This window comes from Amblyomma mixtum, chromosome 1 (genome assembly GCF_055824585.1).
Source record: "Amblyomma mixtum isolate Tamu chromosome 1, ASM5582458v1, whole genome shotgun sequence".
Taxonomy (NCBI): Eukaryota; Metazoa; Arthropoda; class Arachnida; order Ixodida; family Ixodidae; genus Amblyomma; species Amblyomma mixtum.
Window position 1 is genome coordinate 125,655,936 of NC_143012.1, and position 144,179 is coordinate 125,800,114.

A 144,179-nucleotide genomic window follows, 5' to 3' on the forward strand; every position below is an offset into this window, starting at 1 on the left:
TTAAAGAAAAATTCATCATGGTCCGGGGTTAGAACCCGGCACCACCGCTTCACCGGAGCAGTCGCTCTACCAATTGAGCTGACCGGGACGGCAAGCTTATGGTAGGGCGAGAGCGAATTGATCAATAACTCGAAGTGGGAAAAGTGTTGATCAAATTTTTAGGGGAATCCCCCAAGGTGGAGTAGATTTGTAATAAGGGAGTAATTACTCATTGACATCCACCCAAGCGCAGCCATACGGCTACAAAGGAAAGCTATACAGCTTTCTCAGAAACTTCGCAGTTAAAGAAAAATTCATCCTGGTCCGGGGTTCGAACCCGGGACCACCGCTTCACCGGAGCAGTCGCTCTACCAATTGAGCTAACCGGGACGGGAAGCTTATGGTAGGGCGAGAGCGAATTGATCAACAACTCGAAGTGGGAAATGTGTTGATCAAATTTTTAGGGGAATCCCCCAAGGTGGAGTAGGTTTGTAGTAAGGGAGTAATTACTCATTGACATCCACCCAAGCGCAGCCATATGGCTACAAAGGAAAGCGATACAGCTTTCTCAGACACTTCGCAGTTAAAGAAAAATTCGTAGTGGTCCGGGGTTCGAACCCGGGACCACCGCTTCACCGGAGCAGTCGCTCTACCAATTGAGCTAACCGGGACGGCAAGCTTATGGTAGGGCGAGAGCGAATTGATCAATAACTCGAAGTGGGAAAAGTGTTGATCAAATTTTTAGGGGATACCCCCAAGGTGGAGTAGATTTGTAATAAGGGAGTAATTACTCATTGACATCCACCCAAGCGCAGCCATAGGGCTACAAAGGAAAGCTATACAGCTTTCTCAGAAACTTCGCAGTTAAAGGAAAATTCGTCCTGGTCCGGGGTTGGAACCCGGGACCACCGCTTCACCGGAGCAGTCGCTCTAGCAATTGAGCTAACCGGGACGGCACGCTTATGGTAGGGCGAGAGCGAATTGATCAATAACTCGAAGTTGTAAAAGTGTTGATCAAATTTTTAGGGGAATCCCCCACATTGGAGTAGATTTGTAGTAAGGGAGTAATTACTCATTGACATCCACCCAAGCGCAGCCATACGGCTACAAAGGAAAGCTATACAGCTTTCTCAGAAACTTCGCAGTTAAAGAAAAATTCATCCTGGTCCGGGGTTCGAACCCGGGACCACCGCTTCACCGGAGCAGTCGCTCTACCAATTGAGCTAACCGGGACGGCAAGCTTATGGTAGGGCGAGAGCGATTTGATCAATAACTCGAAGTTGGAAAAGTGTTGATCAAATTTTTAGGGGAATCCCCCAAGGTGGAGTAGTTGTAATAAGTATTTGTAATAAGGGAGTAATTACTCATTGACATCCACCCAAGCGCAGCCATACGGCTACAAAGGAAAGCTATACAGCTTTCTCATAAACTTCGCAGTTAAAGAAAAATTCATCATGGTCCGGGGTTAGAACCCGGCACCACCGCTTCACCGGAGCAGTCGCTCTACCAATTGAGCTGACCGGGACGGCAAGCTTATGGTAGGGCGAGAGCGAATTGATCAATAACTCGAAGTGGGAAAAGTGTTGATCAAATTTTTAGGGGAATCCCCCAAGGTGGAGTAGATTTGTAGTAAGGGAGTAATTACTCATTGACATCCACCCAAGCGCAGCCATACGGCTACAAAGGAAAGCTATATAGCTTTCTCAGAAACTTCGCAGTTAAAGAAAAATTCGTCGTGGTCCGGGGTTCGAACCCGGTACCACCGCTTCACCGGAGCAGTCGCTCTACCAATTGAGCTAACCGGGAGGGCAAGCTTATGGTAGGGCGAGAGCGAATTGATCAATAACTCGAAGTGGGAAAAGTGTTGATCAAATTTTTAGGGGAAACCCCCAAGGTGGAGTAGATTTGTAATAAGGGAGTAATTACTCATTGACATCCACCCAAGCGTACCCATACGGTTACAAAGGAAAGCTATACAGCTTTCTCAGAAACTTCGCAGTTAAAGAAAAATTCGTACTGGTCCGCGGTTCGAACCCGGGACCACCGCTTCACCGGAGCAGTCGCTCTAATAATTGAGCTAACCGGGACGCAAGCTTACGGTAGGGCGAGAGCGAATTGATCAATAACTCGAAGTTGGAAAAGTGTTGATCAAATTTTTAATGGAATCCCCCAAGGTGGAGTAGATTTGTAGTAAGGGAGTAATTACTCATTGACATCCACCCAAGCGCAGCCATACGGCTACAAAGGAAAGCTATACAGCTTTCTCAGAAACTTCGCAGTTAAAGAAAAATTCGTAGTGGTCCGGGGTTCGAACCCGGGACCACCGCTTCACCGGAGCAGTCGCTCTACCAATTGAGCTAACCGGGACGGCAAGCTTACGGTAGGGCGAGAGCGAATTGATCAATAACTCGAAGTGGGAAAAGTGTTGATCAAATTTTTAGGGGAATCCCCCAAGGTGGAGTACATTTGTAATAAGGGAGTAATTACTCATTGACATCCACCCAAGCGCAGCCATACGGCTACAAAGGAAAGCTATACAGCTTTCTCAGAAACTTCGCAGTTAAAGAAAAATTCGTAGTGGTCCGGGGTTCGATCCCGGGACCAACGCTTCACCGGAGCAGTCGCTCTACCAATTGAGCTAACCGGGACGGCAAGCTTACGGTAGGGCGAGAGCGAATTGATCAATAACTCGAAGTGGGAAAAGTGTTGATCAAATTTTTAGGGGAATCCCCCAAGGTGGAGTAGATTTGTAGTAAGGGAGTAATTACTCATTGACATCCACCCAAGCGCAGCCATACGGCTACAAAGGAAAGCTATACAGCTTTCTCAGAAACTTCGCAGTTAAAGAAAAATTCGTCGTGGTCCGGGGTTCGAACCCGGTACCACCGCTTCACCGGAGCAGTCGCTCTACCAATTGAGCTAACCGGGAGGGCAAGCTTATGGTAGGGCGAGAGCGAATTGATCAATAACTCGAAGTGGGAAAAGTGTTGATCAAATTTTGAGGGGAAACCCCCAAGGTGGAGTAGATTTGTATTAAGGGAGTAATTACTCATTGACATCCACCCAAGCGTACCCATACGGTTACAAAGGAAAGCTATACAGCTTTCTCAGAAACTTCGCAGTTAAAGAAAAATTCGTACTGGTCCGCGGTTCGAACCCGGGACCACCGCTTCACCGGAGCAGTCGCTCTAATAATTGAGCTAACCGGGACGCAAGCTTACGGTAGGGCGAGAGCGAATTGATCAATAACTCGAAGTTGGAAAAGTGTTGATCAAATTTTTAATGGAATCCCCCAAGGTGGAGTAGATTTGTAGTAAGGGAGTAATTACTCATTGACATCCACCCAAGCGCAGCCATACGGCTACAAAGGAAAGCTATACAGCTTTCTCAGAAACTTCGCAGTTAAAGAAAAATTCGTAGTGGTCCGGGGTTCGAACCCGGGACCACCGCTTCACCGGAGCAGTCGCTCTACCAATTGAGCTAACCGGGACGGCAAGCTTACGGTAGGGCGAGAGCGAATTGATCAATAACTCGAAGTGGGAAAAGTGTTGATCAAATTTTTAGGGGAATCCCCCAAGGTGGAGTACATTTGTAATAAGGGAGTAATTACTCATTGACATCCACCCAAGCGCAGCCATACGGCTACAAAGGAAAGCTATACAGCTTTCTCAGAAACTTCGCAGTTAAAGAAAAATTCGTAGTGGTCCGGGGTTCGATCCCGGGACCAACGCTTCACCGGAGCAGTCGCTCTACCAATTGAGCTAACCGGGACGGCAAGCTTACGGTAGGGCGAGAGCGAATTGATCAATAACTCGAAGTGGGAAAAGTGTTGATCAAATTTTTAGGGGAATCCCCCAAGGTGGAGTAGATTTGTAGTAAGGGAGTAATTACTCATTGACATCCACCCAAGCGCAGCCATACGGCTACAAAGGAAAGCTATACAGCTTTCTCAGAAACTTCGCAGTTAAAGAAAAATTCGTAGTGGTCCGGGGTTCGATCCCGGGACCACCGCTTCACCGGAGCAGTCGCTCTACCAATTGAGCTAACCGGGACGGCAAGCTTACGGTAGGGCGAGAGCGAATTGATCAATAACTCGAAGTGGGAAAAGTGTTGATCAAATTTTTAGGGGAATCCCCCAAGGTGGAGTACATTTGTAATAAGGGAGTAATTACTCATTGACATCCACCCAAGCGCAGCCATACAGCTACAAAGGAAAGCTATACAGCTTTCTCAGAAACTTCGCAGTTAAAGAAAAATTCGTAGTGGTCCGGGGTTCGATCCCGGGACCACCGCTTCACCGGAGCAGTCGCTCTACCAATTGAGCTAACCGGGACGGCAAGCTTACGGTAGGGCGAGAGCGAATTGATCAATAACTCGAATGGGAAAAGTGTTGATCAAATTTTTAGGGGAATCCCCCAAGGTGGAGTACATTTGTAATAAGGGAGTAATTACTCATTGACATCCACCCAAGCGCAGCCATACGGCTACAAAGGAAAGCTATACAGCTTTCTCAGAAACTTCGCAGTTAAAGAAAAATTCGTAGTGGTCCGGGGTTCGATCCCGGGACCACCGCTTCACCGGAGCAGTCGCTCTACCAATTGAGCTAACCGGGACGGCAAGCTTATGGAAGGCGAGAGCGAATTGGTCAATAACTCGAAGTGGGAAAAGTGTTGATCAAATTTTTAGGGGAATCCCCCAAGGTGGAGTAGATTTGTAGTAAGGGAGTAATTACTCATTGACATCCACCCAAGCGCAGCCATACGGCTACAAAGGAAAGCTATACGGCTTTCTCAGAAACTTCGCAGTTAAAGAAAAATTCGTAGTGGTCCGGGGTTCGAACCCGGGACCACCGCTTCACCGGAGCAGTCGCTCTACCAATTGAGCTAACCGGGACGGCAAGCTTACGGTAGGGCGAGAGCGAATTGATCAATAACTCGAAGTGGGAAAAGTGTTGATCAAATTTTTAGGGGAATCCCCCAAGGTGGAGTACATTTGTAATAAGGGAGTAATTACTCATTGACATCCACCCAAGCGCAGCCATAGGGCTACAAAGGAAAGCTATACAGCTTTCTCAGAAACTTCGCAGTTAAAGGAAAATTCGTTCTGGTCCGGGGTTGGAACCCGGGACCACCGCTTCACCGGAGCAGTCGCTCTAGCAATTGAGCTAACCGGGACGGCAAGCTTATGGTAGGGCGAGAGCGAATTGGTCAATAACTCGAAGTGGGAAAAGTGTTGATCAAATTTTTAGGGGAAATTCCCAAGGTTTAGTAAATTTGTAATAAGGGAGTAATTACTCATTGACATCCACCCAAGCGCAGCCATACGGTTACAAAGGAAAGCTATGCAGCTTTCTGAGAAACTTCGCAGTTAAAGAAAAATTCGTACTGGTCCGGGCTTCGAACCCGGGACCACCGCTTCACCGGAGCAGTCGCTCTAGCAATTGAGCTAACTGGGACGGCAAGCTTATGGTAGGGCGAGAGAGATTTGATCAATAACTCGAAGTTGGAAAAGTGTTGATCAAAGTTTTAGGGGAATCCCCCAAGGTGGAGTAGTTGTAATAAGTATTTGTAATAAGGGAGTAATTACTCATTGACATCCACCCAAGCGCAGCCATACGGCTACAAAGGAAAGCTATACAGCTTTCTCAGAAACTTCGCAGTTAAAGAAAAATTCATCCTGGTCCGGGGTTCGAACCCGGGACCACCGCTTCACCGGAGCAGTCGCTCTACCAATTGAGCTGACCGGGACGGCAAGCTTATGGTAGGGCGAGAGCGAATTGATCAATAACTCGAAGTGGGAAAAGTGTTGATCAAATTTTTAGGGGAATCCCCCAAGGTGGAGTAGATTTGTAGTAAGGGAGTAATTACTCATTGACATCCACCCAAGCGCAGCCATACGGCTACAAAGGAAAGCTATATAGCTTTCTCAGAAACTTCGCAGTTAAAGAAAAATTCGTCGTGGTCCGGGGTTCGAACCCGGTACCACCGCTTCACCGGAGCAGTCGCTCTACCAATTGAGCTAACCGGGAGGGCAAGCTTATGGTAGGGCGAGAGCGAATTGATCAATAACTCGAAGTGGGAAAAGTGTTGATCAAATTTTTAGGGGAAACCCCCAAGGTGGAGTAGATTTGTAATAAGGGAGTAATTACTCATTGACATCCACCCAAGCGCACCCATACGGCTACAAAGGAAAGCTATACAGCTTTCTCAGAAACTTCGCAGTTAAAGGAAAATTCGTCCTGGTCCGGGGTTCGAACCCGGGACCACCGCTTCACCGGAGCAGTCGCTCTAGCAATTGAGCTAACCGGGACGGCAAGCTTATGGTAGGGCGAGAGCGAATTGATCAATAACTCGAAGTGGGAAAAGTGCTGATCAAATTTTTAGGGGAATCCCCCAAGGTGGAGTAGATTTGTAGTAAGGGAGTAATTACTCATTGACATCCACCCAAGCGCAGCCATACGGCTACAAAGTAATGTAGAAGAACTTCTTGCTGGGCGAGTTGGTGCATTGGTTTCTTGGGATGGCGTTGCGCACACGAAGAAACGTACACAGGAAGAGGCAGAAGACAGAAAGAGCGCTCTTTCTGTCTTCTGCCTCTTCCTGTGTACGTTTGTTCGTGTGCGCAACGCCATCCCAAGAAAACGGCTACAAAGGAAAGCTATATAGCTTTCTCAGAAACTTCGCAGTTAAAGAAAAATCCGTCCTGGTCCGGGGTTTGAACCCGGTACCACCGCTTCACCGGAGCAGTCGCTCTACCAATTGAGCTAACCGGGACGGCAAGCTTATGGTAGGGCGAGAGCGAATTGATCAATAACTCGAAGCGGGAAAAGTGTTGATCAAATTTTTAGGGGAATCCCCCAAGGTGGAGTACATTTGTAATAAGGGAGTAATTACTCATTGACATCCACCCAAGCGCAGCCATACGGCTACAAAGGAAATCTATACAGCTTTCTCAGAAACTTCGCAGTTAAAGAAAAATTCGTAGTGGTCCGGGGTTCGAACCCGGGACCACCGCTTCACCGGAGCAGTCGCTCTACCAATTGAGCTAACCGGGACGGCAAGCTTATGGTAGGGCGAGAGCGAATTGATCAATAACTCGAAGTGGGAAAAGTGTTGAACAAATTTTTATGGGAATCCCCCAAGGTGGAGTAGATTTGTAATAAGGGAGTAATTACTCATTGACATCCACCCAAGTGCAGCCATAGGGCTACAAAGGAAAGCTATACAGCTTTCTCAGAAACTTCGCAGTTAAAGCAAAATTCGTCCTGGTTCGGGGTTGGAACCCGGGACCACCGCTTCACCGGAGCAGTCGCTCTAGCAATTGAGCTAACCGGGACGGCAAGCTTATGGTAGGGCGAGAGCGAATTGGTCAATAACTCGAAGTGGGAAAAGTGTTGATCAAATTTTTAGGGGAATCCCCCAAGGTGGAGTACATTTGTAATAAGGGAGTAATTACTCATTGACATCCACCCAAGCGCAGCCATACGGTTACAAAGGAAAGCTATACAGCTTTCTCAGAAACGTCGCAGTTAAAGAAAAATTCGTACTGGTCCGGGGTTCGAACCCGGGACCACCGCTTCACCGGAGCAGTCGCTCTACCAATTGAGCTGACCGGGCCGGCAAGCTTATGGTAGGGCGAGAGCGAATTGATCAATAACTCGAAGTTGGAAAAGTGTTGATCAAATTTTTAGGGGAATCCCCCAAGGTGGAGTAGATTTGTAGTAAGAGAGTAATTACTCATTGACATCCACCCAAGCGCAGCCATACGGCTACAAAGGAAAGCTATACAGCTTTCTCAGAAACTTCGCAGTTAAAGAAAAATTCATCCTGGTCCGGGGTTCGAACCCGGGACCACCGCTTCACCGGAGCAGTCGCTCTACCAACTGAGCTAACCGGGACGGCAAGCTTATGGTAGGGCGAGAGCGAATTGATCAATAACTCGAAGTAGGAAAAGTGTTCATCAAATTTTTAGGGGAATCCCCCAAGGTGGAGTAGATTTGTAGTAAGGGAGTAATTACTCATTGACATCCACCCAAGCGCAGCCATACGGCTACAAAGGAAAGCTATACAGCTTTCTCAGAAACTTCGCAGTTAAAGAAAAATTCGTAGTGGTCCGGGGTTCGATCCCGGGACCACCGCTTCACCGGAGCAGTCGCTCTACCAATCGAGCTAACCGGGACGGCAAGCTTACGGTAGGCCGAGAGCGAATTGATCAATAACTCGAAGTGGGAAAAGTGTTGATCAAATTTTTAGGGGAATCCCCCAAGGTGGAGTACATTTGTAATAAGGGAGTAATTACTCATTGACATCCACCCAAGCGCAGCCATACGGCTACAAAGGAAAGCTATACAGCTTTCTCAGAAACTTCGCAGTTAAAGAAAAATTCGTAGTGGTCCGGGGTTCGATCCCGGGACCACCGCTTCACCGGAGCAGTCGCTCTACCAATTGAGCTAACCGGGACGGCAAGCTTACGGTAGGGCGAGAGCGAATTGATCAATAACTCGAAGTGGGAAAAGTGTTGATCAAATTTTTAGGGGAATCCCCCAAGGTGGAGTACATTTGTAATAAGGGAGTAATTACTCATTGACATCCACCCAAGCGCAGCCATACGGCTACAAAGGAAAGCTATACAGCTTTCTCAGAAACTTCGCAGTTAAAGAAAAATTCGTAGTGGTCCGGGGTTCGAACCCGGGACCACCGCTTCACCGGAGCAGTCGCTCTACCAATTGAGCTAACCGGGACGGCAAGCTTACGGTAGGGCGAGAGCGAATTGATCAATAACTCGAAGTGGGAAAAGTGTTGATCAAATTTTTAGGGGAATCCCCCAAGGTGGAGTACATTTGTAATAAGGGAGTAATTACTCATTGACATCCACCCAAGCGCAGCCATACGGCTACAAAGGAAAGCTATACAGCTTTCTCAGAAACTTCGCAGTTAAAGAAAAATTCGTAGTGGTCCGGGGTTCGATCCCGGGACCACCGCTTCACCGGAGCAGTCGCTCTACCAATTGAGCTAACCGGGACGGCAAGCTTATGGTAGGGCGAGAGCGAATTGGTCAATAACTCGAAGTGGGAAAAGTGTTGATCAAATTTTTAGGGGAATCCCCCAAGGTGGAGTAGATTTGTAGTAAGGGAGTAATTACTCATTGACATCCACCCAAGCGCAGCCATACGGCTACAAAGGAAAGCTATACAGCTTTCTCAGAAACTTCGCAGTTAAAGAAAAATTCGTAGTGGTCCGGGGTTCGAACCCGGGACCACCGCTTCACCGGAGCAGTCGCTCTACCAATTGAGCTAACCGGGACGGCAAGCTTACGGTAGGGCGAGAGCGAATTGATCAATAACTCGAAGTGGGAAAAGTGTTGATCAAATTTTTAGGGGAATCCCCCAAGGTGGAGTACATTTGTAATAAGGGAGTAATTACTCATTGACATCCACCCAAGCGCAGCCATACGGTTACAAAGGAAAGCTATACAGCTTTCTCAGAAACTTCGCAGTTAAAGGAAAATTCGTTCTGGTCCGGGGTTGGAACCCGGGACCACCGCTTCACCGGAGCAGTCGCTCTAGCAATTGAGCTAACCGGGACGGCAAGCTTATGGTAGGGCGAGAGCGAATTGGTCAATAACTCGAAGTGGGAAAAGTGTTGATCAAATTTTTAGGGGAATCCCCCAAGGTGGAGTAAATTTGTAATAAGGGAGTAATTACTCATTGACATCCACCCAAGCGCAGCCATACGGTTACAAAGGAAAGCTATACAGCTTTCTCAGAAACTTCGCAGTTAAAGAGAAATTCGTACTGGTCCGGGCTTCGAACCCGGGACCACCGCTTCACCGGAGCAGTCGCTCTAGCAATTGAGCTAACCGGGACAGCAAGCTTATGGTAGGGCGAGAGAGATTTGATCAATAACTCGAAGTTGGAAAAGTGTTGATCAAAGTTTTAGGGGAATCCCCCAAGGTGGAGTAGTTGTAATAAGTATTTGTAATAAGGGAGTAATTACTCATTGACATCCACCCAAGCGCAGCCATACGGCTACAAAGGAAAGCTATACAGCTTTCTCAGAAACTTCGCAGTTAAAGAAAAATTCATCCTGGTCCTGGGTTCGAACCCGGGACCACCGCTTCACCGGAGCAGTCGCTCTACCAATTGAGCTGACCGGGACGGCAAGCTTATGGTAGGGCGAGAGCGAATTGATCAATAACTCGAAGTGGGAAAAGTGTTGATCAAATTTTTAGGGGAATCCCCCAAGGTGGAGTAGATTTGTAGTAAGGGAGTAATTACTCATTGACATCCACCCAAGCGCAGCCATACGGCTACAAAGGAAAGCTATATAGCTTTCTCAGAAACTTCGCAGTTAAAGAAAAATTCGTCGTGGTCCGGGGTTCGAACCCGGTACCACCGCTTCACCGGAGCAGTCGCTCTACCAATTGAGCTAACCGGGAGGGCAAGCTTATGGTAGGGCGAGAGCGAATTGATCAATAACTCGAAGTGGGAAAAGTGTTGCTCAAATTTTTACGGGAAACCCCCAAGGTGGAGTAGATTTGTAATAAGGGAGTAATTACTCATTGACATCCACCCAAGCGCACCCATACGGCTACAAAGGAAAGCTATACAGCTTTCTCAGAAACTTCGCAGTTAAAGGAAAATTCGTCCTGGTCCGGGGTCCGAACCCGGGACCACCGCTTCACCGGAGCAGTCGCTCTAGCAATTGAGCTAACCGGGACGGCAAGCTTATGGTAGGGCGAGAGCGAATTGATCAATAACTCGAAGTGGGAAATGTGTTGATCAAACTTTTAGGGGAATCCCCCAAGGTGGAGTAGATTTGTAGTAAGGGAGTAATTACTCATTGACATCCACCCAAGCGCAGCCATACGGCTACAAAGTAATGTAGAAGAACTTCTTGCTGGGCGAGTTGGTGCATAGCTTTCTTGGGATGGCGTTGCGCACACGAACAAACGTACACAGGAAGAGGCAGAAGACAGAAAGAGCGCTCTTTCTGAGACACCCAGATCCCACCCGCGCAATTTCTGCGCCACTACTAATGGAATATAATGAGCACCTCGGCGAACAAGGCTTCAGAGGGCACGGTGTTACCGTGACCAACGCATCGGTGAACCCTTTACTGTTCACCCAGGTCACGCTGTAGAAGACAGTCAAATTTTTGGTTGCATCCGGCGCCATCAGCAGTCAAGCCACATGGCAAAGCCCTGGCATTCGCGTCCGCTTGAGACACCCAGATCCCAACAGCGCAATTTCTGCGCCACTACTAATGGAATATAAGGAGCACCTCGGCGAACAAGGCTTCAGAGGGCACGGTGTTACCGTGACCAACGCATCGGTGAACCCTTACTGTTCACCCAGGTCACGCTGTAGAAGACAGTCAAATTTTTGGTTGCATCCGGCGCCATCAGCAGTCAAGACACATGGCAAAGGCCTGGCATTCGCGTCCCCTTGAGACACCCAGATCCCACCCGCGCAATTTCTGCGCCACTAATAATGGAATATAAGGAGCACCTCGGCGAACAAGGCTTCAGAGGGCACGGTGTTACTGTGACCAACGCTTGGTGAACCCTTTACTGTTCATCCAGGTCACGCTCTCGAAGACAGTCAAATTTTTGGTTGCATCCGGCACCATCAGCAGTCAAGACACATGGCAAAGGTCTGGCATTCGCGTCCCCTTGAGACACCAAGATCCCACCCGCGCAATTTCTGTGCCACTACTAATGGAATATAAGGAGCACCTCGGCGAACAAGGCTTCAGAGGGCACGGTGTTACCATTAAAAACGCATCGGTGAACCCATTACTGTTCACTCAGGTCACGCTGTAGAAGACAGTCAAATTTTTGGTTGCATCCGGCGCCATCAGCAGTCAAGACACATGGCAAAGGCCTGGCATTCGCGTCCCCTTGAGACACCCGGATCCCAACCGCGCAATTTCTGCGCCACTACTAATGGAATATAAGGAGCACCTCGGCGAACAAGGCTTCAGAGGGCACGGTGTTACCGTGACCAACGCATCGGTATCGGTGAACCCTTTACGTTTCACCAGGGTCACGCTGTAGAAGACAGTCAAATTTTTAGTTGCACCCGGCACCATCAGCAGTGAAGACACATGGCAAAGGCCTGGCATTCCCGTCCCCTTGAGACACCCGGATCCCAACCGCGCAATTTCTGCGCCACTACTAATGGAATATAAGGAGCACCTCGGCGAACAAGGCTTCAGAGGGCACGGTGTTACCGTGACCAACGCATCGGTATCGGTGAACCCTTTACGTTTCACCCAGGTCACGCTGTAGAAGACAGTCAAATTTTTGGTTGCACCCGGCACCATCAGCAGTCAAGACACATGGCAAAGGCCTGGCATTCCCGTCCCCTTGAGACACCCGGATCCCAACCGCCCAATTTCTGCGCCACTACTAATGGAATATAAGGAGTACCTCGGCGAACAAGGCTTTAGAGGGCACGGTGTTACCGTGACCAACGCATCGGTGAACCCTTTACTGTTCGCCAGGTCACGCTGTAGAAGACAGTCAAATTTTTGGTTGCACCCGGCACCATCACCAGTCAAGACACATGGCAAAGGCCTGGCATTCGCGTCCTCTTGAGACACCCGGATCCCAACCGCGCAATTTCTGCGCCACTAATAATGGAATATAAGGAGCAACTCGGCGAACAAGGCTTCAGAGGGCATGGTGTTACCGTGACCAACGCATCGGTGAACCCTTTACCGTTCACCCAGGTCACGCTGTAGAAGACAGTCAAATTTTTGGTTGCACCCGGCACCATCAGCAGTCAGGACACATGGCAAAGGCCTGGCATTCGCGTCCCCTTGAGACACCAAGATCCCACCCGCGCAATTTCTGCGCCACTACTAATGGAATATAAGGAGCACCTCGGCGAACAAGGCTTCAGAGGGCACGGTGTTACCATTAAAAACGCATCGGTGAACCCATTACTGTTCACTCAGGTCACGCTGTAGAAGACAGTCAAATTTTTGGTTGCATCCGGCACCATCAGCAGTCAAGACACATGGCAAAGGCCTGGCATTCGCGTCCGCTTGAGACACCCGGATCCCAACCGCGCAATTTCTGCGCCACTACTAACGGAATATAAGGAGCACCTCGGCGAACAAACTTCAGAGGGCACGGTGTTACCGTGACCAACGCATTGGTGAACCCTTTACTGTTCACCCAGTTCACGCTGTAGAAGACAGTCAAAGTTTTGGTTGCATCCGGCGCCATCAGCAGTCAAGACACATGGCAAAGCCCTGGCATTCGCGTCCCCTTGAGACACCCAGATCCCACCCGCGCAATTTCTGCGCCACTACTAAAGGAATATAAGGAGCACCTCGGCGAACAAGGCTTCAGAGGGCACGGTGTTACCGTGGCCAACGCTTGGTGAACCCTTTACTGTTCACCCAGGTCACGCTGTAGAAGACAGTCAAATTTTTGGTTGCATCCGGCGCGATCAGCAGTCAAGACACATGGCAAAGGCCTGGCATTCGCGTCCCCTTGAGACACCCGGATCCCAACCGCGCAATTTCTGCGCCACTACTAATGGAATATAAGGAGCACCTCGGCGAACAAGGCTTCAGAGGGCACGGTGTTACCGTGACCAACCCATCGGTATCGGTGAACCCTTTACGTTTCACCCAGGTCACGCTGTAGAAGACAGTCAAATTTTTAGTTGCACCCGGCACCATCAGCAGTCAAGACACATGGCAAAGGCCTGGCATTCCCGTCCCCTTGAGACACCCGGATCCCAACCGCGCAATTTCTGCGCCACTACTAATGGAATATAAGGAGCACCTCGGCGAACAAGGCTTCAGAGGGCACGGAGTTACCGTGACCAACGCATCGGTATCGGTGAACCCTTTACGTTTCACCCAGGTCACGCTGTAGAAGACAGTCAAATTTTTGGTTGCACCCGGCACCATCAGCAGTCAAGACACGTGGCAAAGGCCTGGCATTCCCGTCCCCTTGAGACACCCGGATCCCAACCGCCAAATTTCTGCGCCACTACTAATGGAATATAAGGAGTACCTCGGCGAACAAGGCTTTAGAGGGCACGGTGTTACCGTGACCAACGCATTGGTGAACCCTTTACTGTTCGCCAGGTCACGCTGTAGAAGACAGTCAAATTTTTGGTTGCACCCGGCACCATCACCAGTCAAGACACATGGCAAAGGCCTGGCATTCGCGTCCTCTTGAGACACCCGGATCCCAACCGCGCAATTTCTGCGCCACTAATAATGGAATATAAGGAGCAACTCGGCGAACAAGGCTTCAGAGGGCACGGTGTTACCGTGACCAACGCATCGGTGAACCCTTTACTGTTCACCCAGGTCACGCTGTAGAAGACAGTCAAATTTTTGGTTGCACCCGGCACCATCAGCAGTCAAGACACATGGCAAAGGCCTGGCATTCGCGTCCCCTTGAGACACCCGGATCCCAACCGCGCAATGTCTAAGCCACTACTAATGGAATATAAGGAGCACCTCGGCGAAAAAGGCTTCAGAGGGCACGGTGTTACCGTGACCAACGCATCGGTGAACCCTTTACTGTTCACCCAGGTCACGCTGTAGAAGGCAGTCAAATGTTTGGTTGCATCCGGCGCCATCAGCAGTCAAGACACATGGCAAAGCCCTGGCATTCGCGTCCCCTTGAGACACCCAGATCCCACCCGCGCAATTTCTGCGCCACTACTAATGGAATATAAGGAGCACCTCGGCGAACAAGGCTTCAGAGGGCACGGTGTTGCCATGACCAACGCATCGGTGAACCCATTACTGTTCACTCAGGTCGCGCTGTAGAAGACAGTCAAATTTTTGGTTGCATCCGGCACCATCAGCAGTCAAGACACATGGCAAAGGCCTGGCATTCGCGTCCCCTTGAGACACCCGGATCCCAACCGCGCAATTTCTGCGCCACTACTAATTGAATATAAGGAGCAACTCGGCGAACAAGGCATCAGAGGGCACGGTGTTACCGTGACCAACGCATCGGTGAACCCTTTACTGTGAACCCAGGTCACGCTGTAGAAGGCAGTCAAATTTTTGGTTGCATCCGGCGCCATCAGCAGTCAAGACACATGGCAAAGCCCTGGCATTCGCGTCCCCTTGAGGCACCCAGATCCCACCCGCGCAATTTCTGCGCCACTACTAATGGAATATAAGGAGCACCTCGGCGAACAAGGCTTCAGAGGGCACGGTGTTACTGTGACCAACGCTTGGTGAACCCTTTACTGTTCATCCAGGTCACGCTCTCGAAGACAGTCAAATTTTTGGTTGCATCCGGCGCCATCAGCAGTCAAGACACATGGCAAAGGCCTGGCATTCGCGTCCCCTTGAGACACCCAGATCCCACCCGCGCAATTTCTGCGCCACTAATAATGGAATATAAGGAGCACCTCGGCGAACAAGGCTTCAGAGGGCACGGTGTTACTGTGACCAACGCTTGGTGAACCCTTTACTGTTCATCCAGGTCACGCTCTCGAAGACAGTCAAATTTTTGGTTGCATCCGGCACCATCAGCAGTCAAGACACATGGCAAAGGTCTGGCATTCGCGTCCCCTTGAGACACCAAGATCCCACCCGCGCAATTTCTGTGCCACTACTAATGGAATATAAGGAGCACCTCGGCGAACAAGGCTTCAGAGGGCACGGTGTTACCATTAAAAACGCATCGGTGAACCCATTACTGTTCACTCAGGTCACGCTGTAGAAGACAGTCAAATTTTTGGTTGCATCCGGCGCCATCAGCAGTCAAGACACATGGCAAAGGCCTGGCATTCGCGTCCCCTTGAGACACCCGGATCCCAACCGCGCAATTTCTGCGCCACTACTAATGGAATATAAGGAGCACCTCGGCGAACAAGGCTTCAGAGGGCACGGTGTTACCGTGACCAACGCATCGGTATCGGTGAACCCTTTACGTTTCACCAGGGTCACGCTGTAGAAGACAGTCAAATTTTTAGTTGCACCCGGCACCATCAGCAGTGAAGACACATGGCAAAGGCCTGGCATTCGCGTCCCCTTGAGACACCAAGATCCCACCCGCGCAATTTCTGCGCCACTACTAATGGAATATAAGGAGCACCTCGGCGAACAAGGCTTCAGAGGGCACGGTGTTACCATTAAAAACGCATCGGTGAACCCATTACTGTTCACTCAGGTCACGCTGTAGAAGACAGTCAAATTTTTGGTTGCATCCGGCACCATCAGCAGTCAAGACACATGGCAAAGGCCTGGCATTCGCGTCCGCTTGAGACACCCGGATCCCAACCGCGCAATTTCTGCGCCACTACTAACGGAATATAAGGAGCACCTCGGCGAACAAACTTCAGAGGGCACGGTGTTACCGTGACCAACGCATTGGTGAACCCTTTACTGTTCACCCAGTTCACGCTGTAGAAGACAGTCAAAGTTTTGGTTGCATCCGGCGCCATCAGCAGTCAAGACACATGGCAAAGCCCTGGCATTCGCGTCCCCTTGAGACACCCAGATCCCACCCGCGCAATTTCTGCGCCACTACTAAAGGAATATAAGGAGCACCTCGGCGAACAAGGCTTCAGAGGGCACGGTGTTACCGTGGCCAACGCTTGGTGAACCCTTTACTGTTCACCCAGGTCACGCTGTAGAAGACAGTCAAATTTTTGGTTGCATCCGGCGCGATCAGCAGTCAAGACACATGGCAAAGGCCTGGCATTCGCGTCCCCTTGAGACACCCGGATCCCAACCGCGCAATTTCTGCGCCACTACTAATGGAATATAAGGAGCACCTCGGCGAACAAGGCTTCAGAGGGCACGGTGTTACCGTGACCAACCCATCGGTATCGGTGAACCCTTTACGTTTCACCCAGGTCACGCTGTAGAAGACAGTCAAATTTTTAGTTGCACCCGGCACCATCAGCAGTCAAGACACATGGCAAAGGCCTGGCATTCCCGTCCCCTTGAGACACCCGGATCCCAACCGCGCAATTTCTGCGCCACTACTAATGGAATATAAGGAGCACCTCGGCGAACAAGGCTTCAGAGGGCACGGAGTTACCGTGACCAACGCATCGGTATCGGTGAACCCTTTACGTTTCACCCAGGTCACGCTGTAGAAGACAGTCAAATTTTTGGTTGCACCCGGCACCATCAGCAGTCAAGACACGTGGCAAAGGCCTGGCATTCCCGTCCCCTTGAGACACCCGGATCCCAACCGCCAAATTTCTGCGCCACTACTAATGGAATATAAGGAGTACCTCGGCGAACAAGGCTTTAGAGGGCACGGTGTTACCGTGACCAACGCATTGGTGAACCCTTTACTGTTCGCCAGGTCACGCTGTAGAAGACAGTCAAATTTTTGGTTGCACCCGGCACCATCACCAGTCAAGACACATGGCAAAGGCCTGGCATTCGCGTCCTCTTGAGACACCCGGATCCCAACCGCGCAATTTCTGCGCCACTAATAATGGAATATAAGGAGCAACTCGGCGAACAAGGCTTCAGAGGGCACGGTGTTACCGTGACCAACGCATCGGTGAACCCTTTACTGTTCACCCAGGTCACGCTGTAGAAGACAGTCAAATTTTTGGTTGCACCCGGCACCATCAGCAGTCAAGACACATGGCAAAGGCCTGGCATTCGCGTCCCCTTGAGACACCCGGATCCCAACCGCGCAATGTCTAAGCCACTACTAATGGAATATAAGGAGCACCTCGGCGAAAAAGGCTTCAGAGGGCACGGTGTTACCGTGACCAACGCATCGGTGAACCCTTTACTGTTCACCCAGGTCACGCTGTAGAAGGCAGTCAAATGTTTGGTTGCATCCGGCGCCATCAGCAGTCAAGACACATGGCAAAGCCCTGGCATTCGCGTCCCCTTGAGACACCCAGATCCCACCCGCGCAATTTCTGCGCCACTACTAATGGAATATAAGGAGCACCTCGGCGAACAAGGCTTCAGAGGGCACGGTGTTGCCATGACCAACGCATCGGTGAACCCATTACTGTTCACTCAGGTCGCGCTGTAGAAGACAGTCAAATTTTTGGTTGCATCCGGCACCATCAGCAGTCAAGACACATGGCAAAGGCCTGGCATTCGCGTCCCCTTGAGACACCCGGATCCCAACCGCGCAATTTCTGCGCCACTACTAATTGAATATAAGGAGCAACTCGGCGAACAAGGCATCAGAGGGCACGGTGTTACCGTGACCAACGCATCGGTGAACCCTTTACTGTGAACCCAGGTCACGCTGTAGAAGGCAGTCAAATTTTTGGTTGCATCCGGCGCCATCAGCAGTCAAGACACATGGCAAAGCCCTGGCATTCGCGTCCCCTTGAGGCACCCAGATCCCACCCGCGCAATTTCTGCGCCACTACTAATGGAATATAAGGAGCACCTCGGCGAACAAGGCTTCAGAGGGCACGGTGTTACTGTGACCAACGCTTGGTGAACCCTTTACTGTTCATCCAGGTCACGCTCTCGAAGACAGTCAAATTTTTGGTTGCATCCGGCGCCATCAGCAGTCAAGACACATGGCAAAGGCCTGGCATTCGCGTCCCCTTGAGACACCCAGATCCCACCCGCGCAATTTCTGCGCCACTAATAATGGAATATAAGGAGCACCTCGGCGAACAAGGCTTCAGAGGGCACGGTGTTACTGTGACCAACGCTTGGTGAACCCTTTACTGTTCATCCAGGTCACGCTCTCGAAGACAGTCAAATTTTTGGTTGCATCCGGCACCATCAGCAGTCAAGACACATGGCAAAGGTCTGGCATTCGCGTCCCCTTGAGACACCAAGATCCCACCCGCGCAATTTCTGTGCCACTACTAATGGAATATAAGGAGCACCTCGGCGAACAAGGCTTCAGAGGGCACGGTGTTACCATTAAAAACGCATCGGTGAACCCATTACTGTTCACTCAGGTCACGCTGTAGAAGACAGTCAAATTTTTGGTTGCATCCGGCGCCATCAGCAGTCAAGACACATGGCAAAGGCCTGGCATTCGCGTCCCCTTGAGACACCCGGATCCCAACCGCGCAATTTCTGCGCCACTACTAATGGAATATAAGGAGCACCTCGGCGAACAAGGCTTCAGAGGGCACGGTGTTACCGTGACCAACGCATCGGTATCGGTGAACCCTTTACGTTTCACCAGGGTCACGCTGTAGAAGACAGTCAAATTTTTAGTTGCACCCGGCACCATCAGCAGTGAAGACACATGGCAAAGGCCTGGCATTCCCGTCCCCTTGAGACACCCGGATCCCAACCGCGCAATTTCTGCGCCACTACTAATGGAATATAAGGAGCACCTCGGCGAACAAGGCTTCAGAGGGCACGGTGTTACCGTGACCAACGCATCGGTATCGGTGAACCCTTTACGTTTCACCCAGGTCACGCTGTAGAAGACAGTCAAATTTTTGGTTGCACCCGGCACCATCAGCAGTCAAGACACATGGCAAAGGCCTGGCATTCCCGTCCCCTTGAGACACCCGGATCCCAACCGCCCAATTTCTGCGCCACTACTAATGGAATATAAGGAGTACCTCGGCGAACAAGGCTTTAGAGGGCACGGTGTTACCGTGACCAACGCATAGGTGAACCCTTTACTGTTCGCCAGGTCACGCTGTAGAAGACAGTCAAATTTTTGGTTGCACCCGGCACCATCACCAGTCAAGACACATGGCAAAGGCCTGGCATTCGCGTCCTCTTGAGACACCCGGATCCCAACCGCGCAATTTCTGCGCCACTAATAATGGAATATAAGGAGCAACTCGGCGAACAAGGCTTCAGAGGGCATGGTGTTACCGTGACCAACGCATCGGTGAACCCTTTACCGTTCACCCAGGTCACGCTGTAGAAGACAGTCAAATTTTTGGTTGCACCCGGCACCATCAGCAGTCAAGACACATGGCAAAGGCCTGGCATTCGCGTCCCCTTGAGACACCAAGATCCCACCCGCGCAATTTCTGCGCCACTACTAATGGAATATAAGGAGCACCTCGGCGAACAAGGCTTCAGAGGGCACGGTGTTACCATTAAAAACGCATCGGTGAACCCATTACTGTTCACTCAGGTCACGCTGTAGAAGACAGTCAAATTTTTGGTTGCATCCGGCACCATCAGCAGTCAAGACACATGGCAAAGGCCTGGCATTCGCGTCCGCTTGAGACACCCGGATCCCAACCGCGCAATTTCTGCGCCACTACTAACGGAATATAAGGAGCACCTCGGCGAACAAACTTCAGAGGGCACGGTGTTACCGTGACCAACGCATCGGTGAACCCTTTACTGTTCACCCAGTTCACGCTGTAGAAGACAGTCAAAGTTTTGGTTGCATCCGGCGCCATCAGCAGTCAAGACACATGGCAAAGCCCTGGCATTCGCGTCCCCTTGAGACACCCAGATCCCACCCGCGCAATTTCTGCGCCACTACTAATGGAATATAAGGAGCACCTCGGCGAACAAGGCTTCAGAGGGCACGGTGTTACCGTGACCAACGCTTGGTGAACCCTTTAGTGTTCACCCAGGTCCCGCTGTAGAAGGCAGTAAAATTTTTGGTTGCATCCGGCGCCATCAGCAGTCAAGACACATGGCAAAGGCCTTGCATTCGCGTCCCCTTGAGACACCCGGATCCCAACCGCGCAATTTCTGCGCCACTACTAATGGAATATAAGGAGCACCTCGGCGAACAAGGCTTCAGAGGGCACGGTGTTACCGTGACCAACGCATCGGTATCGGTGAACCCTTTATGTTTCACCCAGGTCACGCTGTAGAAGACAGTCAAAATTTTAGTTGCACCCGGCACCATCAGCAGTCAAGACACATGGCAAAGGCCTGGCATTCCCGTCCCCTTGAGACACCCGGATCCCAACCGCGCAATTTCTGCGCCACTACTAATGGAATATAAGGAGCACCTCGGCGAACAAGGCTTCAGAGGGCACGGTGTTACCGTGACCAACGCATCGGTATCGGTGAACCCTTTACGTTTCACCCAGGTCACGCTGTAGAAGACAGTCAAATTTTTGGTTGCACCCGGCACCATCAGCAGTCAAGACACATGGCAAAGGCCTGGCATTCCCGTCCCCTTGAGACACGCGGATCCCAACCGCCCAATTTCTGCGCCACTACTAATGGAATATAAGGAGTACCTCGGCGAACAAGGCTTTAGAGGGCACGGTGTTACCGTGACCAACGCATTGGTGAACCCTTTACTGTTCGCCAGGTCACGCTGTAGAAGACAGTCAAATTTTTGGTTGCACCCGGCACCATCACCAGTCAAGACACATGGCAAAGGCCTGGCATTCGCGTCCTCTTGAGACACCCGGATCCCATCCGCGCAATTTCTGCGCCACTAATAATGGAATATAAGGACCAACTCGGCGAACAAGGCTTCAGAGGGCACGGTGTTACCGTGACCAACGCATCGGTGAACCCTTTACCGTTCACCCAGGTCACGCTGTAGAAGACAGTCAAATTTTTGGTTGCATCCGGCGCCATCAGCAGTAAAGACACATGGCAAAGGCCTGGCATTCGCGTCCCCTTGAGACACCCGGATCCCAACCGCGCAATTTCTGCGCCACTACTAATGGAATATAAGGAGCACCTCGGCGAACAAGGCTTCAGAGGGCACGGTGTTACCGTGACCAACGCATCGGTGAACCCTTTACTGTTCACCCAGGTCACGCTGTAGAAGACAGTCAAAGTTTTGGTTGCATCCGGCGCCATCAGCAGTCAAGACACATGGCAAAGCCCTGGCATTCGCGTCCCCTTGAGCCACCCAGATCCCACCCGCGCAATTTCTGCGCCACTACTAATGGAATATAAGGAGCACCTCGGCGAACAAGGCTTCAGAGGGCACGGTGTTACCGTGACCAACGCATCGGTGAACCCTTTACTGTTCAGCCAGGTCACGCTGTAGAAGACAGTCAAATTTTTGGTTGCATCCGGCGCGATCAGCAGTCAAGACACATGGCAAAGGCCTGGCATTCGCGTCCCCTTGAGACACCCGGATCCCAACCGCGCAATTTCTGCGCCACTACTAATGGAATATAAGGAGCACCTCGGCGAACAAGGCTTCAGAGGGCACGGTGTTACCGTGACCAACCCATCGGTATCGGTGAACCCTTTACGTTTCACCCAGGTCACGCTGTAGAAGACAGTCAAATTTTTAGTTGCACCCGGCACCATCAGCAGTCAAGACACATGGCAAAGGCCTGGCATTCCCGTCCCCTTGAGACACCCGGATCCCAACCGCGCAATTTCTGCGCCACTACTAATGGAATATAAGGAGCACCTCGGCGAACAAGGCTTCAGAGGGCACGGAGTTACCGTGACCAACGCATCGGTATCGGTGAACCCTTTACGTTTCACCCAGGTCACGCTGTAGAAGACAGTCAAATTTTTGGTTGCACCCGGCACCATCAGCAGTCAAGACACGTGGCAAAGGCCTGGCATTCCCGTCCCCTTGAGACACCCGGATCCCAACCGCCAAATTTCTGCGCCACTACTAATGGAATATAAGGAGTACCTCGGCGAACAAGGCTTTAGAGGGCACGGTGTTACCGTGACCAACGCATTGGTGAACCCTTTACTGTTCGCCAGGTCACGCTGTAGAAGACAGTCAAATTTTTGGTTGCACCCGGCACCATCACCAGTCAAGACACATGGCAAAGGCCTGGCATTCGCGTCCTCTTGAGACACCCGGATCCCAACCGCGCAATTTCTGCGCCACTAATAATGGAATATAAGGAGCAACTCGGCGAACAAGGCTTCAGAGGGCACGGTGTTACCGTGACCAACGCATCGGTGAACCCTTTACTGTTCACCCAGGTCACGCTGTAGAAGACAGTCAAATTTTTGGTTGCACCCGGCACCATCAGCAGTCAAGACACATGGCAAAGGCCTGGCATTCGCGTCCCCTTGAGACACCCGGATCCCAACCGCGCAATGTCTAAGCCACTACTAATGGAATATAAGGAGCACCTCGGCGAAAAAGGCTTCAGAGGGCACGGTGTTACCGTGACCAACGCATCGGTGAACCCTTTACTGTTCACCCAGGTCACGCTGTAGAAGGCAGTCAAATGTTTGGTTGCATCCGGCGCCATCAGCAGTCAAGACACATGGCAAAGCCCTGGCATTCGCGTCCCCTTGAGACACCCAGATCCCACCCGCGCAATTTCTGCGCCACTACTAATGGAATATAAGGAGCACCTCGGCGAACAAGGCTTCAGAGGGCACGGTGTTGCCATGACCAACGCATCGGTGAACCCATTACTGTTCACTCAGGTCGCGCTGTAGAAGACAGTCAAATTTTTGGTTGCATCCGGCACCATCAGCAGTCAAGACACATGGCAAAGGCCTGGCATTCGCGTCCCCTTGAGACACCCGGATCCCAACCGCGCAATTTCTGCGCCACTACTAATTGAATATAAGGAGCAACTCGGCGAACAAGGCATCAGAGGGCACGGTGTTACCGTGACCAACGCATCGGTGAACCCTTTACTGTGAACCCAGGTCACGCTGTAGAAGGCAGTCAAATTTTTGGTTGCATCCGGCGCCATCAGCAGTCAAGACACATGGCAAAGCCCTGGCATTCGCGTCCCCTTGAGGCACCCAGATCCCACCCGCGCAATTTCTGCGCCACTACTAATGGAATATAAGGAGCACCTCGGCGAACAAGGCTTCAGAGGGCACGGTGTTACTGTGACCAACGCTTGGTGAACCCTTTACTGTTCATCCAGGTCACGCTCTCGAAGACAGTCAAATTTTTGGTTGCATCCGGCGCCATCAGCAGTCAAGACACATGGCAAAGGCCTGGCATTCGCGTCCCCTTGAGACACCCAGATCCCACCCGCGCAATTTCTGCGCCACTAATAATGGAATATAAGGAGCACCTCGGCGAACAAGGCTTCAGAGGGCACGGTGTTACTGTGACCAACGCTTGGTGAACCCTTTACTGTTCATCCAGGTCACGCTCTCGAAGACAGTCAAATTTTTGGTTGCATCCGGCACCATCAGCAGTCAAGACACATGGCAAAGGTCTGGCATTCGCGTCCCCTTGAGACACCAAGATCCCACCCGCGCAATTTCTGTGCCACTACTAATGGAATATAAGGAGCACCTCGGCGAACAAGGCTTCAGAGGGCACGGTGTTACCATTAAAAACGCATCGGTGAACCCATTACTGTTCACTCAGGTCACGCTGTAGAAGACAGTCAAATTTTTGGTTGCATCCGGCGCCATCAGCAGTCAAGACACATGGCAAAGGCCTGGCATTCGCGTCCCCTTGAGACACCCGGATCCCAACCGCGCAATTTCTGCGCCACTACTAATGGAATATAAGGAGCACCTCGGCGAACAAGGCTTCAGAGGGCACGGTGTTACCGTGACCAACGCATCGGTATCGGTGAACCCTTTACGTTTCACCAGGGTCACGCTGTAGAAGACAGTCAAATTTTTAGTTGCACCCGGCACCATCAGCAGTGAAGACACATGGCAAAGGCCTGGCATTCCCGTCCCCTTGAGACACCCGGATCCCAACCGCGCAATTTCTGCGCCACTACTAATGGAATATAAGGAGCACCTCGGCGAACAAGGCTTCAGAGGGCACGGTGTTACCGTGACCAACGCATCGGTATCGGTGAACCCTTTACGTTTCACCCAGGTCACGCTGTAGAAGACAGTCAAATTTTTGGTTGCACCCGGCACCATCAGCAGTCAAGACACATGGCAAAGGCCTGGCATTCCCGTCCCCTTGAGACACCCGGATCCCAACCGCCCAATTTCTGCGCCACTACTAATGGAATATAAGGAGTACCTCGGCGAACAAGGCTTTAGAGGGCACGGTGTTACCGTGACCAACGCATAGGTGAACCCTTTACTGTTCGCCAGGTCACGCTGTAGAAGACAGTCAAATTTTTGGTTGCACCCGGCACCATCACCAGTCAAGACACATGGCAAAGGCCTGGCATTCGCGTCCTCTTGAGACACCCGGATCCCAACCGCGCAATTTCTGCGCCACTAATAATGGAATATAAGGAGCAACTCGGCGAACAAGGCTTCAGAGGGCATGGTGTTACCGTGACCAACGCATCGGTGAACCCTTTACCGTTCACCCAGGTCACGCTGTAGAAGACAGTCAAATTTTTGGTTGCACCCGGCACCATCAGCAGTCAAGACACATGGCAAAGGCCTGGCATTCGCGTCCCCTTGAGACACCAAGATCCCACCCGCGCAATTTCTGCGCCACTACTAATGGAATATAAGGAGCACCTCGGCGAACAAGGCTTCAGAGGGCACGGTGTTACCATTAAAAACGCATCGGTGAACCCATTACTGTTCACTCAGGTCACGCTGTAGAAGACAGTCAAATTTTTGGTTGCATCCGGCACCATCAGCAGTCAAGACACATGGCAAAGGCCTGGCATTCGCGTCCGCTTGAGACACCCGGATCCCAACCGCGCAATTTCTGCGCCACTACTAACGGAATATAAGGAGCACCTCGGCGAACAAACTTCAGAGGGCACGGTGTTACCGTGACCAACGCATCGGTGAACCCTTTACTGTTCACCCAGTTCACGCTGTAGAAGACAGTCAAAGTTTTGGTTGCATCCGGCGCCATCAGCAGTCAAGACACATGGCAAAGCCCTGGCATTCGCGTCCCCTTGAGACACCCAGATCCCACCCGCGCAATTTCTGCGCCACTACTAATGGAATATAAGGAGCACCTCGGCGAACAAGGCTTCAGAGGGCACGGTGTTACCGTGACCAACGCTTGGTGAACCCTTTAGTGTTCACCCAGGTCCCGCTGTAGAAGGCAGTAAAATTTTTGGTTGCATCCGGCGCCATCAGCAGTCAAGACACATGGCAAAGGCCTTGCATTCGCGTCCCCTTGAGACACCCGGATCCCAACCGCGCAATTTCTGCGCCACTACTAATGGAATATAAGGAGCACCTCGGCGAACAAGGCTTCAGAGGGCACGGTGTTACCGTGACCAACGCATCGGTATCGGTGAACCCTTTATGTTTCACCCAGGTCACGCTGTAGAAGACAGTCAAAATTTTAGTTGCACCCGGCACCATCAGCAGTCAAGACACATGGCAAAGGCCTGGCATTCCCGTCCCCTTGAGACACCCGGATCCCAACCGCGCAATTTCTGCGCCACTACTAATGGAATATAAGGAGCACCTCGGCGAACAAGGCTTCAGAGGGCACGGTGCTACCGTGACCAACGCATCGGTATCGGTGAACCCTTTACGTTTCACCCAGGTCACGCTGTAGAAGACAGTCAAATTTTTGGTTGCACCCGGCACCATCAGCAGTCAAGACACATGGCAAAGGCCTGGCATTCCCGTCCCCTTGAGACACGCGGATCCCAACCGCCCAATTTCTGCGCCACTACTAATGGAATATAAGGAGTACCTCGGCGAACAAGGCTTTAGAGGGCACGGTGTTACCGTGACCAACGCATTGGTGAACCCTTTACTGTTCGCCAGGTCACGCTGTAGAAGACAGTCAAATTTTTGGTTGCACCCGGCACCATCACCAGTCAAGACACATGGCAAAGGCCTGGCATTCGCGTCCTCTTGAGACACCCGGATCCCATCCGCGCAATTTCTGCGCCACTAATAATGGAATATAAGGACCAACTCGGCGAACAAGTCTTCAGAGGGCACGGTGTTACCGTGACCAACGCATCGGTGAACCCTTTACCGTTCACCCAGGTCACGCTGTAGAAGACAGTCAAATTTTTGGTTGCATCCGGCGCCATCAGCAGTAAAGACACATGGCAAAGGCCTGGCATTCGCGTCCCCTTGAGACACCCGGATCCCAACCGCGCAATTTCTGCGCCACTACTAATGGAATATAAGGAGCACCTCGGCGAACAAGGCTTCAGAGGGCACGGTGTTACCGTGACCAACGCATCGGTGAACCCTTTACTGTTCACCCAGGTCACGCTGTAGAAGACAGTCAAAGTTTTGGTTGCATCCGGCGCCATCAGCAGTCAAGACACATGGCAAAGCCCTGGCATTCGCGTCCCCTTGAGCCACCCAGATCCCACCCGCGCAATTTCTGCGCCACTACTAATGGAATATAAGGAGCACCTCGGCGAACAAGGCTTCAGAGGGCACGGTGTTACCGTGACCAACGCATCGGTGAACCCTTTACTGTTCAGCCAGGTCACGCTGTAGAAGACAGTCAAATTTTTGGTTGCATCCGGCACCATCAGCTGTCAAGACACATGGCAAAGCCTGGCATTCGCGTCCCCTTGAGACACCCGGATCCCAACCGCGCAATTTCTGCGCCACTACTAACGGAATATAAGGAGCACCTCGGCGAACAAACTTCAGAGGGCACGGTGTTACCGTGACCAACGCATCGGTGAACCCTTTACTGTTCACCCAGTTCACGCTGTAGAAGACAGTCAAAGTTTTGGTTGCATCCGGCGCCATCAGCAGTCAAGACACATGGCAAAGCCCTGGCATTCGCGTCCCCTTGAGACACCCAGATCCCACCCGCGCAATTTCTGCGCCACTACTAAAGGAATATAAGGAGCACCTCGGCGAACAAGGCTTCAGAGGGCACGGTGTTACCGTGGCCAACGCTTGGTGAACCCTTTACTGTTCACCCAGGTCACGCTGTAGAAGACAGTCAAATTTTTGGTTGCATCCGGCGCCATCAGCAGTCAAGACACATGGCAAAGGCCTGGCATTCGCGTCCCCTTGAGACACCCGGATCCCAACCGCGCAATTTCTGCGCCACTACTAATGGAATATAAGGAGCACCTCGGCGAACAAGGCTTCAGAGGGCACGGTGTTACCGTGACCAACCCATCGGTATCGGTGAACCCTTTACGTTTCACCCAGGTCACGCTGTAGAAGACAGTCAAATTTTTAGTTGCACCCGGCACCATCAGCAGTCAAGACACATGGCAAAGGCCTGGCATTCCCGTCCCCTTGAGACACCCGGATCCCAACCGCGCAATTTCTGCGCCACTACTAATGGAATATAAGGAGCACCTCGGCGAACAAGGCTTCAGAGGGCACGGAGTTACCGTGACCAACGCATCGGTATCGGTGAACCCTTTACGTTTCACCCAGGTCACGCTGTAGAAGACAGTCAAATTTTTGGTTGCACCCGGCACCATCAGCAGTCAAGACACGTGGCAAAGGCCTGGCATTCCCGTCCCCTTGAGACACCCGGATCCCAACCGCCAAATTTCTGCGCCACTACTAATGGAATATAAGGAGTACCTCGGCGAACAAGGCTTTAGAGGGCACGGTGTTACCGTGACCAACGCATTGGTGAACCCTTTACTGTTCGCCAGGTCACGCTGTAGAAGACAGTCAAATTTTTGGTTGCACCCGGCACCATCACCAGTCAAGACACATGGCAAAGGCCTGGCATTCGCGTCCTCTTGAGACACCCGGATCCCAACCGCGCAATTTCTGCGCCACTAATAATGGAATATAAGGAGCAACTCGGCGAACAAGGCTTCAGAGGGCACGGTGTTACCGTGACCAACGCATCGGTGAACCCTTTACTGTTCACCCAGGTCACGCTGTAGAAGACAGTCAAATTTTTGGTTGCACCCGGCACCATCAGCAGTCAAGACACATGGCAAAGGCCTGGCATTCGCGTCCCCTTGAGACACCCGGATCCCAACCGCGCAATGTCTAAGCCACTACTAATGGAATATAAGGAGCACCTCGGCGAAAAAGGCTTCAGAGGGCACGGTGTTACCGTGACCAACGCATCGGTGAACCCTTTACTGTTCACCCAGGTCACGCTGTAGAAGGCAGTCAAATTTTTGGTTGCATCCGGCGCCATCAGCAGTCAAGACACATGGCAAAGCCCTGGCATTCGCGTCCCCTTGAGACACCCAGATCCCACCCGCGCAATTTCTGCGCCACTACTAATGGAATATAAGGAGCACCTCGGCGAACAAGGCTTCAGAGGGCACGGTGTTACCATGACCAACGCATCGGTGAACCCATTACTGTTCACTCAGGTCACGCTGTAGAAGACAGTCAAATTTTTGGTTGCATCCGGCACCATCAGCAGTCAAGACACATGGCAAAGGCCTGGCATTCGCGTCCCCTTGAGACACCCGGATCCCAACCGCGCAATTTCTGCGCCACTACTAATTGAATATAAGGAGCAACTCGGCGAACAAGGCATCAGAGGGCACGGTGTTACCGTGACCAACGCATCGGTGAACCCTTTACTGTGAACCCAGGTCACGCTGTAGAAGGCAGTCAAATTTTTGGTTGCATCCGGCGCCATCAGCAGTCAAGACACATGGCAAAGCCCTGGCATTCGCGTCCCCTTGAGGCACCCAGATCCCACCCGCGCAATTTCTGCGCCACTACTAATGGAATATAAGGAGCACCTCGGCGAACAAGGCTTCAGAGGGCACGGTGTTACCGTGACCAACGCATCGGTGAACCCTTTACTGTTCACCCAGGTCACGCTGTAGAAGACAGTCAAATTTTTGGTTGCATCCGGCGCCATCAGCAGGCAAGCCACATGGCAAAGCCCTGGCATTCGCGTCCCCTTGAGACACCCAGATCCCAACCGCGCAATTTCTGCGCCACTACTAATGGAATATAAGGAGCACCTCGGCGAACAAGGCTTCAGAGGGCACGGTGTTACCGTGACCAACGCAACGGTGAACCCTTACTGTTCACCCAGGTCACGCCGTAGAAGACAGTCAAATTTTTGGTTGCATCCGGCGCCATCAGCATTCAAGACACATGGCAAAGGCCTGGCATTCGCGTCCCCTTGAGACAACCAGATCCCACCCGCGCAATTTCTGCGCCACTAATAATGGAATATAAGGAGCACCTCGGCGAACAAGGCTTCAGAGTGCACGGTGTTACCATGACCAACGCTTGGTGAACCCTTTACTGTTCATCCAGGTCAAGCTCTAGAAGACAGTCAAATTTTTGGTTGCATCCGGCGCCATCAGCACTCAAGACACATGGCAAAGGCCTGGCATTCGCGTCCCCTTGAGACACCCGGATCCCAACCGCGCAATTTCTGCGCCACTAATAATGGAATATAAGGAGCAACTCGGCGAACAAGGCTTCAGAGGGCATGGTGTTACCATTAAAAACGCATCGGTGAACCCATTACTGTTCACTCAGGTCACGGACTAGAAGACAGTCAAATTTTTGGTTGCATCCGGCACCATCAGCAGTCAAGACACATGGCAAAGGCCTGGCATTCGCGTCCCCTTGAGACACCAAGATCCCACCCGCGCAATTTCTGCGCCACTACTAATGGAATATAAGGAGCACCTCGGCGAACAAGGCTTCAGAGGGCACAGTGTTACCGTGACCAACGCATCCGTGAACCCTTCAGTGTTCACCCAGGCCACGCTGTAGAAGACAGTCAAATTTTTGGTTGCATCCGGCACCATCAGCAGTCAAGACACATGGCAAAGCCCTGGCATTCGCGTCCCCTTGAGACACCCAGATCCCACCCGCGCAATTTCTGCGCCACTACTAATGGAATATAAAGAGCACCTCGGCGAACAACGCTTCAGAGGGCACGGTGTTACCGTGACCAACGCATAGGTGAACCCTTTACTGTTCACCCAGGTCACGCTGTAGAAGACAGTCAAAGTTTTGGTTGCATCCGGCACCATCAGCAGTCAAGACACATGGCAAAGGCCTGGCATTCGCGTCCCCTTGAGACACCCGGATCCCAACCGCGCAATTTCTGCGCCACTAATAATGGAATATAAGGAGCAACTCGGCGAACAAGGCTTCAGAGGGCATGGTGTTACCGTGACCAACGCATCGGTGAACCCTTTACCGTTCACCCAGGTCACGCTGTAGAAGACAGTCAAATTTTTGGTTGCACCCGGCACCATCAGCAGTCAAGACACATGGCAAAGGCCTGGCATTCGCGTCCCCTTGAGACACCCGGATCCCAACCGCGCAATGTCTGCGCCACTACTAATGGAATATAAGGAGCACCTCGGCGAACAAGGCTTCAGAGGGCACGGAGTTACCGTGACCAACGCATTGGTGAACCCTTTACTGTTCACCCAGATCACGCTGTAGAAGGCAGTCAAATTTTTGGTTGCATCCGGCGCCATCAGCAGTCAAGACACATGGCAAAGCCCTGGCATTCGCGTCCCCTTGAGACACCAAGATCCCACCCGCGCAATTTCTGCGCCACTACTAATGGAATATAAGGAGCAACTCGGCGAACAAGGCTTCAGAGGGCATGGTGTTACCATTAAAAACGCATCGGTGAACCCATTACTGTTCACCCAGGTCACGCTGTAGAAGACAGTCAAATTTTTGGTTGCATCCGGCGCCATCAGCAGGCAAGCCACATGGCAAAGCCCTGGCATTCGCGTTCCCTTGAGACACCCGGAATCCAACCGGGCAATTTCTGCGCCACTACTAATGGAATATAAGGAGCACCTCGGCGAACAAGGCTTCAGAGGGCACAGTGTTACCGTGACCAACGCATCCGTGAACCCTTCAGTGTTCACCCAGGCCACGCTGTAGAAGACAGTCAAATTTTTGGTTGCATCCGGCACCATCAGCAGTCAAGACACATGGCAAAGCCCTGGCATTCGCGTCCCCTTGAGACACCCAGATCCCACCCGCGCAATTTCTGCGCCACTACTAATGGAATATAAAGAGCACCTCGGCGAACAACGCTTCAGAGGGCACGGTGTTACCGTGACCAACGCATAGGTGAACCCTTTACTGTTCACCCAGGTCACGCTGTAGAAGACAGTCAAAGTTTTGGTTGCATCCGGCACCATCAGCAGTCAAGACACATGGCAAAGGCCTGGCATTCGCGTCCCCTTGAGACACCCGGATCCCAACCGCGCAATTTCTGCGCCACTAATAATGGAATATAAGGAGCAACTCGGCGAACAAGGCTTCAGAGGGCATGGTGTTACCGTGACCAACGCATCGGTGAACCCTTTACCGTTCACCCAGGTCACGCTGTAGAAGACAGTCAAATTTTTGGTTGCACCCGGCACCATCAGCAGTCAAGACACATGGCAAAGGCCTGGCATTCGCGTCCCCTTGAGACACCCGGATCCCAACCGCGCAATGTCTGCGCCACTACTAATGGAATATAAGGAGCACCTCGGCGAACAAGGCTTCAGAGGGCACGGAGTTACCGTGACCAACGCATTGGTGAACCCTTTACTGTTCACCCAGATCACGCTGTAGAAGGCAGTCAAATTTTTGGTTGCATCCGGCGCCATCAGCAGTCAAGACACATGGCAAAGCCCTGGCATTCGCGTCCCCTTGAGACACCAAGATCCCACCCGCGCAATTTCTGCGCCACTACTAATGGAATATAAGGAGCACCTCGGCGAACAAGGCTTCAGAGGGCACGGTGTTACCATTAAAAACGCATCGGTGAACCCATTACTGTTCACTCAGGTCACGGACTAGAAGACAGTCAAATTTTTGGTTGCATCCGGCACCATCAGCAGTCGAGACACATGGCAAAGGCCTGGCATTCGCGTCCCCTTGAGACACCAAGATCCCACCCGCGCAATTTCTGCGCCACTACTAATGGAATATAAGGAGCACCTCGGCGAACAAGGCTTCAGAGGGCACGGTGTTACCATGACCAACGCTTGGTGAACCCTTTAGTGTTCAACCAGGTCAAGCTCTAGAAGACAGTCAAATTTTTGGTTGCATCCGGCGCCATCAGCAGTCAAGACACATGGCAAAGGCCTGGCATTCGCGTCCCCTTGAGACACCCGGATCCCAACCGCGCAATTTCTGCGCCACTACTAATGCAATATAAGGAGCACCTCGGCGAACAAGGCTTCAGAGGGCACGGTGTTACCATGACCAACGCATCGGTGAACCCTTTACTGTTCATCCAGGTCACGCTCTAGAAGACAGTCAAATTTTTGGTTGCATCCGGCACCATCAGCAGTCAAGACACATGGCAAAGGTCTGGCATTCGCGTCCCCTTGAGACACCAAGATCCCACCCGCGCAATTTCTGCGCCACTACTAATGGAATATAAGGAGCACCTCGGCGAACAAGGCTTCAGAGGGCACGGTGTTACCATTAAAAACGCATCGGTGAACCCATTACTGTTCACTCAGGTCACGGACTAGAAGACAGTCAAATTTTTGGTTGCATCCGGCACCATCAGCAGTCAAGACACATGGCAAAGGCCTGGCATTCGCGTCCCCTTGAGACACCCGGATCCCAACCACGCAATTTCTGCGCCACTACTAACGGAATATAAGGAGCACCTCGGCAAACAAACTTCAGAGGGCACGGTGTTACCGTGACCAACGCATCGGTGAACCCTTTACTGTTCACCCAGTTCACGCTGTAGAAGACAGTCAAAGTTTTGGTTGCATCCGGCGCCATCAGCAGTCAAGACACATGGCAAAGCCCTGGCATTCGCGTCCCCTTGAGACACCCAGATCCCACCCGCGCAATTTCTGCGCCACTACTAATGGAATATAAGGAGCACCTCGGCGAACAAGGCTTCAGAGGGCACGGTGTTACCGTGACCAACGCTTGGTGAACCCTTTACTGTTCACCCAGGTCCCGCTGTAGAAGGCAGTCAAATTTTTGGTTGCATCCGGCGCCATCAGCAGTCAAGACACATGGCAAAGTCCTGGCATTCGCGTCCCCTTGAGACACCCGGATCCCAACCGCGCAATTTCTGCGCCACTACTAATGGAATATAAGGAGCACCTCGGTGAACAAGGCTTCAGAGGGCACGGTGTTACCGTGACCAACGCATCGGTATCGGTGAACCCTTTACGTTTCACCCAGGTCACGCTGTAGAAGACAGTCAAATTTTTAGTTGCACCCGGCACCATCAGCAGTCAAGACACATGGCAAAGGCCTGGCATTCCCGTCCCCTTGAGACACCCGGATCCCAACCGCGCAATTTCTGCGCCACTACTAATGGAATATAAGGAGCACCTCGGCGAACAAGGCTTCAGAGGGCACGGTGTTACCGTGACCAACGCATCGGTATCGGTGAACCCTTTACGTTTCACCCAGGTCACGCTGTAGAAGACAGTCAAATTTTTGGTTGCACCCGGCACCATCAGCAGTCAAGACACATGGCAAAGGCCTGGCATTCCCGTCCCCTTGAGACACCCGGATCCCAACCGCCCAATTTCTGCGCCACTACTAATGGAATATAAGGAGTACCTCGGCGAACAAGGCTTTAGAGGGCACGGTGTTACCGTGACCAACGCATCGGTGAACCCTTTACTGTTCGCCAGGTCACGCTGTAGAAGACAGTCAAATTTTTGGTTGCACCCGGCACCATCACCAGTCAAGACACATGGCAAAGGCCTGGCATTCGCGTCCTCTTGAGACACCCGGATCCCAACCGCGCAATTTCTGCGCCACTAATAATGGAATATAAGGACCAACTCGGCGAACAAGGCTTCAGAGGGCACGGTGTTACCGTGACCAACGCATCGGTGAACCCTTTACCGTTCACCCAGGTCACGCTGTAGAAGACAGTCAAATTTTTGGTTGCATCCGGCGCCATCAGCAGTCAAGACACATGGCAAAGGCCTGGCATTCGCGTCCCCTTGAGACACCAAGATCCCACCCGCGCAATTTCTGCGCCACTACTAATGGAATATAAGGAGCACCTCGGCGAACAAGGCTTCAGAGGGCACGGTGTTACCATGACCAACGCATCGGTGAACCCATTACTGTTCACTCAGGTCACGCTGTAGAAGACAGTCAAATTTTTGGTTGCATCCGGCGCCATCAGCAGTCAAGCCACTTGGCAAAGCCCTGGCATTCGCGTCCCCTTGAGACACCCGGATCCCAACCGCGCAATTTCTGCGCCACTACTAATGCAATATAAGGAGCACCTCGGCGAACAAGGCTTCAGAGGGCACGGTGTTACCGTGACCAACGCATCGGTGAACCCTTTACTGTTCACCCAGGCCACGCTGTAGAAGACAGTCAAATTTTTGGTTGCATCCGGCACCATCAGCAGTCAAGACACATGGCAAAGCCCTGGCATTCGCGTCCCCTTGAGACACCCAGATCCCACCCGCGCAATTTCTGCGCCACTACTAATGGAATATAAGGAGCACCTCGGCGAACAAGGCTTCAGAGGGCAGGGTGTTACCGTGACCAACGCATAGGTGAACCCTTTACTGTTCATCCAGGTCACGCTCTAGAAGACAGTCAAATTTTTGGTTGCATCCGGCACCATCAGCAGTCAAGACACATGGCAAAGGTCTGGCATTCGCGTCCCCTTGAGACACCAAGATCCCACCCGCGCAATTTCTGCGCCACTACTAATGGAATATAAGGAGCACCTCGGCGAACAAGGCTTCAGAGGGCACGGTGTTACCGTGACCAACGCATCGGTATCGGTGAACCGTTTACGTTTCACCCAGGTCACGCTGTAGAAGACAGTCAAATTTTTGGTTGCACCCGGCACCATCAGCAGTCAGGACACATGGCAAAGGCCTGGTATTCCCGTCCCCTTGAGACACCCGGATCCCAACCGCCCAATTTCTGCGCCACTACTAATGGAATATAAGGAGTACCTCGGCGAACAAGGCTTTAGAGGGCACGGTGTTACCGTGTCCAACGCATCGGTGAACCCTTTACTGTTCGCCAGGTCACGCTGTAGAAGACAGTCAAATTTTTGGTTGCACCCGGCACCATCACCAGTCAAGACACATGGCAAAGGCCTGGCATTCGCGTCCTCTTGAGACACCCGGATCCCAACCGCGCAATTTCTGCGCCACTAATAATGGAATATAAGGACCAACTCGGCGAACAAGGCTTCAGAGGGCACGGTGTTACCGTGACCAACGCATCGGTGAACCCTTTACCGTTCACCCAGGTCACGCTGTAGAAGACAGTCAAATTTTTGGTTGCATCCGGCGCCATCAGCAGTCAAGACACATGGCAAAGGCCTGGCATTCGCATCCCCTTGAGACACCCGGATCCCAACCGCGCAATTTCTGCGCCACTACTAATGGAATATAAGGAGCACCTCGGCGAACAAGGCTTCAGAGGGCACGGTGTTACCGTGACCAACGCATCGGTGAACCCTTTACTGTTCACCCAGGTCACGCTGTAGAAGACAGTCAAAGTTTTGGTTGCATCCGGCGCCATCAGCAGTCAAGACACATGGCAAAGCCCTGGCATTCGCGTCCCCTTGAGCCACCCAGATCCCACCCGCGCAATTTCTGCGCCACTACTAATGGAATATAAGGAGCACCTCGGCGAACAAGGCTTCAGAGGGCACGGTGTTACCGTGACCAACGCATCGGTGAACCCTTTACTGTTCAGCCAGGTCACGCTGTAGAAGACAGTCAAATTTTTGGTTGCATCCGGCACCATCAGCTGTCAAGACACATGGAAAAGCCTGGCATTCGCGTCCCCTTGAGACACCCGGATCCCAACCGCGCAATTTCTGCGCCACTACTAACGGAATATAAGGAGCACCTCGGCGAACAAACTTCAGAGGGCACGGTGTTACCGTGACCAACGCATCGGTGAACCCTTTACTGTTCACCCAGTTCACGCTGTAGAAGACAGTCAAATTTTTGGTTGCATCCGGCGCCATCAGCAGTCAAGACACATGGCAAAGCCCTGGCATTCGCGTCCCCTTGAGACACCCAGATCCCACCCGCGCAATTTCTGCGCCACTACTAAAGGAATAAACAGATTCACAACAGCGCTACGGAACAAGGACACAAGGAACACGAAAAACACAGGACGGGCGCTGACTACCAACTCTTTATTGAGTGAAAAACCAGCACAGATTTATACTATTTCCTGGACCACGTGATGCACTGTCAGCCACGGGACACAGCGAAGGAACGCTTCACACGTTTGGGGAGTCATCACACAGCTCGACAGAACTCATAAAACGTGCATGCACTATCAAAAAATATAACATTGCCAAGCTAATGATAAAGGGACTAACAGATACAAAGATGTGCATGGACCAGCTACAGCCAATGACAACTGCAGCTCAGATACACAAGACAATGAGTACTTCAAAGCAAAGCGGAATCTTTGGGCTACGTTAAAAACATTCAAGAGAGCGACAAGGCGTAAAAACATGAGAAAAGCATGAGCAAAATGGCGATGAAAAAAGTAAAAGTTGCTAGGCAATAGGCACAGTCAGCAGGCTAAAAGCGAAAACAAGAAACCGACACCAACAAATAACACGGTAAAAGTAACAATCGTTAAAAAGGGAAACTAAAAGAAAGAACAAAAACATGAACCACCACCGGCCAAGCAATGAAGACGGTAAAACAACTAAAAGTCTTTAAAAGACAGAGGAGCAAAGTTCCGCATAAGGTCAACAAACAAAACAACGCAAAATAAAACACTATAAGGTGAGATGCAGGAAAAACCGTTTGTCAGGATGTCTAGCAGTTAAAACGCAAGAATCGCGTCCGTTCAAGAAAGGACCTTTCTTTCTCCTGTAAACAGACAGATGAGCTGCTGATGCACTCGTCCCCAGCCTTTTCAATCAAAAAACCTTCAATAATCTCCCTTTCTACTCTACTCCTTGCGGTCGCCAGAAACTTGGTGTCTGAAAACATAGGTCGACAATCGTGACGGGGTTGGTTACAATGTAGTGCCATGTGGGTCCCAGACTTGTTTTTTACATTCAGGAAGTGTTCGCTTGCTCTGTCATTGAAGCAGCGTCCGGTCTGGCCGATGTATACTTTTCCACAAGTGAGGGGAATCTGGTAGACAACTGCGGATCGACATTCGGTGTACTGACGGGAATGTTTTACTGAGCAGGTCGCCCGCTTCTTCCGGTTTACCATCGGACACACTCTTGCCAACTTACATGGGGCAGAAAACACAACGTTCACATCGTACCTGGCTGCAACCTTCTTAACATTGTGCGATAGCTTATGGATATAAGGAATAACGGCAACACGTTTCCTTTCCCTGGGCTCTCTCCTTCCCTCTCCTAGCTTCATTTTCTGTAGTAAGGCTTCGCACAGGCCTGCTATGAGGAAAGGTGAGTAGCCAGCTAAAAGAAGGCGTTCAACCTGGTTATCAAAGCTGTAATCAGCCATGTGCTCGCAACTTTTTGTTAGTGATGCATGAAGTGCGCTAGTTGCGACTGCCCGCTTGACAAGTTTGGAATGCGCACTGTCGAAGGGGAGCAAACCTTTCTTCGATCTAACGTTGTACGACCAACACACTCGCTTACCACTAAAAACCAGCAACAGATCTAAAAACTGGATCCTGTTCTCTTTTGGCATTTCCCACGTGAAGTTCATTCCATCAGAATAGTCCTTGAACACTCCGACGATGTCCCTGACGGCTTGTGGCATGTCAATAGCAGCAGCACTGTCTAACACTATGAGGAAATCGTCCACGTACCGATAGATCTTGACGATGTGCTTGTCATGTAGACGTTCTTGAACTGCCCGGTCCATGGTGGACAAGAAAATATCCGAGAGCACCGGGGCAACGGAGGAACCAATACAGATTCCCGATTTTTGTATCAGGAGCTGGTCTTTGTACGACACTACTGTGGATTGCAGGTAAAACTGAAGTAGGGTGATGAACCTGTCTTGACCTATTCCGGTTGCATTCTGAAAGCTGATGGATCCGATCTCGTCTATCCTTTGGATAACAGCTGTGAAAAGTCCTTCATGGGGAATGGAGTAAAAAAGGTCTTCTACGTCAATTGAAAAGGCCGTAGCAGCATCTTGCATTCCTTGGCGTAGGTCCTCGACAACTTCCAAAGAGCTGCGTACTTGAAATGGGTCAGCTCCAGTCAAAAGGTTCAAGCTGTCACGAAGGAAATGTCCAAGGTGTTCCTGCCAGGTGCCTTTTTCCGAAACTATACTTCGTAGCGGACAATCAGGCTTGTGGGTCTTGCCTGAGAAGAACATTTCAAGGCATCCACTTTTTGCTTTTTCCACTTTTTTTGCTACTGTTTCCAAATGACATTCTTTTAAAAGACGGATTGCGGCTGATTTCTTCCTAGCCTCTCGAGACTTTACGTTCTTAAAATTCTTTGCTATGGCAGCCAGTGCCTTGTCATTAAAAACACCACTCGGCATTACAACAAATCCGCCTTCTTTGTCTGCCTGCATCACATTTAGGTTGTTGTCTTCCATAAATTTCGTGACTTTCACGAGGGGCGGACGTAGCTTCCGGCCGTGACTCACGTTTTTGATGACGCAATCCACACCGTCTCCGATGAGCCGTTCCTTGTCCTGGGTGTGCGTTCGGTCTGCCACCTCCCTGACCATTGCCAACAACCGGGAAGGAGTAGCAGTAGGTTCATAGGAGTACTTAGGCCCTTTCTGTAGAATATTCCTGATATCCTCTGGAAGTCTGGCGTCTCCGAGAACGGTGACTTGGTTTGGTTGGACGATCTTCTCTTTGCGCCGAGCAGGGAGGCTGAGGCGTGCTCGCTGCCACAGAAACTCTGTGCTTTGGGCTGCGAGCCTCTTGTATTCCTGCAATTTCCTGGCTTCGCCACGGCTTCCACACTCTTCCTGGATGACACATCTGAGGCAGTCCTGGTATAACCTAACTTGTCGCCAGTACTCCGACTTCAGCACCTTGCCGACGCGTCGTGCGTGGCCCCAGGATGGCGCCATTCCACCAAACAAGGTCTGAATCTCTAGAGGGATTATTCTTCTCTTGAGGCAGTACGAGAGCACTCTCGACTGGCAGGTGGTGACAGCGACCAGGTTGACCAGGGATATAGCAGAATCGTGCTTAGGTCGTTGACAGAAAAAAGAGCCCAATGTAGGAGAAATACGTTCTAAGAGGATTCTGGTGTGGGCTGGTTGGTTCATGCTTAATAAACAGATTCACAACAGCGCTACGGAACAAGGACACAAGGAACACGAAAAACACAGGACGGGCGCTGACTACCAACTCTTTATTGCGTGAAAAACCAGCACAGATTTATACTATTTCCTGGACCACGTGATGCACTGTCAGCCACGGGACACAGCGAAGGAACGCTTCACACGTTTGGGGAGTCATCACACAGCTCGACAGAACTCATAAAACGTGCATGCACTATCAAAAAATATAACATTGCCAAGCTAATGATAAAGGGACTAACAGATACAAAGATGTGCATGGACCAGCTACAGCCAATGACAACTGCAGCTCAGATAGAGAAGACAATGAGTACTTCAAAGCAAAGCGGAATCTTTGGGCTACGTTAAAAACATTCAAGAGAGCGAGAAGGCGTAAAAACATGAGAAAAGCATGAGCAAAATGGCGATGAAAAAAGTAAAAGTTGCTAGGCAATAGGCACAGTCAGCAGGCTAAAAGCGAAAACAAGAAACCGACACCAACAAATAACACGGTAAAAGTAACAATCGTTAAAAAGGGAAACTAAAAGAAAGAACAAAAACATGAACCACCACCGGCCAAGCAATGAAGACGGTAAAACAACTAAAAGTCTTTAAAAGACAGAGGAGCAAAGTTCCGCATAAGGTCAACAAACAAAACAACGCAAAATAAAACACTATAAGGTGAGATGCAGGAAAAACCGTTTGTCAGGATGTCTAGCAGTTAAAACGCAAGAATCGCGTCCGTTCAAGAAAGGACCTTTCTTTCTCCTGTAAACAGACAGATGAGCTGCTGATGCACTCGTCCCCAGCCTTTTCAATCAAAAAACCTTCAATAATCTCCCTTTCTACTCTACTCCTTGCGGTCGCCAGAAACTTGGTGTCTGAAAACATAGGTCGACAATCGTGACGGGGTTGGTTACAATGTAGTGCCATGTGGCTCCCAGACTTGTTTTTTACATTCAGGAAGTGTTCGCTTGCTCTGTCATTGAAGCAGCGTCCGGTCTGGCCGATGTATACTTTTCCACAAGTGAGGGGAATCTGGTAGACAACTGCGGATCGACATTCGGTGTACTGACGGGAATGTTTTACTGAGCAGGTCGCCCGCTTCTTCCGGTTTACCATCGGACACACTCTTGCCAACTTACATGGGGCAGAAAACACAACGTTCACATCGTACCTGGCTGCAACCTTCTTAACATTGTGCGATAGCTTATGGATATAAGGAATAACGGCAACACGTTTCCTTTCCCTGGGCTCTCTCCTTCCCTCTCCTAGCTTCATTTTCTGTAGTAAGGCTTCGCACAGGCCTGCTATGAGGAAAGGTGAGTAGCCAGCTAAAAGAAGGCGTTCAACCTGGTTATCAAAGCTGTAATCAGCCATGTGCTCGCAACTTTTTGTTAGTGATGCATGAAGTGCGCTAGTTGCGACTGCCCGCTTGACAAGTTTGGAATGCGCACTGTCGAAGGGGAGCAAACCTTTCTTCGATCTAACGTTGTACGACCAACACACTCGCTTACCACTAAAAACCAGCAACAGATCTAAAAACTGGATCCTGTTCTCTTTTGGCATTTCCCACGTGAAGTTCATTCCACCAGAATAGTCCTTGAACACTCCGACGATGTCCCTGACGGCTTGTGGCATGTCAATAGCAGCAGCACTGTTTAACACTATGAGGAAATCGTCCACGTACCGACAGATCGTCCACTACACGTGGTCCAGGAAATAGTATAAATCTGTGCTGGTTTTTCACGCAATAAAGAGTTGGTAGTCAGCGCCCGTCCTGTGTTTTTCGTGTTCCTTGTGTCCTTGTTCCGTAGCGCTGTTGTGAATCTGTTTATTAAGCATGAACCAACTAGCCCACACCAGAATCCTCTTAGTACTAAAGGAATATAAGGAGCACCTCGGCGAACAAGGCTTCAGAGGGCACGGTGTTACCGTGGCCAACGCTTGGTGAACCCTTTACTGTTCACCCAGGTCACGCTGTAGAAGGCAGTCAAATTTTTGGTTGCATCCGGCGCCATCAGCAGTCAAGACACATGGCAAAGGCCTGGCATTCGCGTCCCCTTGAGACACCCGGATCCCAACCGCGCAATTTCTGCGCCACTACTAATGGAATATAAGGAGCACCTCGGCGAACAAGGCTTCAGAGGGCACGGTGTTACCGTGACCAACCCATCGGTATCGGTGAACCCTTTACGTTTCACCCAGGTCACGCTGTAGAAGACAGTCAAATTTTTAGTTGCATCCGGCACCATCAGCAGTCAAGACACATGGCAAAGGCCTGGCATTCCCGTCCCCTTGAGACACCCGGATCCCAACCGCGCAATTTCTGCGCCACTACTAATGGAATATAAGGAGCACCTCGGCGAACAAGGCTTCAGAGGGCACGGAGTTACCGTGACCAACGCATCGGTATCGGTGAACCCTTTACGTTTCACCCAGGTCACGCTGTAGAAGACAGTCAAATTTTTGGTTGCACCCGGCACCATCAGCAGTCAAGACACGTGGCAAAGGCCTGGCATTCCCGTCCCCTTGAGACACCCGGATCCCAACCGCCCAATTTCTGCGCCACTACTAATGGAATATAAGGAGTACCTCGGCGAACAAGGCTTTAGAGGGCACGGTGTTACCGTGACCAACGCATCGGTGAACCCTTTACTGTTCGCCAGGTCACGCTGTAGAAGACAGTCAAATTTTTGGTTGCACCCGGCACCATCACCAGTCAAGACACATGGCAAAGGCCTGGCATTCGCGTCCTCTTGAGACACCCGGATCCCAACCGCGCAATTTCTGCGCCACTAATAATGGAATATAAGAGCAACTCGGCGAACAAGGCTTCAGAGGGCACGGTGTTACCGTGACCAACGCATCGGTGAACCCTTTACTGTTCACCCAGGTCACGCTGTAGAAGACAGTCAAATTTTTGGTTGCACCCGGCACCATCAGCAGTCAAGACACATGGCAAAGGCCTGGCATTCGCGTCCCCTTGAGACACCCGGATCCCAACCGCGCAATGTCTAAGCCACTACTAATGGAATATAAGGAGCACCTCGGCGAACAAGGCTTCAGAGGGCACGGTGTTACCGTGACCAACGCATCGGTGAACCCTTTACTGTTCACCCAGATCACGCTGTAGAAGGCAGTCAAATTTTTGGTTGCATCCGGCGCCATCAGCAGTCAAGACACATGGCAAAGCCCTGGCATTCGCGTCCCCTTGAGACACCCAGATCCCACCCGCGCAATTTCTGCGCCACTACTAATGGAATATAAGGAGCACCTCGGCGAACAAGGCTTCAGAGGGCACGGTGTTACCATGACCAACGCATCGGTGAACCCATTACTGTTCACTCAGGTCACGCTGTAGAAGACAGTCAAATTTTTGGTTGCATCCGGCACCATCAGCAGTCAAGACACATGGCAAAGGCCTGGCATTCGCGTCCCCTTGAGACACCCTGATCCCAACCGCGCAATTTCTGCGCCACTACTAATTGAATATAAGGAGCAACTCGGCGAACAAGGCATCAGAGGGCACGGTGTTACCGTGACCAACGCATCGGTGAACCCTTTACTGTGAACCCAGGTCACGCTGTAGAAGGCAGTCAAATTTTTGGTTGCATCCGGCGCCATCAGCAGTCAAGACACATGGCAAAGCCCTGGCATTCGCGTCCCCTTGAGGCACCCAGATCCCACCCGCGCAATTTCTGCGCCACTACTAATGGAATATAAGGAGCACCTCGGCGAACAAGGCTTCAGAGGGCACGGTGTTACCGTGACCAACGCATCGGTGAACCCTTTACTGTTCACCCAGGTCACGCTGTAGAAGACAGTCAAATTTTTGGTTGCATCCGGCGCCATCAGCAGTCAAGCCACATGGCAAAGCCCTGGCATTCGCGTCCCCTTGAGACACCCAGATCCCAACCGCGCAATTTCTGCGCCACTACTAATGGAATATAAGGAGCACCTCGGCGAACAAGGCTTCAGAGGGCACGGTGTTACCGTGACCAACGCAACGGTGAACCCTTACTGTTCCCCCAATTCACGCCATAGAAGACAGTCAAATTTTTGGTTGCATCCGGCGCCATCAGCACTCAAGACACATGGCAAAGGCCTGGCATTCGCGTCCCCTTGAGACACCAAGATCCCACCCGCGCAATTTCTGCGCCACTACTAATGGAATATAAGGAGCACCTCGGCGAACAAGGCTTCAGAGGGCACGGTGTTACCGTGACCAACGCATCGGTGAACCCTTTACTGTTCACCCAGGTCACGCTGTAGAAGACAGTCAAAGTTTTGGTTGCATCCGGTGCCATCAGCAGTCAAGACACATGGCAAAGCCCTGGCATTCGCGTTTTCTTGAGACACCCAGATCCCACCCGCGCAATTTCTGCGCCACTACTAATGGAATATAAGGAGCACCTCGGCAAACAAGGCTTCAGAGGGCACGGTGTTACCGTGACCAACGCATCGGTGAACCCTTTACTGTTCACCCAGGTCACGCTGTAGAAGACAGTCAAAGTTTTGGTTGCATCCGGCACCATCAGCAGTCAAGACACATGGCAAAGGCCTGGCATTCGCGTCCCCTTGAGACACCCAGATCCCACCCGCGCAATTTCTGCGCCACTACTAATGGAATATAAGGAGCACCTCGGCGAACAAGGCTTCAGAGGGCACGGTGTTAGCGTGACCAACGCATCGGTGAACCCTTTACTGTTCACCCAGGTCACGCTGTAGAAGACAGTCAAAGTTTTGGTTGCATCCGGTGCCATCAGCAGTCAAGACACATGGCAAAGCCCTGGCATTCGCGTTTTCTTGAGACACCCAGATCCCACCCGCGCAATTTCTGCGCCACTACTAATGGAATACAAGGAGCACCTCGGCGAACAAAGCTTCAGAGGGCACGGTGTTACCGTGACCAACGCATCGGTGAACCCTTTACTGTTCACCCAGGTCACGCTGTAGAAGACAGTAAAATTTTTGGTTGCATCCGGTGCCATCAGCAGTCAAGACACATGGCAAAGCCCTGGCATTCGCGTCCCCTTGAGACAACCAGATCCCACCCGCGCAATTTCTGCGCCACTAATAATGGAATATAATGAGCACCTCGGCGAACAAGGCTTCAGAGGGCACGGTGTTACCGTGACCAACGCATCGGTGAACCCTTTACTGTTCACCCAGGTCACGCTGTAGAAGACAGTCAAAGTTTTGGTTGCATCCGGCACCATCAGCAGTCAAGACACATGGCAAAGGCCTGGCATTCGCGTCCCCTTGAGACACCCAGATCCCAACCGCGCAATTTCTGCGCCACTACTAATGGAATATAAGGAGCACCTCGGCGAACAAGGCTTCAGAGGGCACGGTGTTACCGTGACCAACGCAACGGTGAACCCTTACTGTTCCCCCAATTCACGCCATAGAAGACAGTCAAATTTTTGGTTGCATCCGGCGCCATCAGCATTCAAGACACATGGCAAAGGCCTGGCATTCGCGTCCCCTTGAGACAACCAGATCCCACCCGCGCAATTTCTGCGCCACTAATAATGGAATATAAGGAGCACCTCGGCGAACAAGGCTTCAGAGTGCACGGTGTTACCATGACCAACGCTTGGTGAACCCTTTACTGTTCATCCAGGTCAAGCTCTAGAAGACAGTCAAATTTTTGGTTGCATCCGGCGCCATCAGCACTCAAGACACATGGCAAAGGCCTGGCATTCGCGTCCCCTTGAGACACCCGGAATCCAACCGCGCAATTTCTGCGCCACTACTAATGGAATATAAGGAGCACCTCGGCGAACAACGCTTCAGAGGGCACGGTGTTACCGTGACCAACGCATAGGTGAACCCTTTACTGTTCACCCAGGTCACGCTGTAGAAGACAGTCAAAGTTTTGGTTGCATCCGGCACCATCAGCAGTCAAGACACATGGCAAAGGCCTGGCATTCGCGTCCCCTTGAGACACCCAGATCCCACCCGCGCAATTTCTGCGCCACTACTAATGGAATATAAGGAGCACCTCGGCGAACAAGGCTTCAGAGGGCACGGTGTTACCGTGACCAACGCATCGGTGAACCCTTTACTGTTCACCCAGGTCACGCTGTAGAAGACAGTCAAAGTTTTGGTTGCATCCGGTGCCATCAGCAGTCAAGACACATGGCAAAGCCCTGGCATTCGCGTTTTCTTGAGACACCCAGATCCCACCCGCGCAATTTCTGCGCCACTACTAATGGAATATAAGGAGCACCTCGGCGAACAAGGCTTCAGAGGGCACGGTGTTACCGTGACCAACGCATCGGTGAACCCTTTACTGTTCACCCAGGTCACGCTGTAGAAGACAGTCAAAGTTTTGGTTGCATCCGGCACCATCAGCAGTCAAGACACATGGCAAAGGCCTGGCATTCGCGTCCCCTTGAGACACCCAGATCCCACCCGCGCAATTTCTGCGCCACTACTAATGGAATATAAGGAGCACCTCGGCGAACAAGGCTTCAGAGGGCACGGTGTTAGCGTGACCAACGCATCGGTGAACCCTTTACTGTTCACCCAGGTCACGCTGTAGAAGACAGTCAAAGTTTTGGTTGCATCCGGTGCCATCAGCAGTCAAGACACATGGCAAAGCCCTGGCATTCGCGTTTTCTTGAGACACCCAGATCCCACCCGCGCAATTTCTGCGCCACTACTAATGGAATACAAGGAGCACCTCGGCGAACAAAGCTTCAGAGGGCACGGTGTTACCGTGACCAACGCATCGGTGAACCCTTTACTGTTCACCCAGGTCACGCTGTAGAAGACAGTAAAATTTTTGGTTGCATCCGGTGCCATCAGCAGTCAAGACACATGGCAAAGCCCTGGCATTCGCGTCCCCTTGAGACAACCAGATCCCACCCGCGCAATTTCTGCGCCACTAATAATGGAATATAATGAGCACCTCGGCGAACAAGGCTTCAGAGGGCACGGTGTTACCGTGACCAACGCATCGGTGAACCCTTTACTGTTCACCCAGGTCACGCTGTAGAAGACAGTCAAAGTTTTGGTTGCATCCGGCACCATCAGCAGTCAACACACATGGCAAAGGCCTGGCATTCGCGTCCCCTTGAGACACCCAGATCCCAACCGCGCAATTTCTGCGCCACTACTAATGGAATATAAGGAGCACCTCGGCGAACAAGGCTTCAGAGGGCACGGTGTTACCGTGACCAACGCAACGGTGAACCCTTACTGTTCCCCCAATTCACGCCATAGAAGACAGTCAAATTTTTGGTTGCATCCGGCGCCATCAGCATTCAAGACACATGGCAAAGGCCTGGCATTCGCGTCCCCTTGAGACAACCAGATCCCACCCGCGCAATTTCTGCGCCACTAATAATGGAATATAAGGAGCACCTCGGCGAACAAGGCTTCAGAGTGCACGGTGTTACCATGACCAACGCTTGGTGAACCCTTTACTGTTCATCCAGGTCAAGCTCTAGAAGACAGTCAAATTTTTGGTTGCATCCGGCGCCATCAGCACTCAAGACACATGGCAAAGGCCTGGCATTCGCGTCCCCTTGAGACACCCGGAATCCAACCGCGCAATTTCTGCGCCACTACTAATGGAATATAAGGAGCACCTCGGCGAACAAGGCTTCAGAGGGCACGGTGTTACCGTGACCAACGCATCCGTGAACCCTTCAGTGTTCACCCAGGCCACGCTGTAGAAGACAGTCAAATTTTTGGTTCCATCCGGCAACATCAGCAGTCAAGACACATGGCAAAGCCCTGGCATTCGCGTCCCCTTGAGACACCCAGATCCCACCCGCGCAATTTCTGCGCCACTACTAATGGAATATAAGGAGCACCTCGGCGAACAACGCTTCAGAGGGCACGGTGTTACCGTGACCAACGCATAGGTGAACCCTTTACTGTTCACCCAGGTCACGCTGTAGAAGACAGTCAAAGTTTTGGTTGCATCCGGCACCATCAGCAGTCAAGACACATGGCAAAGGCCTGGCATTCGCGTCCCCTTGAGACACCCAGATCCCACCCGCGCAATTTCTGCGCCACTACTAATGGAATATAAGGAGCACCTCGGCGAACAAGGCTTCAGAGGGCACGGTGTTACCGTGACCAACGCATCGGTGAACCCTTTACTGTTCACCCAGGTCACGCTGTAGAAGACAGTCAAAGTTTTGGTTGCATCCGGTGCCATCAGCAGTCAAGACACATGGCAAAGCCCTGGCATTCGCGTTTTCTTGAGACACCCAGATCCCACCCGCGCAATTTCTGCGCCACTACTAATGGAATATAAGGAGCACCTCGGCGAACAAAGCTTCAGAGGGCACGGTGTTACCGTGACCAACGCATCGGTGAACCCTTTACTGTTCACCCAGGTCACGCTGTAGAAGACAGTAAAATTTTTGGTTGCATCCGGCGCCATCAGCAGTCAAGCCACATGGCAAAGCCCTGGCGTTCGCGTCCCCTTGAGACACCCAGATCCCAACCGCGCAATTTCTGCGCCACTACTAATGGAATATAAGGAGCACCTCGGCGAACAAGGCTTCAGAGGGCACGGTGTTACCGTGAATAACGCATCGGTGAACCCTTACTGTTCACCCAGGTCACGCTGTAGAAGACAGTCAAATTTTTGGTTGCATCCGGCGCCATCAGCAGTCAAGACACATGGCAAAATCCTGGCATTCGCGTCCCCTTGAGACACCCAGATCCCACCCGCGCAATTTCTGCGCCACTAATAATGGAATATAAGGAGCACCTCGGCGAACAAGGCTTCAGAGGGCACGGTGTTACCGTGACGAACGCTTGGTGAGCCCTTTACTGTTCATCCAGGTCAAGCTCTAGAAGACAGTCAAAGTTTTGGTTGCATCCGGCGCCATCAGCAGTCAAGACACATGGCAAAGCCCTGGCATTCGCGTCCCCTTGAGACACCCAGATCCCACCCGCGCAATTTCTGCGCCACTAATAATGGATTATAAGGAGCACCTCGGCGAACAAGGCTTCAGAGTGCACGGTGTTACCATGACCAACGCTTGGTGAACCCTTTACTGTTCATCCAGGTCAAGCTCTAGAAGACAGTCAAATTTTTGGTTGCATCCGGCGCCATCAGCATTCAAGACACATGGCAAAGGCCTGGCATTCGCGTCCCCTTGAGACACCCGGATCCCAACCGCGCAATTTCTGAGCCACTACTATTGGAATATAAGGAGCACCTCGGCGAACAAGGCTTCAGAGGGCACGGTGTTACCGTGACCAACGCATAGGTGAACCCTTTACTGTTCACCCAGGTCACGCTGTAGAAGACAGTCAAAGTTTTGGTTGCATCCGGCACCATCAGCAGTCAAGACACATGGCAAAGGCCTGGCATTCGCGTCCCCTTGAGACATCCAGATCCCACCCGCGCAATTTCTGCGCCACTACTAATGGAATATAAGGAGCACCTCGGCGAACAAGGCCTCAGAGGGCACGGTGTTACCGTGACCAACGCATCGGTGAACCCTTTACTATTCACCCAGGTCACGCTGTAGAAGACAGTCAAAGTTTTGGTTGCATCCGGCGCCATCAGCAGTCAAGACACATGGCAAAGCCCTGGCATTCGCATCCCCTTGAGACACCCAGATCCCACCCGCGCAATTTCTGCGCCACTACTAATGGAATATAAGGAGCACCTCGGCGAACAAGGCTTCAGAGGGCACGGTGTTACCGTGACCAACACTTGGTGAACCCTTTACTGTTCACCCAGGTCACGCTGTAGAAGGCAGTCAAATTTTTGGTTGCATCCGGCGCCATCAGCAGTCAAGACACATGGCAAAATCCTGGCATTCGCGTCCCCTTGAGACACCCAGATCCCAACCGCGCAATTTCTGCGCCACTAATAATGGAATATAAGGAGCACCTCGGCGAACAAGGCTTCAGAGGGCACGGTGTTACCGTGACGAACGCTTGGTGAGCCCTTTACTGTTCATCCAGGTCAAGCTCTAGAAGACAGTCAAATTTTTGGTTGCATCCGGCACCATCAGCAGTCAAGACACATGGCAAAGGCCTGGCATTCGCGTCCCCTTGAGACACCCAGATCCCAGCCGCGCAATTTCTGCGCCACTACTAATGGAATATAAGGAGCACCTCGGCGAACAAGGCTTCAGAGGGCACGGTGTTACCGTGACCAACGCATCGGTGAACCCTTTACTCTTCAGCCAGGTCACGCTGTAGAAGACAGTCAAATTTTTGGTTGCATCCGGCACCATCAGCAGTCAAGACACATGGCAAAGCCTGGCATTCGCGTCCCCTTGAGACACCCGGATCCCAACCGCGCAATTTCTGCGCCACTACTAATGGAATATAAGGAGCACCTCGGCGAACAAACTTCAGAGGGCACGGTGTTACCGTGACCAACGCATCGGTGAACCCTTTACTGTTCACCCAGTTCACGCTGTAGAAGACAGTCAAAGTTTTGGTTGCATCCGGCGGCATCAGCAGTCAAGACACATGGCAAAGCCCTGGCATTCGCGTCCCCTTGAGACACCCAGATCCCACCCGCGCAATTTCTGCGCCACTAATAATGGAATATAAGGAGCACCTCGGCGAACAAGGCTTCAGAGTGCACGGTGTTACCATGACCAACGTTTGGTGAACCCTTTACTGTTCATCCAGGTCAAGCTCTAGAAGACAGTCAAATTTTTGGTTGCATCCGGCGCCATCAGCATTCAAGACACATGGCAAAGGCCTGGCATTCGCGTCCCCTTGAGACACCCGGATCCCAACCGCGCAATTTCTGCGCCACTACTAATGGAATATAAGGAGCACCTCGGCGAACAAGGCTTCAGAGGGCACGGTGTTACCGTGACCAACGCATAGGTGAACCCTTTACTGTTCACCCAGGTCACGCTGTAGAAGACAGTCAAAGTTTTGGTTGCATCCGGCGCCATCAGCAGTCAAGACACATGGCAAAGCCCTGGCATTCGCGTCCCCTTGAGACACCCAGATCCCACCCGCGCAATTTCTGCGCCACTACTAATGGACTATAAGGAGCACCTCGGCGAACAAGGCTTCAGAGGGCACGGTGTTACCGTGACCAACGCATCGGTGAACCCTTTACTGTTCAGCCAGGTCACGCTGTAGAAGACAGTCAAATTTTTGGTTGCATCCGGCACCATCAGCAGTCAAGACACATGGCAAAGCCTCGCATTCGCGTCCCCTTGAGACACCCGGATCCCAACCGCGCAATTTCTGCGCCACTACTAACGGATTATAAGGAGCACCTCGGCGAACAAACTTCAGAGGGCACGGTGTTACCGTGACCAACGCATCGGTGAACCCTTTACTGTTCACCCAGTTCACGCTGTAGAAGACAGTCAAAGTTTTGGTTGCATCCGGCGGCATCAGCAGTCAAGACACATGGCAAAGCCCTGGCATTCGCGTCCCCTTGAGACACCCAGATCCCACCCGCGCAATTTCTGCGCCACTAATAATGGAATATAAGGAGCACCTCGGCGAACAAGGCTTCAGAGTGCACGGTGTTACCATGACCAACGTTTGGTGAACCCTTTACTGTTCATCCAGGTCAAGCTCTAGAAGACAGTCAAATTTTTGGTTGCATCCGGCGCCATCAGCATTCAAGACACATGGCAAAGGCCTGGCATTCGCGTCCCCTTGAGACACCCGGATCCCAACCGCGCAATTTCTGCGCCACTACTAATGGAATATAAGGAGCACCTCGGCGAACAAGGCTTCAGAGGGCACGGTGTTACCGTGACCAACGCATAGGTGAACCCTTTACTGTTCACCCAGGTCACGCTGTAGAAGACAGTCAAAGTTTTGGTTGCATCCGGCGCCATCAGCAGTCAAGACACATGGCAAAGCCCTGGCATTCGCGTCCCCTTGAGACACCCAGATCCCACCCGCGCAATTTCTGCGCCACTACTAATGGACTATAAGGAGCACCTCGGCGAACAAGGCTTCAGAGGGCACGGTGTTACCGTGACCAACGCATCGGTGAACCCTTTACTGTTCAGCCAGGTCACGCTGTAGAAGACAGTCAAATTTTTGGTTGCATCCGGCACCATCAGCAGTCAAGACACATGGCAAAGCCTCGCATTCGCGTCCCCTTGAGACACCCGGATCCCAACCGCGCAATTTCTGCGCCACTACTAACGGATTATAAGGAGCACCTCGGCGAACAAACTTCAGAGGGCACGGTGTTACCGTGACCAACGCATCGGTGAACCCTTTACTGTTCACCCAGTTCACGCTGTAGAAGACAGTCAAAGTTTTGGTTGCATCCGGCGCCATCAGCAGTCAAGACACATGGCAAAGCCCTGGCATTCGCATCCCCTTGAGACACCCAGATCCCACCCGCGCAATTTCTGCGCCACTACTAATGGAATATAAGGAGCACCTCGGCGAACAAGGCTTCAGAGGGCACGGTGTTACCGTGACCAACGCTTGGTGAACCCTTTACTGTTCACCCAGGTCACGCTGTAGAAGGCAGTCAAATTTTTGGTTGCATCCGGCGCCATCAGCAGTCAAGACACATGGCAAAGGCCTGGCATTCGCGTCCCCTTGAGACACCCGGATCCCAACCGCGCAATTTCTGCGCCACTACTAATGGAATATAAGGAGCACCTCGGCGAACAAGGCTTCAGAGGGCACGGTGTTACCGTGACCAACCCATCGGTATCGGTGAACCCTTTACGTTTCACCCAGGTCACGCTGTAGAAGACAGTCAAATTTTTAGTTGCACCCGGCACCATCAGCAGTCAAGACACATGGCAAAGCCCTGGCATTCGCATCCCCTTGAGACACCCAGATCCCACCCGCGCAATTTCTGCGCCACTACTAATGGAATATAAGGAGTACCTCGGCGATTAAGGCTTTAGAGGGCACGGTGTTACCGTGACCAACGCATCGGTGAACCCTTTACTGTTCGCCAGGTCACGCTGTAGAAGACAGTCAAATTTTTGGTTGCACCCGGCACCATCACCAGTCAAGACACATGGCAAAGGCCTGGCATTCGCGTCCTCTTGAGACACCCGGATCCCAACCGCGCAATTTCTGCGCCACTAATAATGGAATATAAGGAGCAACTCGGCGAACAAGGCTTCAGAGGGCACGGTGTTACCGTGACCAACGCATCGGTGAACCCTTTACTGTTCACCCAGGTCACGCTGTAGAAGACAGTCAAATTTTTGGTTGCACCCGGCACCATCAGCATTCAAGACACATGGCAAAGGCCTGGCATTCGCGTCCCCTTGAGACACCCGGATCCCAACCGCGCAATGTCTGCGCCACTACTAATGGAATATAAGGAGCACCTCGGCGAACAAGGCTTCAGAGGGCACGGTGTTACCGTGACCAACGCATCGGTGAACCATTTACTGTTCACCCAGGTCACGCTGTAGAAGGCAGTCAAATTTTTGGTTGCATCCGGCGCCATCAGCAGTCAAGACACATGGCAAAGCCCTGGCATTCGCGTCCCCTTGAGACACCCAGATCCCACCCGCGCAATTTCTGCGCCACTACTAATGGAATATAAGGAGCACCCCGGCGAACAAGGCTTCAGAGGGCACGGTGTTACCGTGACCAACGCTTGGTGAACCCTTTACTGTTCATCCAGGTCACGCTCTAGAAGACAGTCAAATTTTTGGTTGCATCCGGCACCATCAGCAGTCAAGACACATGGCAAAGGCCTGGCATTCGCGTCCCCTTGAGACACCAAGATCCCACCCGCGCAATTTCTGCGCCACTACTAATGGAATATAAGGAGCACCTCGGCGAACAAGGCTTCAGAGGGCACGGTGTTACCATGACCAACGCATCGGTGAACCCATTACTGTTCACTCAGGTCACGCTGTAGAAGACACTCAAATTTTTGGTTGCATCCGGCACCATCAGCAGTCAAGACACATGGCAAAGGCCTGGCATTCGCGTCCCCTTGAGACACCCGGATCCCAACCGCGCAATTTCTGCGCCACTACTAATTGAATATAAGGAGCAACTCGGCGAACAAGGCAATCAGAGGGCACGGTGTTACCGTGACCAACGCATCGGTGAACCCTTTACTGTTCACCCAGGTCACGCTGTAGAAGACAGTCAAATTTTTGGTTGCATCCGGCACCATCAGCAGTCAAGACACATGGCAAAGGCCTGGCATTCGCGTCCCCTTGAGACACCCAGATCCCACCCGCGCAATTTCTGCGCCACTACTAATGGAATATAAGGAGCACCTCGGCGAACAAGGCTTCAGAGGGCACGGTGTTACCGTGACCAACGCATCGTTGAACCCTTTACTGTTCACCCAGGTCACGCTGTAGAAGACAGTCAAATTTTTGGTTGCATCCGGCGCCATCAGCAGTCAAGCCACATGGCAAAGCCCTAGCATTCGCGTCCCCTTGAGACACCCAAATCCCAACCGCGCAATTTCTGCGCCACTACTAATGGAATATAAGGAGCACCTCGGCGAACAAGGCTTCAGAGGGCACGGTGTTACCGTGACCAACGCAACGGTGAACCCTTACTGTTCACCCAGGTCACGCCGTAGAAGACAGTCAAATTTTTGGTTGCATCCGGCGCCATCAGCAGTCAAGACACATGGCAAAGGCCTGGCATTCGCGTCCCCTTGAGACAACCAGATCCCACCCGCGCAATTTCTGCGCCACTAATAATGGAATATAAGGAGCACCTCGGCGAACAAGGCTTCAGAGTGCACGGTGTTACCATGACCAACGCTTGGTGAACCGTTTACTGTTCATCCAGGTCAAGCTCTAGAAGACAGTCAAAGTTTTGGTTGCATCCGGCGCCATCAGCAGTCAAGACACATGGCAAAGCCCTGGCATTCGCGTCCCCTTGAGACACCCAGATCCCACCCGCGCAATTTCTGCGCCACTACTAATGGACTATAAGGAGCACCTCGGCGAACAAGGCTTCAGAGGGCACGGTGTTACCGTGACCAACGCATCGGTGAACCCTTTACTGTTCAGCCACGTCACGCTGTAGAAGACAGTCAAATTTTTGGTTGCATCCGGCACCATCAGCAGTCAAGACACATGGCAAAGCCTCGCATTCGCGTCCCCTTGAGACACCCGGATCCCAACCGCGCAATTTCTGCGCCACTACTAACGGATTATAAGGAGCACCTCGGCGAACAAACTTCAGAGGGCACGGTGTTACCGTGACCAACGCATCGGTGAACCCTTTACTGTTCACCCAGTTCACGCTGTAGAAGACAGTCAAAGTTTTGGTTGCATCCGGCGCCATCAGCAGTCAAGACACATGGCAAAGCCCTGGCATTCGCATCCCCTTGAGACACCCAGATCCCACCCGCGCAATTTCTGCGCCACTACTAATGGAATATAAGGAGCACCTCGGCGAACAAGGCTTCAGAGGGCACGGTGTTACCGTGACCAACGCTTGGTGAACCCTTTACTGTTCACCCAGGTCACGCTGTAGAAGGCAGTCAAATTTTTGGTTGCATCCGGCGCCATCAGCAGTCAAGACACATGGCAAAGGCCTGGCATTCGCGTCCCCTTGAGACACCCGGATCCCAACCGCGCAATTTCTGCGCCACTACTAATGGAATATAAGGAGCACCTCGGCGAACAAGGCTTCAGAGGGCACGGTGTTACCGTGACCAACCCATCGGTATCGGTGAACCCTTTACGTTTCACCCAGGTCACGCTGTAGAAGACAGTCAAATTTTTAGTTGCACCCGGCACCATCAGCAGTCAAGACACATGGCAAAGCCCTGGCATTCGCATCCCCTTGAGACACCCAGATCCCACCCGCGCAATTTCTGCGCCACTACTAATGGAATATAAGGAGTACCTCGGCGATTAAGGCTTTAGAGGGCACGGTGTTACCGTGACCAACGCATCGGTGAACCCTTTACTGTTCGCCAGGTCACGCTGTAGAAGACAGTCAAATTTTTGGTTGCACCCGGCACCATCACCAGTCAAGACACATGGCAAAGGCCTGGCATTCGCGTCCTCTTGAGACACCCGGATCCCAACCGCGCAATTTCTGCGCCACTAATAATGGAATATAAGGAGCAACTCGGCGAACAAGGCTTCAGAGGGCACGGTGTTACCGTGACCAACGCATCGGTGAACCCTTTACTGTTCACCCAGGTCACGCTGTAGAAGACAGTCAAATTTTTGGTTGCACCCGGCACCATCAGCATTCAAGACACATGGCAAAGGCCTGGCATTCGCGTCCCCTTGAGACACCCGGATCCCAACCGCGCAATGTCTGCGCCACTACTAATGGAATATAAGGAGCACCTCGGCGAACAAGGCTTCAGAGGGCACGGTGTTACCGTGACCAACGCATCGGTGAACCATTTACTGTTCACCCAGGTCACGCTGTAGAAGGCAGTCAAATTTTTGGTTGCATCCGGCGCCATCAGCAGTCAAGACACATGGCAAAGCCCTGGCATTCGCGTCCCCTTGAGACACCCAGATCCCACCCGCGCAATTTCTGCGCCACTACTAATGGAATATAAGGAGCACCCCGGCGAACAAGGCTTCAGAGGGCACGGTGTTACCGTGACCAACGCTTGGTGAACCCTTTACTGTTCATCCAGGTCACGCTCTAGAAGACAGTCAAATTTTTGGTTGCATCCGGCACCATCAGCAGTCAAGACACATGGCAAAGGCCTGGCATTCGCGTCCCCTTGAGACACCAAGATCCCACCCGCGCAATTTCTGCGCCACTACTAATGGAATATAAGGAGCACCTCGGCGAACAAGGCTTCAGAGGGCACGGTGTTACCATGACCAACGCATCGGTGAACCCATTACTGTTCACTCAGGTCACGCTGTAGAAGACACTCAAATTTTTGGTTGCATCCGGCACCATCAGCAGTCAAGACACATGGCAAAGGCCTGGCATTCGCGTCCCCTTGAGACACCCGGATCCCAACCGCGCAATTTCTGCGCCACTACTAATTGAATATAAGGACCAACTCGGCGAACAAGGCAATCAGAGGGCACGGTGTTACCGTGACCAACGCATCGGTGAACCCTTTACTGTTCACCCAGGTCACGCTGTAGAAGACAGTCAAATTTTTGGTTGCATCCGGCACCATCAGCAGTCAAGACACATGGCAAAGGCCTGGCATTCGCGTCCCCTTGAGACACCCAGATCCCACCCGCGCAATTTCTGCGCCACTACTAATGGAATATAAGGAGCACCTCGGCGAACAAGGCTTCAGAGGGCACGGTGTTACCGTGACCAACGCATCGTTGAACCCTTTACTGTTCACCCAGGTCACGCTGTAGAAGACAGTCAAATTTTTGGTTGCATCCGGCGCCATCAGCAGTCAAGCCACATGGCAAAGCCCTAGCATTCGCGTCCCCTTGAGACACCCAAATCCCAACCGCGCAATTTCTGCGCCACTACTAATGGAATATAAGGAGCACCTCGGCGAACAAGGCTTCAGAGGGCACGGTGTTACCGTGACCAACGCAACGGTGAACCCTTACTGTTCACCCAGGTCACGCCGTAGAAGACAGTCAAATTTTTGGTTGCATCCGGCGCCATCAGCAGTCAAGACACATGGCAAAGGCCTGGCATTCGCGTCCCCTTGAGACAACCAGATCCCACCCGCGCAATTTCTGCGCCACTAATAATGGAATATAAGGAGCACCTCGGCGAACAAGGCTTCAGAGTGCACGGTGTTACCATGACCAACGCTTGGTGAACCGTTTACTGTTCATCCAGGTCAAGCTCTAGAAGACAGTCAAATTTTTGATTGCATCCGGCGCCATCAGCAGTCAAGACACATGGCAAAGGCCTGGCATTCGCGTCCCCTTGAGACACCCGGATCCCAACCGCGCAATTTCTGCGCCACTACTAATGGAATATAAGGAGCACCTCGGCGAACAAGGCTTCAGAGGGCACGGTGTTACCGTGACCAACGCATCCGTGAACCCTTCAGTGTTCACCCAGGCCACGCTGTAGAAGACAGTCAAATTTTTGGTTGCATCCGGCACCATCAGCAGTCAAGACACATGGCAAAGCCCTGGCATTCGCGTCCCCTTGAGACACCCAGATCCCACCCGCGCAATTTCTGCGCCACTACTAATGGAATATAAGGAGCACCCCGGCGAACAAGGCTTCAGAGGGCACGGTGTTACCGTGACCAACGCTTGGTGAACCCTTTACTGTTCATCCAGGTCACGCTCTAGAAGACAGTCAAATTTTTGGTTGCATCCGGCACCATCAGCAGTCAAGACACATGGCAAAGGCCTGGCATTCGCGTCCCCTTGAGACACCAAGATCCCACCCGCGCAATTTCTGCGCCACTACTAATGGAATATAAGGAGCACCTCGGCGAACAAGGCTTCAGAGGGCACGGTGTTACCATGACCAACGCATCGATGAACCCATTACTGTTCACTCAGGTCACGCTGTAGAAGACACTCAAATTTTTGGTTGCATCCGGCACCATCAGCAGTCAAGACACATGGCAAAGGCCTGGCATTCGCGTCCCCTTGAGACACCCGGATCCCAACCGCGCAATTTCTGCGCCACTACTAATTGAATATAAGGAGCAACTCGGCGAACAAGGCATCAGAGGGCACGGTGTTACCGTGACCAACGCATCGGTATCGGTGAACCCTTTACGTTTCACCCAGGTCACGCTGTAGAAGACAGTCAAATTTTTAGTTGCACCCGGCACCATCAGCAGTCAAGACACATGGCAAAGCCCTGGCATTCGCATCCCCTTGAGACACCCAGATCCCACCCGCGCAATTTCTGCGCCACTACTAATGGAATATAAGGAGTACCTCGGCGATTAAGGCTTTAGAGGGCACGGTGTTACCGTGACCAACGCATCGGTGAACCCTTTACTGTTCGCCAGGTCACGCTGTAGAAGACAGTCAAATTTTTGGTTGCACCCGGCACCATCACCAGTCAAGACACATGGCAAATGCCTGGCATTCGCGTCCTCTTGAGACACCCGGATCCCAACCGCGCAATTTCTGCGCCACTAATAATGGAATATAAGGAGCAACTCGGCGAACAAGGCTTCAGAGGGCACGGTGTTACCGTGACCAACGCATCGGTGAACCCTTTACTGTTCACCCAGGTCACGCTGTAGAAGACAGTCAAATTTTTGGTTGCACCCGGCACCATCAGCATTCAAGACACATGGCAAAGGCCTGGCATTCGCGTCCCCTTGAGACACCCGGATCCCAACCGCGCAATGTCTGCGCCACTACTAATGGAATATAAGGAGCACCTCGGCGAACAAGGCTTCAGAGGGCACGGTGTTACCGTGACCAACGCATCGGTGAACCATTTACTGTTCACCCAGGTCACGCTGTAGAAGGCAGTCAAATTTTTGGTTGCATCCGGCGCCATCAGCAGTCAAGACACATGGCAAAGGCCTGGCATTCGCGTCCCCTTGAGACACCCGGATCCCAACCGCGCAATTTCTGCGCCACTACTAATGGAATATAAGGAGCACCTCGGCGAACAAGGCTTCAGAGGGCACGGTGTTACCGTGACCAACCCATCGGTATCGGTGAACCCTTTACGTTTCACCCAGGTCACGCTGTAGAAGACAGTCAAATTTTTAGTTGCACCCGGCACCATCAGCAGTCAAGACACATGGCAAAGCCCTGGCATTCGCATCCCCTTGAGACACCCAGATCCCACCCGCGCAATTTCTGCGCCACTACTAATGGAATATAAGGAGTACCTCGGCGATTAAGGCTTTAGAGGGCACGGTGTTACCGTGACCAACGCATCGGTGAACCCTTTACTGTTCGCCAGGTCACGCTGTAGAAGACAGTCAAATTTTTGGTTGCACCCGGCACCATCACCAGTCAAGACACATGGCAAAGGCCTGGCATTCGCGTCCTCTTGAGACACCCGGATCCCAACCGCGCAATTTCTGCGCCACTAATAATGGAATATAAGGAGCAACTCGGCGAACAAGGCTTCAGAGGGCACGGTGTTACCGTGACCAACGCATCGGTGAACCCTTTACTGTTCACCCAGGTCACGCTGTAGAAGACAGTCAAATTTTTGGTTGCACCCGGCACCATCAGCATTCAAGACACATGGCAAAGGCCTGGCATTCGCGTCCCCTTGAGACACCCGGATCCCAACCGCGCAATGTCTGCGCCACTACTAATGGAATATAAGGAGCACCTCGGCGAACAAGGCTTCAGAGGGCACGGTGTTACCGTGACCAACGCATCGGTGAACCATTTACTGTTCACCCAGGTCACGCTGTAGAAGGCAGTCAAATTTTTGGTTGCATCCGGCGCCATCAGCAGTCAAGACACATGGCAAAGCCCTGGCATTCGCGTCCCCTTGAGACACCCAGATCCCACCCGCGCAATTTCTGCGCCACTACTAATGGAATATAAGGAGCACCCCGGCGAACAAGGCTTCAGAGGGCACGGTGTTACCGTGACCAACGCTTGGTGAACCCTTTACTGTTCATCCAGGTCACGCTCTAGAAGACAGTCAAATTTTTGGTTGCATCCGGCACCATCAGCAGTCAAGACACATGGCAAAGGCCTGGCATTCGCGTCCCCTTGAGACACCAAGATCCCACCCGCGCAATTTCTGCGCCACTACTAATGGAATATAAGGAGCACCTCGGCGAACAAGGCTTCAGAGGGCACGGTGTTACCATGACCAACGCATCGGTGAACCCATTACTGTTCACTCAGGTCACGCTGTAGAAGACACTCAAATTTTTGGTTGCATCCGGCACCATCAGCAGTCAAGACACATGGCAAAGGCCTGGCATTCGCGTCCCCTTGAGACACCCGGATCCCAACCGCGCAATTTCTGCGCCACTACTAATTGAATATAAGGAGCAACTCGGCGAACAAGGCAATCAGAGGGCACGGTGTTACCGTGACCAACGCATCGGTGAACCCTTTACTGTTCACCCAGGTCACGCTGTAGAAGACAGTCAAATTTTTGGTTGCATCCGGCACCATCAGCAGTCAAGACACATGGCAAAGGCCTGGCATTCGCGTCCCCTTGAGACACCCAGATCCCACCCGCGCAATTTCTGCGCCACTACTAATGGAATATAAGGAGCACCTCGGCGAACAAGGCTTCAGAGGGCACGGTGTTACCGTGACCAACGCATCGTTGAACCCTTTACTGTTCACCCAGGTCACGCTGTAGAAGACAGTCAAATTTTTGGTTGCATCCGGCGCCATCAGCAGTCAAGCCACATGGCAAAGCCCTAGCATTCGCGTCCCCTTGAGACACCCAAATCCCAACCGCGCAATTTCTGCGCCACTACTAATGGAATATAAGGAGCACCTCGGCGAACAAGGCTTCAGAGGGCACGGTGTTACCGTGACCAACGCAACGGTGAACCCTTACTGTTCACCCAGGTCACGCCGTAGAAGACAGTCAAATTTTTGGTTGCATCCGGCGCCATCAGCAGTCAAGACACATGGCAAAGGCCTAGCATTCGCGTCCCCTTGAGACAACCAGATCCCACCCGCGCAATTTCTGCGCCACTAATAATGGAATATAAGGAGCACCTCGGCGAACAAGGCTTCAGAGTGCACGGTGTTACCATGACCAACGCTTGGTGAACCGTTTACTGTTCATCCAGGTCAAGCTCTAGAAGACAGTCAAATTTTTGATTGCATCCGGCGCCATCAGCAGTCAAGACACATGGCAAAGGCCTGGCATTCGCGTCCCCTTGAGACACCCGGATCCCAACCGCGCAATTTCTGCGCCACTACTAATGGAATATAAGGAGCACCTCGGCGAACAAGGCTTCAGAGGGCACGGTGTTACCGTGACCAACGCATCCGTGAACCCTTCAGTGTTCACCCAGGCCACGCTGTAGAAGACAGTCAAATTTTTGGTTGCATCCGGCACCATCAGCAGTCAAGACACATGGCAAAGCCCTGGCATTCGCGTCCCCTTGAGACACCCAGATCCCACCCGCGCAATTTCTGCGCCACTACTAATGGAATATAAGGAGCACCCCGGCGAACAAGGCTTCAGAGGGCACGGTGTTACCGTGACCAACGCTTGGTGAACCCTTTACTGTTCATCCAGGTCACGCTCTAGAAGACAGTCAAATTTTTGGTTGCATCCGGCACCATCAGCAGTCAAGACACATGGCAAAGGCCTGGCATTCGCGTCCCCTTGAGACACCAAGATCCCACCCGCGCAATTTCTGCGCCACTACTAATGGAATATAAGGAGCACCTCGGCGAACAAGGCTTCAGAGGGCACGGTGTTACCATGACCAACGCATCGATGAACCCATTACTGTTCACTCAGGTCACGCTGTAGAAGACACTCAAATTTTTGGTTGCATCCGGCACCATCAGCAGTCAAGACACATGGCAAAGGCCTGGCATTCGCGTCCCCTTGAGACACCCGGATCCCAACCGCGCAATTTCTGCGCCACTACTAATTGAATATAAGGAGCAACTCGGCGAACAAGGCATCAGAGGGCACGGTGTTACCGTGACCAACGCATCGGTGAACCCTTTACTGTTCACCCAGGTCACGCTGTAGAAGGCAGTCAAATTTTTGGTTGCATCCGGCGCCATCAGCAGTCAAGACACATGGCAAAGCCCTGGTATTCGCGTCCCCTTGAGACACCCAGATCCCACCCACGCAATTTCTGCGCCACTACTAATGGAATATAAGGAGCACCTCGGCGAACAAGGCTTCAGAGGGCACGGTGTTACCGTGACCAACGCATCGGTGAACCCTTTACTGTTCACCCAGGTCACGCTGTAGAAGACAGTCAAATTTTTGGTTGCATCCGGCGCCATCAGCATTCAAGACACATGGCAAAGGCCTGGCATTCGCGTCCCCTTGAGACACGCGGATCCCAACCGCGCAATTTCTGCGCCACTACTAATGGAATATAAGGAGCACCTCGGCGAACAAGGCTTCAGAGGGCGCGGTGTTACCGTGACCAACGCATAGTTGAACCCTTTACTGTTCACCCAGGTCACGCTGTAGAAGACAGTCAAAGTTTTGGTTGCATCCGGCACCATCAGCAGTCAAGACACATGGCAAAGGCCTGGCATTCGCGTCCCCTTGAGACACCCAGATCCCACCCGCGCAATTTCTGCGCCACTACTAATGGAATATAAGGAGCACCTCGGCGAACAAGGCTTCAGAGGGCACGGTGTTACCGTGACCAACGCATCGGTGAACCCTTTACTGTTCAGCCAGGTCACGCTGTAGAAGACAGTCAAATTTTTGGTTGCATCCGGCAACATCAGCAGTCAAGACACATGGCAAAGCCTGGCATTCGCGTCCCCTTGAGACACCCGGATCCCAACCGCGCAATTTCTGCGCCACTACTAATGGAATATAAGGAGCACCTCGGCGAACAAACTTCAGAGGGCACGGTGTTACCGTGACCAACGCATCGGTGAACCCTTTACTGTTCACTCAGTTCACGCTGTAGAAGACAGTCAAAGTTTTGGTTGCATCCGGCGGCATCAGCAGTCAAGACACATGGCAAAGCCCTGGCATTCGCGTCCCCTTGAGACACCCAGATCCCACCCGCGCAATTTCTGCGCCACTAATAATGGAATATAAGGAGCACCTCGGCGAACAAGGCTTCAGAGGGCACGGTGTTACCGTGACCAACGCATCGTTGAACCCTTTACTGTTCACCCAGGTCACGCTGTAGAAGACAGTCAAATTTTTGGTTGCATCCGGCGCCATCAGCAGTCAAGCCACATGGCAAAGGCCTGGCATTCGCGTCCCCTTGAGACACGCGGATCCCAACCGCGCAATTTCTGCGCCACTACTAATGGAATATAAGGAGCACCTCGGCGAACAAGGCTTCAGAGGGCGCGGTGTTACCGTGACCAACGCATAGTTGAACCCTTTACTGTTCACCCAGGTCACGCTGTAGAAGACAGTCAAAGTTTTGGTTGCATCCGGCACCATCAGTAGTCAAGACACATGGCAAAGGCCTGGCATTCGCGTCCCCTTGAGACACCCAGATCCCACCCGCGCAATTTCTGCGCCACTACTAATGGAATATAAGGAGCACCTCGGCGAACAAGGCTTCAGAGGGCACGGTGTTACCGTGACCAACGCATCGGTGAACCCTTTACTGTTCAGCCAGGTCACGCTGTAGAAGACAGTCAAATTTTTGGTTGCATCCGGCAACATCAGCAGTCAAGACACATGGCAAAGCCTGGCATTCGCGTCCCCTTGAGACACCCGGATCCCAACCGCGCAATTTCTGCGCCACTACTAATGGAATATAAGGAGCACCTCGGCGAACAAACTTCAGAGGGCACGGTGTTACCGTGACCAACGCATCGGTGAACCCTTTACTGTTCACCCAGTTCACGCTGTAGAAGACAGTCAAAGTTTTGGTTGCATCCGGCGGCATCAGCAGTCAAGACACATGGCAAAGCCCTGGCATTCGCGTCCCCTTGAGACACCCAGATCCCACCCGCGCAATTTCTGCGCCACTAATAATGGAATATAAGGAGCACCTCGGCGAACAAGGCTTCAGAGGGCACGGTGTTACCGTGACCAACGCATCGTTGAACCCTTTACTGTTCACCCAGGTCACGCTGTAGAAGACAGTCAAATTTTTGGTTGCATCCGGCGCCATCAGCAGTCAAGCCACATGGCAAAGCCCTAGCATTCGCGTCCCCTTGAGACACCCAAATCCCAACCGCGCAATTTCTGCGCCACTACTAATGGAATATAAGGAGCACCTCGGCGAACAAGGCTTCAGAGGGCACGGTGTTACCGTGACCAACGCATCCGTGAACCCTTCAGTGTTCACCCAGGCCACGCTGTAGAAGACAGTCAAATTTTTGGTTGCATCCGGCACCATCAGCAGTCAAGACACATGGCAAAGCCCTGGCATTCGCGTCCCCTTGAGACACCCAGATCCCACCCGCGCAATTTCTGCGCCACTACTAATGGAATATAAGGAGCACCCCGGCGAACAAGGCTTCAGAGGGCACGGTGTTACCGTGACCAACGCTTGGTGAACCCTTTACTGTTCATCCAGGTCACGCTCTAGAAGACAGTCAAATTTTTGGTTGCATCCGGCACCATCAGCAGTCAAGACACATGGCAAAGGCCTGGCATTCGCGTCCCCTTGAGACACCAAGATCCCACCCGCGCCATTTCTGCGCCACTACTAATGGAATATAAGGAGCACCTCGGCGAACAAGGCTTCAGAGGGCACGGTGTTACCATGACCAACGCATCGATGAACCCATTACTGTTTACTCAGGTCACGCTGTAGAAGACACTCAAATTTTTGGTTGCATCCGGCACCATCAGCAGTCAAGACACATGGCAAAGGCCTGGCATTCGCGTCCCCTTGAGACACCCGGATCCCAACCGCGCAATTTCTGCGCCACTACTAATTGAATATAAGGAGCAACTCGGCGAACAAGGCATCAGAGGGCACGGTGTTACCGTGACCAACGCATCGGTGAACCCTTTACTGTTCACCCAGGTCACGCTGTAGAAGGCAGTCAAATTTTTGGTTGCATCCGGCGCCATCAGCAGTCAAGACACATGGCAAAGCCCTGGTATTCGCGTCCCCTTGAGACACCCAGATCCCACCCACGCAATTTCTGCGCCACTACTAATGGAATATAAGGAGCACCTCGGCGAACAAGGCTTCAGAGGGCACGGTGTTACCGTGACCAACGCATCGGTGAACCCTTTACTGTTCACCCAGGTCACGCTGTAGAAGACAGTCAAATTTTTGGTTGCATCCGGCGCCATCAGCATTCAAGACACATGGCAAAGGCCTGGCATTCGCGTCCCCTTGAGACACGCGGATCCCAACCGCGCAATTTCTGCGCCACTACTAATGGAATATAAGGAGCACCTCGGCGAACAAGGCTTCAGAGGGCGCGGTGTTACCGTGACCAACGCATAGTTGAACCCTTTACTGTTCACCCAGGTCACGCTGTAGAAGACAGTCAAAGTTTTGGTTGCATCCGGCACCATCAGCAGTCAAGACACATGGCAAAGGCCTGGCATTCGCGTCCCCTTGAGACACCCAGATCCCACCCGCGCAATTTCTGCGCCACTACTAATGGAATATAAGGAGCACCTCGGCGAACAAGGCTTCAGAGGGCACGGTGTTACCGTGACCAACGCATCGGTGAACCCTTTACTGTTCAGCCAGGTCACGCTGTAGAAGACAGTCAAATTTTTGGTTGCATCCGGCAACATCAGCAGTCAAGACACATGGCAAAGCCTGGCATTCGCGTCCCCTTGAGACACCCGGATCCCAACCGCGCAATTTCTGCGCCACTACTAATGGAATATAAGGAGCACCTCGGCGAACAAACTTCAGAGGGCACGGTGTTACCGTGACCAACGCATCGGTGAACCCTTTACTGTTCACCCAGTTCACGCTGTAGAAGACAGTCAAAGTTTTGGTTGCATCCGGCGGCATCAGCAGTCAAGACACATGGCAAAGCCCTGGCATTCGCGTCCCCTTGAGACACCCAGATCCCACCCGCGCAATTTCTGCGCCACTAATAATGGAATATAAGGAGCACCTCGGCGAACAAGGCTTCAGAGTGCACGGTGTTACCATGACCAACGCTTGGTGAACCCTTTACTGTTCATCCAGGTCAAGCTCTAGAAGACAGTCAAATTTTTGGTTGCATCCGGCGCCATCAGCATTCAAGACACATGGCAAAGGCCTGGCATTCGCGTCCCCTTGAGACACCCGGATCCCAACCGCGCAATTTCTGCGCCACTACTAATGGAATATAAGGAGCACCTCGGCGAACAAGGCTTCAGAGGGCACGGTGTTACCGTGACCAACGCATAGGTGAACCCTTTACTGTTCACCCAGGTCACGCTGTAGAAGACAGTCAAAGTTTTGGTTGCATCCGGCACCATCAGCAGTCAAGACACATGGCAAAGGCCTGGCATTCGCGTCCCCTTGAGACATCCAGATCCCACCCGCGCAATTTCTGCGCCACTACTAATGGAATATAAGGAGCACCTCGGCGAACAAGGCTTCAGAGGGCACGGTGTTAACGTGACCAACGCATCGGTGAACCCTTTACTGTTCACCCAGGTCACGCTGTAGAAGACAAAGTTTTGGTTGCATCCGGCGCCATCAGCAGTCAAGACACATGGCAAAGCCCTGGCATTCGCGTCCCCTTGAGACACCCAGATCCCACCCGCGCAATTTCTGCGCCACTACTAATGGACTATAAGGAGCACCTCGGCGAACAAGGCTTCAGAGGGCACGGTGTTACCGTGACCAACGCATCGGTGAACCCTTTACTGTTCAGCCAGGTCACGCTGTAGAAGACAGTCAAATTTTTGGTTGCATCCGGCACCATCAGCAGTCAAGACACATGGCAAAGCCTCGCATTCGCGTCCCCTTGAGACACCCGGATCCCAACCGCGCAATTTCTGCGCCACTACTAACGGATTATAAGGAGCACCTCGGCGAAGAAACTTCAGAGGGCACGGTGTTACCGTGACCAACGCATCGGTGAACCCTTTACTGTTCACCCAGTTCACGCTGTAGAAGACAGTCAAAGTTTTGGTTGCATCCGGCGGCATCAGCAGTCAAGACACATGGCAAAGCCCTGGCATTCGCGTCCCCTTGAGACACCCAGATCCCACCCGCGCAATTTCTGCGCCACTAATAATGGAATATAAGGAGCACCTCGGCGAACAAGGCTTCAGAGGGCACGGTGTTACCGTGACCAACGCATCGTTGAACCCTTTACTGTTCACCCAGGTCACGCTGTAGAAGACAGTCAAATTTTTGGTTGCATCCGGCGCCATCAGCAGTCAAGCCACATGGCAAAGCCCTAGCATTCGCGTCCCCTTGAGACACCCAAATCCCAACCGCGCAATTTCTGCGCCACTACTAATGGAATATAAGGAGCACCTCGGCGAACAAGGCTTCAGAGGGCACGGTGTTACCGTGACCAACGCAACGGTGAACCCTTACTGTTCACCCAGGTCACGCCGTAGAAGACAGTCAAATTTTTGGTTGCATCCGGCGCCATCAGCAGTCAAGACACATGGCAAAGGCCTGGCATTCGCGTCCCCTTGAGACAACCAGATCCCACCCGCGCAATTTCTGCGCCACTAATAATGGAATATAAGGAGCACCTCGGCGAACAAGGCTTCAGAGTGCACGGTGTTACCATGACCAACGCTTGGTGAACCGTTTACTGTTCATCCAGGTCAAGCTCTAGAAGACAGTCAAATTTTTGATTGCATCCGGCGCCATCAGCAGTCAAGACACATGGCAAAGGCCTGGCATTCGCGTCCCCTTGAGACACCCGGATCCCAACCGCGCAATTTCTGCGCCACTACTAATGGAATATAAGGAGCACCTCGGCGAACAAGGCTTCAGAGGGCACGGTGTTACCGTGACCAACGCATCCGTGAACCCTTCAGTGTTCACCCAGGCCACGCTGTAGAAGACAGTCAAATTTTTGGTTGCATCCGGCACCATCAGCAGTCAAGACACATGGCAAAGCCCTGGCATTCGCGTCCCCTTGAGACGCCCAGATCCCACCCGCGCAATTTCTGCGCCACTACTAATGGAATATAAGGAGCACCCCGGCGAACAAGGCTTCAGAGGGCACGGTGTTACCGTGACCAACGCTTGGTGAACCCTTTACTGTTCATCCAGGTCACGCTCTAGAAGACAGTCAAATTTTTGGTTGCATCCGGCACCATCAGCAGTCAAGACACATGGCAAAGGCCTGGCATTCGCGTCCCCTTGAGACACCAAGATCCCACCCGCGCAATTTCTGCGCCACTACTAATGGAATATAAGGAGCACCTCGGCGAACAAGGCTTCAGAGGGCACGGTGTTACCATGACCAACGCATCGATGAACCCATTACTGTTCACTCAGGTCACGCTGTAGAAGACACTCAAATTTTTGGTTGCATCCGGCACCATCAGCAGTCAAGACACATGGCAAAGGCCTGGCATTCGCGTCCCCTTGAGACACCCGGATCCCAACCGCGCAATTTCTGCGCCACTACTAATTGAATATAAGGAGCAACTCGGCGAACAAGGCATCAGAGGGCACGGTGTTACCGTGACCAACGCATCGGTGAACCCTTTACTGTTCACCCAGGTCACGCTGTAGAAGGCAGTCAAATTTTTGGTTGCATCCGGCGCCATCAGCAGTCAAGACACATGGCAAAGCCCTGGTATTCGCGTCCCCTTGAGACACCCAGATCCCACCCACGCAATTTCTGCGCCACTACTAATGGAATATAAGGAGCACCTCGGCGAACAAGGCTTCAGAGGGCACGGTGTTACCGTGACCAACGCAACGGTGAACCCTTACTGTTCACCCAGGTCACGCCGTAGAAGACAGTCAAATTTTTGGTTGCATCCGGCGCCATCAGCAGTCAAGACACATGGCAAAGGCCTGGCATTCGCGTCCCCTTGAGACAACCAGATCCCACCCGCGCAATTTCTGCGCCACTAATAATGGAATATAAGGAGCACCTCGGCGAACAAGGCTTCAGAGTGCACGGTGTTACCATGACCAACGCTTGGTGAACCGTTTACTGTTCATCCAGGTCAAGCTCTAGAAGACAGTCAAATTTTTGATTGCATCCGGCGCCATCAGCAGTCAAGACACATGGCAAAGGCCTGGCATTCGCGTCCCCTTGAGACACCCGGATCCCAACCGCGCAATTTCTGCGCCACTTCTAATGGAATATAAGGAGCACCTCGGCGAACAAGGCTTCAGAGGGCACGGTGTTACCGTGACCAACGCATCCGTGAACCCTTCAGTGTTCACCCAGGCCACGCTGTAGAAGACAGTCAAATTTTTGGTTGCATCCGGCACCATCAGCAGTCAAGACACATGGCAAAGCCCTGGCATTCGCGTCCCCTTGAGACACCCAGATCCCACCCGCGCAATTTCTGCGCCACTACTAATGGAATATAAGGAGCACCCCGGCGAACAAGGCTTCAGAGGGCACGGTGTTACCGTGACCAACGCTTGGTGAACCCTTTACTGTTCATCCAGGTCACGCTCTAGAAGACAGTCAAATTTTTGGTTGCATCCGGCACCATCAGCAGTCAAGACACATGGCAAAGGCCTGGCATTCGCGTCCCCTTGAGACACCAAGATCCCACCCGCGCCATTTCTGCGCCACTACTAATGGAATATAAGGAGCACCTCGGCGAACAAGGCTTCAGAGGGCACGGTGTTACCATGACCAACGCATCGATGAACCCATTACTGTTCACTCAGGTCACGCTGTAGAAGACACTCAAATTTTTGGTTGCATCCGGCACCATCAGCAGTCAAGACACATGGCAAAGGCCTGGCATTCGCGTCCCCTTGAGACACCCGGATCCCAACCGCGCAATTTCTGCGCCACTACTAATTGAATATAAGGAGCAACTCGGCGAACAAGGCATCAGAGGGCACGGTGTTACCGTGACCAACGCATCGGTGAACCCTTTACTGTTCACCCAGGTCACGCTGTAGAAGGCAGTCAAATTTTTGGTTGCATCCGGCGCCATCAGCAGTCAAGACACATGGCAAAGCCCTGGTATTCGCGTCCCCTTGAGACACCCAGATCCCACCCACGCAATTTCTGCGCCACTACTAATGGAATATAAGGAGCACCTCGGCGAACAAGGCTTCAGAGGGCACGGTGTTACCGTGACCAACGCATCGGTGAACCCTTTACTGTTCACCCAGGTCACGCTGTAGAAGACAGTCAAATTTTTGGTTGCATCCGGCGCCATCAGCATTCAAGACACATGGCAAAGGCCTGGCATTCGCGTCCCCTTGAGACACGCGGATCCCAACCGCGCAATTTCTGCGCCACTACTAATGGAATATAAGGAGCACCTCGGCGAACAAGGCTTCAGAGGGCGCGGTGTTACCGTGACCAACGCATAGTTGAACCCTTTACTGTTCACCCAGGTCACGCTGTAGAAGACAGTCAAAGTTTTGGTTGCATCCGGCACCATCAGCAGTCAAGACACATGGCAAAGGCCTGGCATTCGCGTCCCCTTGAGACACCCAGATCCCACCCGCGCAATTTCTGCGCCACTACTAATGGAATATAAGGAGCACCTCGGCGAACAAGGCTTCAGAGGGCACGGTGTTACCGTGACCAACGCATCGGTGAACCCTTTACTGTTCAGCCAGGTCACGCTGTAGAAGACAGTCAAATTTTTGGTTGCATCCGGCAACATCAGCAGTCAAGACACATGGCAAAGCCTGGCATTCGCGTCCCCTTGAGACACCCGGATCCCAACCGCGCAATTTCTGCGCCACTACTAATGGAATATAAGGAGCACCTCGGCGAACAAACTTCAGAGGGCACGGTGTTACCGTGACCAACGCATCGGTGAACCCTTTACTGTTCACCCAGTTCACGCTGTAGAAGACAGTCAAAGTTTTGGTTGCATCCGGCGGCATCAGCAGTCAAGACACATGGCAAAGCCCTGGCATTCGCGTCCCCTTGAGACACCCAGATCCCACCCGCGCAATTTCTGCGCCACTAATAATGGAATATAAGGAGCACCTCGGCGAACAAGGCTTCAGAGTGCACGGTGTTACCATGACCAACGCTTGGTGAACCCTTTACTGTTCATCCAGGTCAAGCTCTAGAAGACAGTCAAATTTTTGGTTGCATCCGGCGCCATCAGCATTCAAGACACATGGCAAAGGCCTGGCATTCGCGTCCCCTTGAGACACCCGGATCCCAACCGCGCAATTTCTGCGCCACTACTAATGGAATATAAGGAGCACCTCGGCGAACAAGGCTTCAGAGGGCACGGTGTTACCGTGACCAACGCATAGGTGAACCCTTTACTGTTCACCCAGGTCACGCTGTAGAAGACAGTCAAAGTTTTGGTTGCATCCGGCACCATCAGCAGTCAAGACACATGGCAAAGGCCTGGCATTCGCGTCCCCTTGAGACATCCAGATCCCACCCGCGCAATTTCTGCGCCACTACTAATGGAATATAAGGAGCACCTCGGCGAACAAGGCTTCAGAGGGCACGGTGTTAACGTGACCAACGCATCGGTGAACCCTTTACTGTTCACCCAGGTCACGCTGTAGAAGACAAAGTTTTGGTTGCATCCGGCGCCATCAGCAGTCAAGACACATGGCAAAGCCCTGGCATTCGCGTCCCCTTGAGACACCCAGATCCCACCCGCGCAATTTCTGCGCCACTACTAATGGACTATAAGGAGCACCTCGGCGAACAAGGCTTCAGAGGGCACGGTGTTACCGTGACCAACGCATCGGTGAACCCTTTACTGTTCAGCCAGGTCACGCTGTAGAAGACAGTCAAATTTTTGGTTGCATCCGGCACCATCAGCAGTCAAGACACATGGCAAAGCCTCGCATTCGCGTCCCCTTGAGACACCCGGATCCCAACCGCGCAATTTCTGCGCCACTACTAACGGATTATAAGGAGCACCTCGGCGAAGAAACTTCAGAGGGCACGGTGTTACCGTGACCAACGCATCGGTGAACCCTTTACTGTTCACCCAGTTCACGCTGTAGAAGACAGTCAAAGTTTTGGTTGCATCCGGCGCCATCAGCAGTCAAGACACATGGCAAAGCCCTGGCATTCGCATCCCCTTGAGACACCCAGATCCCACCCGCGCAATTTCTGCGCCACTACTAATGGAATATAAGGAGCACCTCGGCGAACAAGGCTTCAGAGGGCACGGTGTTACCGTGACCAACGCTTGGTGAACCCTTTACTGTTCACCCAGGTCACGCTGTAGAAGGCAGTCAAATTTTTGGTTGCATCCGGCGCCATCAGCAGTCAAGACACATGGCAAAGGCCTGGCATTCGCGTCCCCTTGAGACACCCGGATCCCAACCGCGCAATTTCTGCGCCACTACTAATGGAATATAAGGAGCACCTCGGCGAACAAGGCTTCAGAGGGCACGGTGTTACCGTGACCAACCCATCGGTATCGGTGAACCCTTTACGTTTCACCCAGGTCACGCTGTAGAAGACAGTCAAATTTTTAGTTGCACCCGGCACCATCAGCAGTCAAGACACATGGCAAAGGCCTGGCATTCCCGTCCCCTTGAGACACCCGGATCCCAACCGCCCAATTTCTGCGACACTACTAATGGAATATAAGGAGTACCTCGGCGATTAAGGCTTTAGAGGGCACGGTGTTACCGTGACCAACGCATCGGTGAACCCTTTACTGTTCGCCAGGTCACGCTGTAGAAGACAGTCAAATTTTTGGTTGCACCCGGCACCATCACCAGTCAAGACACATGGCAAAGGCCTGGCATTCGCGTCCTCTTGAGACACCCGGATCCCAACCGCGCAATTTCTGCGCCACTAATAATGGAATATAAGGAGCAACTCGGCGAACAAGGCTTCAGAGGGCACGGTGTTACCGTGACCAACGCATCGGTGAACCCTTTACTGTTCACCCAGGTCACGCTGTAGAAGACAGTCAAATTTTTGGTTGCACCCGGCACCATCAGCATTCAAGACACATGGCAAAGGCCTGGCATTCGCGTCCCCTTGAGACACCCGGATCCCAACCGCGCAATGTCTGCGCCACTACTAATGGAATATAAGGAGCACCTCGGCGAACAAGGCTTCAGAGGGCACGGTGTTACCGTGACCAACGCATCGGTGAACCCTTTACTGTTCACCCAGGTCACGCTGTAGAAGGCAGTCAAATTTTTGGTTGCATCCGGCGCCATCAGCAGTCAAGACACATGGCAAAGCCCTGGCATTCGCGTCCCCTTGAGACACCCAGATCCCACCCGCGCAATTTCTGCGCCACTACTAATGGAATATAAGGAGCACCCCGGCGAACAAGGCTTCAGAGGGCACGGTGTTACCGTGACCAACGCTTGGTGAACCCTTTACTGTTCATCCAGGTCACGCTCTAGAAGACAGTCAAATTTTTGGTTGCATCCGGCACCATCAGCAGTCAAGACACATGGCAAAGGCCTGGCATTCGCGTCCCCTTGAGACACCAAGATCCCACCCGCGCAATTTCTGCGCCACTACTAATGGAATATAAGGAGCACCTCGGCGAACAAGGCTTCAGAGGGCACGGTGTTACCATGACCAACGCATCGGTGAACCCATTACTGTTCACTCAGGTCACGCTGTAGAAGACACTCAAATTTTTGGTTGCATCCGGCACCATCAGCAGTCAAGACACATGGCAAAGGCCTGGCATTCGCGTCCCCTTGAGACACCCGGATCCCAACCGCGCAATTTCTGCGCCACTACTAATTGAATATAAGGAGCAACTCGGCGAACAAGGCAATCAGAGGGCACGGTGTTACCGTGACCAACGCATCGGTGAACCCTTTACTGTTCACCCAGGTCACGCTGTAGAAGGCAGTCAAATTTTTGGTTGCATCCGGCGCCATCAGCAGTCAAGACACATGGCAAAGCCCTGGCATTCGCGTCCCCTTGAGACACCCAGATCCCACCCGCGCAATTTCTGCGCCACTACTAATGGAATATAAGGAGCACCTCGGCGAACAAGGCTTCAGAGGGCACGGTGTTACCGTGACCAACGCATCGGTGAACCCTTTACTGTTCAGCCAGGTCACGCTGTAGAAGACAGTCAAATTTTTGGTTGCATCCGGCACCATCAGCAGTCAAGACACATGGCAAAGCCTCGCATTCGCGTCCCCTTGAGACACCCGGATCCCAACCGCGCAATTTCTGCGCCACTACTAACGGATTATAAGGAGCACCTCGGCGAACAAACTTCAGAGGGCACGGTGTTACCGTGACCAACGCATCGGTGAACCCTTTACTGTTCACCCAGTTCACGCTGTAGAAGACAGTCAAAGTTTTGGTTGCATCCGGCGCCATCAGCAGTCAAGACACATGGCAAAGCCCTGGCATTCGCATCCCCTTGAGACACCCAGATCCCACCCGCGCAATTTCTGCGCCACTACTAATGGAATATAAGGAGCACCTCGGCGAACAAGGCTTCAGAGGGCACGGTGTTACCGTGACCAACGCTTGGTGAACCCTTTACTGTTCACCCAGGTCCCGCTGTAGAAGGCAGTCAAATTTTTGGTTGCATCCGGCGCCATCAGCAGTCAAGACACATGGCAAAGGCCTGGCATTCGCGTCCCCTTGAGACACCCGGATCCCAACCGCGCAATTTCTGCGCCACTACTAATGGAATATAAGGAGCACCTCGGCGAACAAGGCTTCAGAGGGCACGGTGTTACCGTGACCAACCCATCGGTATCGGTGAACCCTTTACGTTTCACCCAGGTCACGCTGTAGAAGACAGTCAAATTTTTAGTTGCACCCGGCACCATCAGCAGTCAAGACACATGGCAAAGGCCTGGCATTCCCGTCCCCTTGAGACACCCGGATCCCAACCGCCCAATTTCTGCGACACTACTAATGGAATATAAGGAGTACCTCGGCGATTAAGGCTTTAGAGGGCACGGTGTTACCGTGACCAACGCATCGGTGAACCCTTTACTGTTCGCCAGGTCACGCTGTAGAAGACAGTCAAATTTTTGGTTGCACCCGGCACCATCACCAGTCAAGACAAATGGCAAAGGCCTGGCATTCGCGTCCTCTTGAGACACCCGGATCCCAACCGCGCAATTTCTGCGCCACTAATAATGGAATATAAGGAGCAACTCGGCGAACAAGGCTTCAGAGGGCACGGTGTTACCGTGACCAACGCATCGGTGAACCCTTTACTGTTCACCCAGGTCACGCTGTAGAAGACAGTCAAATTTTTGGTTGCACCCGGCACCATCAGCATTCAAGACACATGGCAAAGGCCTGGCATTCGCGTCCCCTTGAGACACCCGGATCCCAACCGCGCAATGTCTGCGCCACTACTAATGGAATATAAGGAGCACCTCGGCGAACAAGGCTTCAGAGGGCACGGTGTTACCGTGACCAACGCATCGGTGAACCCTTTACTGTTCACCCAGGTCACGCTGTAGAAGGCAGTCAAATTTTTGGTTGCATCCGGCGCCATCAGCAGTCAAGACACATGGCAAAGCCCTGGCATTCGCGTCCCCTTGAGACACCCAGATCCCACCCGCGCAATTTCTGCGCCACTACTAATGGAATATAAGGAGCACCCCGGCGAACAAGGCTTCAGAGGGCACGGTGTTACCGTGACCAACGCTTGGTGAACCCTTTACTGTTCATCCAGGTCACGCTCTAGAAGACAGTCAAATTTTTGGTTGCATCCGGCGCCATCAGCAGTCAAGACACATGGCAAAGCCCTGGCATTCGCGTCCCCTTGAGACACCCAGATCCCACCCGCGCAATTTCTGCGCCACTACTAATGGAATATAAGGAGCACCCCGGCGAACAAGGCTTCAGAGGGCACGGTGTTACCGTGACCAACGCTTGGTGAACCCTTTACTGTTCATCCAGGTCACGCTCTAGAAGACAGTCAAATTTTTGGTTGCATCCGGCACCATCAGCAGTCAAGACACATGGCAAAGGCCTGGCATTCGCGTCCCCTTGAGACACCAAGATCCCACCCGCGCAATTTCTGCGCCACTACTAATGGAATATAAGGAGCACCTCGGCGAACAAGGCTTCAGAGGGCACGGTGTTACCATGACCAACGCATCGGTGAACCCATTACTGTTCACTCAGGTCACGCTGTAGAAGACACTCAAATTTTTGGTTGCATCCGGCACCATCAGCAGTCAAGACACATGGCAAAGGCCTGGCATTCGCGTCCCCTTGAGACACCCGGATCCCAACCGCGCAATTTCTGCGCCACTACTAATTGAATATAAGGAGCAACTCGGCGAACAAGGCAATCAGAGGGCACGGTGTTACCGTGACCAACGCATCGGTGAACCCTTTACTGTTCACCCAGGTCACGCTGTAGAAGGCAGTCAAATTTTTGGTTGCATCCGGCGCCATCAGCAGTCAAGACACATGGCAAAGCCCTGGCATTCGCGTCCCCTTGAGACACCCAGATCCCACCCGCGCAATTTCTGCGCCACTACTAATGGAATATAAGGAGCACCTCGGCGAACAAGGCTTCAGAGGGCACGGTGTTACCGTGACCAACGCATCGGTGAACCCTTTACTGTTCAGCCAGGTCACGCTGTAGAAGACAGTCAAATTTTTGGTTGCATCCGGCACCATCAGCAGTCAAGACACATGGCAAAGCCTCGCATTCGCGTCCCCTTGAGACACCCGGATCCCAACCGCGCAATTTCTGCGCCACTACTAACGGATTATAAGGAGCACCTCGGCGAACAAACTTCAGAGGGCACGGTGTTACCGTGACCAACGCATCGGTGAACCCTTTACTGTTCACCCAGTTCACGCTGTAGAAGACAGTCAAAGTTTTGGTTGCATCCGGCGCCATCAGCAGTCAAGACACATGGCAAAGCCCTGGCATTCGCATCCCCTTGAGACACCCAGATCCCACCCGCGCAATTTCTGCGCCACTACTAATGGAATATAAGGAGCACCTCGGCGAACAAGGCTTCAGAGGGCACGGTGTTACCGTGACCAACGCTTGGTGAACCCTTTACTGTTCACCCAGGTCCCGCTGTAGAAGGCAGTCAAATTTTTGGTTGCATCCGGCGCCATCAGCAGTCAAGACACATGGCAAAGGCCTGGCATTCGCGTCCCCTTGAGACACCCGGATCCCAACCGCGCAATTTCTGCGCCACTACTAATGGAATATAAGGAGCACCTCGGCGAACAAGGCTTCAGAGGGCACGGTGTTACCGTGACCAACCCATCGGTATCGGTGAACCCTTTACGTTTCACCCAGGTCACGCTGTAGAAGACAGTCAAATTTTTAGTTGCACCCGGCACCATCAGCAGTCAAGACACATGGCAAAGGCCTGGCATTCCCGTCCCCTTGAGACACCCGGATCCCAACCGCCCAATTTCTGCGACACTACTAATGGAATATAAGGAGTACCTCGGCGATTAAGGCTTTAGAGGGCACGGTGTTACCGTGACCAACGCATCGGTGAACCCTTTACTGTTCGCCAGGTCACGCTGTAGAAGACAGTCAAATTTTTGGTTGCACCCGGCACCATCACCAGTCAAGACAAATGGCAAAGGCCTGGCATTCGCGTCCTCTTGAGACACCCGGATCCCAACCGCGCAATTTCTGCGCCACTAATAATGGAATATAAGGAGCAACTCGGCGAACAAGGCTTCAGAGGGCACGGTGTTACCGTGACCAACGCATCGGTTAACCCTTTACTGTTCACCCAGGTCACGCTGTAGAAGACAGTCAAATTTTTGGTTGCACCCGGCACCATCAGCATTCAAGACACATGGCAAAGGCCTGGCATTCGCGTCCCCTTGAGACACCCGGATCCCAACCGCGCAATGTCTGCGCCACTACTAATGGAATATAAGGAGCACCTCGGCGAACAAGGCTTCAGAGGGCACGGTGTTACCGTGACCAACGCATCGGTGAACCCTTTACTGTTCACCCAGGTCACGCTGTAGAAGGCAGTCAAATTTTTGGTTGCATCCGGCGCCATCAGCAGTCAAGACACATGGCAAAGCCCTGGCATTCGCGTCCCCTTGAGACACCCAGATCCCACCCGCGCAATTTCTGCGCCACTACTAATGGAATATAAGGAGCACCCCGGCGAACAAGGCTTCAGAGGGCACGGTGTTACCGTGACCAACGCTTGGTGAACCCTTTACTGTTCATCCAGGTCACGCTCTAGAAGACAGTCAAATTTTTGGTTGCATCCGGCACCATCAGCAGTCAAGACACATGGCAAAGGCCTGGCATTCGCGTCCCCTTGAGACACCAAGATCCCACCCGCGCAATTTCTGCGCCACTACTAATGGAATATAAGGAGCACCTCGGCGAACAAGGCTTCAGCGGGCACGGTGTTACCATGACCAACGCATCGGTGAACCCTTTACTGTTCACCCAGTTCACGCTGTAGAAGACAGTCAAAGTTTTGGTTGCATCCGGCGCCATCAGCAGTCAAGACACATGGCAAAGACTGGCATTCGCATCCCCTTGAGACACCCAGATCCCACCCGCGCAATTTCTGCGCCACTACTAATGGAATATAAGGAGCACCTCGGCGAACAAGGCTTCAGAGGGCACGGTGTTACCGTGACCAACGCTTGGTGAACCCTTTACTGTTCACCCAGGTCCCGCTGTAGAAGACAGTCAAATTGTTGGTTGCATCCGGCGCCATCAGCAGTCAAGACACATGGCAAAGGCCTGGCTTTCGCGTCCCCTTGAGACACCCGGATCCCAACCGCGCAATTTCTGCGCCACTACTAATGGAATATAAGGAGCACCTCGGCGAACAAGGCTTCAGAGGGCACGGTGTTACCGTGACCAACCCATCGGTATCGGTGAACCCTTTACGTTTCACCCAGGTCACGCTGTAGAAGACAGTCAAATTTTTAGTTGCACCCGGCACCATCAGCAGTCAAGACACATTGCAAAGGCCTGGCATTCCCGTCCCCTTGAGACACCCGGATCCCAACCGCCCAATTTCTGCGACACTACTAATGGAATATATGGAGTACCTCGGCGATTAAGGCTTTAGAGGGCACGGTGTTACCGTGACCAACGCATCGGTGAACCCTTTACTGTTCGCCAGGTCACGCTGTAGAAGACAGTCAAATTTTTGGTTGCACCCGGCACCATCAGCATTCAAGACACATGGCAAAGGCCTGGCATTCGCGTCCCCTTGAGACACCCGGATCCCAACCGCGCAATGTCTGCGCCACTACTAATGGAATATAAGGAGCACCTCGGCGAACAAGGCTTCAGAGGGCACGGTGTTACCGTGACCAACGCATCGGTGAACCCTTTACTGTTCACCCAGGTCACGCTGTAGAAGGCAGTCAAATTTTTGGTTGCATCCGGCGCCATCAGCAGTCAAGACACATGGCAAAGCCCTGGCATTCGCGTCCCCTTGAGACACCCAGATCCCACCCGCGCAATTTCTGCGCCACTACTAATGGAATATAAGGAGCACCCCGGCGAACAAGGCTTCAGAGGGCACGGTGTTACCGTGACCAACGCTTGGTGAACCCTTTACTGTTCATCCAGGACACGCTCTAGAAGACAGTCAAATTTTTGGTTGCATCCGGCACCATCAGCAGTCAAGACACATGGCAAAGGCCTGGCATTCGCGTCCCCTTGAGACACCAAGATCCCACCCGCGCAATTTCTGCGCCACTACTAATGGAATATAAGGAGCACCTCGGCGAACAAGGCTTCAGAGGGCACGGTGTTACCATGACCAACGCATCGGTGAACCCATTACTGTTCACTCAGGTCACGCTGTAGAAGACACTCAAATTTTTGGTTGCATCCGGCACCATCAGCAGTCAAGACACATGGCAAAGGCCTGGCATTCGCGTCCCCTTGAGACACCCGGATCCCAACCGCGCAATTTCTGCGCCACTACTAATTGAATATAAGGAGCAACTCGGCGAACAAGGCAATCAGAGGGCACGGTGTTACCGTGACCAACGCATCGGTGAACCCTTTACTGTTCACCCAGGTCACGCTGTAGAAGGCAGTCAAATTTTTGGTTGCATCCGGCGCCATCAGCAGTCAAGACACATGGCAAAGCCCTGGCATTCGCGTCCCCTTGAGACACCCAAATCCCAACCGCGCAATTTCTGCGCCACTACTAATGGAATATAAGGAGCACCTCGGCGAACAAGGCTTCAGAGGGCACGGTGTTACCGTGACCAACGCAACGGTGAACCCTTACTGTTCGCCCAGGTCACGCCGTAGAAGACAGTCAAATTTTTGGTTGCATCCGGCGCAATCAGCAGTCAAGACACATGGCAAAGGCCTGGCATTCGCGTCCCCTTGAGACAACCAGATCCCACCCGCGCAATTTCTGCGCCACTAATAATGGAATATAAGGAGCACCTCGGCGAACAAGGCTTCAGAGTGCACGGTGTTACCATGACCAACGCTTGGTGAACCGTTTACTGTTCATCCAGGTCAAGCTCTAGAAGACAGTCAAATTTTTGATTGCATCCGGCGCCATCAGCAGTCAAGACACATGGCAAAGGCCTGGCATTCGCGTCCCCTTGAGACACCCGCATCCCAACCGCGCAATTTCTGCGCCACTACTAATGGAATATAAGGAGCACCTCGGCGAACAAGGCTTCAGAGGGCACGGTGTTACCGTGACCAACGCATCCGTGAACCCTTCAGTGTTCACCCAGGCCACGCTGTAGAAGACAGTCAAATTTTTGGTTGCATCCGGCACCATCAGCAGTCAAGACACATGGCCAAGCCCTGGCATTCGCGTCCCCTTGAGACACCCAGATCCCACCCGCGCAATTTCTGCGCCACTACTAATGGAATATAAGGAGCACCCCGGCGAACAAGGCTTCAGAGGGCACGGTGTTACCGTGACCAACGCTTGGTGAACCCTTTACTGTTCATCCAGGTCACGCTCTAGAAGACAGTCAAATTTTTGGTTGCATCCGGCACCATCAGCAGTCAAGACACATGGCAAAGGCCTGGCATTCGCGTCCCCTTGAGACACCAAGATCCCACCCGCGCAATTTCTGCGCCACTACTAATGGAATATAAGGAGCACCTTGGCGAACAAGGCTTCAGAGGGCACGGTGTTACCATGACCAACGCATCGATGAACCCATTACTGTTCACTCAGGTCACGCTGTAGAAGACACTCAAATTTTTGGTTGCATCCGGCACCATCAGCAGTCAAGACACATGGCAAAGGCCTGGCATTCGCGTCCCCTTGAGACACCCGGATCCCAACCGCGCAATTTCTGCGCCACTACTAATTGAATATAAGGAGCAACTCGGCGAACAAGGCATCAGAGGGCACGGTGTTACCGTGACCAACGCATCGGTGAACCCTTTACTGTTCACCCAGGTCACGCTGTAGAAGGCAGTCAAATTTTTGGTTGCATCCGGCGCCATCAGCAGTCAAGACACATGGCAAAGCCCTGGCATTCGCGTCCCCTTGAGACACCCAGATCCCACCCACGCAATTTCTGCGCCACTACTAATGGAATATAAGGAGCACCTCGGCGAACAAGGCTTCAGAGGGCACGGTGTTACCGTGACCAACGCATCGGTGAACCCTTTACTGTTCACCCAGGTCACGCTGTAGAAGACAGTCAAATTTTTGGTTGCATCCGGCGCCATCAGCATTCAAGACACATGGCAAAGGCCTGGCATTCGCGTCCCCTTGAGACACGCGGATCCCAACCGCGCAATTTCTGCGCCACTACTAATGGAATATAAGGAGCACCTCGGCGAACAAGGCTTCAGAGGGCGCGGTGTTACCGTGACCAACGCATAGTTGAACCCTTTACTGTTCACCCAGGTCACGCTGTAGAAGACAGTCAAAGTTTTGGTTGCATCCGGCACCATCAGCAGTCAAGACACATGGCAAAGGCCTGGCATTCGCGTCCCCTTGAGACACCCAGATCCCACCCGCGCAATTTCTGCGCCACTACTAATGGAATATAAGGAGCACCTCGGCGAACAAACTTCAGAGGGCACGGTGTTACCGTGACCAACGCATCGGTGAACCCTTTACTGTTCACCCAGTTCACGCTGTAGAAGACAGTCAAAGTTTTGGTTGCATCCGGCGGCATCAGCAGTCAAGACACATGGCAATGCCCTGGAATTCGCGTCCCCTTGAGACACCCAGATCCCACCCGCGCAATTTCTGCGCCACTAATAATGGAATATAAGGAGCACCTCGGCGAACAAGGCTTCAGAGTGCACGGTGTTACCATGACCAACGCTTGGTGAACCCTTTACTGTTCATCCAGGTCAAGCTCTAGAAGACAGTCAAATTTTTGGTTGCATCCGGCGCCATCAGCATTCAAGACACATGGCAAAGGCCTGGCATTCGCGTCCCCTTGAGACACCCGGATCCCAACCGCGCAATTTCTGCGCCACTACTAATGGAATATAAGGAGCACCTCGGCGAACAAGGCTTCAGAGGGCACGGTGTTACCGTGACCAACGCATAGGTGAACCCTTTACTGTTCACCCAGGTCACGCTGTAGAAGACAGTCAAAGTTTTGGTTGCATCCGGCACCATCAGCAGTCAAGACACATGGCAAAGGCCTGGCATTCGCGTCCCCTTGAGACATCCAGATCCCACCCGCGCAATTTCTGCGCCACTACTAATGGAATATAAGGAGCACCTCGGCGAACAAGGCTTCAGAGGGCACGGTGTTAACGTGACCAACGCATCGGTGAACCCTTTACTGTTCACCCAGGTCACGCTGTAGAAGACAAAGTTTTGGTTGCATCCGGCGCCATCAGCAGTCAAGACACATGGCAAAGCCCTGGCATTCGCGTCCCCTTGAGACACCCAGATCCCACCCGCGCAATTTCTGCGCCACTACTAATGGACTATAAGGAGCACCTCGGTGAACAAGGCTTCAGAGGGCACGGTGTTACCGTGACCAACGCATCGGTGAACCCTTTACTGTTCAGCCAGGTCACGCTGTAGAAGACAGTCAAATTTTTGGTTGCATCCGGCACCATCAGCAGTCAAGACACATGGCAAAGCCTCGCATTCGCGTCCCCTTGAGACACCCGGATCCCAACCGCGCAATTTCTGCGCCACTACTAACGGATTATAAGGAGCACCTCGGCGAACAAACTTCAGAGGGCACGGTGTTACCGTGACCAACGCATCGGTGAACCCTTTTCTGTTCACCCAGTTCACGCTGTAGAAGACAGTCAAAGTTTTGGTTGCATCCGGCGCCATCAGCAGTCAAGACACATGGCAAAGCCCTGGCATTCGCATCCCCTTGAGACACCCAGATCCCACCCGCGCAATTTCTGCGCCACTACTAATGGAATATAAGGAGCACCTCGGCGAACAAGGCTTCAGAGGGCACGGTGTTACCGTGACCAACGCTTGGTGAACCCTTTACTGTTCACCCAGGTCACGCTGTAGAAGGCAGTCAAATTTTTGGTTGCATCCGGCGCCATCAGCAGTCAAGACACATGGCAAAGGCCTGGCATTCGCGTCCCCTTGAGACACCCGGATCCCAACCGCGCAATTTCTGCGCCACTACTAATGGAATATAAGGAGCACCTCGGCGAACAAGGCTTCAGAGGGCACGGTGTTACCGTGACCAACCCATCGGTATCGGTGAACCCTTTACGTTTCACCCAGGTCACGCTGTAGAAGACAGTCAAATTTTTAGTTGCACCCGGCACCATCAGCAGTCAAGACACATGGCAAAGGCCTGGCATTCCCGTCCCCTTGAGACACCCGGATCCCAACCGCCCAATTTCTGCGACACTACTAATGGAATATAAGGAGTACCTCGGCGATTAAGGCTTTAGAGGGCACGGTGTTACCGTGACCAACGCATCGGTGAACCCTTTACTGTTCGCCAGGTCACGCTGTAGAAGACAGTCAAATTTTTGGTTGCACCCGGCACCATCACCAGTCAAGACACATGGCAAAGGCCTGGCATTCGCGTCCTCTTGAGACACCCGGATCCCAACCGCGCAATTTCTGCGCCACTAATAATGGAATATAAGGAGCAACTCGGCGAACAAGGCTTCAGAGGGCACGGTGTTACCGTGACCAACGCATCAGTGAACCCTTTACTGTTCACCCAGGTCACGCTGTAGAAGACAGTCAAATTTTTGGTTGCACCCGGCACCATCAGCATTCAAGACACATGGCAAAGGCCTGGCATTCGCGTCCCCTTGAGACACCCGGATCCCAACCGCGCAATTTCTGCGCCACTACTAATGGAATATAAGGAGCACCTCGGCGAACAAGGCTTCAGAGGGCACGGTGTTACCGTGACCAACGCATCGGTGAACCCTTTACTGTTCACCCAGGTCACGCTGTAGAAGGCAGTCAAATTTTTGGTTGCATCCGGCGCCATCAGCAGTCAAGACACATGGCAAAGCCCTGGCATTCGCGTCCCCTTGAGACACCCAGATCCCACCCGCGCAATTTCTGCGCCACTACTAATGGAATATAAGGAGCAACTCGGCGAACAAGGCAATCAGAGGGCACGGTGTTACCGTGACCAACGCATCGGTGAACCGTTTACTGTTCACCCAGGTCACGCTGTAGAAGGCAGTCAAATTTTTGGTTGCATCCGGCGCCATCAGCAGTCAAGACACATGGCAAAGCCCTGGCATTCGCGTCCCCTTGAGACACCCAGATCCCACCCGCGCAATTTCTGCGCCACTACTAATGGAATATAAGGAGCACCTCGGCGAACAAGGCTTCAGAGGGCACGGTGTTACCGTGACCAACGCATCGGTGAACCCTTTACTGTTCACCCAGGTCACGCTGTAGAAGACAGTCAAATTTTTGGTTGCATCCGGCGCCAACAGCAGTCAAGCCACATGGCAAAGCCCTAGCATTCGCGTCCCCTTGAGACACCCAAATCCCAACCGCGCAATTTCTGCGCCACTACTAATGGAATATAAGGAGCACCTCGGCGAACAAGGCTTCAGAGGGCACGGTGTTACCGTGACCAACGCAACGGTGAACCCTTACTGTTCACCCAGGTCACGCCGTAGAAGACAGTCAAATTTTTGGTTGCATCCGGCGCCATCAGCAGTCAAGACACATGGCAAAGGCCTGGCATTCGCGTCCCCTTGAGACAACCACATCCCACCCGCGCAATTTCTGCGCCACTAATAATGGAATATAAGGAGCACCTCGGCGAACAAGGCTTCAGAGTGCACGGTGTTACCATGACCAACGCTTGGTGAACCGTTTACTGTTCATCCAGGTCAAGCTCTAGAAGACAGTCAAATTTTTGATTGCATCCGGCGCCATCAGCAGTCAAGACACATGGCAAAGGCCTGGCATTCGCGTCCCCTTGAGACACCCGGATCCCAACCGCGCAATTTCTGCGCCACTACTAATGGAATATAAGGAGCACCTCGGCGAACAAGGCTTCAGAGGGCACGGTGTTACCGTGACCAACGCATCCGTGAACCCTTCAGTGTTCACCCAGGCCACGCTGTAGAAGACAGTCAAATTTTTGGTTGCATCCGGCACCATCAGCAGTCAAGACACATGGCAAAGCCCTGGCATTCGCGTCCCCTTGAGACACCCAGATCCCACCCGCGCAATTTCTGCGCCACTACTAATGGAATATAAGGAGCAACTCGGCGAACAAGGCATCAGAGGGCACGGTGTTACCGTGACCAACGCATCGGTGAACCCTTTACTGTTCACCCAGGTCACGCTGTAGAAGGCAGTCAAATTTTTGGTTGCATCCGGCGCCATCAGCAGTCAAGACACATGGCAAAGCCCTGGTATTCGCGTCCCCTTGAGACACCCAGATCCCACCCACGCAATTTCTGCGCCACTACTAATGGAATATAAGGAGCACCTCGGCGAACAAGGCTTCAGAGGGCACGGTGTTACCGTGACCAACGCATCGGTGAACCCTTTACTGTTCACCCAGGTCACGCTGTAGAAGACAGTCAAATTTTTGGTTGCATCCGGCGCCATCAGCATTCAAGACACATGGCAAAGGCCTGGCATTCGCGTCCCCTTGAGACACGCGGATCCCAACCGCGCAGTTTCTGCGCCACTACTAATGGAATATAAGGAGCACCTCGGCGAACAAGGCTTCAGAGGGCGCGGTGTTACCGTGACCAACGCATAGTTGAACCCTTTACTGTTCACCCAGGTCACGCTGTAGAAGACAGTCAAAGTTTTGGTTGCATCCGGCACCATCAGCAGTCAAGACACATGGCAAAGGCCTGGCATTCGCGTCCCCTTGAGACACCCAGATCCCACCCGCGCAATTTCTGCGCCACTACTAATGGAATATAAGGAGCACCTCGGCGAACAAACTTCAGAGGGCACGGTGTTACCGTGACCAACGCATCGGTGAACCCTTTACTGTTCACCCTGTTCACGCTGTAGAAGACAGTCAAAGTTTTGGTTGCATCCGGCGGCATCAGCAGTCAAGACACATGGCAATGCCCTGGAATTCGCGTCCCCTTGAGACACCCAGATCCCACCCGCGCAATTTCTGCGCCACTAATAATGGAATATAAGGAGCACCTCGGCGAACAAGGCTTCAGAGTGCACGGTGTTACCATGACCAACGCTTGGTGAACCCTTTACTGTTCATCCAGGTCAAGCTCTAGAAGACAGTCAAATTTTTGGTTGCATCCGGCGCCATCAGCATTCAAGACACATGGCAAAGGCCTGGCATTCGCGTCCCCTTGAGACACCCGGATCCCAACCGCGCAATTTCTGCGCCACTACTAATGGAATATAAGGAGCACCTCGGCGAACAAGGCTTCAGAGGGCACGGTGTTACCGTGACCAACGCATAGGTGAACCCTTTACTGTTCACCCAGGTCACGCTGTAGAAGACAGTCAAAGTTTTGGTTGCATCCGGCACCATCAGCAGTCAAGACACATGGCAAAGGCCTGGCATTCGCGTCCCCTTGAGACATCCAGATCCCACCCGCGCAATTTCTGCGCCACTACTAATGGAATATAAGGAGCACCTCGGCGAACAAGGCTTCAGAGGGCACGGTGTTAACGTGACCAACGCATCGGTGAACCCTTTACTGTTCACCCAGGTCACGCTGTAGAAGACAAAGTTTTGGTTGCATCCGGCGCCATCAGCAGTCAAGACACATGGCAAAGCCCTGGCATTCGCGTCCCCTTGAGACACCCAGATCCCACCCGCGCAATTTCTGCGCCACTACTAATGGACTATAAGGAGCACCTCGGTGAACAAGGCTTCAGAGGGCACGGTGTTACCGTGACCAACGCATCGGTGAACCCTTTACTGTTCAGCCAGGTCACGCTGTAGAAGACAGTCAAATTTTTGGTTGCATCCGGCACCATCAGCAGTCAAGACACATGGCAAAGCCTCGCATTCGCGTCCCCTTGAGACACCCGGATCCCAACCGCGCAATTTCTGCGCCACTACTAACGGATTATAAGGAGCACCTCGGCGAACAAACTTCAGAGGGCACGGTGTTACCGTGACCAACGCATCGGTGAACCCTTTACTGTTCACCCAGTTCACGCTGTAGAAGACAGTCAAAGTTTTGGTTGCATCCGGCGCCATCAGCAGTCAAGACACATGGCAAAGCCCTGGCATTCGCATCCCCTTGAGACACCCAGATCCCACCCGCGCAATTTCTGCGCCACTACTAATGGAATATAAGGAGCACCTCGGCGAACAAGGCTTCAGAGGGCACGGTGTTACCGTGACCAACGCTTGGTGAACCCTTTACTGTTCACCCAGGTCACGCTGTAGAAGGCAGTCAAATTTTTGGTTGCATCCGGCGCCATCAGCAGTCAAGACACATGGCAAAGGCCTGGCATTCGCGTCCCCTTGAGACACCCGGATCCCAACCGCGCAATTTCTGCGCCACTATTAATGGAATATAAGGAGCACCTCGGCGAACAAGGCTTCAGAGGGCACGGTGTTACCGTGACCAACCCATCGGTATCGGTGAACCCTTTACGTTTCACCCAGGTCACGCTGTAGAAGACAGTCAAATTTTTAGTTGCACCCGGCACCATCAGCAGTCAAGACACATGGCAAAGGCCTGGCATTCCCGTCCCCTTGAGACACCCGGATCCCAACCGCCCAATTTCTGCGACACTACTAATGGAATATAAGGAGTACCTCGGCGATTAAGGCTTTAGAGGGCACGGTGTTACCGTGACCAACGCATCGGTGAACCCTTTACTGTTCGCCAGGTCACGCTGTAGAAGACAGTCAAATTTTTGGTTGCACCCGGCACCATCACCAGTCAAGACACATGGCAAAGGCCTGGCATTCGCGTCCTCTTGAGACACCCGGATCCCAACCGCGCAATTTCTGCGCCACTAATAATGGAATATAAGGAGCAACTCGGCGAACAAGGCTTCAGAGGGCACGGTGTTACCGTGACCAACGCATCAGTGAACCCTTTACTGTTCACCCAGGTCACGCTGTAGAAGACAGTCAAATTTTTGGTTGCACCCGGCACCATCAGCATTCAAGACACATGGCAAAGGCCTGGCATTCGCGTCCCCTTGAGACACCCGGATCCCAACCGCGCAATGTCTGCGCCACTACTAATGGAATATAAGGAGCACCTCGGCGAACAAGGCTTCAGAGGGCACGGTGTTACCGTGACCAACGCATCGGTGAACCCTTTACTGTTCACCCAGGTCACGCTGTAGAAGGCAGTCAAATTTTTGGTTGCATCCGGCGCCATCAGCAGTCAAGACACATGGCAAAGCCCTGGCATTCGCGTCCCCTTGAGACACCCAGATCCCACCCGCGCAATTTCTGCGCCACTACTAATGGAATATAAGGAGCACCCCGGCGAACAAGGCTTCAGAGGGCACGGTGTTACCGTGACCAACGCTTGGTGAACCCTTTACTGTTCATCCAGGTCACGCTCTAGAAGACAGTCAAATTTTTGGTTGCATCCGGCACCATAAGCAGTCAAGACACATGGCAAAGGCCTGGCATTCGCGTCCCCTTGAGACACCAAGATCCCACCCGCGCAATTTCTGCGCCACTACTAATGGAATATAAGGAGCACCTCGGCGAACAAGGCTTCAGAGAGCACGGTGTTACCATGACCAACGCATCGGAGAACCCATTACTGTTCACTCAGGTCACGCTGTAGAAGACACTCAAATTTTTGGTTGCATCCGGCACCATCAGCAGTCAAGACACATGGCAAAGGCCTGGCATTCGCGTCCCCTTGAGACAACCACATCCCACCCGCGCAATTTCTGCGCCACTAATAATGGAATATAAGGAGCACCTCGGCGAACAAGGCTTCAGAGTGCACGGTGTTACCATGACCAACGCTTGGTGAACCGTTTACTGTTCATCCAGGTCAAGCTCTAGAAGACAGTCAAATTTTTGATTGCATCCGGCGCCATCAGCAGTCAAGACACATGGCAAAGGCCTGGCATTCGCGTCCCCTTGAGACACCCGGATCCCAACCGCGCAATTTCTGCGCCACTACTAATGGAATATAAGGAGCACCTTGGCGAACAAGGCTTCAGAGGGCACGGTGTTACCGTGACCAACGCATTCGTGAACCCTTCAGTGTTCACCCAGGCCACGCTGTAGAAGACAGTCAAATTTTTGGTTGCATCCGGCACCATCAGCAGTCAAGACACATGGCAAAGCCCTGGCATTCGCGTCCCCTTGAGACACCCAGATCCCACCCGCGCAATTTCTGCGCCACTACTAATGGAATATAAGGAGCACCCCGGCGAACAAGGCTTCAGAGGGCACGGTGTTACCGTGACCAACGCTTGGTGAACCCTTTACTGTTCATCCAGGTCACGCTCTAGAAGACAGTCAAATTTTTGGTTGCATCCGGCACCATCAGCAGTCAAGACACATGGCAAAGGCCTGGCATTCGCGTCCCCTTGAGACACGCGGATCCCAACCGCGCAATTTCTGCGCCACTACTAATGGAATATAAGGAGCACCTCGGCGAACAAGGCTTCAGAGGGCACGGTGTTACCATGACCAACGCATCGATGAACCCATTACTGTTCACTCAGGTCACGCTGTAGAAGACACTCAAATTTTTGGTTGCATCCGGCACCATCAGCAGTCAAGACACATGGCAAAGGCCTGGCATTCGCGTCCCCTTGAGACACCCGGATCCCAACCGCGCAATTTCTGCGCCACTACTAATTGAATATAAGGAGCAACTCGGCGAACAAGGCATCAGAGGGCACGGTGTTACCGTGACCAACGCATCGGTGAACCCTTTACTGTTCACCCAGGTCACGCTGTAGAAGGCAGTCAAATTTTTGGTTGCATCCGGCGCCATCAGCAGTCAAGACACATGGCAATGCCCTGGTATTCGCGTCCCCTTGAGACACCCAGATCCCACCCACGCAATTTCTGCGCCACTACTAATGGAATATAAGGAGCACCTCGGCGAACAAGGCTTCAGAGGGCACGGTGTTACCGTGACCAACGCATCGGTGAACCCTTTACTGTTCACCCAGGTCACGCTGTAGAAGACAGTCAAATTTTTGGTTGCATCCGGCGCCATCAGCATTCAAGACACATGGCAAAGGCCTGGCATTCCCGTCCCCTTGAGACACGCGGATCCCAACCGCGCAATTTCTGCGCCACTACTAATGGAATATAAGGAGCACCTCGGCGAACAAGGCTTCAGAGGGCGCGGTGTTACCGTGACCAACGCATAGTTGAACCCTTTACTGTTCACCCAGGTCACGCTGTAGAAGACAGTCAAAGTTTTGGTTGCATCCGGCACCATCAGCAGTCAAGACACATGGCAAAGGCCTGGCATTCGCGTCCCCTTGAGACACCCAGATCCCACCCGCGCAATTTCTGCGCCACTACTAATGGAATATAAGGAGCACCTCGGCGAACAAGGCTGCAGAGGGCACGGTGTTACCGTGACCAACGCATCGGTGAACCCTTTACTGTTCAGCCAGGTCACGCTGTAGAAGACAGTCAAATTTTTGGTTGCATCCGGCACCATCAGCAGTCAAGACACATGGCAAAGCCTGGCATTCGCGTCCCCTTGAGACACCCGGATCCCAACCGCGCAATTTCTGCGCCACTACTAATGGAATATAAGGAGCACCTCGGCGAACAAACTTCAGAGGGCACGGTGTTACCGTGACCAACGCATCGGTGAACCCTTTACTCTTCACCCAGTTCACGCTGTAGAAGACAGTCAAAGTTTTGGTTGCATCCGGCGGCATCAGCAGTCAAGACACATGGCAAAGCCCTGGCATTCGCGTCCCCTTGAGACACCCAGATCCCACCCGCGCAATTTCTGCGCCACTAATAATGGAATATAAGGAGCACCTCGGCGAACAAGGCTTCAGAGTGCACGGTGTTACCATGACCAACGCTTGGTGAACCCTTTACTGTTCATCCAGGTCAAGCTCTAGAAGACAGTCAAATTTTTGGTTGCATCCGGCGCCATCAGCATTCAAGACACATGGCAAAGGCCTGGCATTCGCGTTCCCTTGAGACACCCGGATCCCAACCGCGCAATTTCTGCGCCACTACTAATGGAATATCAGGAGCACCTCGGCGAACAAGGCTTCAGAGGGCACGGTGTTACCGTGACCAACGCATAGGTGAACCCTTTACTGTTCACCCAGGTCACGCTGTAGAAGACAGTCAAAGTTTTGGTTGCATCCGGCACCATCAGCAGTCAAGACACATGGCAAAGGCCTGGCATTCGCGTCCCCTTGAGACATCCAGATCCCACCCGCGCAATTTCTGCGCCACTACTAATGGAATATAAGGAGCACCTCGGCGAACAAGGCTTCAGAGGGCACGGTGTTAACGTGACCAACGCATCGGTGAACCCTTTACTGTTCACCCAGGTCACGCTGTAGAAGACAGTCAAAGTTTTGGTTGCATCCGGCGCCATCAGCAGTCAAGACACATGGCAAAGCCCTGGCACTCGCGTCCCCTTGAGACACCCAGATCCCACCCGCGCAATTTCTGCGCCACTACTAATGGACTATAAGGAGCACCTCGGCGAACAAGGCTTCAGAGCGCACGGTGTTACCGTGACCAACGCATCGGTGAACCCTTTACTGTTCAGCCAGGTCACGCTGTAGAAGACAGTCAAATTTTTGGTTGCATCCGGCACCATCAGCAGTCAAGACACATGGCAAAGCCTCGCATTCGCGTCCCCTTGAGACACCCGGATCCCAACCGCGCAATTTCTGCGCCACTACTAACGGATTATAAGGAGCACCTCGGCGAACAAACTTCAGAGGGCACGGTGTTACCGTGACCAACGCATCGGTGAACCCTTTACTGTTCACCCAGTTCACGCTGTAGAAGACAGTCAAAGTTTTGGTTGCATCCGGCGCCATCAGCAGTCAAGACACATGGCAAAGCCCTGGCATTCGCATCCCCTTGAGACACCCAGATCCCACCCGCGCAATTTCTGCGCCACTACTAATGGAATATAAGGAGCACCTCGGCGAACAAGGCTTCAGAGGGCACGGTGTTACCGTGACCAACGCTTGGTGAACCCTTTACTGTTCACCCAGGTCCCGCTGTAGAAGGCAGTCAAATTTTTGGTTGCATCCGGCGCCATCAGCAGTCAAGACACATGGCAAAGGCCTGGCATTCGCGTCCCCTTGAGACACCCGGATCCCAACCGCGCAATTTCTGCGCCACTACTAATGGAATATAAGGAGCACCTCGGCGAACAAGGCTTCAGAGGGCACGGTGTTACCGTGACCAACCCATCGGTATCGGTGAACCCTTTACGTTTCACCCAGGTCACGCTGTAGAAGACAGTCAAATTTTTAGTTGCACCCGGCACCATCAGCAGTCAAGACACATGGCAAAGGCCTGGCATTCCCGTCCCCTTGAGACACCGGGATCCCAACCGCCCAATTTCTGCGACACTACTAATGGAATATAAGGAGTACCTCGGCGATTAAGGCTTTAGAGGGCACGGTGTTACCGTGACCAACGCATCGGTGAACCCTTTACTGTTCGCCAGGTCACGCTGTAGAAGACAGTCAAATTTTTGGTTGCACCCGGCACCATCACCAGTCAAGACACATGGCAAAGGCCTGGCATTCGCGTCCTCTTGAGACACCCGGATCCCAACCGCGCAATTTCTGCGCCACTAATAATGGAATATAAGGAACAACTCGGCGAACAAGGCTTCAGAGGGCACGGTGTTACCGTGACCAACGCATCGGTGAACCCTTTACTGTTCACCCAGGTCACGCTGTAGAAGACAGTCAAATTTTTGGTTGCACCCGGCACCATCAGCATTCAAGACACATGGCAAAGGCCTGGCATTCGCGTCCCCTTGAGACACCCGGATCCCAACCGCGCAATGTCTGCGCCACTACTAATGGAATATAAGGAGCACCTCGGCGAACAAGGCTTCAGAGGGCACGGTGTTACCGTGACCAACGCATCGGTGAACCCTTTACTGTTCACCCAGGTCACGCTGTAGAAGGCAGTCAAATTTTTGGTTGCATCCGGCGCCATCAGCAGTCAAGACACATGGCAAAGCCCTGGCATTCGCGTCCCCTTGAGACACCCAGATCCCACCCGCGCAATTTCTGCGCCACTACTAATGGAATATAAGGAGCACCCCGGCGAACAAGGCTTCAGAGGGCACGGTGTTACCGTGACCAACGCTTGGTGAACCCTTTACTGTGCATCCAGGTCACGCTCTAGAAGACAGTCAAATTTTTGGTTGCATCCGGCACCATCAGCAGTCAAGACACATGGCAAAGGCCTGGCATTCGCGTCCCCTTGAGACACCAAGATCCCACCCGCGCAATTTCTGCGCCACTACTAATGGAATATAAGGAGCACCTCGGCGAACAAGGCTTCAGAGGGCACGGTGTTACCATGACCAACGCATCGGTGAACCCATTACTGTTCACTCAGGTCACGCTGTAGAAGACACTCAAATTTTTGGTTGCATCCGGCACCATCAGCAGTCAAGACACATGGCAAAGGCCTGGCATTCGCGTCCCCTTGAGACACCCGGATCCCAACCGCGCAATTTCTGCGCCACTACTAATTGAATATAAGGAGCAACTCGGCGAACAAGGCAATCAGAGGGCACGGTGTTACCGTGACCAACGCATCGGTGAACCCTTTAATGTTCACCCAGGTCACGCTGTAGAAGGCAGTCAAATTTTTGGTTGCATCCGGCGCCATCAGCAGTCAAGACACATGGCAAAGCCCTGGCATTCGCGTCCCCTTGAGACACCCAGATCCCACCCGCGCAATTTCTGCGCCACTACTAATGGAATATAAGGAGCACCTCGGCGAACAAGGCTTCAGAGGGCACGGTGTTACCGTGACCAACGCATCGGTGAACCCTTTACTGTTCACCCAGGTCACGCTGTAGAAGACAGTCAAATTTTTGGTTGCATCCGGCGCCATCAGCAGTCAAGCCACATGGCAAAGCCCTAGCATTCGCGTCCCCTTGAGACACCCAAATCCCAACCGCGCAATTTCTGCGCCACTACTAATGGAATATAAGGAGCACCTCGGCGAACAAGGCTTCAGAGGGCACGGTGTTACCGTGACCAACGCAACGGTGAACCCTTACTGTTCACCCAGGTCACGCCGTAGAAGACAGTCAAATTTTTGGTTGCATCCGGCGCCATCAGCAGTCAAGACACATGGCAAAGGCCTGGCATTCGCGTCCCCTTGAGACAACCAGATCCCACCCGCGCAATTTCTGCGCCACTAATAATGGAATATAAACAGCACCTCGGCGAACAAGGCTTCAGAGTGCACGGTGTTTCCATGACCAACGCTTGGTGAACCGTTTACTGTTCATCCAGGTCAAGCTCTAGAAGACAGTCAAATTTTTGATTGCATCCGGCGCCATCAGCAGTCAAGACACATGGCAAAGGCCTGGCATTCGCGTCCCCTTGAGACACGCGCATCCCAACCGCGCAATTTCTGCGCCACTACTAATGGAATATAAGGAGCACCTCGGCGAACAAGGCTTCAGAGGGCACGGTGTTACCGTGACCAACGCATCCGTGAACCCTTCAGTGTTCACCCAGGCCACGCTGTAGAAGACAGTCAAATTTTTGGTTGCATCCGGCACCATCAGCAGTCAAGACACATGGCAAAGCCCTGGCATTCGCGTCCCCTTGAGACACCCAGATCCCACCCGCGCAATTTCTGCGCCACTACTAATGGAATATAAGGAGCACCCCGGCGAACAAGGCTTCAGAGGGCACGGTGTTACCGTGACCAACGCTTGGTGAACCCTTTACTGTTCATCCAGGTCATGCTCTAGAAGACAGTCAAATTTTTGGTTGCATCCGGCACCATCAGCAGTCAAGACACATGGCAAAGGCCTGGCATTCGCGTCCCCTTGAGACACCAAGATCCCACCCGCGCAATTTCTGCGCCACTACTAATGGAATATAAGGAGCACCTCGGCGAACAAGGCTTCAGAGGGCACGGTGTTACCATGACCAACGCATCGATGAACCCATTACTGTTCACTCAGGTCACGCTGTAGAAGACACTCAAATTTTTGGTTGCATCCGGCACCATCAGCAGTCAAGACACATGGCAAAGGCCTGGCATTCGCGTCCCCTTGAGACACCCGGATCCCAACCGCGCAATTTCTGCGCCACTACTAATTGAATATAAGGAGCAACTCGGCGAACAAGGCATCAGAGGGCACGGTGTTACCGTGACCAACGCATCGGTGAACCCTTTACTGTTCACCCAGGTCACGCTGTAGAAGGCAGTCAAATTTTTGGTTGCATCCGGCGCCATCAGCAGTCAAGACACATGGCAAAGCCCTGGTATTCGCGTCCCCTTCAGACACCCAGATCCCACCCACGCAATTTCTGCGCCACTACTAATGGAATATAAGGAGCACCTCGGCGAACAAGGCTTCAGAGGGCACGGTGTTACCGTGACCAACGCATCGGTGAACCCTTTACAGTTCACCCAGGTCACGCTGTAGAAGACAGTCAAATTTTTGGTTGCATCCGGCGCCATCAGCAGTCAAGCCACATGGCAAAGCCCTAGCATTCGCGTCCCCTTGAGACACCCAAATCCCAACCGCGCAATTTCTGCGCCACTACTAATGGAATATAAGGAGCACCTCGGCGAACAAGGCTTCAGAGGGCACGGTGTTACCGTGACCAACGCAACGGTGAACCCTTACTGTTCACCCAGGTCACGCCGTAGAAGACAGTCAAATTTTTGGTTGCATCCGGCGCCATCAGCAGTCAAGACACATGGCAAAGGCCTGGCATTCGCGTCCCCTTGAGACAACCAGATCCCACCCGCGCAATTTCTGCGCCACTAATAATGGAATATAAACAGCACCTCGGCGAACAAGGCTTCAGAGTGCACGGTGTTACCATGACCAACGCTTGGTGAACCGTTTACTGTTCATCCAGGTCAAGCTCTAGAAGACAGTCAAATTTTTGATTGCATCCGGCGCCATCAGCAGTCAAGACACATGGCAAAGGCCTGGCATTCGCGTCCCCTTGAGACACGCGCATCCCAACCGCGCAATTTCTGCGCCACTACTAATGGAATATAAGGAGCACCTCGGCGAACAAGGCTTCAGAGGGCACGGTGTTACCGTGACCAACGCATCCGTGAACCCTTCAGTGTTCACCCAGGCCACGCTGTAGAAGACAGTCAAATTTTTGGTTGCATCCGGCACCATCAGCAGTCAAGACACATGGCAAAGCCCTGGCATTCGCGTCCCCTTGAGACACCCAGATCCCACCCGCGCAATTTCTGCGCCACTACTAATGGAATATAAGGAGCACCCCGGCGAACAAGGCTTCAGAGGGCACGGTGTTACCGTGACCAACGCTTGGTGAACCCTTTACTGTTCATCCAGGTCACGCTCTAGAAGACAGTCAAATTTTTGGTTGCATCCGGCACCATCAGCAGTCAAGACACATGGCAAAGGCCTGGCATTCGCGTCCCCTTGAGACACCAAGATCCCACCCGCGCAATTTCTGCGCCACTACTAATGGAATATAAGGAGCACCTCGGCGAACAAGGCTTCAGAGGGCACGGTGTTACCATGACCAACGCATCGATGAACCCATTACTGTTCACTCAGGTCACGCTGTAGAAGACACTCAAATTTTTGGTTGCATCCGGCACCATCAGCAGTCAAGACACATGGCAAAGGCCTGGCATTCGCGTCCCCTTGAGACACCCGGATCCCAACCGCGCAATTTCTGCGCCACTACTAATTGAATATAAGGAGCAACTCGGCGAACAAGGCATCAGAGGGCACGGTGTTACCGTGACCAACGCATCGGTGAACCCTTTACTGTTCACCCAGGTCACGCTGTAGAAGGCAGTCTAATTTTTGGTTGCATCCGGCGCCATCAGCAGTCAAGACACATGGCAAAGCCCTGGTATTCGCGTCCCCTTGAGACACCCAGATCCCACCCACGCAATTTCTGCGCCACTACTAATGGAATATAAGGAGCACCTCGGCGAACAAGGCTTCAGAGGGCACGGTGTTACCGTGACCAACGCATCGGTGAACCCTTTACTGTTCACCCAGGTCACGCTGTAGAAGACAGTCAAATTTTTGGTTGCATCCGGCGCCATCAGCATTCAAGACACATGGCAAAGGCCTGGCATTCGCGTCCCCTTGAGACACGCGGATCCCAACCGCGCAATTTCTGCGCCACTACTAATGGAATATAAGGAGCACCTCGGCGAACAAGGCTTCAGAGGGCGCGGTGTTACCGTGACCAACGCATAGTTGAACCCTTTACTGTTCACCCAGGTCACGCTGTAGAAGACAGTCAAAGTTTTGGTTGCATCCGGCACCATCAGCAGTCAAGACACATGGCAAAGGCCTGGCATTCGCGTCCCCTTGAGACATCCAGATCCCACCCGCGCAATTTCTGCGCCACTACTAATGGAATATAAGGAGCACCTCGGCGAACAAGGCTTCAGAGGGCACGGTGTTACCGTGACCAACGCATCGGTGAACCCTTTACTGTTCACCCAGGCCACGCTGTAGAAGACAGTCAAAGTTTTGGTTGCATCCGGCGCCATCAGCAGTCAAGACACATGGCAAAGCCCTGGCATTCGCGTCCCCTTGAGACACCCAGATCCCACCCGCGCAATTTCTGCGCCACTACTAATGGAATATAAGGAGCACCTCGGCGAACAAGGCTTCAGAGGGCACGGTGTTACCGTGACCAACGCATCGGTGAACCCTTTACTGTTCAGCCAGGTCACGCTGTAGAAGACAGTCAAATTTGTGGTTGCATCCGGCACCATCAGCAGTCAAGACACATGGCAAAGCCTGGCATTCGCGTCCCCTTGAGACACCCGGATCCCAACCGCGCAATTTCTGCGCCACTACTAACGGAATATAAGGAGCACCTCGGGGAACAAACTTCAGAGGGCACGGTGTTACCGTGACCAACGCATCGGTGAACCCTTTACTGTTCACCCAGTTCACGCTGTAGAAGACAGTCAAAGTTTTGGTTGCATCCGGCGCCATCAGCAGTCAAGACACATGGCAAAGCCCTGGCATTCGCATCCCCTTGAGACACCCAGATCCCACCCGCGCAATTTCTGCGCCACTACTAATGGAATATAAGGAGCACCTCGGCGAACAAGGCTTCAGAGGGCACGGTGTTACCGTGACCAACGCTTGGTGAACCCTTTACTGTTCACCCAGGTCACGCTGTAGAAGGCAGCCAAATTTTTGGTTGCATCCGGCGCCATCAGCAGTCAAGACACATGGCAAAGGCCTGGCATTCGCGTCCCCTTGAGACACCCGGATCCCAACCGCGCAATTTCTGCGCCACTACTAATGGAATATAAGGAGCACCTCGGCGAACAAGGCTTCAGAGGGCACGGTGTTACCGTGACCAACCCATCGGTATCGGTGAACCCTTTACGTTTCACCCAGGTCACGCTGTAGAAGACAGTCAAATTTTTAGTTGCACCCGGCACCATCACCAGTCAAGACACATGGCAAAGGCCTGGCATTCGCGTCCTCTTGAGACACCCGGATCCCAACCGCGCAATTTCTGCGCCACTAATAATGGAATATAAGGAGCAACTCGGCGAACAAGGCTTCAGAGGGCACGGTGTTACCGTGACCAACGCATCGGTGAACCCTTTACTGTTCACCCAGGTCACGCTGTAGAAGACAGTCAAATTTTTGGTTGCACCCGGCACCATCAGCATTCAAGACACATGGCAAAGACCTGGCATTCGCGTCCCCTTGAGACACCCGGATCCCAACCGCGCAATGTCTGCGCCACTACTAATGGAATATAAGGAGCACCTCGGCGAACAAGGCATCAGAGGGCACGGTGTTACCGTGACCAACGCATCGGTGAACCCTTTACTGTTCACCCAGGTCACGCTGTAGAAGGCAGTCAAATTTTTGGTTGCATCCGGCGCCATCAGCAGTCAAGACACATGGCAAAGCCCTGGTATTCGCGTCCCCTTCAGACACCCAGATCCCACCCACGCAATTTCTGCGCCACTACTAATGGAATATAAGGAGCACCTCGGCGAACAAGGCTTCAGAGGGCACGGTGTTACCGTGACCAACGCATCGGTGAACCCTTTACTGTTCACCCAGGTCACGCTGTAGAAGACAGTCAAATTTTTGGTTGCATCCGGCGCCATCAGCAGTCAAGCCACATGGCAAAGCCCTAGCATTCGCGTCCCCTTGAGACACCCAAATCCCAACCGCGCAATTTCTGCGCCACTACTAATGGAATATAAGGAGCACCTCGGCGAACAAGGCTTCAGAGGGCACGGTGTTACCGTGACCAACGCAACGGTGAACCCTTACTGTTCACCCAGGTCACGCCATAGAAGACAGTCAAATTTTTGGTTGCATCCGGCGCCATCAGCAGTCAAGACACATGGCAAAGGCCTGGCATTCGCGTCCCCTTGAGACAACCAGATCCCACCCGCGCAATTTCTGCGCCACTAATAATGGAATATAAACAGCACCTCGGCGAACAAGGCTTCAGAGTGCACGGTGTTACCATGACCAACGCTTGGTGAACCGTTTACTGTTCATCCAGGTCAAGCTCTAGAAGACAGTCAAATTTTTGATTGCATCCGGCGCCATCAGCAGTCAAGACACATGGCAAAGGCCTGGCATTCGCGTCCCCTTGAGACACGCGCATCCCAACCGCGCAATTTCTGCGCCACTACTAATGGAATATAAGGAGCACCTCGGCGAACAAGGCTTCAGAGGGCACGGTGTTACCGTGACCAACGCATCCGTGAACCCTTCAGTGTTCACCCAGGCCACGCTGTAGAAGACAGTCAAATTTTTGGTTGCATCCGGCACCATCAGCAGTCAAGACACATGGCAAAGCCCTGGCATTCGCGTCCCCTTGAGACACCCAGATCCCACCCGCGCAATTTCTGCGCCACTACTAATGGAATATAAGGAGCACCCCGGCGAACAAGGCTTCAGAGGGCACGGTGTTACCGTGACCAACGCTTGGTGAACCCTTTACTGTTCATCCAGGTCACGCTCTAGAAGACAGTCAAATTTTTGGTTGCATCCGGCACCATCAGCAGTCAAGACACATGGCAAAGGCCTGGCATTCGCGTCCCCTTGAGACACCAAGATCCCACCCGCGCAATTTCTGCGCCACTACTAATGGAATATAAGGAGCACCTCGGCGAACAAGGCTTCAGAGGGCACGGTGTTACCATGACCAACGCATCGATGAACCCATTACTGTTCACTCAGGTCACGCTGTAGAAGACACTCAAATTTTTGGTTGCATCCGGCACCATCAGCAGTCAAGACACATGGCAAAGGCCTGGCATTCGCGTCCCCTTGAGACACCCGGATCCCAACCGCGCAATTTCTGCGCCACTACTAATTGAATATAAGGAGCAACTCGGCGAACAAGGCATCAGAGGGCACGGTGTTACCGTGACCAACGCATCGGTGAACCCTTTACTGTTCACCCAGGTCACGCTGTAGAAGGCAGTCTAATTTTTGGTTGCATCCGGCGCCATCAGCAGTCAAGACACATGGCAAAGCCCTGGCATTCGCGTCCCCTTGAGACACCCAGATCCCACCCGCGCAATTTCTGCGCCACTACTAATGGAATATAAGGAGCACCTCGGCGAACAAGGCTTCAGAGGGCGCGGTGTTACCGTGACCAACGCATAGTTGAACCCTTTACTGTTCACCCAGGTCACGCTGTAGAAGACAGTCAAAGTTTTGGTTGCATCCGGCACCATCAGCAGTCAAGACACATGGCAAAGGCCTGGCATTCGCGTCCCCTTGAGACATCCAGATCCCACCCGCGCAATTTCTGCGCCACTACTAATGGAATATAAGGAGCACCTCGGCGAACAAGGCTTCAGAGGGCACGGTGTTACCGTGACCAACGCATCGGTGAACCCTTTACTGTTCACCCAGGTCACGCTGTAGAAGACAGTCAAAGTTTTGGTTGCATCCGGCGCCATCAGCAGTCAAGACACATGGCAAAGCCCTGGCATTCGCGTCCCCTTGAGACACCCAGATCCCACCCGCGCAATTTCTGCGCCACTACTAATGGAATATAAGGAGCACCTCGGCGAACAAGGCTTCAGAGGGCACGGTGTTACCGTGACCAACGCATCGGTGAACCCTTTACTGTTCAGCCAGGTCACGCTGTAGAAGACAGTCAAATTTGTGGTTGCATCCGGCACCATCAGCAGTCAAGACACATGGCAAAGCCTGGCATTCGCGTCCCCTTGAGACACCCGGATCCCAACCGCGCAATTTCTGCGCCACTACTAACGGAATATAAGGAGCACCTCGGGGAACAAACTTCAGAGGGCACGGTGTTACCGTGACCAACGCATCGGTGAACCCTTTACTGTTCACCCAGTTCACGCTGTAGAAGACAGTCAAAGTTTTGGTTGCATCCGGCGCCATCAGCAGTCAAGACACATGGCAAAGCCCTGGCATTCGCATCCCCTTGAGACACCCAGATCCCACCCGCGCAATTTCTGCGCCACTACTAATGGAATATAAGGAGCACCTCGGCGAACAAGGCTTCAGAGGGCACGGTGTTACCGTGACCAACGCTTGGTGAACCCTTTACTGTTCACCCAGGTCACGCTGTAGAAGGCAGCCAAATTTTTGGTTGCATCCGGCGCCATCAGCAGTCAAGACACATGGCAAAGGCCTGGCATTCGCGTCCCCTTGAGACACCCGGATCCCAACCGCGCAATTTCTGCGCCACTACTAATGGAATATAAGGAGCACCTCGGCGAACAAGCTTCAGAGGGCACGGTGTTACCGTGACCAACCCATCGGTATCGGTGAACCCTTTACGTTTCACCCAGGTCACGCTGTAGAAGACAGTCAAATTTTTAGTTGCACCCGGCACCATCACCAGTCAAGACACATGGCAAAGGCCTGGCATTCGCGTCCTCTTGAGACACCCGGATCCCAACCGCGCAATTTCTGCGCCACTAATAATGGAATATAAGGAGAAACTCGGCGAACAAGGCTTCAGAGGGCACGGTGTTACCGTGACCAACGCATCGGTGAACCCTTTACTGTTCACCCAGGTCACGCTGTAGAAGACAGTCAAATTTTTGGTTGCACCCGGCACCATCAGCATTCAAGACACATGGCAAAGACCTGGCATTCGCGTCCCCTTGAGACACCCGGATCCCAACCGCGCAATGTCTGCGCCACTACTAATGGAATATAAGGAGCACCTCGGCGAACAAGGCATCAGAGGGCACGGTGTTACCGTGACCAACGCATCGGTGAACCCTTTACTGTTCACCCAGGTCACGCTGTAGAAGGCAGTCAAATTTTTGGTTGCATCCGGCGCCATCAGCAGTCAAGACACATGGCAAAGCGCTGGCATTCGCGTCCCCTTGAGACACCCAGATCCCACCCGCGCAATTTCTGCGCCACTACTAATGGAATATAAGGAGCACCTCGGCGAACAAGGCTTCAGAGGGCACGGTGTTACCGTGACCAACGCATCGGTGAACCCTTTACTGTTCACCCAGGTCACGCTGTAGAAGACAGTCAAATTTTTGGTTGCATCCGGCGCCATCAGCAGTCAAGCCACATGGCAAAGCCCTGGCATTCGCGTCCCCTTGAGACACCCAGATCCCAACCGCGCAATTTCTGCGCCACTACTAATGGAATATAAGGAGCACCTCGGCGAACAAGGCTTCAGAGGGCACGGTGTTACCGTGACCAACGCAACGGTGAACCCTTACTGTTCACCCAGGTCACGCCGTAGAAGACAGTCAAATTTTTGGTTGCATCCGGCGCCATCAGCAGTCAAGACACATGGCAAAGGCCTGGCATTCGCGTCCCCTTGAGACAACCAGATCCCACCCGCGCAATTTCTGCGCCACTAATAATGGAATATAAGGAGCACCTCGGCGAACAAGGCTTCAGAGTGCACGGTGTTACCATGACCAACGCTTGGTGAACCCTTTACTGTTCATCCAGGTCAAGCTCTAGAAGACAGTCAAATTTTTGGTTGCATCCGGCGCCATCAGCAGTCAAGACACATGGCAAAGAACTGGCATTCGCGTCCCCTTGAGACACCCAGATCCCACCCGCGCAATTTCTGCGCCACTACTAATGGAATATAAGGAGCACCTCGGCGAACAAGGCTTCAGAGGGCACGGTGTTACCGTGACCAACGCATCGGTGAACCCTTTACTGTTCAGCCAGGTCACGCTGTAGAAGACAGTCAAATTTGTGGTTGCATCCGGCACCATCAGCAGTCAAGACACATGGCAAAGCCTGGCATTCGCGTCCCCTTGAGACACCCGGATCCCAACCGCGCAATTTCTGCGCCACTACTAACGGAATATAAGGAGCACCTCGGGGAACAAACTTCAGAGGGCACGGTGTTACCGTGACCAACGCATCGGTGAACCCTTTACTGTTCACCCAGTTCACGCTGTAGAAGACAGTCAAAGTTTTGGTTGCATCCGGCGCCATCAGCAGTCAAGACACATGGCAAAGCCCTGGCATTCGCATCCCCTTGAGACACCCAGATCCCACCCGCGCAATTTCTGCGCCACTACTAATGGAATATAAGGAGCACCTCGGCGAACAAGGCTTCAGAGGGCACGGTGTTACCGTGACCAACGCTTGGTGAACCCTTTACTGTTCACCCAGGTCACGCTGTAGAAGGCAGCCAAATTTTTGGTTGCATCCGGCGCCATCAGCAGTCAAGACACATGGCAAAGGCCTGGCATTCGCGTCCCCTTGAGACACCCGGATCCCAACCGCGCAATTTCTGCGCCACTACTAATGGAATATAAGGAGCACCTCGGCGAACAAGGCTTCAGAGGGCACGGTGTTACCGTGACCAACCCATCGGTATCGGTGAACCCTTTACGTTTCACCCAGGTCACGCTGTAGAAGACAGTCAAATTTTTAGTTGCACCCGGCACCATCACCAGTCAAGACACATGGCAAAGGCCTGGCATTCGCGTCCTCTTGAGACACCCGGATCCCAACCGCGCAATTTCTGCGCCACTAATAATGGAATATAAGGAGCAACTCGGCGAACAAGGCTTCAGAGGGCACGGTGTTACCGTGACCAACGCATCGGTGAACCCTTTACTGTTCACCCAGGTCACGCTGTAGAAGACAGTCAAATTTTTGGTTGCACCCGGCACCATCAGCATTCAAGACACATGGCAAAGACCTGGCATTCGCGTCCCCTTGAGACACCCGGATCCCAACCGCGCAATGTCTGCGCCACTACTAATGGAATATAAGGAGCACCTCGGCGAACAAGGCATCAGAGGGCACGGTGTTACCGTGACCAACGCATCGGTGAACCCTTTACTGTTCACCCAGGTCACGCTGTAGAAGGCAGTCAAATTTTTGGTTGCATCCGGCGCCATCAGCAGTCAAGACACATGGCAAAGCGCTGGCATTCGCGTCCCCTTGAGACACCCAGATCCCACCCGCGCAATTTCTGCGCCACTACTAATGGAATATAAGGAGCACCTCGGCGAACAAGGCTTCAGAGGGCACGGTGTTACCGTGACCAACGCATCGGTGAACCCTTTACTGTTCACCCAGGTCACGCTGTAGAAGACAGTCAAATTTTTGGTTGCATCCGGCGCCATCAGCAGTCAAGCCACATGGCAAAGCCCTGGCATTCGCGTCCCCTTGAGACACCCAGATCCCAACCGCGCAATTTCTGCGCCACTACTAATGGAATATAAGGAGCACCTCGGCGAACAAGGCTTCAGAGGGCACGGTGTTACCGTGACCAACGCAACGGTGAACCCTTACTGTTCACCCAGGTCACGCCGTAGAAGACAGTCAAATTTTTGGTTGCATCCGGCGCCATCAGCAGTCAAGACACATGGCAAAGGCCTGGCATTCGCGTCCCCTTGAGACAACCAGATCCCACCCGCGCAATTTCTGCGCCACTAATAATGGAATATAAGGAGCACCTCGGCGAACAAGGCTTCAGAGTGCACGGTGTTACCATGACCAACGCTTGGTGAACCCTTTACTGTTCATCCAGGTCAAGCTCTAGAAGACAGTCAAATTTTTGGTTGCATCCGGCGCCATCAGCAGTCAAGACACATGGCAAAGGCCTGGCATTCGCGTCCCCTTGAGACACCCGGATCCCAACCGCGCAATTTCTGCGCCACTACTAATGGAATATAAGGAGCACCTCGGCGAACAGGGCTTCAGAGGGCACGGTGTTACCGTGACCAACGCATCCGTGAACCCTTCAGTGTTCACCCAGGCCACGCTGTAGAAGACAGTCAAATTTTTGGTTGCATCCGGCACCATCAGCAGTCAAGACACATGGCAAAGCCCTGGCATTCGCGTCCCCTTGAGACACCCAGATCCCACCCGCGCAATTTCTGCGCCACTACTAATGGAATATAAGGAGCACCCCGGCGAACAAGGCTTCAGAGGGCACGGTGTTACCGTGACCAACGCTTGGTGAACCCTTTACTGTTCATCCAGGTCACGCTCTAGAAGACAGTCAAATTTTTGGTTGCATCCGGCACCATCAGCAGTCAAGACACATGGCAAAGGCCTGGCATTCGCGTCCCCTTGAGACACCAAGATCCCACCCGCGCAATTTCTGCGCCACTACTAATGGAATATAAGGAGCACCTCGGCGAACAAGGCTTCAGAGGGCACGGTGTTACCATGACCAACGCATCGGTGAACCCATTACTGTTCACTCAGGTCACGCTGTAGAAGACACTCAAATTTTTGGTTGCATCCGGCACCATCAGCAGTCAAGACACATGGCAAAGGCCTGGCATTCGCGTCCCCTTGAGACACCCGGATCCAAACCGCGCAATTTCTGCGCCACTACTAATTGAATATAAGGAGCAACTCGGCGAACAAGGCATCAGAGGGCACGGTGTTACCGTGACCAACGCATCGGTGAACCCTTTACTGTTCACCCAGGTCACGCTGTAGAAGGCAGTCAAATTTTTGGTTGCATCCGGCGCCATCAGCAGTCAAGACACATGGCAAAGCCCTGGCATTCGCGTCCCCTTGAGACACCCAGATCCCACCCGCGCAATTTCTGCGCCACTACTAATGGAATATAAGGAGCACCTCGGCGAACAAGGCTTCAGAGGGCACGGTGTTACCGTGACCAACGCATCGGTGAACCCTTTACTGTTCACCCAGGTCACGCTGTAGAAGACAGTCAAATTTTTTGTTGCATCCGGCGCCATCAGCAGTCAAGCCACATGGCAAAGCCCTGGCATTCGCGTCCCCTTGAGACACCCAGATCCCAACCGCGCAATTTCTGCGCCACTACTAATGAAATATAAGGAGCACCTCGGCGAACAAGGCTTCAAAGGGCACGGTGTTACCGTGACCAACGCTTGGTGAACCCTTTACTGTTCACCCAGGTCACGCTGTAGAAGACAGTCAAATTTTTGGTTGCATCCGGCGCCATCAGCAGTCAAGACACATGGCAAAGGCCTGGCATTCGCGTCCCCTTGAGACACCCGGATCCCAACCGCGCAATTTCTGCGCCACTACTAATGGAATATAAGGAGCACCTCGGCGAACAAGGCTTCAGAGGGCACGGTGTTACCGTGACCAACGCAACGGTGAACCCTTACTGTTCACCCAGGTCACGCCGTAGAAGACAGTCAAATTTTTGGTTGCATCCGGCGCCATCAGCAGTCAAGACACATGGCAAAGGCCTGGCATTCGCGTCCCCTTGAGACAACCAGATCCCACCCGCGCAATTTCTGCGCCACTAATAATGGAATATAAGGAGCACCTCGGCGAACAAGGCTTCAGAGTGCACGGTGTTACCATGACCAACGCTTGGTGAACCCTTTACTGTTCATCCAGGTCAAGCTCTAGAAGACAGTCAAATTTTTGGTTGCATCCGGCGCCATCAGCAGTCAAGACACATGGCAAAGGCCTGGCATTCGCGTCCCCTTGAGACACCCGGATCCCAACCGCGCAATTTCTGCGCCACTACTAATGGAATATAAGGAGCACCTCGGCGAACAGGGCTTCAGAGGGCACGGTGTTACCGTGACCAACGCATCCGTGAACCCTTCAGTGTTCACCCAGGCCACGCTGTAGAAGACAGTCAAATTTTCGGTTGCATCCGGCACCATCAGCAGTCAAGACACATGGCAAAGCCCTGGCATTCGCGTCCCCTTGAGACACCCAGATCCCACCCGCGCAATTTCTGCGCCACTACTAATGGAATATAAGGAGCACCCCGGCGAACAAGGCTTCAGAGGGCACGGTGTTACCGTGACCAACGCTTGGTGAACCCTTTACTGTTCATCCAGGTCACGCTCTAGAAGACAGTCAAATTTTTGGTTGCATCCGGCACCATCAGCAGTCAAGACACATGGCAAAGGCCTGGCATTCGCGTCCCCTTGAGACACCCGGATCCAAACCGCGCAATTTCTGCGCCACTACTAATTGAATATAAGGAGCAACTCGGCGAACAAGGCATCAGAGGGCACGGTGTTACCGTGACCAACGCATCGGTGAACCCTTTACTGTTCACCCAGGTCACGCTGTAGAAGGCAGTCAAATTTTTGGTTGCATCCGGCGCCATCAGCAGTCAAGACACATGGCAAAGCCCTGGCATTCGCGTCCCCTTGAGACACCCAGATCCCACCCGCGCAATTTCTGCGCCACTACTAATGGAATATAAGGAGCACCTCGGCGAACAAGGCTTCAGAGGGCACGGTGTTACCGTGACCAACGCATCGGTGAACCCTTTACTGTTCACCCAGGTCACGCTGTAGAAGACAGTCAAATTTTTTGTTGCATCCGGCGCCATCAGCAGTCAAGCCACATGGCAAAGCCCTGGCATTCGCGTCCCCTTGAGACACCCAGATCCCAACCGCGCAATTTCTGCGCCACTACTAATGAAATATAAGGAGCACCTCGGCGAACAAGGCTTCAAAGGGCACGGTGTTACCGTGACCAACGCTTGGTGAACCCTTTACTGTTCACCCAGGTCACGCTGTAGAAGACAGTCAAATTTTTGGTTGCATCCGGCGCCATCAGCAGTCAAGACACATGGCAAAGGCCTGGCATTCGCGTCCCCTTGAGACACCCGGATCCCAACCGCGCAATTTCTGCGCCACTACTAATTGAATATAAGGAGCAACTCGGCGAACAAGGCTTCAGAGGGCACGGTGTTACCGTGACCAACGCATCGGTGAACCCTTACTGTTCACCCAGGTCACGCTGTAGAAGACAGTCAAATTTTTGGTCGCATCCGGCGCCATCAGCAGTCAAGACACATGGCAAAGGCCTGGCATTCGCGTCCCCTTGAGACACCCAGATCCCACCCGCGCAATTTCTGCGCCACTAATAATGGAATATAAGGAGCACCTCGGCGAACAAGGCTTCAGAGGGCACGGTGTTACCATGACCAACGCTTGGTGAACCCTTTACTGTTCATCCAGGTCAAGCTCTAGAAGACAGTCAAATTTTTGGTTGCATCCGGCTCCATCAGCAGTCAAGACACATGGCAAAGGCCTGGCATTCGCGTCCCCTTGAGACACCCAGATCCCACCCGCGCAATTTCTGCGCCACTACTAATGGAATATAAGGAGAACCTCGGCGAACAAGGCTTCAGAGGGCACGGTGTTACCGTGACCAACGCATCGGTGAACCCTTTACTGTTCAGCCAGGTCACGCTGTAGAAGACAGTCAAATTTTTGGTTGCATCCGGCACCATCAGCAGTCAAGACACATGGCAAAGCCTGGCATTCGCGTCTCCTTGAGACACCCGGATCCCAACCGCGCAATTTCTGCGCCACTAATAATGGAATATACGGAGCACCTCGGCGAACAAGGCTTCAGAGGGCACGGTGTTACCGTGACCAACGCATCGGTGAACCCTTACTGTTCACCCAGGTCACGCTGTAGAAGACAGTCAAATTTTTGGTTGCATCCGGCGCCATCAGCAGTCAAGACACATGGCAAAGGCCTGGCATTCGCGTCCCCTTGAGACACCCAGATCCCACCCGCGCAATTTCTGCGCCACTAATAATGGAATATAAGGAGCACCTCGGCGAACAAGGCTTCAGAGTGCACGGTGTTACCATGACCAACGCTTGGTGAACCCTTTACTGTTCATCCAGGTCAAGCTCTAGAAGACAGTCAAATTTTTGGTTGCATCCGGCGCCATCAGCAGTCAAGACACATGGCAAAGGCCTGGCATTCGCGTCCCCTTGAGACACCCGGATCCCAACCGCGCAATTTCTGCGCCACTACTAATGGAATATAAGGAGCACCTCGGCGAACAGGGCTTCAGAGGGCACGGTGTTACCGTGACCAACGCATCCGTGAACCCTTCAGTGTTCACCCAGGCCACGCTGTAGAAGACAGTCAAATTTTTGGTTGCATCCGGCACCATCAGCAGTCAAGACACATGGCAAAGCCCTGGCATTGGCGTCCCCTTGAGACACCCAGATCCCACCCGCGCAATTTCTGCGCCACTACTAATGGAATATAAGGAGCACCCCGGCGAACAAGGCTTCAGAGGGCACGGTGTTACCGTGACCAACGCTTGGTGAACCCTTTACTGTTCATCCAGGTCACGCTCTAGAAGACAGTCAAATTTTTGGTTGCATCCGGCACCATCAGCAGTCAAGACACATGGCAAAGGCCTGGCATTCGCGTCCCCTTGAGACACCAAGATCCCACCCGCGCAATTTCTGCGCCACTACTAATGGAATATAAGGAGCACCTCGGCGAACAAGGCTTCAGAGGGCACGGTGTTACCATGACCAACGCATCGGTGAACCCATTACTGTTCACTCAGGTCACGCTGTAGAAGACACTCAAATTTTTGGTTGCATCCGGCACCATCAGCAGTCAAGACACATGGCAAAGGCCTGGCATTCGCGTCCCCTTGAGACACCCGGATCCAAACCGCGCAATTTCTGCGCCACTACTAATTGAATATAAGGAGCAACTCGGCGAACAAGGCATCAGAGGGCACGGTGTTACCGTGACCAACGCATCGGTGAACCCTTTACTGTTCACCCAGGTCACGCTGTAGAAGGCAGTCAAATTTTTGGTTGCATCCGGCGCCATCAGCAGTCAAGACACATGGCAAAGCCCTGGCATTCGCGTCCCCTTGAGACACCCAGATCCCACCCGCGCAATTTCTGCGCCACTACTAATGGAATATAAGGAGCACCTCGGCGAACAAGGCTTCAGAGGGCACGGTGTTACCGTGACCAACGCATCGGTGAACCCTTTACTGTTCACCCAGGTCACGCTGTAGAAGACAGTCAAATTTTTTGTTGCATCCGGCGCCATCAGCAGTCAAGCCACATGGCAAAGCCCTGGCATTCGCGTCCCCTTGAGACACCCAGATCCCAACCGCGCAATTTCTGCGCCACTACTAATGAAATATAAGGAGCACCTCGGCGAACAAGGCTTCAAAGGGCACGGTGTTACCGTGACCAACGCTTGGTGAACCCTTTACTGTTCACCCAGGTCACGCTGTAGAAGACAGTCAAATTTTTGGTTGCATCCGGCGCCATCAGCAGTCAAGACACATGGCAAAGGCCTGGCATTCGCGTCCCCTTGAGACACCCGGATCCCAACCGCGCAATTTCTGCGCCACTACTAATTGAATATAAGGAGCAACTCGGCGAACAAGGCTTCAGAGGGCACGGTGTTACCGTGACCAACGCATCGGTGAACCCTTACTGTTCACCCAGGTCACGCTGTAGAAGACAGTCAAATTTTTGGTCGCATCCGGCGCCATCAGCAGTCAAGACACATGGCAAAGGCCTGGCATTCGCGTCCCCTTGAGACACCCAGATCCCACCCGCGCAATTTCTGCGCCACTAATAATGGAATATAAGGAGCACCTCGGCGAACAAGGCTTCAGAGGGCACGGTGTTACCATGACCAACGCTTGGTGAACCCTTTACTGTTCATCCAGGTCAAGCTCTAGAAGACAGTCAAATTTTTGGTTGCATCCGGCTCCATCAGCAGTCAAGACACATGGCAAAGGCCTGGCATTCGCGTCCCCTTGAGACACCCAGATCCCACCCGCGCAATTTCTGCGCCACTACTAATGGAATATAAGGAGAACCTCGGCGAACAAGGCTTCAGAGGGCACGGTGTTACCGTGACCAACGCATCGGTGAACCCTTTACTGTTCAGCCAGGTCACGCTGTAGAAGACAGTCAAATTTTTGGTTGCATCCGGCACCATCAGCAGTCAAGACACATGGCAAAGCCTGGCATTCGCGTCTCCTTGAGACACCCGGATCCCAACCGCGCAATTTCTGCGCCACTAATAATGGAATATACGGAGCACCTCGGCGAACAAGGCTTCAGAGGGCACGGTGTTACCGTGACCAACGCATCGGTGAACCCTTACTGTTCACCCAGGTCACGCTGTAGAAGATAGTCAAATTTTTGGTTGCATCCGGCGCCATCAGCAGTCAAGACACATGGCAAAGGCCTGGCATTCGCGTCCCCTTGAGACACCCAGATCCCACCCGCGCAATTTCTGCGCCACTAATAATGGAATATAAGGAGCACCTCGGCGAACAAGGCTTCAGAGGGCACATTGTTACCGTGACCAACGCATCGGTGAACCCTTTACTGTTCACCCAGGTCACGCTGTAGAAGACAGTCAAATTTTTGGTTGCACCCGGCACCATCAACAGTCAAGACACATGGCAAAGCCTGGCATTCGCGTCCCCTTGAGACACCCGGATCCCAACCGCGCAATTTCTGCGCCACTAATAATGGAATATAAGGAGCACCTCGGCGAACAAGGCTTCAGAGGGCACGGTGTTACCGTGACCAACGCTTGGTGAACCCTTTACTGTTCATCCAGGTCACGCTGTAGAAGACAGTCAAATTTTTGGTTGCATCCGGCGCCATCAGCAGTCAAGCCACATGGCAAAGCCCTGGCATTCGCGTCCCCTTGAGACACCCAGATCCCAACCGCGCAATTTCTGCGCCACTACTAATGGAATATAAGGAGCACCTCGGCGAACAAGGCTTCAGAGGGCACGGTGTTACCGTGACCAACGCATCGGTGAACCCTTATTGTTCACCCAGGCCACGCTGTAGAAGACAGTCAAATTTTTGGTTGCATCCGGCGCCATCAGCAGTCAAGACACATGGCAAAGGCCAGGCATTCGCGTCCCCTTGAGACACCCAGATCCCACCCGCGCAATTTGTGCGCCACTAATAATGGAATATAAGGAGCACCTCGGCGAACAAGGCTTCAGAGGGCACGGTGTTACCGTGACCAACGCATCGGTGAACCCTTACTGTTCACCCAGGTCACGCTGTAGAAGACAGTCAAATTTTTTGTTGCATCCGGCGCCATCAGCAGTCAAGCCACATGGCAAAGCCCTGGCATTCGCGTCCCCTTGAGACACCCAGATCCCAACCGCGCAATTTCTGCGCCACTACTAATGAAATATAAGGAGCACCTCGGCGAACAAGGCTTCAAAGGGCACGGTGTTACCGTGACCAACGCTTGGTGAACCCTTTACTGTTCATCCAGGTCACGCTCTAGAAGACAGTCAAATTTTTGGTTGCATCCGGCACCATCAGAAGTCAAGACACATGGCAAAGGCCTGGCATTCGCGTCCCCTTGAGACACCCAGATCCCACGCGCGCAATTTCTGCGCCACTACTAATGGAATATAAGGAGCACCTCGGCGAACAAGGCTTCAGAGGGCACGGTGTTACCATGACCAACGCATCGGTGAACCCTTTACTGTTCACTCAGGTCACGCTGTAGAAGACAGTCAAATTTTTGGTTGCATCCGGCACCATCAGCAGTCAAGACACATGGCAAAGGCCTGGCATTCGCGTCCCCTTGAGACACCCGGATCCCAACCGCGCAATTTCTGCGCCACTACTAATTGAATATAAGGAGCAACTCGGCGAACAAGGCTTCAGAGGGCACGGTGTTACCGTGACCAACGCATCGGTGAACCCTTTACTGTTCACCCAGGTCACGCTGTAGAAGACAGTCAAAGTTTTGGTTGCATCCGGCGCCATCAGAAGTCAAGACACATGGCAAAGGCCTGGCATTCGCGTCCCCTTGAGACACCCAGATCCCACGCGCGCAATTTCTGCGCCACTACTAATGGAATATAAGGAGCACCTCGGCGAACAAGGCTTCAGAGGGCACGGTGTTACCATGACCAACGCATCGGTGAACCCTTTACTGTTCACTCAGGTCACGCTGTAGAAGACAGTCAAATTTTTGGTTGCATCCGGCACCATCAGCAGTCAAGACACATGGCAAAGGCCTGGCATTCGCGTCCCCTTGAGACACCCGGATCCCAACCGCGCAATTTCTGCGCCACTACTAATTGAATATAAGGAGCAACTCGGCGAACAAGGCTTCAGAGGGCACGGTGTTACCGTGACCAACGCATCGGTGAACCCTTTACTGTTCACCCAGGTCACGCTGTAGAAGACAGTCAAAGTTTTGGTTGCATCCGGCGCCATCAGCAGTCAAGACACATGGCAAAGCCCTGGCATTCGCGTCCCCTTGAGACACCCAGATCCCACCCGCGCAATTTCTGCGCCACTACTAATGGAATATAAGGAGCACCTCGGCGAACAAGGCTTCAGAGGGCACGGTGTTACCGTGACCAACGCATCGGTGAACCCTTTACTGTTCACCCAGGTCACGCTGTAGAAGACAGTCAAATTTTTGGTTGCATCCGGCGCCATCAGCAGTCAAGACACATGGCAAAGGCCTGGCATTCGCGTCCCCTTGAGACACCCGGATCCCAACCGCGCAATTTCTGCGCCACTACTAATTGAATATAAGGAGCAACTCGGCGAACAAGGCTTCAGAGGGCACGGTGTTACCGTGACCAACGCATCGGTGAACCCTTACTGTTCACCCAGGTCACGCTCTAGAAGACAGTCAAATTTTTGGTCCCATCCGGCGCCATCAGCAGTCAAGACACATGGCAAAGGCCTGGCATTCGCGTCCCCTTGAGACACCCAGATCCCACCCGCGCAATTTCTGCGCCACTAATAATGGAATATAAGGAGCACCTCGGCGAACAAGGCTTCAGAGGGCACGGTGTTACCATGACCAACGCTTGGTGAACCCTTTACTGTTCATCCAGGTCAAGCTCTAGAAGACAGTCAAATTTTTGGTTGCATCCGGCACCATCAGCAGTCAAGACACATGGCAAAGGCCTGGCATTCGCGTCCCCTTGAGACACCCGGATCCCAACCGCGCAATTTCTGCGCCACTACTAATTGAATATAAGGAGCAACTCGGCGAACAAGGCTTCAGAGGGCACGGTGTTACCGTGACCAACGCATCGGTGAACCCTTTACTGTTCACCCAGGTCACGCTGTAGAAGACAGTCAAAGTTTTGGTTGCATCCGGCGCCATCAGCAGTCAAGACACATGGCAAAGCCCTGGCATTCGCGTCCCCTTGAGACACCCAGATCCCACCCGCGCAATTTCTGCGCCACTACTAATGGAATTATAAGGAGCACCTCGGCGAACAAGGCTTCAGAGGGCACGGTGTTACCGTGACCAACGCATCGGTGAACCCTTTACTGTTCACCCAGGTCACGCTGTAGAAGACAGTCAAATTTTTGGTTGCATCCGGCGCCATCAGCAGTCAAGACACATGGCAAAGGCCTGGCATTCGCGTCCCCTTGAGACACCCGGATCCCAACCGCGCAATTTCTGCGCCACTACTAATTGAATATAAGGAGCAACTCGGCGAACAAGGCTTCAGAGGGCACGGTGTTACCGTGACCAACGCATCGGTGAACCCTTTACTGTTCACCCAGGTCACGCTGTAGAAGACAGTCAAAGTTTTGGTTGCATCCGGCGCCATCAGAAGTCAAGACACATGGCAAAGGCCTGGCATTCGCGTCCCCTTGAGACACCCAGATCCCACGCGCGCAATTTCTGCGCCACTACTAATGGAATATAAGGAGCACCTCGGCGAACAAGGCTTCAGAGGGCACGGTGTTACCATGACCAACGCATCGGTGAACCCTTTACTGTTCACTCAGGTCACGCTGTAGAAGACAGTCAAATTTTTGGTTGCATCCGGCACCATCAGCAGTCAAGACACATGGCAAAGGCCTGGCATTCGCGTCCCCTTGAGACACCCGGATCCCAACCGCGCAATTTCTGCGCCACTACTAATTGAATATAAGGAGCAACTCGGCGAACAAGGCTTCAGAGGGCACGGTGTTACCGTGACCAACGCATCGGTGAACCCTTTACTGTTCACCCAGGTCACGCTGTAGAAGACAGTCAAAGTTTTGGTTGCATCCGGCGCCATCAGCAGTCAAGACACATGGCAAAGCCCTGGCATTCGCGTCCCCTTGAGACACCCAGATCCCACCCGCGCAATTTCTGCGCCACTACTAATGGAATATAAGGAGCACCTCGGCGAACAAGGCTTCAGAGGGCACGGTGTTACCGTGACCAACGCATCGGTGAACCCTTTACTGTTCACCCAGGTCACGCTGTAGAAGACAGTCAAATTTTTGGTTGCATCCGGCGCCATCAGCAGTCAAGACACATGGCAAAGGCCTGGCATTCGCGTCCCCTTGAGACACCCGGATCCCAACCGCGCAATTTCTGCGCCACTACTAATTGAATATAAGGAGCAACTCGGCGAACAAGGCTTCAGAGGGCACGGTGTTACCGTGACCAACGCATCGGTGAACCCTTACTGTTCACCCAGGTCACGCTCTAGAAGACAGTCAAATTTTTGGTCCCATCCGGCGCCATCAGCAGTCAAGACACATGGCAAAGGCCTGGCATTCGCGTCCCCTTGAGACACCCAGATCCCACCCGCGCAATTTCTGCGCCACTAATAATGGAATATAAGGAGCACCTCGGCGAACAAGGCTTCAGAGGGCACGGTGTTACCATGACCAACGCTTGGTGAACCCTTTACTGTTCATCCAGGTCAAGCTCTAGAAGACAGTCAAATTTTTGGTTGCATCCGGCACCATCAGCAGTCAAGACACATGGCAAAGGCCTGGCATTCGCGTCCCCTTGAGACACCCGGATCCCAACCGCGCAATTTCTGCGCCACTACTAATTGAATATAAGGAGCAACTCGGCGAACAAGGCTTCAGAGGGCACGGTGTTACCGTGACCAACGCATCGGTGAACCCTTTACTGTTCACCCAGGTCACGCTGTAGAAGACAGTCAAAGTTTTGGTTGCATCCGGCGCCATCAGCAGTCAAGACACATGGCAAAGCCCTGGCATTCGCGTCCCCTTGAGACACCCAGATCCCACCCGCGCAATTTCTGCGCCACTACTAATGGAATTATAAGGAGCACCTCGGCGAACAAGGCTTCAGAGGGCACGGTGTTACCGTGACCAACGCATCGGTGAACCCTTTACTGTTCACCCAGGTCACGCTGTAGAAGACAGTCAAATTTTTGGTTGCATCCGGCGCCATCAGCAGTCAAGACACATGGCAAAGGCCTGGCATTCGCGTCCCCTTGAGACACCCGGATCCCAACCGCGCAATTTCTGCGCCACTACTAATTGAATATAAGGAGCAACTCGGCGAACAAGGCTTCAGAGGGCACGGTGTTACCGTGACCAACGCATCGGTGAACCCTTACTGTTCACCCAGGTCACGCTCTAGAAGACAGTCAAATTTTTGGTCGCATCCGGCGCCATCAGCAGTCAAGACACATGGCAAAGGCCTGGCATTCGCGTCCCCTTGAGACACCCAGATCCCACCCGCGCAATTTCTGCGCCACTAATAATGGAATATAAGGAGCACCTCGGCGAACAAGGCTTCAGAGGGCACGGTGTTACCATGACCAACGCTTGGTGAACCCTTTACTGTTCATCCAGGTCAAGCTCTAGAAGACAGTCAAATTTTTGGTTGCATCCGGCACCATCAGCAGTCAAGACACATGGCAAAGGCCTGGCATTCGCGTCCCCTTGAGACACCCAGATCCCACCCGCGCAATTTCTGCGCCACTAATAATGGAATATAAGGAGCACCTCGGCGAACAAGGCTTCAGAGGGCACGGTGTTACCGTGACCAACGCTTGGTGAACCCTTTACTGTTCATCCAGGTCACGCTGTAGAAGACAGTCAAATTTTTGGTTGCATCCGGCGCCATCAGCAGTCAAGCCACATGGCAAAAACCTGGCATTCGCGTCCCCTTGAGACACCCAGATCCCAACCGCGCAATTTCTGCGCCACTACTAATGGAATATAAGGAGCACCTCGGCGAACAAGGCTTCAGAGGGCACGGTGTTACCGTGACCAACGCATCGGTGAACCCTTATTGTTCACCCAGGTCACGCTGTAGAAGACAGTCAAATTTTTGGTTGCATCCGGCGCCATCAGCAGTCAAGACACATGGCAAAGGCCAGGCATTGGCGTCCCCTTGAGACACCCAGATCCCACCCGCGCAATTTCTGCGCCACTACTAATGGAATATAAGGAGCACCTCGGCGAACAAGGCTTCAGAGGGCACGGTGTTACCGTGACCAACGCATCGGTGAACCCTTTACGTTTTACCCAGGTCACGCTGTAGAAGACAGTCAAATTTTTGGTTGCACCCGGCACCATCAGCAGTCAAGACACATGGCAAAGGCCTGGCATTCGCGTCCCCTTGAGACACCCGGATTCCAACCACGCAATTTCTGCGCCACTACTAATGGAATATAAGGAGTACCTCGGCGAAAGAGGCTTTAGAGGGCACGGTGTTACCGTGACCAACGCATCGGTGAACCCTTTACTGTTCGCCAGGTCACGCTGTAGAAGACAGTCAAATTTTTGGTTGCACCCGGCACCATCAGCAGTCAAGACACATGGCAAAGGCCTGGCATTCGCGTCCCCTTGAGACACCCGGATCCCAACCGCGCAATTTCTGCACCACTAATAATGGAATACAAGGAGCAACTCGGCGAACAAGGCTTCAGAGGGCACGGTGTTACCGTGACCAACGCATCGGTGAACCCTTTACTGTTCACCCAGGTCACGCTGTAGAAGACAGTGAAATTTTTGGTTGCACCCGGCACCATCAGCAGTCAAGACACATGGCAAAGGCCTGGCATTCGCGTCCCCTTGAGACACCCGGATCCCAACCGCGCAATTTCTGCGCCACTACTAATGGAATATAAGGAGCACCTTGGCGAACAAGGCTTCAGAGGGCACGGTGTTACCGTGACCAACGCATCGGTGAACCCTTTACGTTTTACCCAGGTCACGCTGTAGAAGACAGTCAAATTTTTGGTTGCACCCGGCACCATCAGCAGTCAAGACACATGGCAAAGGCCTGGCATTCGCGTCCCCTTGAGACACCCGGATTCCAACCACGCAATTTCTGCGCCACTACTAATGGAATATAAGGAGCACCTCGGCGAACGAGGCTTCAGAGGGCACGGTGTTACCATGACCAACGCATCGGTGAACCCTTTACTGTTCACCCAGGTCACGCTGTAGAAGGCAGTCAAATTTTTGGTTGCATCCGGCGCCATCAGCAGTCAAGACACATGGCAAAGGCCTGGCATTCGCGTCCCCTTGAGACACCCGGATCCCAACCGCGCAATTTCTGCGCCACTACTAATGGAATATAAGGAGCACCTCGGCGAACAAGGCTTCAGAGGGCACGGTGTTACCGTGACCAACGCATCGGTGAACCCTTTACGTTTTACCCAGGTCACGCTGTAGAAGACAGTCAAATTTTTGGTTGCATCCGGCGCCATCAGCAGTCAAGCCACATGGCAAAGCCCTGGCATTCGCGATCCCTTGAGACACCCAGATCCCAACCGCGCAATTTCTGCGCCACTACTAATGGAATATAAGGAGCACCTCGGCGAACAAGGCTTCAGAGGGCACGGTGTTACCGTGACCAACGCATCGGTGAACCCTTACTGTTCACCCAGGTCATGCTGTAGAAGACAGTCAAATTTTTGGTTGCATCCGGCGCCATCAGCAGTCAAGACACATGGCAAAGGCCTGGCATTCGCGTCCCCTTGAGACACCCAGATCCCAACCGCGCAATTTCTGCGCCACTACTAATGGAATATAAGGAGCACCTCGGCGAACAAGGCTTCAGAGGGCACGGTGTTACCGTGACCAACGCATCGGTGAACCCTTACTGTTCACCCAGGTCACGCTGTAGAAGACAGTCAAATTTTTGGTTGCATCCGGCGCCATCAGCCGTCAAGACACATGGCAAAGGCCTGCCATTCGCGTCCCCTTGAGACACCCAGATCCCACCCGCGCAATTTCTGCGCCACTAATAATGGAATATAAGGAGCACCTCGGCGAACAAGGCTTCAGAGGGCACGGTGTTACCGTGACCAACGCTTGGTGAGCCCTTTACTGTTCATCCAGGTCAAGCTCTAGAAGACAGTCAAATTTTTGGTTGCATCCGGCACCATCAGCAGTCAAGACACATGGCAAAGGCCTGGCATTCGCGTCCTCTTGAGACACCCGGATCCCAACCGCGCAATTTCTGCGCCACTACTAATGGATTATAAGGAGCACCTCGGCGAACAAGGCTTCAGAGGGCACGGTGCTACCGTGACCAACGCATCGGTGAACCCTTTACTGTTCACCCAGGTCACGCTATAGAAGAAAGTCAAATTTTTGGTTGCATCCAGCGCCATCAGCAGTCAAGACACATGGCAAAGCCCTGGCATTCGCGTCCCCTTGAGACACCTAGATCCCACCCGCGCAATTTCTGCGCCACTACTAATGGAATATAAGGAGCACCTCGGCGAACAAGGCTTCAGAGGGCACGGTGTTACCGTGACCAACGCTTGGTGAACCCTTTACTGTTCATCCAGGTCACGCTCTAGAAGACAGTCAAATTTTTGGTTGCATCCGGCACCATTAGCAGTCAAGACACATGGCAAAGGCCTGGCATTCGCGTCCCCTTGAGACACCCAGATCCCACCGCACAATTTCTGCGCCACTACTAATGGAATATAAGGAGCACCTCGGCGAACAAGGCTTCAGAGGGCACGGTGTTACCATGACCAACGCTTGGTGAACCCTTTAATGTTCATCCAGGTCAAGCTCTAGAAGACAGTCAAATTTTTGGTTGCATCCGGCGCCATCAGCAGTCAAGACACATGGCAAAGGCCTGGCATTCGCGTCCCCTTGAGACACCCAGATCCCACGCGCGCAATTTCTGCGCCACTACTAATGGAATATAAGGAGCACCTCGGCGAACAAGGCTTCAGAGGGCACGGTGTTACCATGACCAACGCTTGGTGAACCCTTTAATGTTCATCCAGGTCAAGCTCTAGAAGACAGTCAAATTTTTGGTTGCATCCGGCGCCATCAGAAGTCAAGACACATGGCAAAGGCCTGGCATTCGCGTCCCCTTGAGACACCCAGATCCCACGCGCGCAATTTCTGCGCCACTACTAATGGAATATAAGGAGCACCTCGGCGAACAAGGCTTCAGAGGGCACGGTGTTACCATGACCAACGCATCGGTGAACCCTTTACTGTTCACTCAGGTCACGCTGTAGAAGACAGTCAAATTTTTGGTTGCATCCGGCACCATCAGCAGTCAAGACACATGGCAAAGGCCTGGCATTCGCGTCCCCTTGAGACACCCGGATCCCAACCGCGCAATTTCTGCGCCACTACTAATTGAATATAAGGAGCAACTCGGCGAACAAGGCTTCAGAGGGCACGGTGTTACCGTGACCAACGCATCGGTGAACCCTTTACTGTTCACCCAGGTCACGCTGTAGAAGACAGTCAAAGTTTTGGTTGCATCCGGCGCCATCAGCAGTCAAGACACATGGCAAAGCCCTGGCATTCGCGTCCCCTTGAGACACCCAGATCCCACCCGCGCAATTTCTGCGCCACTACTAATGGAATATAAGGAGCACCTCGGCGAACAAGGCTTCAGAGGGCACGGTGTTACCGTGACCAACGCATCGGTGAACCCTTTACTGTTCACCCAGGTCACGCTGTAGAAGACAGTCAAATTTTTGGTTGCATCCGGCGCCATCAGCAGTCAAGACACATGGCAAAGGCCTGGCATTCGCGTCCCCTTGAGACACCCGGATCCCAACCGCGCAATTTCTGCGCCACTACTAATTGAATATAAGGAGCAACTCGGCGAACAAGGCTTCAGAGGGCACGGTGTTACCGTGACCAACGCATCGGTGAACCCTTACTGTTCACCCAGGTCACGCTCTAGAAGACAGTCAAATTTTTGGTCGCATCCGGCGCCATCAGCAGTCAAGACACATGGCAAAGGCCTGGCATTCGCGTCCCCTTGAGACACCCAGATCCCACCCGCGCAATTTCTGCGCCACTAATAATGGAATATAAGGAGCACCTCGGCGAACAAGGCTTCAGAGGGCACGGTGTTACCATGACCAACGCTTGGTGAACCCTTTACTGTTCATCCAGGTCAAGCTCTAGAAGACAGTCAAATTTTTGGTTGCATCCGGCACCATCAGCAGTCAAGACACATGGCAAAGGCCTGGCATTCGCGTCCCCTTGAGACACCCGGATCCCAACCGCGCAATTTCTGCGCCACTACTAATTGAATATAAGGAGCAACTCGGCGAACAAGGCTTCAGAGGGCACGGTGTTACCGTGACCAACGCATCGGTGAACCCTTTACTGTTCACCCAGGTCACGCTGTAGAAGACAGTCAAAGTTTTGGTTGCATCCGGCGCCATCAGCAGTCAAGACACATGGCAAAGCCCTGGCATTCGCGTCCCCTTGAGACACCCAGATCCCACCCGCGCAATTTCTGCGCCACTACTAATGGAATATAAGGAGCACCTCGGCGAACAAGGCTTCAGAGGGCACGGTGTTACCGTGACCAACGCATCGGTGAACCCTTTACTGTTCACCCAGGTCACGCTGTAGAAGACAGTCAAATTTTTGGTTGCATCCGGCGCCATCAGCAGTCAAGACACATGGCAAAGGCCTGGCATTCGCGTCCCCTTGAGACACCCGGATCCCAACCGCGCAATTTCTGCGCCACTACTAATTGAATATAAGGAGCAACTCGGCGAACAAGGCTTCAGAGGGCACGGTGTTACCGTGACCAACGCATCGGTGAACCCTTACTGTTCACCCAGGTCACGCTCTAGAAGACAGTCAAATTTTTGGTCGCATCCGGCGCCATCAGCAGTCAAGACACATGGCAAAGGCCTGGCATTCGCGTCCCCTTGAGACACCCAGATCCCACCCGCGCAATTTCTGCGCCACTAATAATGGAATATAAGGAGCACCTCGGCGAACAAGGCTTCAGAGGGCACGGTGTTACCATGACCAACGCTTGGTGAACCCTTTACTGTTCATCCAGGTCAAGCTCTAGAAGACAGTCAAATTTTTGGTTGCATCCGGCACCATCAGCAGTCAAGACACATGGCAAAGGCCTGGCATTCGCGTCCCCTTGAGACACCCAGATCCCACCCGCGCAATTTCTGCGCCACTAATAATGGAATATAAGGAGCACCTCGGCGAACAAGGCTTCAGAGGGCACGGTGTTACCGTGACCAACGCTTGGTGAACCCTTTACTGTTCATCCAGGTCACGCTGTAGAAGACAGTCAAATTTTTGGTTGCATCCGGCGCCATCAGCAGTCAAGCCACATGGCAAAGCCCTGGCATTCGCGTCCCCTTGAGACACCCAGATCCCAACCGCGCAATTTCTGCGCCACTACTAATGGAATATAAGGAGCACCTCGGCGAACAAGGCTTCAGAGGGCACGGTGTTACCGTGACCAACGCATCGGTGAACCCTTATTGTTCACCCAGGTCACGCTGTAGAAGACAGTCAAATTTTTGGTTGCATCCGGCGCCATCAGCAGTCAAGACACATGGCAAAGGCCAGGCATTGGCGTCCCCTTGAGACACCCAGATCCCACCCGCGCAATTTCTGCGCCACTACTAATGGAATATAAGGAGCACCTCGGCGAACAAGGCTTCAGAGGGCACGGTGTTACCGTGACCAACGCATCGGTGAACCCTTTACGTTTTACCCAGGTCACGCTGTAGAAGACAGTCAAATTTTTGGTTGCACCCGGCACCATCAGCAGTCAAGACACATGGCAAAGGCCTGGCATTCGCGTCCCCTTGAGACACCCGGATTCCAACCACGCAATTTCTGCGCCACTACTAATGGAATATAAGGAGTACCTCGGCGAAAGAGGCTTTAGAGGGCACGGTGTTACCGTGACCAACGCATCGGTGAACCCTTTACTGTTCGCCAGGTCACGCTGTAGAAGACAGTCAAATTTTTGGTTGCACCCGGCACCATCAGCAGTCAAGACACATGGCAAAGGCCTGGCATTCGCGTCCCCTTGAGACACCCGGATCCCAACCGCGCAATTTCTGCACCACTAATAATGGAATACAAGGAGCAACTCGGCGAACAAGGCTTCAGAGGGCACGGTGTTACCGTGACCAACGCATCGGTGAACCCTTTACTGTTCACCCAGGTCACGCTGTAGAAGACAGTGAAATTTTTGGTTGCACCCGGCACCATCAGCAGTCAAGACACATGGCAAAGGCCTGGCATTCGCGTCCCCTTGAGACACCCGGATCCCAACCGCGCAATTTCTGCGCCACTACTAATGGAATATAAGGAGCACCTTGGCGAACAAGGCTTCAGAGGGCACGGTGTTACCGTGACCAACGCATCGGTGAACCCTTTACGTTTTACCCAGGTCACGCTGTAGAAGACAGTCAAATTTTTGGTTGCACCCGGCACCATCAGCAGTCAAGACACATGGCAAAGGCCTGGCATTCGCGTCCCCTTGAGACACCCGGATTCCAACCACGCAATTTCTGCGCCACTACTAATGGAATATAAGGAGCACCTCGGCGAACGAGGCTTCAGAGGGCACGGTGTTACCGTGACCAACGCATCGGTGAACCCTTTACTGTTCACCCAGGTCACGCTGTAGAAGGCAGTCAAATTTTTGGTTGCATCCGGCGCCATCAGCAGTCAAGACACATGGCAAAGGCCTGGCATTCGCGTCCCCTTGAGACACCCGGATCCCAACCGCGCAATTTCTGCGCCACTACTAATGGAATATAAGGAGCACCTCGGCGAACAAGGCTTCAGAGGGCACGGTGTTACCGTGACCAACGCATCGGTGAACCCTTTACGTTTTACCCAGGTCACGCTGTAGAAGACAGTCAAATTTTTGGTTGCATCCGGCGCCATCAGCAGTCAAGCCACATGGCAAAGCCCTGGCATTCGCGATCCCTTGAGACACCCAGATCCCAACCGCGCAATTTCTGCGCCACTACTAATGGAATATAAGGAGCACCTCGGCGAACAAGGCTTCAGAGGGCACGGTGTTACCGTGACCAACGCATCGGTGAACCCTTACTGTTCACCCAGGTCATGCTGTAGAAGACAGTCAAATTTTTGGTTGCATCCGGCGCCATCAGCAGTCAAGACACATGGCAAAGGCCTGGCATTCGCGTCCCCTTGAGACACCCAGATCCCAACCGCGCAATTTCTGCGCCACTACTAATGGAATATAAGGAGCACCTCGGCGAACAAGGCTTCAGAGGGCACGGTGTTACCGTGACCAACGCATCGGTGAACCCTTACTGTTCACCCAGGTCACGCTGTAGAAGACAGTCAAATTTTTGGTTGCATCCGGCGCCATCAGCCGTCAAGACACATGGCAAAGGCCTGCCATTCGCGTCCCCTTGAGACACCCAGATCCCACCCGCGCAATTTCTGCGCCACTAATAATGGAATATAAGGAGCACCTCGGCGAACAAGGCTTCAGAGGGCACGGTGTTACCGTGACCAACGCTTGGTGAGCCCTTTACTGTTCATCCAGGTCAAGCTCTAGAAGACAGTCAAATTTTTGGTTGCATCCGGCACCATCAGCAGTCAAGACACATGGCAAAGGCCTGGCATTCGCGTCCTCTTGAGACACCCGGATCCCAACCGCGCAATTTCTGCGCCACTACTAATGGATTATAAGGAGCAGCTCGGCGAACAAGGCTTCAGAGGGCACGGTGCTACCGTGACCAACGCATCGGTGAACCCTTTACTGTTCACCCAGGTCACGCTATAGAAGAAAGTCAAATTTTTGGTTGCATCCAGCGCCATCAGCAGTCAAGACACATGGCAAAGCCCTGGCATTCGCGTCCCCTTGAGACACCTAGATCCCACCCGCGCAATTTCTGCGCCACTACTAATGGAATATAAGGAGCACCTCGGCGAACAAGGCTTCAGAGGGCACGGTGTTACCGTGACCAACGCTTGGTGAACCCTTTACTGTTCATCCAGGTCACGCTCTAGAAGACAGTCAAATTTTTGGTTGCATCCGGCACCATTAGCAGTCAAGACACATGGCAAAGGCCTGGCATTCGCGTCCCCTTGAGACACCCAGATCCCACCGCACAATTTCTGCGCCACTACTAATGGAATATAAGGAGCACCTCGGCGAACAAGGCTTCAGAGGGCACGGTGTTACCATGACCAACGCTTGGTGAACCCTTTAATGTTCATCCAGGTCAAGCTCTAGAAGACAGTCAAATTTTTGGTTGCATCCGGCGCCATCAGCAGTCAAGACACATGGCAAAGGCCTGGCATTCCCGTCCCCTTGAGACACCCGGATCCCAACCGCGCAATTTCTGCGCCACTACTAATGGAATATAAGGAGCACCTCGGCGAACAAGGCTTCAGAGGGCACGGTGTTACCGTGACCAACGCATCGGTGAACCCTTTACTGTTCACCCAGGCCACGCTGTAGAAGACAGTCAAATTTTTGGTTGCATCCGGCACCATCAGCAGTCAAGACACATGGCAAAGGCCTGGCATTCGCGTCCCCTTGAGACACCCAGATCCCAACCGCGCAATTTCTGCGCCACTACTAATGGAATATAAGGAGCACCTCGGCGAACAAGGCTTCAGAGGGCACGGTGTTACTGTGACCAACGCATCGGTGAACCCTTACTGTTCACCCAGGTCACGCTGTAGAAGACAGTCACATTTTTGGTTGCATCCGGCGCCATCAGCCGTCAAGACACATGGCAAAGGCCTGCCATTCGCGTCCCCTTGAGACACCCAGATCCCACCCGCGCAATTTCTGCGCCACTAATAATGGAATATAAGGAGCACCTCGGCGAACAAGGCTTCAGAGGGCACGGTGTTACCGTGACCAACGCTTGGTGAGCCCTTTACTGTTCATCCAGGTCAAGCTCTAGAAGACAGTCAAATTTTTGGTTGCATCCGGCACCATCAGCAGTCAAGACACATGGCAAAGGCCTGGCATTCGCGTCCCCTTGAGACACCCAGATCCCACCCGCGCAATTTCTGCGCCACTACTAATGGAATATAAGGAGCACCTCGGCGAACAAGGCTTCAGAGGGCACGGTGTTACCGTGACCAACGCTTGGTGAGCCCTTTACTGTTCATCCAGGTCAAGCTCTAGAAGACAGTCAAATTTTTGGTTGCATCCGGCACCATCAGCAGTCAAGACACATGGCAAAGGCCTGGCATTCGCGTCCCCTTGAGACACCCAGATCCCACCCGCGCAATTTCTGCGCCACTACTAATGGAATATAAGGAGCACCTCGGCGAACAAGGCTTCAGAGGGCACGGTGTTACCGTGACCAACGCATCGGTATTGGTGAACCCTTTACGTTTCACCCAGGTCACGCTGTAGAAGACAGTCAAATTATTGGTTGCACCCGGCACCATCAGCAGTCAAGACACATGGCAAAGGCCTGGCATTCCCGTCCCCTCGAGACACCCGGATCCCAACCGCGCAATTTCTGCGCCACTACTAATGGAATATAAGGAGTACCTCGGCGAACAAGGCTTTAGAGGGCACGGTGTTACCGTGACCAACGCATCGGTGAACCCTTACTGTTCACCCAGGTCACGCTGTAGAAGACAGTCAAATTTTTGGTTGCATCCGGCGCCATCAGCAGTCAAGACACATGGCAAAGGCCTGGCATTCCCGTCCCCTTGAGACACCCGGATCCCAACCGCGCAATTTCTGCGCCACTACTAATGGAATATAAGGAGCACCTCGGTGAACAAGGCTTCAGAGGGCACGGTGTTACCGTGACCAACGCATCGGTGAACCCTTTACTGTTCACCCAGGCCACGCTGTAGAAGACAGTCAAATTTTTGGTTGCATCCGGCACCATCAGCAGTCAAGACACATGGCAAAGGCCTGGCATTCGCGTCCCCTTGAGACACCCAGATGCCAACCGCGCAATTTCTGCGCCACTACTAATGGAATATAAGGAGCACCTCGGCGAACAAGGCTTCAGAGGGCACGGTGTTACCGTGACCAACGCATCGGTGAACCCTTACTGTTCACCCAGGTCACGCTGTAGAAGACAGTCAAATTTTTGGTTGCATCCGGCGCCATCAGCCGTTAAGACACATGGCAAAGGCCTGCTATTCGCGTCCCCTTGAGACACCCAGATCCCACCCGCGCAATTTCTGCGCCACTAATAATCGAATATAAGGAGCACCTCGGCGAACAAGGCTTCAGAGGGCACGGTGTTACCGTGACCGACGCTTGGTGAGCCCTTTACTGTTCATCCAGGTCAAGCTCTAGAAGACAGTCAAATTTTTGGTTGCATCCGGCACCATCAGCAGTCAAGACACATGGCAAAGGCCTGGCATTCGCGTCCCCTTGAGACACCCAGATCCCACCCGCGCAATTTCTGCGCCACTACTAATGGAATATAAGGAGCACCTCGGCGAACAAGGCTTCAGAGGGCACGGTGTTACCGTGACCAACGCATCGGTGAACCCTTTACTGTTCACCCAGGTCACGCTGTAGAAGACAGTCAAATTTTTGGTTGCATCCGGCGCCATCAGCAGTCAAGCCACATGGCAAAGCCCTGGCATTCGCGTCCCCTTGAGACACCCAGATCCCAACCGCGCAATTTCTGCGCCACTACTAATGGAATATAAGGAGCACCTCGGCGAACAAGGCTTCAGAGGGCACGGTGTTACCGTGACCAACGCATCGGTGAACCCTTACTGTTCACCCAGGTCATGCTGTAGAAGACAGTCAAATTTTTGGTTGCATCCGGCGCCATCAGCAGTCAAGACACATGGCAAAGGCCTGGCATTCGCGTCCCCTTGAGACACCCAGATCCCACCCGCGCAATTTCTGCGCCACTACTAATGGAATATAAGGAGCACCTCGGCGAACAAGGCTTCAGAGGGCACGGTGTTACCGTGACCAACGCATCGGTATTGGTGAACCCTTTACGTTTCACCCAGGTCACGCTGTAGAAGACAGTCAAATTATTGGTTGCACCCGGCACCATCAGCAGTCAAGACACATGGCAAAGGCCTGGCATTCCCGTCCCCTTGAGACACCCGGATCCCAACCGCGCAATTTCTGCGCCACTACTAATGGAATATAAGGAGTACCTCGGCGAACAAGGCTTTAGAGGGCACGGTGTTACCGTGACCAACGCATCGGTGAACCCTTACTGTTCACCCAGGTCACGCTGTAGAAGACAGTCAAATTTTTGGTTGCATCCGGCGCCATCAGCAGTCAAGACACATGGCAAAGGCCTGGCATTCGCGTCCCCTTGAGACACCCAGATCCCACCCGCGCAATTTCTGCGCCACTAATAATGGAATATAAGGAGCTCCTCGGCGAACAAGGCTTCAGAGGGCACGGTGTTACCATGACCAACGCTTGGTGAACCCTTTACTGTTCATCCAGGTCAAGCTCTAGAAGACAGTCAAATTTTTGGTTGCATCCGGCACCATCAGCAGTCAAGACACATGGCAAAGGCCTGGCATTCGCGTCCCCTTGAGACACCCAGATCCCACCCGCGCAATTTCTGCGCCACTACTAATGGAATATAAGGAGCACCTCGGCGAACAAGGCTTCAGAGGGCACGGTGTTACCGTGACCAACGCATCGGTGAACCCTTACTGTTTACCCAGGTCACGCTGTAGAAGACAGTCAAATTTCTGGTTGCATCCGGCGCCATCAGCAGTCAAGACACATGGCAAAGGCCTGGCATTCGCGTCCCCTTGAGACACCCGGATCCCAACCGCGCAATTTCTGCGCCACTACTAATTGAATATAAGGAGCAACTCGGCGAACAAGGCTTCAGAGGGCACGGTGTTACCGTGACCAACGCATCGGTGAACCCTTTACTGTTCACCCAGGTCACGCTGTAGAAGACAGTCAAATTTTTGGTTGCATCCGGCGCCATCAGCAGTCAAGACACATGGCAAAGGCCTGGCATTCGCGTCCACTTGAGACACCCAGATCCCACCCGCGCAATTTCTGCGCCACTAATAATGGAATATAAGGAGCACCTCGGCGAACAAGGCTTCAGAGGGCACGGTGTTACCATGACCAACGCTTGGTGAACACTTTACTGTTCATCCAGGTCAAGCTCTAGAAGACAGTCAAATTTTTGGTTGCATCCGGCACCATCAGCAGTCAAGACACATGGCAAAGGCCTGGCATTCGCGTCCCCTTGAGACACCCAGATCCCACCCGCGCAATTTCTGCGCCACTACTAATGGAATATAAGGAGCACCTCGGCGAACAAGGCTTCAGAGGGCACGGTGTTACCGTGACCAACGCATCGGTGAACCCTTACTGTTCACCCAGGTCACGCTGTAGAAGACAGTCAAATTTCTGGTTGCATCCGGCGCCATCAGCAGTCAAGACACATGGCAAAGGCCTGGCATTCGCGTCCCCTTGAGACACCCAGATCCCACCCGCGCAATTTCTGCGCCACTACTAATGGAATATAAGGAGCACCTCGGCGAACAAGGCTTCAGAGGGCACGGTGTTACCGTGACCAACGCATCGGTGAACCCTTTACTGTTCACCCAGGCCACGCTGTAGAAGACAGTCAAATTTTTGGTTGCATCCGGCACCATCAGCAGTCAAGACACATGGCAAAGGCCTGGCATTCGCGTCCCCTTGAGACACCCAGATCCCAACCGCGCAATTTCTGCGCCACTACTAATGGAATATAAGGAGCACCTCGGCGAACAAGGCTTCAGAGGGCACGGTGTTACCGTGACCAACGCATCGGTGAACCCTTACTGTTCACCCAGGTCACGCTGTAGAAGACAGTCAAATTTTTGGTTGCATCCGGCGCCATCAGCCGTCAAGACACATGGCAAAGGCCTGCCATTCGCGTCCCCTTGAGACACCCAGATCCCACCCGCGCAATTTCTGCGCCACTAATAATGGAATATAAGGAGCACCTCGGCGAACAAGGCTTCAGAGGGCACGGTGTTACCGTGACCAACGCTTGGTGAGCCCTTTACTGTTCATCCAGGTCAAGCTCTAGAAGACAGTCAAATTTTTGGTTGCATCCGGCACCATCAGCAGTCAAGACACATGGCAAAGGCCTGGCATTCGCGTCCTCTTGAGACACCCGGATCCCAACCGCGCAATTTCTGCGCCACTACTAATGGAATATAAGGAGCACCTCGGCGAACAAGGCTTCAGAGGGCACGGTGCTACCGTGACCAACGCATCGGTGAACCCTTTACTGTTCACCCAGGTCACGCTATAGAAGAAAGTCAAATTTTTGGTTGCATCCAGCGCCATCAGCAGTCAAGACACATGGCAAAGCCCTGGCATTCGCGTCCCCTTGAGACACCTAGATCCCACCCGCGCAATTTCTGCGCCACTACTAATGGAATATAAGGAGCACCTCGGCGAACAAGGCTTCAGAGGGCACGGTGTTACCATGACCAACGCTTGGTGAACCCTTTACTGTTCATCCAGGTCAAGCTCTAGAAGACAGTCAAATTTTTGGTTGCATCCGGCGCCATCAGCAGTCAAGACACATGGCAAAGGCCTGGCATTCCCGTCCCCTTGAGACACCCGGATCCCAACCGCGCAATTTCTGCGCCACTACTAATGGAATATAAGGAGCACCTCGGCGAACAAGGCTTCAGAGGGCACGGTGTTACCGTGACCAACGCATCGGTGAACCCTTTACTGTTCACCCAGGCCACGCTGTAGAAGACAGTCAAATTTTTGGTTGCATCCGGCACCATCAGCAGTCAAGACACATGGCAAAGGCCTGGCATTCGCGTCCCCTTGAGACACCCAGATCCCAACCGCGCAATTTCTGCGCCACTACTAATGGAATATAAGGAGCACCTCGGCGAACAAGGCTTCAGAGGGCACGGTGTTACTGTGACCAACGCATCGGTGAACCCTTACTGTTCACCCAGGTCACGCTGTAGAAGACAGTCACATTTTTGGTTGCATCCGGCGCCATCAGCCGTCAAGACACATGGCAAAGGCCTGCCATTCGCGTCCCCTTGAGACACCCAGATCCCACCCGCGCAATTTCTGCGCCACTAATAATGGAATATAAGGAGCACCTCGGCGAACAAGGCTTCAGAGGGCACGGTGTTACCGTGACCAACGCTTGGTGAGCCCTTTACTGTTCATCCAGGTCAAGCTCTAGAAGACAGTCAAATATTTGGTTGCATCCGGCACCATCAGCAGTCAAGACACATGGCAAAGGCCTGGAATTCGCGTCCCCTTGAGACACCCAGATCCCACCCGCGCAATTTCTGCGCCACTACTAATGGAATATAAGGAGCACCTCGGCGAACAAGGCTTCAGAGGGCACGGTGTTACCGTGACCAACGCATCGGTATTGGTGAACCCTTTACGTTTCACCCAGGTCACGCTGTAGAAGACAGTCAAATTATTGGTTGCACCCGGCACCATCAGCAGTCAAGACACATGGCAAAGGCCTGGCATTCCCGTCCCCTCGAGACACCCGGATCCCAACCGCGCAATTTCTGCGCCACTACTAATGGAATATAAGGAGTACCTCGGCGAACAAGGCTTTAGAGGGCACGGTGTTACCGTGACCAACGCATCGGTGAACCCTTACTGTTCACCCAGGTCACGCTGTAGAAGACAGTCAAATTTTTGGTTGCATCCGGCGCCATCAGCAGTCAAGACACATGGCAAAGGCCTGGCATTCCCGTCCCCTTGAGACACCCGGATCCCAACCGCGCAATTTCTGCGCCACTACTAATGGAATATAAGGAGCACCTCGGCGAACAAGGCTTCAGAGGGCACGGTGTTACCGTGACCAACGCATCGGTGAACCCTTTACTGTTCACCCAGGCCACGCTGTAGAAGACAGTCAAATTTTTTGTTGCATCCGGCACCATCAGCAGTCAAGACACATGGCAAAGGCCTGGCATTCGCGTCCCCTTGAGACACCCAGATCCCAACCGCGCAATTTCTGCGCCACTACTAATGGAATATAAGGAGCACCTCGGCGAACAAGGCTTCAGAGGGCACGGTGTTACCGTGACCAACGCATCGGTGAACCCTTACTGTTCACCCAGGTCACGCTGTAGAAGACAGTCAAATTTTTGGTTGCATCCGGCGCCATCAGCCGTTAAGACACATGGCAAAGGCCTGCTATTCGCGTCCCCTTGAGACACCCAGATCCCACCCGCGCAATTTCTGCGCCACTAATAATCGAATATAAGGAGCACCTCGGCGAACAAGGCTTCAGAGGGCACGGTGTTACCGTGACCAACGCTTGGTGAGCCCTTTACTGTTCATCCAGGTCAAGCTCTAGAAGACAGTCAAATTTTTGGTTGCATCCGGCACCATCAGCAGTCAAGACACATGGCAAAGGCCTGGCATTCGCGTCCCCTTGAGACACCCAGATCCCACCCGCGCAATTTCTGCGCCACTACTAATGGAATATAAGGAGCACCTCGGCGAACAAGGCTTCAGAGGGCACGGTGTTACCGTGACCAACGCATCGGTGAACCCTTTACTGTTCACCCAGGTCACGCTGTAGAAGACAGTCAAATTTTTGGTTGCATCCGGCGCCATCAGCAGTCAAGCCACATGGCAAAGCCCTGGCATTCGCGTCCCCTTGAGACACCCAGATCCCAACCGCGCAATTTCTGCGCCACTACTAATGGAATATAAGGAGCACCTCGGCGAACAAGGCTTCAGAGGGCACGGTGTTACCGTGACCAACGCATCGGTGAACCCTTACTGTTCACCCAGGTCATGCTGTAGAAGACAGTCAAATTTTGGGTTGCATCCGGCGCCATCAGCAGTCAAGACACATGGCAAAGGCCTGGCATTCGCGTCCCCTTGAGACACCCGGATCCCAACCGCGCAATTTCTGCGCCACTACTAATGGAATATAAGGAGTACCTCGGCGAACAAGGCTTTAGAGGGCACGGTGTTACCGTGACCAACGCATCGGTGAACCCTTACTGTTCACCCAGGTCACGCTGTAGAAGACAGTCAAATTTTTGGTTGCATCCGGCGCCATCAGCAGTCAAGACACATGGCAAAGGCCTGGCATTCGCGTCCCCTTGAGACACCCAGATCCCACCCGCGCAATTTCTGCGCCACTAATAATGGAATATAAGGAGCTCCTCGGCGAACAAGGCTTCAGAGGGCACGGTGTTACCATGACCAACGCTTGGTGAACCCTTTACTGTTCATCCAGGTCAAGCTCTAGAAGACAGTCAAATTTTTGGTTGCATCCGGCACCATCAGCAGTCAAGACACATGGCAAAGGCCTGGCATTCGCGTCCCCTTGAGACACCCAGATCCCACCCGCGCAATTTCTGCGCCACTACTAATGGAATATAAGGAGCACCTCGGCGAACAAGGCTTCAGAGGGCACGGTGTTACCGTGACCAACGCATCGGTGAACCCTTACTGTTTAGCCAGGTCACGCTGTAGAAGACAGTCAAATTTCTGGTTGCATCCGGCGCCATCAGCAGTCAAGACACATGGCAAAGGCCTGGCATTCGCGTCCCCTTGAGACACCCGGATCCCAACCGCGCAATTTCTGCGCCACTACTAATTGAATATAAGGAGCAACTCGGCGAACAAGGCTTCAGAGGGCACGGTGTTACCGTGACCAACGCATCGGTGAACCCTTTACTGTTCACCCAGGTCACGCTGTAGAAGACAGTCAAATTTTTGGTTGCATCCGGCGCCATCAGCAGTCAAGACACATGGCAAAGGCCTGGCATTCGCGTCCACTTGAGACACCCAGATCCCACCCGCGCAATTTCTGCGCCACTAATAATGGAATATAAGGAGCACCTCGGCGAACAAGGCTTCAGAGGGCACGGTGTTACCATGACCAACGCTTGGTGAACACTTTACTGTTCATCCAGGTCAAGCTCTAGAAGACAGTCAAATTTTTGGTTGCATCCGGCACCATCAGCAGTCAAGACACATGGCAAAGGCCTGGCATTCGCGTCCTCTTGAGACACCCGGATCCCAACCGCGCAATTTCTGCGCCACTACTAATGGAATATAAGGAGCACCTCGGCGAACAAGGCTTCAGAGGGCACGGTGCTACCGTGACCAACGCATCGGTGAACCCTTACTGTTCACCCAGGTCACGCTGTAGAAGACAGTCAAATTTCTGGTTGCATCCGGCGCCATCAGCAGTCAAGACACATGGCAAAGGCCTGGCATTCGCGTCCCCTTGAGACACCCAGATCCCACCCGCGCAATTTCTGCGCCACTAATAATGGAATATAAGGAGCACCTCGGCGAACAAGGCTTCAGAGGGCACGGTGTTACCATGACCAACGCTTGGTGAACCCTTTACTGTTCATCCAGGTCAAGCTCTAGAAGACAGTCAAATTTTTGGTTGCATCCGGCGCCATCAGCAGTCAAGACACATGGCAAAGGCCTGGCATTCCCGTCCCCTTGAGACACCCGGATCCCAACCGCGCAATTTCTGCGCCACTACTAATGGAATATAAGGAGCACCTCGGCGAACAAGGCTTCAGAGGGCACGGTGTTACCGTGACCAACGCATCGGTGAACCCTTTACTGTTCACCCAGGCCACGCTGTAGAAGACAGTCAAATTTTTGGTTGCATCCGGCACCATCAGCAGTCAAGACACATGGCAAAGGCCTGGCATTCGCGTCCCCTTGAGACACCCAGATCCCAACCGCGCAATTTCTGCGCCACTACTAATGGAATATAAGGAGCACCTCGGCGAACAAGGCTTCAGAGGGCACGGTGTTACTGTGACCAACGCATCGGTGAACCCTTACTGTTCACCCAGGTCACGCTGTAGAAGACAGTCACATTTTTGGTTGCATCCGGCGCCATCAGCCGTCAAGACACATGGCAAAGGCCTGCCATTCGCGTCCCCTTGAGACACCCAGATCCCACCCGCGCAATTTCTGCGCCACTAATAATGGAATATAAGGAGCACCTCGGCGAACAAGGCTTCAGAGGGCACGGTGTTACCGTGACCAACGCTTGGTGAGCCCTTTACTGTTCATCCAGGTCAAGCTCTAGAAGACAGTCAAATTTTTGGTTGCATCCGGCACCATCAGCAGTCAAGACACATGGCAAAGGCCTGGCATTCGCGTCCCCTTGAGACACCCAGATCCCACCCGCGCAATTTCTGCGCCACTACTAATGGAATATAAGGAGCACCTCGGCGAACAAGGCTTCAGAGGGCACGGTGTTACCGTGACCAACGCATCGGTATTGGTGAACCCTTTACGTTTCACCCAGGTCACGCTGTAGAAGACAGTCAAATTATTGGTTGCACCCGGCACCATCAGCAGTCAAGGCACATGGCAAAGGCCTGGCATTCCCGTCCCCTCGAGACACCCGGATCCCAACCGCGCAATTTCTGCGCCACTACTAATGGAATATAAGGAGTACCTCGGCGAACAAGGCTTTAGAGGGCACGGTGTTACCGTGACCAACGCATCGGTGAACCCTTACTGTTCACCCAGGTCACGCTGTAGAAGACAGTCAAATTTTTGGTTGCATCCGGCGCCATCAGCAGTCAAGACACATGGCAAAGGCCTGGCATTCCCGTCCCCTTGAGACACCCGGATCCCAACCGCGCAATTTCTGCGCCACTACTAATGGAATATAAGGAGCACCTCGGCGAACAAGGCTTCAGAGGGCACGGTGTTACCGTGACCAACGCATCGGTGAACCCTTTACTGTTCACCCAGGCCACGCTGTAGAAGACAGTCAAATTTTTGGTTGCATCCGGCACCATCAGCAGTCAAGACACATGGCAAAGGCCTGGCATTCGCGTCCCCTTGAGACACCCAGATCCCAACCGCGCAATTTCTGCGCCACTACTAATGGAATATAAGGAGCACCTCGGCGAACAAGGCTTCAGAGGGCACGGTGTTACCGTGACCAACGCATCGGTGAACCCTTACTGTTCACCCAGGTCACGCTGTAGAAGACAGTCAAATTTTTGGTTGCATCCGGCGCCATCAGCCGTTAAGACAGATGGCAAAGGCCTGCTATTCGCGTCCCCTTGAGACACCCAGATCCCACCCGCGCAATTTCTGCGCCACTAATAATCGAATATAAGGAGCACCTCGGCGAACAAGGCTTCAGAGGGCACGGTGTTACCGTGACCAACGCTTGGTGAGCCCTTTACTGTTCATCCAGGTCAGGCTCTAGAAGACAGTCAAATTTTTGGTTGCATCCGGCACCATCAGCAGTCAAGACACATGGCAAAGGCCTGGCATTCCCGTCCCCTTGAGACACCCAGATCCCACCCGCGCAATTTCTGCGCCACTACTAATGGAATATAAGGAGCACCTCGGCGAACAAGGCTTCAGAGGGCACGGTGTTACCGTGACCAACGCATCGGTGAACCCTTTACTGTTCACCCAGGTCACGCTGTAGAAGACAGTCAAATTTTTGGTTGCATCCGGCGCCATCAGCAGTCAAGCCACATGGCAAAGCCCTGGCATTCGCGTCCCCTTGAGACACCCAGATCCCAACCGCGCAATTTCTGCGCCACTACTAATGGAATATAAGGAGCACCTCGGCGAACAAGGCTTCAGAGGGCACGGTGTTACCGTGACCAACGCATCGGTGAACCCTTACTGTTCACCCAGGTCATGCTGTAGAAGACAGTCAAATTTTTGGTTGCATCCGGCGCCATCAGCAGTCAAGACACATGGCAAAGGCCTGGCATTCGCGTTCCCTTGAGACACCCAGATCCCACCCGCGCAATTTCTGCGCCACTACTAATGGAATATAAGGAGCACCTCGGCGAACAAGGCTTCAGAGGCCACGGTGTTACCGTGACCAACGCATCGGTATTGGTGAACCCTTTACGTTTCACCCAGGTCACGCTGTAGAAGACAGTCAAATTATTGGTTCCACCCGGCACCATCAGCAGTCAAGACACATGGCAAAGGCCTGGCATTCCCGTCCCCTTGAGACACCCGGATCCCAACCGCGCAATTTCTGCGCCACTACTAATGGAATATAAGGAGTACCTCGGCGAACAAGGCTTTAGAGGGCACGGTGTTACCGTGACCAACGCATCGGTGAACCCTTACTGTTCACCCAGGTCACGCTGTAGAAGACAGTCAAATTTTTGGTTGCATCCGGCGCCATCAGCAGTCAAGACACATGGCAAAGGCCTGGCATTCGCGTCCCCTTGAGACTCCCAGATCCCACCCGCGCAATTTCTGCGCCACTAATAATGGAATATAAGGAGCTCCTCGGCGAACAAGGCTTCAGAGGGCACGGTGTTACCATGACCAACGCTTGGTGAACCCTTTACTGTTCATCCAGGTCAAGCTCTAGAAGACAGTCAAATTTTTGGTTGCATCCGGCACCATCAGCAGTCAAGACACATGGCAAAGGCCTGGCATTCGCGTCCCCTTGAGACACCCAGATCCCACCCGCGCAATTTCTGCGCCACTACTAATGGAATATAAGGAGCACCTCGGCGAACAAGGCTTCAGAGGGCACGGTGTTACCGTGACCAACGCATCGGTGAACCCTTACTGTTCACCCAGGTCACGCTGTAGAAGACAGTCAAATTTCTGGTTGCATCCGGCGCCATCAGCAGTCAAGACACATGGCAAAGGCCTGGCATTCGCGTCCCCTTGAGACACCCAGATCCCACCCGCGCAATTTCTGCGCCACTACTAATGGAATATAAGGAGCACCTCGGCGAACAAGGCTTCAGAGGGCACGGTGTTACCGTGACCAACGCATCGGTGAACCCTTTACTGTTCACCCAGGCCACGCTGTAGAAGACAGTCAAATTTTTGGTTGCATCCGGCACCATCAGCAGTCAAGACACATGGCAAAGGCCTGGCATTCGCGTCCCCTTGAGACACCCAGATCCCAACCGCGCAATTTCTGCGCCACTACTAATGGAATATAAGGATTACCTCGGCGAACAAGGCTTTAGAGGGCACGGTGTTACCGTGACCAACGCATCGGTGAACCCTTACTGTTCACCCAGGTCACGCTGTAGAAGACAGTGAAATTTTTGGTTGCATCCGGCGCCATCAGCAGTCAAGACACATGGCAAAGGCCTGGCATTCCCGTCCCCTTGAGACACCCGGATCCCAACCGCGCAATTTCTGCGCCACTACTAATGGAATATAAGGAGCACCTCGGCGAACAAGGCTTCAGAGGGCACGGTGTTACCGTGACCAACGCATCGGTGAACCCTTTACTGTTCACCCAGGCCACGCTGTAGAAGACAGTCAAATTTTTGGTTGCATCCGGCACCATCAGCAGTCAAGACACATGGCAAAGGCCTGGCATTCGCGTCCCCTTGAGACACCCAGATCCCAACCGCGCAATTTCTGCGCCACTACTAATGGAATATAAGGAGCACCTCGGCGAACAAGGCTTCAGAGGGCACGGTGTTACCGTGACCAACGCATCGGTGAACCCTTACTGTTCACCCAGGTCACGCTGTAGAAGACAGTCAAATTTTTGGTTGCATCCGGCGCCATCAGCCGTCAAGACACATGGCAAAGGCCTGCCATTCGCGTCCCCTTGAGACACCCAGATCCCACCCGCGCAATTTCTGCGCCACTAATAATGGAATATAAGGAGCACCTCGGCGAACAAGGCTTCAGAGGGCACGGTGTTACCGTGACCAACGCTTGGTGAGCCCTTTACTGTTCATCCAGGTCAAGCTCTAGAAGACAGTCAAATTTTTGGTTGCATCCGGCACCATCAGCAGTCAAGACACATGGCAAAGGCCTGGCATTCGCGTCCTCTTGAGACACCCGGATCCCAACCGCGCAATTTCTGCGCCACTACTAATGGAATATAAGGAGCACCTCGGCGAACAAGGCTTCAGAGGGCACGGTGCTACCGTGACCAACGCATCGGTGAACCCTTTACTGTTCACCCAGGTCACGCTATAGAAGAAAGTCAAATTTTTGGTTGCATCCAGCGCCATCAGCAGTCAAGACACATGGCAAAGCCCTGGCATTCGCGTCCCCTTGAGACACCTAGATCCCACCCGCGCAATTTCTGCGCCACTACTAATGGAATATAAGGAGCACCTCGGCGAACAAGGCTTCAGAGGGCACGGTGTTACCGTGACCAACGCTTGGTGAACCCTTTACTGTTCATCCAGGTCACGCTCTAGAAGACAGTCAAATTTTTGGTTGCATCCGGCACCATTAGCAGTCAAGACACATGGCAAAGGCCTGGCATTCGCGTCCCCTTGAGACACCCAGATCCCACCGCACAATTTCTGCGCCACTACTAATGGAATATAAGGAGCACCTCGGCGAACAAGGCTTCAGAGGGCACGGTGTTACCATGACCAACGCTTGGTGAACCCTTTACTGTTCATCCAGGTCAAGCTCTAGAAGACAGTCAAATTTTTGGTTGCATCCGGCGCCATCAGCAGTCAAGACACATGGCAAAGGCCTGGCATTCCCGTCCCCTTGAGACACCCGGATCCCAACCGCGCAATTTCTGCGCCACTACTAATGGAATATAAGGAGCACCTCGGCGAACAAGGCTTCAGAGGGCACGGTGTTACCGTGACCAACGCATCGGTGAACCCTTTACTGTTCACCCAGGCCACGCTGTAGAAGACAGTCAAATTTTTGGTTGCATCCGGCACCATCAGCAGTCAAGACACATGGCAAAGGCCTGGCATTCGCGTCCCCTTGAGACACCCAGATCCCAACCGCGCAATTTCTGCGCCACTACTAATGGAATATAAGGAGCACCTCGGCGAACAAGGCTTCAGAGGGCACGGTGTTACTGTGACCAACGCATCGGTGAACCCTTACTGTTCACCCAGGTCACGCTGTAGAAGACAGTCACATTTTTGGTTGCATCCGGCGCCATCAGCCGTCAAGACACATGGCAAAGGCCTGCCATTCGCGTCCCCTTGAGACACCCAGATCCCACCCGCGCAATTTGTGCGCCACTAATAATGGAATATAAGGAGCACCTCGGCGAACAAGGCTTCAGAGGGCACGGTGTTACCGTGACCAACGCTTGGTGAGCCCTTTACTGTTCATCCAGGTCAAGCTCTAGAAGACAGTCAAATTTTTGGTTGCATCCGGCACCATCAGCAGTCAAGACACATGGCAAAGGCCTGGCATTCGCGTCCCCTTGAGACACCCAGATCCCACCCGCGCAATTTCTGCGCCACTACTAATGGAATATAAGGAGCACCTCGGCGAACAAGGCTTCAGAGGGCACGGTGTTACCGTGACCAACGCTTGGTGAGCCCTTTACTGTTCATCCAGGTCAAGCTCTAGAAGACAGTCAAATTTTTGGTTGCATCCGGCACCATCAGCAGTCAAGACACATGGCAAAGGCCTGGCATTCGCGTCCCCTTGAGACACCCAGATCCCACCCGCGCAATTTCTGCGCCACTACTAATGGAATATAAGGAGCACCTCGGCGAACAAGGCTTCAGAGGGCACGGTGTTACCGTGACCAACGCATCGGTATTGGTGAACCCTTTACGTTTCACCCAGGTCACGCTGTAGAAGACAGTCAAATTATTGGTTGCACCCGGCACCATCAGCAGTCAAGACACATGGCAAAGGCCTGGCATTCCCGTCCCCTCGAGACACCCGGATCCCAACCGCGCAATTTCTGCGCCACTACTAATGGAATATAAGGAGTACCTCGGCGAACAAGGCTTTAGAGGGCACGGTGTTACCGTGACCAACGCATCGGTGAACCCTTACTGTTCACCCAGGTCACGCTGTAGAAGACAGTCAAATTTTTGGTTGCATCCGGCGCCATCAGCAGTCAAGACACATGGCAAAGGCCTGGCATTCCCGTCCCCTTGAGACACCCGGATCCCAACCGCGCAATTTCTGCGCCACTACTAATGGAATATAAGGAGCACCTCGGCGAACAAGGCTTCAGAGGGCACGGTGTTACCGTGACCAACGCATCGGTGAACCCTTTACTGTTCACCCAGGCCACGCTGTAGAAGACAGTCAAATTTTTGGTTGCATCCGGCACCATCAGCAGTCAAGACACATGGCAAAGGCCTGGCATTCGCGTCCCCTTGAGACACCCAGATCCCAACCGCGCAATTTCTGCGCCACTACTAATGGAATATAAGGAGCACCTCGGCGAACAAGGCTTCAGAGGGCACGGTGTTACCGTGACCAACGCATCGGTGAACCCTTACTGTTCACCCAGGTCACGCTGTAGAAGACAGTCAAATTTTTGGTTGCATCCGGCGCCATCAGCCGTTAAGACACATGGCAAAGGCCTGCTATTCGCGTCCCCTTGAGACACCCAGATCCCACCCGCGCAATTTCTGCGCCGCTAATAATCGAATATAAGGAGCACCTCGGCGAACAAGGCTTCAGAGGGCACGGTGTTACCGTGACCAACGCTTGGTGAGCCCTTTACTGTTCATCCAGGTCAAGCTCTAGAAGACAGTCAAATTTTTGGTTGCATCCGGCACCATCAGCAGTCAAGACACATGGCAAAGGCCTGGCATTCGCGTCCCCTTGAGACACCCAGATCCCACCCGCGCAATTTCTGCGCCACTACTAATGGAATATAAGGAGCACCTCGGCGAACAAGGCTTCAGAGGGCACGGTGTTACCGTGACCAACGCATCGGTGAACCCTTTACTGTTCACCCAGGTCACGCTGTAGAAGACAGTCAAATTTTTGGTTGCATCCGGCACCATCAGCAGTCAAGACACATGGCAAAGGCCTGGCATTCGCGTCCCCTTGAGACACGCAGATCCCAACCGCGCAATTTCTGCGCCACTACTAATGGAATATAAGGAGCACCTCGGCGAACAAGGCTTCAGAGGGCACGGTGTTACTGTGACCAACGCATCGGTGAACCCTTACTGTTCACCCAGGTCACGCTGTAGAAGACAGTCACATTTTTGGTTGCATCCGGCGCCATCAGCCGTCAAGACACATGGCAAAGGCCTGCCATTCGCGTCCCCTTGAGACACCCAGATCCCACCCGCGCAATTTGTGCGCCACTAATAATGGAATATAAGGAGCACCTCGGCGAACAAGGCTTCAGAGGGCACGGTGTTACCGTGACCAACGCTTGGTGAGCCCTTTACTGTTCATCCAGGTCAAGCTCTAGAAGACAGTCAAATTTTTGGTTGCATCCGGCACCATCAGCAGTCAAGACACATGGCAAAGGCCTGGCATTCGCGTCCCCTTGAGACACCCAGATCCCACCCGCGCAATTTCTGCGCCACTACTAATGGAATATAAGGAGCACCTCGGCGAACAAGGCTTTGGAGGGCACGGTGTTACCGTGACCAACGCTTGGTGAGCCCTTTACTGTTCATCCAGGTCAAGCTCTAGAAGACAGTCAAATTTTTGGTTGCATCCGGCACCATCAGCAGTCAAGACACATGGCAAAGGCCTGGCATTCGCGTCCCCTTGAGACACCCAGATCCCACCCGCGCAATTTCTGCGCCACTACTAATGGAATATAAGGAGCACCTCGGCGAACAAGGCTTCAGAGGGCACGGTGTTACCGTGACCAACGCATCGGTATTGGTGAACCCTTTACGTTTCACCCAGGTCACGCTGTAGAAGACAGTCAAATTATTGGTTGCACCCGGCACCATCAGCAGTCAAGACACATGGCAAAGGCCTGGCATTCCCGTCCCCTCGAGACACCCGGATCCCAACCGCGCAATTTCTGCGCCACTACTAATGGAATATAAGGAGTACCTCGGCGAACAAGGCTTTAGAGGTCACGGTGTTACCGTGACCAACGCATCGGTGAACCCTTACTGTTCACCCAGGTCACGCTGTAGAAGACAGTCAAATTTTTGGTTGCATCCGGCGCCATCAGCAGTCAAGACACATGGCAAAGGCCTGGCATTCCCGTCCCCTTGAGACACCCGGATCCCAACCGCGCAATTTCTGCGCCACTACTAATGGAATATAAGGAGCACCTCGGCGAACAAGGCTTCAGAGGGCACGGTGTTACCGTGACCAACGCATCGGTGAACCCTTTACTGTTCACCCAGGCCACGCTGTAGAAGACAGTCAAATTTTTGGTTGCATCCGGCACCATCAGCAGTCAAGACACATGGCAAAGGCCTGGCATTCGCGTCCCCTTGAGACACCCAGATCCCAACCGCGCAATTTCTGCGCCACTACTAAT

The 144,179-nt window shown here is 52.8% G+C and overlaps 1 non-coding gene across 1 annotated transcript; it reads right to left on the reverse strand.

The window, feature by feature from the left end:
- Positions 1–7,802: 7,802 nt before the first annotated feature.
- TRNAT-GGU (transfer RNA threonine (anticodon GGU)) lies at positions 7,803–7,876 on the reverse strand. The gene has a single exon. It is a non-coding gene; the product is annotated as a tRNA-Thr (tRNA).
- Between the last annotated feature and the right edge of the window lie 136,303 nt (positions 7,877–144,179).